Source organism: Schistocerca nitens, chromosome 7 (genome assembly GCF_023898315.1).
Source record: "Schistocerca nitens isolate TAMUIC-IGC-003100 chromosome 7, iqSchNite1.1, whole genome shotgun sequence".
Lineage (NCBI taxonomy): Eukaryota > Metazoa > Arthropoda > Insecta > Orthoptera > Acrididae > Schistocerca > Schistocerca nitens.
This window is the reverse complement of record NC_064620.1, coordinates 135,435,600-135,579,778: the sequence shown is the minus strand read 5'-3', so window position 1 is coordinate 135,579,778 and position 144,179 is coordinate 135,435,600. Positions and strand designations below refer to the sequence as shown.

The following is a 144,179-nucleotide window of genomic DNA, read 5'->3' as shown; positions in this document are numbered from 1 at the left end:
AGAAATCGGTTGAAAACTTTCCTCATGTCAGCACGTTGTAGGTGTCGCCACCGGCGCCATCCTTGTGTGAATGCCCTGAAAAGCTAATCATTTGCATATCACAGCATCTTCTTCCTGTCGGTTAAATTTCGCGTCTGTAGCACGTCATCTTCGTGGTGTAGCAATTTTAATGGCCAGTAGTGTATTTCTAGAGCTAGGGAAACAAAGATGGCGGAGCGTCGCTTGTTGACTTGCTCTGGTATAGAACACGGATGAGCTTGAGGAGTCGATCGGCGTGATGGGCGGGGGAGAGGGGGGGAGAGGGCCAGCAAAACATCTGGTCAGGAAATCAAATTTTGAGTGACAGATAAAGCCAAGTGAAGTTGGAATGTTGGGTGTTACGGGACATGTAATGGTGTGTGTGGGGGGGGGGGGGGTGAGAGGGAAGAAAGTTTCTGTTGAGAATAGATCGAGTAAGCTCTTTCAATACTGTTATTAGGATCGTGAGTCGGTACTAAGAGATCGCATTGGCGGTTTTAAGTGGGGGGAGGTAGGGGGGGGGGGTTGTGGTGTTGAGAGATGTTGGTTGGGTTTTTGGATCAAGATTATTTAGTTAAGTTTCCCTCTGGTTAAAACAGAAACAAGTAACATGGCGATACATAATATGGCAAGCAGTTGCTAGATGGATTACAGGCATTTTCTAAGGGAGCGACAAGTAACAGATTGCGGCCAGGAGAGCTCATGCCTATGGTGTATTGTGTACTTTGTTACTTTACGTCGTTCCTGTTACATTCCTAACGAGGTTGTGCAGCCGATTCTCGTGCTGTTTATCAGTCATACGCTGCCAAGGAACTGAAGCATGTCTCCCAAGATCTGCATACTTCCTTAATGGTATTCCTACCTCCGAAACCAGAGGCGTATTTGCAAGATCTTACATGTTGTTCATTGTATTCCTTGTTCTTCCTGTATAACTGATCACATATTACATTCGAGGTACGCCTCGCATAAATTGTTGATGGGACATTGTCTAGTTTATTTTCTTTTTAATCTAGTGGAGTTGTAGCAACTGTCAGAAGGATTTACACGGGACCAGTGCTTGGTGTTATTTGCTGGCATCTGATCGTACATTCGGAGTGTTCAAAAGTCTCTCCGCAGTGCCGTGTGATTGCCGCGCGTGCCGTATGATAGTTCGCCTGCCTGGGTTACTTCCCTTCAAGTGGACTCTCCCAGCATTCCACTGTTTCGTTTATCTGAGCCAGCGTCAGCAGTATCGTTGGTGTGTGTCGTTACGTGTTGACGTGAACGTTTTTCAGTTCCTTTGTTCGTTTGTTTCGTTTTTGTCACTGTTAAAATGCTAACCATTGAGGAACATGTGTTTTTAGTCGAACAAGTGTTCAAAGCTGGCAGTAAATACACAGTTTCAGTTCGTCAAACATTTAATCCAGTTATCCCGGATACAACACTCCCACGTCGCGATACTGTGCGAGATTTGATTAACAAATTTCGAAGTACGGGTTCAGTGACAGATGCACCGAGGAGTCGTCGTCCTAGCGTTTTTCTGAGGATAAACTAATCGATATTTCCGATAAAATGTCCATGAGTCGGAACAAGTCAGTAAGGAAACTCGCCCAGGAAATCGATGTTAGTGTCGGAACGGCCCACACAGCAGTAAGGAAAAAATTAGAACTTTTCCCATACGCCGGCCGAGGTGGCCGAGCGGTACTAGGCGCTTCAGTCTGGAACCGCGCGACCTCTACGGTCGCAGGTTCTAATCCTGCCTCAGGCGTGGATGTGTGTGATGTCCTTAGGTTAGTTAGGTTTAAGTAGTTCTAAGTTCTAGGGGACTGATGACCTCAGAAGTTAAGTCCCATAATGCTCAGAACCATTTTTCCCGTGCAAAGTGACAGTCGTGCAAGAACTGAAAAATACTGATCATGGCAAGAGACTGCATTATTGTCAATGGTTCAAAAATTTCGTTCAACAAAATGGACGGGATATTCTTAATGAAAGGTTTGCACTGATGAGGTATGGTTTCATTTATCGGGGTACACGAACTCGCAAAATTCTCGCATGTCGAGTACGGCAAATCCATTGTGTATTCATGAGGAACCACTTCATTCTGTGAAAACAGGAGTTTGGCTTGCAATTTCTAGACGTCGGATTGTAGATCCCATGTTTTTCAACGAAGCAATAAACGCACAACGATACTAGTGACATTCTGTACCCATTCATAGGAGAACTTGTGTTAAGTGAAATACTGAACGGTTATTTTCAACAATATTGTGCAACCGCGCATACAGCTCGCGTTTCAATGTCACTGCTTGCTGATGTTTTTGGTGATCGCATAATTTCACAGGGACTTTGGCCTCCACGATTGCCTGACCAAACAACCTGACTTTTGCTTCTGGGGTGCAGCGAAAGCAACTGTCTATAAAAACCGTCCAAAATCCATCGATGAACTGAAAACTGCAATATCCACGTTCACTGCTTCTGTTCCAGAAGAAATGTTACAGCTTGTGTTTGGAAACATGATTAGACGAATTGAATTGTGTATTCAACAACAGGGCGGACATTTTCAACATTTGAAGTGAAAATCTGTTAGTAAAAATGAATATTCAATAAATTAATAACTTGTATTTCACTGAGTTTCATTTCGGTATATTCACTGCGGCATACGGCACGCGCAGCTGACAATCATATGTCACTGCAGAGAGACTTTTTGAACACCCCGTATAAACAAGTGCTTTTCCCGTGAGTAAAAAAATGGTTCAAATGGCTCTGAGCACTGTGGGACTTAATATCTGAGGTCATCAGTCCCCTAGAACTTAGAACTACTTAAACCTAGCTAACCTAAGCACATCACATACATTCATTCATTCGCAAGGCAGGATTTGAACCTGCGCCCGTAGCGGTCGCGCGGTTCCAGACTGCAGCGCCTAGAACCTCTCGGCCACACCGACCGGCCCCGTGAGTAAAGATTGACTACAACCACAGCAGCAAAGCGATCGATCCACTTACGTCCAACGAGTAGTGAGATCGACGATGCAGTGTGAAGTACATAGCGGCTAGCCTTACTGCGATGGCTCTGACAACAAGAATGCCATTTGAATGCAGGACGCGAGAGCATCAGAGGTAACCAAGGCGCGGTGGTGCGACAGCTACCCGACTCTGTGAGCTGCTGTTACAGATACTCTCGGTTGTCCCCAGCGGAAGCAATGTCGAGAAAGCAACAAACAAACCACAATTTCCGCCATGACAGAACATAAATACGTACAGTGTCCAGTTTTATTAATGTAACCAGCTGTCAAAAACCTGAACAACCACCTTTTGCAGCGTAGACAGCTGCAATACGTTCAGGATGAGTCAGCGAGGTTCCGGAAGCTACCGACAGCGATGTGGAGCCATGTCAGGTGCAATGCTGTAGCCATCTGCATTAGGTTTCTCGGCTAAGGAACCAAGGCGAGAACAGGCCGATCGAATGGTCCCACAGATTCTCTATTGCAGTGGTTCCCAACAGGTGGTCCGCGGACCCCCAGGGGTCCGCAAGATGCTATTAGAATAAAAAATATATTACATATATTTCGTATGATAACGGATTTTTTGTTTTGGCCTCTTCCTGCATGAGCAGAGCTTTAGCGAACGGTAACTTCTGCGTCTAGCGTCTACCTAGAGTGTAAAGAGATCGGCAGTGAGTATGATCAACTTATTCATACGGAAGTAAGATGGCTTTCTCGAGGTAGGATCTTGTCAAGATTTTTTGAACTTACAGACGAGGTTCGTGTGTTCCTCCTTGACACAAAGTACGCGGATTTTCTCACTAATTTCTCTTGGCTTTGCTCAGTTGCGTACTTAGCTGATGTGTTTGAACACTGAATGTGTTAAACTCGAGTTTACAAGGAAAAAATGTAAAGATGTTCAAAGTTGAGGATAAGATTAGTGCTATGGTCAAAAAGTGTCAGATTTGGACGTCAAGGATAGAAAACTATTCACTAACTAACTTTTCTACTTTAAAACAATTCTTGGAGTCATCAGAGGAGAGTTTGCCTGACCAGATCAAGATCAATGTAGCCGAGCATCTACGCAGCCTAGCCACCACTTTTAGAGAGTATTTCCCTAAACCTGACACTGACGAGAGATGGATTTGAAATCCCTTCAGCTGTGAAGAAATAGACAAAATCCAAGGCCTCACTGAAGAAGAGCAAGATCAACTTGTGGATCTGTCCAGTTGTGGTACGATGATAAGCATTTTCATCGGTGATAAAATTACAGACTTCTGGGCATCAGCGCGCAAAGACTACAAGAAACTTGGAGATAAGGCAATGAAAAAGATCCGTCCATTTGCAACCACATATCGGTGTGAGCAAGCATTTTCTTCCATGTGTTTCATGAAAAACAAATATAGGAATCGGCTCGACATGTGGTCGGATTTCAGAGTGAAAGTTTCAAGTTTGGAACCTAATATTTCAGAAATAATGGACTGAAAGGTCAGATTGAACTCATCTCATTAAGAACTGAAAATTGAAACTAACTGTATATTGATGGAGTACTTTGTTGTAACTGTATGTTTTCAAATAAATAATACCTTGTATAAAATTAGTGTTTTCTTATTTTTCACACATGTCTACTCAATGCAATCTTAAGTGTAGTACACTTGAAAGACCAATACACTCAGTTTTAATTTTTTCTTGTCTTTTCAGTTCATACTCAATTTTTACGTTTTTAAGGAATTTGTTATACTAAACACCCAGATTTGAAGACAAAGATTTTGAGCAATAATCAGAAATTTAACAATAACAATGATGGCTAAATTGAAAAAGTTTTAAGCTCAATATTTTTTCAATAATGAATATGTCAATGTTTTTTCTAAGTACCAAAAATATAAAACGCATAAAAGACTCTTAATTTGGCTTTTTTAGGTACTTGATACTGTGATATGACAAGGTACCAATCATGCCCGATGAGGGGGTCCTCGAGAAAATTTTGTTGGGAACCCCTGTTCTATTGGGATTAAATCTGGGGAGTTTGGTGGGGAGGGGAGTACGGGAAACTCATCGTGGTGCTCTTAGAACCACGCATGTACTCTGCGAGTTGGGTGATACATTGCATTGTCCTGCTGGTAGATGGCATCGTGCTGAGGAAACGCAAACTGCGTGTAGGGATGAACATGGTTCACAAGGACAGATCCACACTTGTGTCGATCCATTGTGCCTTCCAAAGCGACGATATCGCCCAGGAAACACCATAAAAACATTCCCCAGATGATAATGAATGCAGGGTGTCTGCTTTCAGACGATTCATGCCATACACACCAACAGCCATCTGTCCGGTGGAATATAAAACGTAATTCATCTGAAAAGGCCACCTGTCGGCACTCAGTAGACGTACAATAGTGTGCAACTTCGACCCTTGTCATCGAAGAACAGCAGTCACCATGGGTGCGTGAACCAGGTACCTGCTGCAGACACTCATATATAGCAACGCTTGCTAAGGCCGATATTACACTATCAAATTTCTTTGTCCAATATCTTTGTCAAACAAATTTGATGGTGTAATAGGGAACTTTGTCAAATTTCGTCAATTATTTGATCAAATCTAGGGCCTCGCTGTAGATTTGATCAAATAAGTCGCTTGTCTTCTGTTCACTGCAGTGTGACATGTTACCACGTGGAGCTGCATCGTTCTGTCATTTGTAGTGTTTTTATAAACATTGCCGATAAATACAATTGGTGTGTACCGACAACTACAAAATTAATAGAGATGTATGAAGCTGCTGATGCGCTTTACAACGTGAGGCACCCTGAATACAAAAATAGATTAAGAAGATTGGAGACCTGACCTAACATAACCTAACTCTCTCCTGTAGCAAGAAATCGGAGTGTTACAGTGAGGCTGTCTTCTGCAGATATAGCAGTTCTTAAGTGAGTATTGTGCTTTGTGATATGAGGATACACTCCACTGAGCACATACAGATATGTATGCTCATCCATTCTTAAGTAATTTATGTACGACTTGACGTCCTCTACTATAAGCTCATGTAACAAGTTTTGTTGAATGCTTTTATCGTGTCGTCGTAAAACCCACAGCTTCACCCAGGTACGTTTTCTTTTTTTCCCCCGCTTCTCTTCCGCATGTGCTCACAGTGAAATTGTGGTGCATGCAACTGCTGCGGTTAATAACAATTTGTTGTTGTCAGCCATCTTGAACTTTGACGAAAAATATGATGACAGTCTAATACCCCTTTTTAGCGCCACGTAAAAGAGCTTTGTCAAATATATTTGACAAATATTTGATCACATCTTTGATCAAATCTTTGACAAAGAAATTTGGTAGTGTAATGCCGGCCTAAACGCCACTGCTGGTTCATCTGGCCAGTCAGATGCTCAACAGTTGCACTTCTATTCGATGTGCACATGTCCGCAGCTGTAGTTCAAAAAATGGTTCAAATGGCTGTGAGCGCTATGGGACTTAACTTCTGAGGCCAGCAGTCCCCTAGAACTTAGAACTACTTAAACTCAACTAACCCGAGGACATCACTCACATCCATGCCCGAGGCAAGATTCGAACCTGCGACCGTAGCGGTCGCACGGCTCCAGGCTGTAGCGCCTAGAGCCGCTCGGTCACTCTGGCCGGCGCCGTTGTTCACTCCTGTCATCTATGTTCTCTGGTGCAACCCAGTTGTCTCTGCTCCAGTTTTGGATTGCGCCATTTTACCATGCATGGTATCCTTTAGCCACATATGAAAACGAACAGTTTACAGACTTAGCTGTTTCGGAAACGATTCCACCCTTGGCCCGAAAGCCAATGATCATGACCTTTGGATGTCAGATAAATCTCTCTGTTTTTCGCATTACGACAACGACTGCACAGTTTTTCGGATTCCACGACACGCTTTATATACGCTTCACTGCTACTGCTGCCACCTGCCGTTCGTGAGTGCCCGTCGCATACTGATTTCGAACACAGGCGCTGGTCACATTAATGTGGCTGAACCGTGTATTTCCACTATCTCGACGAGAGGCTGTAGAAGTTGTGAAGTAGGTACTTATTTGCGTAAGCCAGCAACCAGCTGGAGATTTTTCTTCCTCTGTTGTTGTTATTGTTGAAGATGACAGTTTTAACGAGTGGATCTTATTTGATGGTTTATCCAGGTATAATGTGAAAGCTAATTGTTTTGCCTAGTGGTATCCACGATAGGTTCATTCCGATAATGCATATTTTGCCAGCTTAGTTACACACACCACATACACACAATACTTATGTTTCACAGTAACCATAACACAGTGTCTTGTTTAGTGTGAAAACAAGTACACCTAAGTACTATGTGTGAAGAATTTGTTATGGATACCACAGAGCAACGCAGTCCCGACGAACCCAACACCTAGATGCACTTGGTCCAAGATATAATATTCCTGTAGCACACCCATTTGATGCTAGTTAATGGCACAATAAATACGTATCAAATTCAAATCGCGACTGTTTGCATATTTCACCTACACAAACCGGCAATTTATATCATAGCTGCAGTTCGTCATCCACAATGGATTCAACGAATTGATTTTATTTTATGAGTGCTTGAATAAGAGGAAAAATGGAGTGTTATTCCACAGATGTGCAACTTCAGGTTCGTAGGTGCTATGAACAATTATTCGGCACAGCATACGAGGACCACAGTAAGTGAAGAGATATTCGACTAAATGTGGAGTCCGCAGAAATCAGTGGGGTGAGGCAACCAACAGAAGCAGTTATCAGCATCAACAATAACGTAAATTACAGTTTTGAACATGGCTGTAACTCAGCAACCAAGTACTAGTTTCAACATAGGATTAAACAGCCAACCGTTTGCACATAAACGGTAGGTACATTCACCTAGGTTTCGACACCTACTAAGTGTGCCTTCATCAGAATGAAATATTCCTAAATCGTAAAATTACATTGCTAAGAAGCAACAATCGGAATTTGGAGCAGCTACTCTTTGTATGGAGTGTAGCCATGTATGGAAGTGAAACATGGACGATAAATAGTTTGGACAAGAAGAGAATAGAAGCTTTCGAAATGTGGTGCTACAGAAAAATGTTGAAGATTAGATGGGTAGATCATGTAACTAATGAGGAGGTATTGAATAGGATTGGGGAGAAGAGAAGTTTGTGGCACAACTTGACCAGAAGAAGGGATCGGTTGGTAGGACATGTTCTGAGGCATCAAGGAATCACAAACTTAGCATTGGAGGGCAGCGTGGAAGGTAAAAATCGTAGGGGGAGACCAAGAGATGAATACACTAAGCACATTCAGAAGGAAGTAGGTTGCAGTAGGTACTGGGAGATGAAGGAGCTTGCACAGGATAGAGTAGCATGGAGAGCTGCATCAAACCAGTCTCAGGACTGAAGACAACAACAACAACAATACTCAAGTCAAAATTAAAATAAAACGTTCCAGCTTTTGCTACGTGTGCCCAGCTGGGAACAACATCAGACTGATCTTCCTGGCCTTGGTCTAGCTGTGATTGTTCATCGCGTTTCCAATTCGCAATCATGTCATCAACAATCAACTTGGGCAGCTCTAGAATGGTTGAAATATAGTTGAAATATAGTCAAAAAATGGTTCAAATGGCTCTAAGCACTATGGGACTTAACATCTGAGGTCATCAGTCCCTTACACTTAGAACTACTTAAGCCTAACTAACCTACGGACATCACACACATCCGTGCCTGAGGCAGGATTCGAAACTGCGACCGTTGCAGCAGCGCGGTCCCGGACTGAAGCCCCCAGAACCGCTCAGCCACAGCGGCCGGCGAAATAGAGTCCACATTCTAAGTTACGGATCTCTTCAGATTGACCCATTTTGCTGTTGCTGACTGACAACACAATAATGATCGATCCCTATTACATCGATAGGGGTATCTGGATACTTTTGATCACATAGTGCATGTGGGTTTCGACTATATGTTGGTCCGTTTAACGAGTTATATCAGTCGTTTGGAAACCACTACACAGTAAAAAATGACGGAGATATTGTAATCCAAGTAACAGCAGGCACAGCGGTAGGTTGTTATTCAAGCGATACTGTTCTTGTAGGTTCGTAAATTACCCTGTTATTACGTTTGTCTCTGGACTCTCGCTGACTCACAGCGCTGGCAGTATCTGCCGTCATAACGTCAGCAGGGTAGTTACTGCCCATCACTTTTCAGGGGCAGCAGGATGCCATTAAAGTGGAAGACACTTCATCATTACAGAGGGAGGCTGTGAGAGTATCACACACAGGTGTCCCAACACTCGCTTACGCAAAGGCGTATCTGTACTACTACAGGCACTTAACGAACTTCTTTTATTATTCTCGGCATTTCTTCAAAGAATCAGCTACAAAACAAATACTTCTATTAGTTGCGCAGTAGAGGAAGCAACATTTACGATTTTAATTGCAAGATACAACTGACAAGAAAACGGGTAAAAATTAACGCGCCATGTATAACGGTGCACTAATAGTGCTGTTTTCTTGGTTTAGATTTCTTGTAGCAATGCAGCTGAATGGAGCAAGGATCTCAACTCGTAACTTCTTTTTTTTTTCTCTTCTTTTCCCGTCTTGCCAATCAGTCTTTACTGAGTGACCTTCACTTAGATTAGGAATTAATACTTTTCTTTGTTCCCTTTGTTCATTTTCTTCTTCTACAACAACTTCCACGCTTCTAGATTTTTCTTGTACTACCGTATTTCCGTGTGTGGCGCAATTACTACTGTCGGTTACCCTAACTTGATTCACATATACGGGGTGTTACAAAAAGGCATGGCCAAACTTTCAGGAAACATTCCTCACACACAAATAAAGAAAAGATGTTATGTGTACATGTGTCCGGAAACGCTTAATTTTCATGTTAGAGCTCATTTTAGTTTCGTCAAGATGTTCTTCCACCTACGCTCAATGGAGCACGTTATGATATCATACGGGACACTCTACCTGTGCTGCTAGAACGTGTGTCTTTACAAGTACGACACAACATGTTGTTCATGCACGTTGGAGCTCCTGCACATTTCAGTCGAAGTGTTCGTACGCTTCTCAACAACAGATTCGGTGACCGATGGATTGGTAGAGGCGGACCAATTCCATGGCCTCCACGCTCTCCTGACCTCAACCCTCTTGACTTCCATTTATGGTGGCATTTGAAAGCTCTTGTCTACGCAACCCCGGTACCAAATGTAGAGACTCTTCGTGCTCGTATTGTGGACGGCTGTGATACAATACGCCATTCTCCAGGGCTGCATCAGCGCATCAGGGATTCCATGCGACGGAGGGTGGATGCATGTATCCTCGCTAACGGAGGACATTTGAACATTTCCTGCAACAAAGTGTTTGAAGTCACGCTGGTACGTTCTGTTGCTGTGTGTTTCCATTCCATGATTAATGTGATTTGAAGAGAAGTAATAAAATGAGCTCTAACATGGAAAGTAAGCGTTTCCGGACACATGTCCACATGACATATTTTCTTCCTTTGTGTGTGAGGAATGTTTCCTAAAAGTTTGGCCGTACCTTTTTGTAACACCCTGTATACTGTATATTAATTTCAAAATTAGATTTGAAAAATTGTCTTCGTAGAAATTCCTCAAAACTTTGACGGCGCCGAGGGGCAGTAACAATACATAGACGCCAACAAGTGTTATCCTTTCCTTTTTTAACTTTCCTCCCTTTGTTTAGATTTGTAACTCAAAAATTCTTACGGATCCCCTATAAAGCGACTTGCTAATCAAAACAGCTTCTCCATACTTAAAAATTTCGACACCTACATCTTTCGTAGTAAGAGTAACTTCCACCAAGGAACATTTTATTATAAGTCACTCGTATTTAAAATAGTCACAGATACAAGCAGATTAATCTACAGCAACGCACTTTCGAAAGATAATTCTCGGTATCGCAACACAGGTTACGGAAATTGCTCTTACAGCTGCGAAGTGAGATACATCACAAATTTCTTTAATGTTATACAATACATTGTTGACACTCTCTTCTGAGTAACGTTTCTTAATGCGGATTTAATAATGGTTTGAATGCAATAAAAAAAAATTCTTAAAACTCAATACTACTTTTCTGTCTGATGTCCGATCAGTTAAAAAGATCTATGTTGGCTTCAAAGTACGTTTGTACATGAACGTAGACAAATGCATATTTTCGTACCTTGTTAATACAGTATCTGCAGCCGAAGCCGCTCGATATTTACGCAGAGAAAATCTGATCATTTCGTTGAGTGGATTGACGTGCCAATTGAAGACATTCAAAACCAACAGCAGAGAGAAGTCACACTACATAAAAAACCATTCATGTAAACACAAAGCGTAGAAAAACGAACACGATGACGAGAATATAAACTTTGACAAACGTCGTGTCTTTATTGCTTTGAAAAACTGCATATAGCCCTAATGGACGATAAACAATTTAACAGTTGATTTACAGAAGAGTAACTTGTTAGCAAAATTAGGGACGGAATAACTGAACCGCACATTTGTGATTTATTTACATGCTGTATTGTAAGAGTTAGTTTAAATTAAAATAACAGTTGTTGTTGTGGTCTTCTTTCCGAAGACTCATGAAGCGCCGGCCGCGGTGGCCGTGCGGCTCTAGGCGTTTCAGTCCGGAACCGCGCGACTGCTACGGTCGCATGTTCGAATCCTGCCTCGGACATGGATGTGTGTGATGTCCTTAGGTTACTTAGATTTAAGTAGTTCTAAGTTCTAGGGAACTGATGACCTCAGATGTTAAGTCCCATAGTGCTCAGAGCCATTTGAACTGATGCAGCTCTCCTTGTTACTCTATCCTGTGCGAGCGTCTTCATCTCCGAATTACTGCAACCTTTCTGTTTCTAAATCTGCTTACTGTATTCAGTATTCATCTCTTGGTCTCCCTGTACAATTTTCGACCACACCCCCCCCCCCCCCCCGCGCTTCCCTCAAATACTAAATTGGTGATATCTTGACGCATCAGAATGTATCCCATCAACCGAGCCCTTCTTTTGCTCAAGTTGTGCCACAAATTTCTTGTCTCCCCAGTTTTGTTCAGTATTTTCTCATTAGTTACGTGATCGACCGATCTAATGTTCAACACTCTTCTGCCGTTTATCGTCAAAGTTTCACTTCCATACCTGGCTACACTCCAGACAAATACCTTCAGAAAAGACTCCCTAACACTTAAATCTACACACATCAAAAAAAGTTTTGCATCACCTCGATTCCAATAGTTCCGGTACCTGTACAGAAAACTGGAATAGAGGTCAAAATAAACATCATTTCCGCCCTTTTTGTTGCTCATGAAAACCACACATTGCATGCTGTACCACCATACAGCGAGACAGAGGTGGTGGGCCAGCTTGCTATGCTCACCGGTACCTCTAATACCCAGTAGCAAGTCATCTTGCATTGATACATGCTTTTATTCGTCGTGGAATACCATCCGCAAGTTCATCAAGGCACTCTTGGTCCAGATTGTCCCACTCCTCAACGCCGATTCGGCGTAGATCCCTAAGAGTGGTTGGTGGGTCACGTCGTTCATGAACAGGCCTTTTCAATCTATCCAAGGCATATTCGATAGGGTGGTTTGCGGAAATATTGTGTGAAGATGATGTTATGTTCCGGCTGGAGACCCGATATCAATATCATCAACGCGTACTGGACTTAGAAAACCAATGAATACTAAAGTCCTTTTCTTTGGAATAATCCGACACTGCTAAGAAGAATTAGTTTGCTGTTTCTTGAAACTTAGAAACCCCGGAATGACACCATCGAACGGCTGTGTCACACTGCAATAGTAGTTTCAGTAATAAAAAAATTCCAGCAGTTTTCTCAAACGTGTTACCGTACAATTTTCATTCTTCCGTTGCAGTCCAATTAGTCAGCTGATGTAGCCATTACATCTACACTAATACGTTGTGGCCACTGCTCGCCGCGGCGGTGGATGCCGCCTGGTGGTGTTGCAGGCAAGTGAAGTGGTAACAAAAGTATGTAAGCGGACGGGGAATCACTCTATCGAAGATATGGGCTGTAAATGGGGAAATCCATTGAGATAAGCGACTTTGACGACGGAGCAGATTATTATTACGCAGAACCTCCGAAGGAGTATTCGAATACGGCGAAGCTGATCGAATGTTCACGAGATACTGCCGTGAGCATCTACGGAAAGAGGTAGAAGGACAGTGAAACTACCACTAGGTACTAAATGGTTGGACGTCCACGACTCCTCACAGAAAGTGGGGTTTGGAGGCTTGTCTGCTCTGTAAAGTAGGATAGTTAGTGATCTGTGGCATCTCTGCTGAAAGAGCGCAATGCTGATGCACACACAAGTCTTTCGGAACACACTATTCGTCGTACATTGTTGAACATGTACCTCCGCAGCAGACCACCCCTACTTCTTCACATGTTGATCCAACGACATCGTCAGTTACGGTTGCAGTTGGCACGGGACCATCGGGATTCGACCGTCGATCAATGAAAACCTGTCGGCTCTTCGGGTGAATCACATTGTTGCCACACTAGGTCGATGGTCGTCTCGACAAACGCCGTCATCGAGGTGACCAGCGGCTCGAAACGTGCAGTGCGCCATTGACACAGGTTGGTGGGAGTAGTATTATGCTATGGGAGGCATTTTCCTGTGCTTGCATGGAACCTGTGGTATTAATAATGGGAGATTACAACCGCGAACCATCTGCATCCCTTCATGCGTGATGTCTTCCCCACGGCGATATCATCTTTCAGAGGTATAATTGTCCGTGCCTCGGAGCCAAAACCATGCTACTGTGGTTTGGGGGGCATTATGATGAACCTACGTTGGTATCTCTGCAACCAAATTCGCCTAATGTAAATCTTGTGGAACCCATCTGGGTCGCTATCGGGCGCCATCAACGAGTACGCAAATCAGCGGTCTCAATACATGACCTGTGCGTAGACGTCTAATGCCACATACCTCCAAAACCCTACCAACAAACTGTTGGATCCCTGACATGCAGAATCGGTGATGTATTTAGTTTCAGAGACGGACAAACCAGCTATTGAGCAGGTGGTCATAATGTTTTGTCTCTTCAGAGTATATTTACTGAAAGTGAAGTTTCTGTTAATACTCTAAACTGACACACATGTTACACCATCACAAAAATCTCTGAAGCAAACAAACACTACATCATGAAAAGAAATTTACATCTTTGAAATACATTGGAAATTAATTTTGAACGTGTCACTTTGTCTACCATGAAGAAGTATATTACGATTATATTTTTTGGGAAAATTAATGTAACATACTCGCCTTATACCAGCAACGAAACTGGTTTTGCTGTACTGGCACTGTGAACGGCTGAAAGCAAGGGGAATCTTCATCCGTAATTTTTCCGAGGACATGCAGCTCTATTGTGTGGTTAAATGACGTGGCGTCCTCTTGTGTAAAATAATCCGGAGGTAAAATACCCCATCCAGATCTCTGGGCGGGGACTACTCAGGAGGATGTCGTCGTCAGGAGAAACAAAACTGGCCTTCTACGGATCGGAGCATGGACTGTAAGATCCATTAATCGGCCAGGTAGGTTAGAAAATTTAAAAAGGGAAATGGATAGGTTCAAGTTAGAGATAGTGGGAATTAATAAAGTCCGTTGGCAGGAGGAACAGGACTTCTGGTCAGTTGAATAAAGGGTTATAAATACAAAATCAAATAGGAGTAATGCAGCAGTGGCTATAATAATGAATAAGAAAATACGAAAGCGGATAAACTACTACGAACGGCATAGCGAACGCATTATCGTAGCCGCGATAGACACAGAGCCCACGCGTTCCAAAGTAGTGCAAGTTTACATGACAACTATCTCCGCAGATGATGAAGAGACTGAAGTAATGTGTGATGAGGTAAAATAAGTTACTCAGATAGTTAAAGCAGACGAAAATTTTATTGTAATGGGAGACTGGAATTTGATAGTACTAAAATGAAGGAAGGGAAAACTAATAGTTGAACATGGAAGGGGGAAAGGAATGCAAGAGGAAGCCGCCTGGTAGGGATTTGCACAGAGCATAATTTAATCATCGCCAACATTTGGTTTAAGAATCACAAGAGAAGGCTGTATACATGGAAGAGACCTGGAGACACCGGGAAAGTTTCAGACTGATTATATAATGGTTAGACAGAGATTTAGGAACCATATTTTAAATTGTAAGACATTCCCAGGGGCCGATGTGGACTCTGAACACAATGTATTGGTTATGAACTGTAGAATAAAACTGAATAAAAGGAAAAGGGTAGGAAATTAAGGAGATGGGACAACAAAAAGTTGTAAGTTATTGAGAGTTTCAGAGGGAGCATCAGGCAACGGTTGAATACAACAGGGGAAAGGAATATAGTAGAAGACGAATGGGTAGCTGTAAGAGATGAAGTAGTGAATGCAGCAGAGGATCAAATAGGCAAAAAGACAAGACCTAGTTGGCATCCTCTGATAAGGAGAAAATTTAAAAATGCAGCAAATTAAACAGGCGGTAGGGTATACAACCGTATAAAAAAATGAGGCTGACAGGAAGTGCAAAATCGCTAAGCACGAATGGCCAGAGGACAAATCTAAGGATTTAGAAGCGTATTTCACTACGGGAAAGGCAGTAGCCTACAGGAAAATCAAAGAGGCCTTTGGGGAAAAGAGGAGTACCTGTATGAATATCAAGGGCTCAGATGGAAAACGAGTCCTAAGCAAAGAAGGGAAAGCTGAAAGGAGAAGGAGTGTATAGAGGGTCTATACAAGGGCGATGAACTTGAAGGCAATATTATGGAAATGGAACAAGCCGACCGGCCGGGTTGGCCGAGCGGTTCTAGGCGCTACAATCTGGAAACGGCGCGACCGATACGGTCGCAGGTTCGAATCCTGCCTTGCGCATGGATGTGTGTGATGTCCGTAGGTTAGTTAGATTTAAGTAGTTATAAGTTCTAGGGGACTGATGACCTCAGAAGTTAAGTCCCATAGCGCTCAGAGCCATTTGAACCATTTGGACAAGACGATCCTGAAGGTGAGATGGGAGATATGATACTGTGACGAGAATCTGACAAAGCTCTGAAAGATCTAAGTCGAAACAAGGCCCCGGGGGTAGATGATATTCCGTCAGAACTACTGATAGCCTTGGGATAGCAAGCCATGACAAAATCCTTCCTTCTGGAGTGCAAGATGTATAAGACATGCGAAATACCCTCAGACATAAAGAAGAACGCGGTAATTCCAATTGCAAAGAAAGCTGTTGCTGACAGATATGAAAATTACCGAACTATCGGTCTAATAAGCCATGGTTTCAAGATACTAACACGAATTATTTACAGAAAAATGAAAAAAACTGGTAGAAACAGACCTCGGGGAAGATCTGTTTGGATTCCGGAGAAATGTAGGAACACGCGAGTCAATACTGACTCTACGACTTATCTTAGAAGATAGGTTAAGGAAAGGCAAACCTACATTATAGCGTTTGTAGACTTAGAGAAAGCTTTTGACACTGTTGCCTGGAAGACGCTCCTTGAAATTCTGAAGGTAAAATACAGGGAGCGAAAGACTATTTACAACTTGTACAGAAACCAGACGGCAGTAGTAAGAGTCGAGGAACAAGAAAGGGAAGCATTGGTTGAGAAGGGCGTAGTCTATCCCCATTGTTAGTCAATCTGCGCATTGAACAAGCAATAAAGGAAACCGAAGAAAAATTTTGAGCAGGAATTAAAGTTCAGGGAGAAGAAATAAAAGCTTTGAGGTTTGCCGATGACATTGTAATTCTGTCAGAGACAGAGTTGGAAGAGCAGTTGAATGGAATGGGCAGTGTCTTGAAAGGAGGATGTAAGATGAACATCTACAAAGGCAAAAGGAGAATAACGGAATGAAGTAGAATTAAAGCAGGTGATGCTAAGGGAATTAGATTAAAGTAGTAGATGAGTTTTGCTATTTGGGAAGCAAAATAACTGATAATGGCTGAAGTAGAGAGTATATAAAATGTAGACAGGCAATGGCAAGAAAAATATTCCTGAAGAAGAGAAATCAGTTAACATCAAATATACACACACAAAAAAAAGTTTTGCTTCACGCCGGTTCCTAGAACTCCTGAAGATAGAAGTTGACTGTGGATATTGTATCACAGACACAGTCCCTTTGACTGTCCAGAGATGTCACAAAACCCTCCGAAACATGTAAACAACGATGCATGAGCAGCGCCTATTAGACGGAGGGGGTCCGACAGCCGATCAGTTCCAGTCGTTCCACCAGGAAGGAGGTACACGGGTCTTGCCTGTCTAGACGGTCAATACCGCGGTTCGATCGCGTCCGCATGGTTACTTTGTGCCAGGAAGGGCTATCAACAAGGGAGGTGCCCAGGTGTCTCGGAGTGAACCAAAGTAATGTTCTTCGGACATGGAGGAGATACAGAGAGACAGGAAATGTCGATGACATGCCTCGTTCAGGCCGCCCAAGGGCTACTACTGCAGTGGATGACCGCTACCTACGGATTATGTCTCGGAGGAACCTTGACAGCAACGCCACCATGTCGAATAATTATTTTCGTACAGCCACAGGACGTCGTGTTACGACTCAAACTGTGCGCAATAGGCTGCATGATGCGCAACTTCACTCCCGAGGTCCATCTTTGCTACCACGACACCATGCAGCGAGGTTCAGATGGCCCCAACAATATACCGAATGGACCGCTCAAGAAAGCATCACGTTCTCTTCATCGATGTGTGTCGCATATGCCTTCAACCAGACAATCGTCGGAGACGTGTTTGGAGGCAACCCGGTCAGGCTGAACGCCTTAGACACGGGTCCAGCGAGTGCAGCAAGGTGGAGGAGCCTTGCTGTTTTGGGGTGGCATTATGTGGGGCCAACGTACGCCCGCTAGTGGTCATGAAAGGCGCCATAACGTCTGTAAGATACGTGAATGCCATCCTCCGACCGACAGTGCAACCATATCGGCAGCATATTGGCAAGCATTCGTCTTCATGTACAACAGGTGAGTAAGCCGCCGCACTGACTTACCGGAATTGAAATCAAATCGCAGCGGCGGCTCCTTTATACAACACCAGTTCCGGAGTGTTAGTGCAGCAGATTACTCACCTGAAGATGGCGGCCAGGTGGACCACCGAGATATTAGGTCAAGATGACGTTATGTTCCGGCAGGAGACCCTATATGAATAGCATCAGGTACCACGCCTGACACTATTAGCAAGGAACTAAAAATCTATGGTCCATAGCACGCTAACACAACAGTACTAGCGAGCCCTGCAACACAGCTACTACTGTCAACCCCAGATGCTCGACCCGCCGAAAAACAGGCAATCGCAGGTAAGCCGTACTGTACACAACACGCAAACCAGCCACACACACACCCCACACTGTGAGCTGATCTGTGGCCGATCGCCCTCTAATGTATGACGACCTCGGACTCTTACAGGGACGTAGCCGCTGCAGCAGGCCCTACAACAAGCACCCGCAACGACAAAGGTAACGATTCACCGATACCTCGCACTAACGCAACCTCACCTTGTATGCACTGTCGCAGCTAGCAAGTCGCTACTGCCCTTACTACCCGTCCTATTGTAACAGAGATTTTTTCCCTTGGCGCTTGCCTTGGCACTTTTTTCCCTCTGCCCTTACAAACCGCTACCCTTCGATCGCTTTCGTCCACTTTCTGTCTCCTGATGGACCATGTCGATGAGTAATCCTACCCAGACGCATGGACAACATCACAGCCCGCATCCTGTGACTCCTGATTCGAAAACTAACATGTTATACGGAAGCGACAGTAGAACATTTGGTTTTGTCACCACGTCGGTGTGGGCGTGGAGGGGCCCCATCCTTTATTAAAAAAAAAAAAAAAAAAAAAAAACTACGCCTGGGATGTTTACGGAGCAGCTCTCAATGTTGGTGTATCTTGCGAAAGTCTCTTCGCCGCTACCTTACCACATCCTTTTGAATCTGCTTCCGTATTCAAGCCCTGCTCTCCCCCTACAGCGTTTACCTTCCTCATTTCCTTTACCAAAGAGACACTTCCTCGATGCCTCGGGATGTCTCCTATCAACCCATAGCTTCTTTTAGTCAAGTTGTACCATAAACTTGTTTTTCCCAATTCGAGTCAGTACTTCCTCATTTGTTATTCGACCTACCCATCTAATACCAGCATTCTTCTATGGCAGCACATTTCAAAAGCTTCTATCTTCTCGTTGTCTCGACTACGTATCATCCACGCTTCACTTTCATACAAGGCTACTCAGTTCAGAAAAGGCTTCCTAACACGTAAATTTACATTAGATATTAACAAATTTCTCTTTTTCAGAAATGCTTCTCATGGTTATGCCAGTCTGCATTTTATATCGTAGTTCAATTTGACTGCAGGAAGGAAATCGAAACAGTACATTTCCACAGAAGAGCATTTTCTTTCTTCCAATATTTCAGACGCCATCAATTATTTTGCTCAAATGAAACTATATCTTTCCAGGGATCTTATCAAGTCTCAAACATCTATGATGCAGACTGAAGTGAGGAATGAAAATTTGTATCAAGGCTGGGATTCGAACCCGAGTCTGCTACTCACTAAGCAAATGTGTCGACGACTGTGCCACTCTGGCACACTGGCTTTGTGTAACTGGACGTACTACCTCAGCACGTCTCCCTCCTCTGTCAAAATTCTCATCCAAGCCTCGACCCATTTCGATGCTGAGGCGCTATTCCAATACAGTTAGAGAGCCTCTGCAATATTGTTCGAGTTTAGGAGGAATGCCAAGAATCAATCAGTACCGCCTGATTTACTTCGCCTACATCTAATTACCCTTCTTTTACTTTTACTGCTGTTCATCTCATAATTACTTTCCAAGGCATTATCAAATGGTTCAAATGGCTCTGAGCACTATGTGACTTAACTTCGGAGGTCATCAGTCGCCTAGAACTTAGAAATAATTAAACCTAACTAACCTAAGGACATCACACACATCCATGCCCGAGGCAGGTCGCTCGGCTCCAGACTGTAGCGCCTAGAACCGCACGGCCACTCCGGCCGGCAAGGCATTATCCATTGCGTTCTATTGCTTTTGCAAGTCCTCAGCCATCTACTCCCCAATACATGTATCTTATCTTTAAATTTTCTGCATACAACGTTATGATTGCCATTTTGTTTCAGTTTCTGTAACCGGAGAATTAATTACAGTTTGAAGTTCTGCATGGCCACTCAAAATGTATAAACAAAAAGGTCTGTTAAATAACTACAACAAAAACGTATTAACATAGGACAGAAATGTAGGGCTTTCTTAGCTTTTTTACGCGTTAAATGGATCAGTTTTTGAATTATTTTTGTGTACTTATTTATTTATGGCTTATTTAGCCTGACTAGGTTAGAGCCTTAAGCCCCTCTTTTACATTTGGCCACAAACAACACATAAAACGTGTTACATAAGTCGCAATAATAGTAATCTGCATTATTAATACTAATAATAGTTTACTAACTACTAACTCCGTCTACAGGCCGCAAGCGACCCATCGGGACCATCCGACCGCCGTATCATCCTCAGATGAGGATGCGGATAGGAGGGGCATGGGGTCAGCACACCGCTCTCCCGGTCGTTATGACGGTTTTCTTTGACCGGAGCCGCTACTATTCGGTCGAGTAGCTCCTCAATTGGCATCACGAGGCTGAGTGCACCCCGAAAAATGGCAACAGCACGTGGCGGCGGGATGGTGACCCATCCAAGCGCCGGCCACGCCCGACAGCGCTTAACTTCGGTGATCTCACGGGAACCGGTGGATCCACTGTGGCAAGGCCGTTGCCAATACTAATAATAGTTAGCAATAATAATAATAGTTAACACTAATAATGGTGATAAAGTAACTGATCTAAGAATGATATTAAATACTTGTTACATGTTGTTGTTGTTGTTGTTGTGGTTGTGGTCTTCAGTCCTGAGGCTGGTTTGATGCAGCTTTCCATGCTACTCTATCCTGTGCAAGCTTCTTCATCTCCCAGTACTAACTCAACCCACATCCTTCTGAAACTGCTTAGTGTATTCATATCTTTGTCTCCCTCTACGACTTTTACCCTCCACGCTGCCCTCCAATACTAAATTGGTGATCCCTTGATGCCTCAGAACATGTCCTACCAACCGATCCCTTCTTCTAGTCAAGTTGTGCCACAACTCCTCTTCTCCCCAGTTCTATTCAATACCTCCTCATTATTTATGTGATCTACCCATCTAATCTTCAGTATTTTTCTGTAGAACCACATTTCGAAAGCTTCTATTCTCTTCTTGTCCAAACTATTTATCGTCCATGTTTCACTTCCATACATGGCTACACTCCATACAAATACCTTCAGAAACGACTTCCTGACACTTAAATCTATACTCGATGTTAACAAATTTCTCTTCTTCAGAAACGCTTTCCTAGCCATTCCCAGTCTACATTTTATATCCTCTCTACTTCGACCATCATCAGTTATTTTGCTCCCCAAATAGAAAAACTCCTTTACTACTTTAAGTGTCTCATTTCCTAATCTAATTCCCTCAGCGTCATCCGACTTAATTCGACTACTTTCCATTACCCTCGTTTTGCTTTTGTTGGTGTTCATCTTATATCCTCCTTTCAAGACACTGTCAATTCCGTTCAACTGCTCTTCCAAGTCCTTTGCTGTCTCTGACAGAATTACAATGTCATCGGCGAACCTCAAAGATTTTATTTCTTCTCCATGGATTTTAATTCCTACTCCAACTTTTCTTTTGTTTCCTTTACTGTTTGCTCAATATACAGACTGAATAACATGTCCCTTGACTCTTATAACTGCCATCTGGTTTCTGTACATATTGTAAATAGCCTTTTGCTCCCTGTATTTTACCCCTGTCATCTTCAGAATTTGAAAGAGAGTATTCCAGTCAACATTGTCAAAAGCTTTCTCTAAGCCTACAAATGCTAGAAACGTAGGTTTGCCTTTCCTTAATCTATATTCTAAGATAAGTAGTAGGGTCAGTATTGCCTCAAGTGTTCCAATATTCCTGCGGAATCCAAACTGATCTTCCCCGAGGTCGGCTTCTACCAGTTTTTCCATTCGTCTGTAAAGAATTCGCGTTAGTATTTTGCAGCCGTGACTTATTAAACTGATAGTTCGGTAATTTTCAAATCTGTCAACACTGCTTTCTTTGGGATTGGAATTATTATATTCTTCTTGAAGTCTGAGGGTATTTCGCCTGTCTCATACATCCTGCTCACCAGATGGTAGAGTTTTGTCAGGACTGGCTCTCCCAAGGCTGTCAGTAGTTCTAATGGAATGTTGTTACTCCCGGGGCCTTGTTTCGACTCAGGTCTTTCATTGCTCTGTCAAACTCTTCACTTATTACATAACAAACTCAATAATAATAATTCGCATTATTAACAAAAGAAATAATTTACAGTAATAATAATAGTGACAACAATAATAAAATAATGGAGGCATTAAGAACGATATTGATAAGCTTAGCACTTTTGAAGTTTTGTGTGGTATTAGAAAAAGTGCAAGGGATAATATTAGAGGAGAGGAAAGCTAGCCCATTCGTTGTTTATGAAGGAATACTGGGCGAAAAGGAAGGCCAACAAATGTTGATTACCCTGGTCCTAAGTGATCTATCCGCGAAGAAGAAGAAGAAGAAAGAGGAGAGGATTGAAATGAAAGTGAGAGTGGTTGATAGGATATAATAGAATTTCGATAGTGAACTTTGTAGACAAGTGGAGGGAAAATTGTGGAGGAGGGAGGATTGAAGAGAGTGAGCTGCAAGAAGTAGCTATTGTGATAGTAGGTGGGCCATTCGCTGCCTTTTAAAATTTGAAAAGATGTTGATTCGTTTAATATGTTGAGGAAGTTTAAGTAACACACAAAATCATTTAGAGCCTTTGGTTATTACTTATTCGCAGTACCTGTCAAACGCATGTCGTTAAATACGTATCGCCTGCTACCGCTGTAAGTGGCCTGTTTATATGTGTGCATGTTGGCAGCACGATAGACTGCATTAATAACTCTGACAGCGCTGTGCGCCCTCTGTAAGAGATTCTGTGTGGCTGGTCGGAATCGTTGGGAGTGAACAGCCAGCAGTTATGGCAGTTGGGAGTGTATAGTCAGCAGTGATGGAGGTTGGAAGTTAATACACTCCTGGAAATTGAAATAAGAACACCGTGAATTCATTGTCCCAGGAAGGGGAAACTTTATTGACACATTCCTGGAGTCAGATACATCACATGATCACACTGACAGAACCACAGGCACATAGACACAGGCAACAGAGCATGCACAATGTCGGCACTAGTACAGTGTATATCCACCTTTCGCAGCAATGCAGGCTGCTATTCTCCCATGGAGACGATCGTAGAGATGCTGGATGTAGTCCTGTGGAACGGCTTGCCATGCCATTTCCACCTGGCGCCTCAGTTGGACCAGCGTTCGTGCTGGACGTGCAGACCGCGTGAGACGACGCTTCATCCAGTCCCAAACATGCTCAATGGGGGACAGATCCGGAGATCTTGCTGGCCATGGTAGTTGACTTACACCTTCTAGAGCACGTTGGGTGGCACGGGATACATGCGGACGTGCATTGTCCTGTTGGAACAGCAAGTTCCCTTGCCGGTCTAGGAATGGTAGAACGATGGGTTCGATGACGGTTTGGATGTACCGTGCACTATTCAGTGTCCCCTCGACGATCACCAGTGGTGTACGGCCAGTGTAGGAGATCGCTCCCCACACCATGATGCCGGGTGTTGGCCCTGTGTGCCTCGGTCGTATGCAGTCCTGATTGTGGCGCTCACCTGCACGGCGCCAAACACGCATACGACCATCATTGGCACCAAGGCAGAAGCGACTCTCATCGCTGAAGACGACACGTCTCCATTCGTCCCTCCATTCACGCCTGTCGCGACACCACTGGAGGCGGGCTGCACGATGTTGGGGCGTGAGCGGAAGACGGCCTAACGGTGTGTGGGACCGTAGCCCAGCTTCATGGAGACGGTTGCGAATGGTCCTCGCCGATACCCCAGGAGCAACAGTGTCCCTAATTTGCTGGGAAGTGGCGGTGCGGTCCCCTACGGCACTGCGTAGGATCCTACGGTCTTGGCGTGCATCCGTGCGTCGCTGCGGTCCGGTCCCAGGTCGACGGGCACGTGCACCTTCCGCCGACCACTGGCGACAACATCGATGTACTGTGGAGACCTCACGCCCCACGTGTTGAGCAATTCGGCGGTACGTCCACCCGGCCTCCCGCATGCCCACTATACGCCCTCGCTCAAAGTCCGTCACCTGCACATACGGTTCACGTCCACGCTGTCGCGGCATGCTACCAGTGTTAAAGACTGCGATGGAGCTCCGTATGCCACGGCAAACTGGCTGACACTGACGGCGGCGGTGCACAAATGCTGCGCAGCTAGCGCCATTCGACGGCCAACACCGCGGTTCCTGGTGTGTCCGCTGTGCCGTGCGTGTGATCATTGCTTGTACAGCCCTCTCGCAGTGTCCGGAGCAAGTATGGTGGGTCTGACACACCGGTGTCAATGTGTTCTTTTTTCCATTTCCAGGAGTGTAGTTAGCAGTGATGGAGGTTAGAGGTTTGAAGTATTAGCGTGAGCGGATGGTCTGGAAGTGTGTCCGTCACGGAAATAGTAGATTGTTGATGATTATATAATTTTTTTGGATCTGGATGTCACGGACGACTATATAATTTTTTGAACTGGATGTCACATTATTAAGGTAAAATCTGCTACATACATTGTTTGCTCAGCAACAAAATCTTTCCTTTACTAACCATATGCCTATTAGTAGTTAGCCGGCCGGAGTGGCCGAGCGGTTCTAGGCGCTACAGTCTGGAGCTGCACGACCGCTACGGTCGCAGGTTCGAATCCTGCCTCGGGCATGGATGTGTGTAATGTCCTTAGGTTAGTTAGGTTTAAGTAGTTCTAAGTTCTAGGGGACTAATGACCTCAGAGGTTAAGTCCCATAGTGCTCAGAGCCATTTGAACCATTTGAACCTATTAGTAGTTACAGCCTACATTAGTTAGAATTTTTTATTTAGCTGGCTGTATTGGTGCTTGCTATATCGCTGTAGTTGGTGTAATGAAGCTTTTCTTTGAGGTAAGTGTCTTATGAAATGTATGGGTTATTGTTAGGATTTCTTCTCATTCAGGGCCATTGTTTTGTATTAATTATTTGCAGTCAGATTGAGGATTTCTTCTAACACAGGGCTATTCTTTTGTGTAAGTTATTTGCACTCAGATCGCGTTTCGTTTGTATAGTGTAGGTCAGAAATGAAATGATACAAAAATAGCAAAGTGAAACTTGCATTCAATTCAGTAAGCAGTTTCAGAATTAAATAACATAGAAGTTTCACCGTGTCAGTTATTTCAGTCCAAATAAGTAAAAAAACTTAATAAAGAAGTTTCACCGTTCATGGACCTATCACAGAGAACGAAAAACTGGCTTCGTCCAGAAGTAAACACCTAATTTCTCACAGCAGTGCATGAATGCAGCGGACTCAAAATTGTGTTCTTTTCATATATTCATAAGATTTTGAAAGCAATTTAGATTCTGAAACATCGGTTTGAAATTAGCTTCCCAAACAAATTTTCGATTCTGTCTACCATTCGTATCAACAAAGGCGTCGGTGTGTCTATATTTATTATTCTGAGCAGAGCCTCTGTCAAGGAACATCTCCGCATTGGCCACCAACTTATTCGTTTCATTCTCATTACGTTTAGGGCGAGGTCTACTACGGTTTTCCCTTTAGTGCAGAAACCTGTCCACTACGCTAGACTGAAGCGTTACATAAGATGAGATGCAAGCATAAACTGGAACGGGCAGTCGTGTTTTGCTTGAGACGCCATGATGCTCTCTGAAGGACGCTCTATACGACGCCACTGTTATCCATAAAATAAATCTGAGGATGCCCACTTTTTTATCGACGTCATGTCTTCCAGGAATATTTACACGTCCGCTCATCAAGTTGGGTGCGGGAGTTGAAAGCCCGAGTGCTGTCGGGAAGTTCTTGCAGATGGGAGATACTTGGCTGAATTGTGATTGATGAACCTTAATTTCTCTGGCACAATTGATTGTCATTTACGTTGATGGTCGAAGTTTTTCCGCTAGTTTTCTTGCACAGAGGACAGAACTCCGAAATTGCACTGGCAGAAGATTAACTACCACTTAGAAGCGTGCCTGGTTTTTAATGACTCTTTCTCGTAGCGCGAGGCAGCAAAACATTTTGAACTTCTTACTCGTGAACTCTGACCTGTACAAATGCTTAAATTGCCTGTAATGTAGGCGTCTGAAAAGAACAGCGGACTAAGGTCAACACGCATTCTACACGAACGAATAACACTGTCAGTTCCAAGAAGGGACTTTCTCTATGGTACGTATGTTTTGTATTGACACTGTACTGAAAAGTCCTACACATTTACCAAATATTAATTGGGTGTTTGAGTTCTCAATATTTACCGTTTACAGCAAGGTTCCGGTCCACTGTTGCATTTCCACTAAAATACATGACATAAGCGCCCAGTGCAATCAGTTGTCGCAATTTCCAGCTATATGTAAAAAGACACCTTTTTTTTTGCCGGATCCAACTAATGTAAAAACTAGATATTCAGCGGCTCCTGACGATCAGAATGGATGTGATCATCGGAAGCTTGCATTTTTCTTTAATTTGATGCAGAAAGAAAATCCAGAACATTTTGTACAAGAATATACAAAAAATATGATTCCTATCCAACTACTGCTGGAAACGGTAGATGCAGAATGGCAAACACGTCGCCCATCCCACAGTATTCAGTCGCTAAGAATCTTGGAGTTGGGAGGAATACATTTCGGTGCGATGGTTTTGTACTACTGAAAAACGGCGTTAGCGACAAATCAGTGCCTTAATTGGCAGAATTTGCTTGTAGTAGATTCTGCTCTTTTCGCACTCTGTCAGATCAAACTGGACATTCGCGGTGAAGGGCTCCTGAATTAATGTCACTCATAGACGAACAAGACTTTATATTTTAAACTGCCAGCCAGTTCAAAAACTGCACATGCTTCTCAGCACAGTGAAAGATTAATTCGTTTTATCGGGCGTCTGGATATTTTGTGGACTTTCCCGTTCAACAAAAGAGAAGAGAGCATTTAGTGCTGGCAAAAAAGATAATTTTCGACTTCTTCGCAGCAACCAGACAATTCAGCGCACTCGTACTTCAACATACGCAGAGTGGATAACACATGTATACCTAAACTTTCTGAAAGGATTACAGAGAAGGTGCTAAACATGAACCAATATAACCTGATGCATCAGGACAAGGTGTTTTGTCAAATGGGGTTGTTTAGGAACATAGATAAGCAACGCTTGGCAGCTCCCGAGCCTGGACATTTCCTTACCCACAAAACAGCTCAAAGCAGCTCAATGAGCTCTCTCTCGCTCTCTCTCTCTCTCTCTCTCTCTCTCTCTCTCTCTCTCTCTCTCTCTCCGTACAGTCTGCTGAGAACTGAAAGTGGCTGTGCCTGTCTACAAAATGTTTCTGGATAACCCTCTACTGATCGCTGATCGTACGGCCTCCGCCAGTTGTTTTAAAAGATGCGCCACTGGTTACAACTCAAATGAGTGTTGCTTGAGCAAGTACAAAGGTAAGTTCTTGCAAAAACAAGATTTTGTGTTCTTTTGGAATGCGGAAAATAGTAGGAGGGCAGCTTCTTCTAGGAAAAGAGTTGTTGAGCTACGAAATTAATTCACACGCGACGATAATTATTGTCGTTTGTCCTGCTGCCTGGATGAAATGGCGTTATACCTAATACGAACAATCTACAATTCTTTATCTCCTCGTTGGGAGGAATCATGTCCGTTGGCTTTCTTGGGAGGTTGCTGTTCTCTACCTTTGATGGCAGTTACTTTTACATAGACCGTAGCATACAAGCGCAAAGGTATCTCCTTCCTACCGCAGACATTCAACATAAAAATTTCTATTTACGAGAAAAGAAAAACAGTAATTTACTATCGCCTTTTGAAGTAAGGACAAACTAAAGCTGGACTTGCCAGAACCATTTAATTTAGAGTAACGATAGCACCTAGTCGTGAGAAAAGGGTGTCTCAAATTTAAACGAAACAATGCGTGGAAGCATACACACACATTTTATGGTACTCCAGGAAAGGCATCACTTCAGAACAGCGAGTCACACACAGAGTAACGTAGCAAAGTCCTAACGGAAATGTGTAGCACGTAACAGGTCCACTAAGTGACAGTTTACTACTATTTTGGATATTTTAATTGTAGTCTTCTAAAGCGAGGACGGCTGCTACAGTCAATCGCTCACGTTTTTGAAAACGAAATGTTACAATTCTTTTCATAATTGATTCAGAGTGACTCTCGTATGATATGTAAATTTTATCTTGACCACTTGGATCGAGCTGCCGGCCGTTGTGGTCGAGCGGTTCTAGGCGCTTCAGTCTGGAACCGTGCGACCGCTACGGTCGCAGGTTCGAATCCTGCCCCGGGGATGGATGTGTGTGATGTCCTTAGGTTAGTTAGGTTTAAGTAGTTCTAAGTTCTAGGGGACTGATGACCTCAGATGTTAAGTTCCATAGTGCTCAGAGCCATTTGAACCATTTTCGGATCGAGCTAAGGTTAAGGAAGAGTTCAAACCCCTTTTCGACCATGCAAAACATTTTACATGATTTTCCTAAACAGCCCCATTTGACCAAAGAGAGCTTGCGCTCCATTTTTAATTATCACATTATCGTCGATAAGTTAAACTGTGCCACTCTGCCGGTCGTTGTGGCCGAGCGGTTCTAGGCGCTTCAGTCCGGAACCGCGCTGCTGCTACGGTCGCAGGTTCGAATCCTGCCTCGGGCATGGATGTGTGTGCTGTCCTTAGGTTAGCTAGGTTTAAGTAGTTCTAAGTCTAGGGGACTGATGACCTCCGATGTTAAGTCCCATAGTGCTCAGAGCCATTTTTTTTTTGTGCCACTCTTTGCATCGTTTTTGAGTGTTCGGGTCTCTGGTTCTGGATCGGTAAAAGTTTAAAGGCTTCGTTTTTCCTCTGTTGTGTAGTAGGACAGCAGTTTTTGGTAGTGAATGCGAGTTGTGAGATTAATTTTTGAAACAGTTCTTGGCCACCACAAGAGCTACTCGTTCTATTTTCATAGGCGCTCGGTATGAAGCACGAAGCCCAGGTATAGTGTTCATACGCCGCCATGTCTGGTGGTGCAGAGTCTGTCACAGAACAATGAAGATTAACTTTTTCTAATGCCAATACGAATCACAAAACAAGTATTACTAAGTGCTAAATGAATTTTATTTTCATTAAACGTAAAGACCACGTATGTAATGGACAAAGGCAACAGAATATACGAGTGTGTAACAAAAGAACTGGCTTTTACATTTAGGTACTTAAACAGCAAGAGTTCATCATTTTTGGTGCCGTTGTTCTAATTATTAATAATCTTTTTATGTCTAAAATAACGTGGCTCCTGCACGGGGACGTATTATTGTCCATTCAGCTGTTTCGGAGGGACTGTCGCCTCAGCTGATTGTTGCTTCCCGACTTACGCACTTAAGAGCGTTCTAGTTGCTGTCTCTTTACTAAGTAGCATAGAACAGCTGTCTTTGCGCACCACAGACGCAGGGAAAATTCTTCACAATCAGGTACGTGTGACATGTGTAATGCCATTAAAGTTTTCTCGGAAGATACAAACAAGGAAGCAAAAATCTCACAACTGTGATGAAGTGATTTGCAGGAACAATAAACTTTTCCAGCGGCTGAATAAAGAGAATAAAGCATACCTACAACGTCTTCCCAACGCACCACTATTGTGGAAAGACGCGGATGAAGGAGAAGAAAATTTTATTTTTAGGTAATATTGTCGAACAGGTTGTCACCGCACTGTCACATTTTTTCCATGTGACATGTCTAGAGGGCGTTTATACTGAAACTTTCGCTACATGAGCCAGTGTAGACGGAGAGATGTATACCACATGTGTACCCAACTTTACAGGAATGGCGTTCAGACTCAGTTCCGCAGGATTTGCGTTGTTAGTAGCATTGGCTGGCTCTGAGCACTATGGGACTTAACATCTGAGGTCATCAGTCCCCTAGAACTTAGAACTACTTAAACCTAACTAACCTAAGGACATCACACACATCCATGCCCGAGGCAGGATTCGAACCTGCGACCGTAGCGGTCGCGCGGTTCCAGACTGAAGAGCCTAGAACCGTTCGGCCACACTGGCCGGCTAGTAGCATTAGTGTGATGATTTTCCGTTAGGTGCCGGTAGTAGTCTGGCAGCGTGGCAGGAATAGTTTTTACACTTGCACGGAGTGACACTTCTACCGAGAGGGAATGTGTTGAGATTTACACGGAGCCCAGGACACTGTAGGTAGTGGACAGGGTGTTCTAGAAGTAGCATACATTTGTCTGTCCGCCACTACCAGCGACGAATTCTCGGGAAGGCCAAAGCCCATTTCTGCACGAAGTGCCCTGTCCCCACATCAATTCGTAGTGTGTGTGGATTTCTCCCAGAGTTCAGAACTGCAGTTGACCTCTGACTGGCAAGTGGTGTTCCGTATTTTAGTGTTGAGACAAAAGAGTTCACCGAGACCACCAAGTGAAAGCCTTTACTGATTCACAACGGACTATACAAACAACCAAGAAGTGACTTACTGCCGTTGTGTAAACTTTAAAAAGAATAAATGCACAGAAAGACTATCCACAAAAAATAACACAGTTTTAGGGGAAGGTAGCCATGTTTGTGTTTCACATGGAGCAGCAAATAAAGTGTGAAAATATCTTGTCAATTCAAAGAAGCTAGCAAAAGAAACAGACACTACAGGTTCGGCAGTTTACATTGAGGAAGTAGGGCAGCTCTTCAATCGAGGCTACGACTTAGTAACATCATTACCATAACACAAAAGTGCGAAACTATCGTTACATGGCAATAGGCGAAAATATATGCGAACGTCACAAGATCCCACCGTTTCTGGAAGAATATTCTCCCAAGAAAATAATTTATTGATGAATGAGGATAGCAATTTTTTACTTGCAAATGATAACAGCGGACCGAATGACAGAATACTGGCGTTTGCCAGCGAAATGGAATAAACGTGTCAGTCAAACTGCGAATCATTCTTTGTGAAAGGAACGTTCAAGAGTTCGAGCAAGCAGTGTGGACAGTTGTTTACCATATACTCCACGCCGACCTAAATACTCGTAGTTCTTGGGAAGAAACAAACACCATTCCAGATGCTGACGCCGTGTTGTCAAATAAAATGCGAGAAACATATGAACGTTTTTTTAAAGCTATTAAAAGTAACGTGCCTGGATGGAACCCTGCGTCTCTGATGGTGAACTTCGAAACTGCCATCGTCCAAGCAACTAACAGTTTGTTTGCTGAAACAGAGATGTGGTCTTCAGTCCAGAGACTACTTTGATGCAGCTCTCCATGCCACTCTATCCTGTGCAAGATTCTTCATGTCCGATTAACTACTGCAACATACATCCTCCTGAATCTGCTTAGTGTATTCATCTCTTGGTCTCCCTCTACGATTTCTACCCTCCACGCTGCCCTCCAATACTAAATTGGTCATCCCTTGATGCCTCAGAACATGTCCTACCAACCGATCCCTTCTTATAGTCAAATTGTACTATACATTCCTCTTCTCCACCGTTCTGTTCAGTATCTCCTCACTAGTTACGTGATCAACCCATCTAATCTTCAGCATTCTTCTGTAGCACCACATTTCGAAAGCTTCTATTTTCTTCTTGTCTAAACTGTTTATCGTACATGTTTCACTTCCATACATGGCTACACTCAATACAAATACTTTCAGAAAAGACTTCCTGACACTTAAATCTATACTCGATGTGAACAAATTTCTCTTCTTCAGAAATGCTTTCCTTGCCATCGCCAGTCTACATTTTATATCCTCTCTACTTCGACCATCATCAGTTATTTTGCTTCCCAAATAGTAAAATTCATCTACTACTTTAAGTCTCATTTCCTAATCTAATTCCCTCAGCATCACCTGATTTAGTTATACTACATCCCATTATCCTCGTTTTGCTTTTGTTGATGTTCATCTTATATCCTCCTTTCAAGACACTGTTCATTCCATTCAACTGCTCTTCCAGGTCCTTTGCTGTCTCTGACGGAATCACAATGTCGTCGGCAAACCTCAAAGTTTTTATTTCTTCTCCATGGATTTTAATTCCTATTCCAAATTTCCCCCAGAGATTACTGGTTGTAATTGTCTTTTTAATCAATGTTTGTGGAAACAAGTTGAGTTTTTCTGCCTTGTTCCAGCATATAAGGAAGACGGGGAAATACGCTGTAAATACACTTCTCGGGTTTGCCGCCGGATCGTGTTGTGTAAATCGCACAATATTTTATCGATGCAACTGCTCGACATCTTCCGAAATACGCTGTCACATAAGAATGTGTTCTGCTCTAGCACATCTTCCCCTGGAAATGGTTAGCGATGGTTGGCTGTGTATTCAGAAGAACACGCCTGAAAAGCGAAAGCTTCAGCACTTTTATGACTATTTTTTGGACCGGTGGCTCGATGACGAACGTATGCCAAGCGAGATGTGGAACTGCAGTGGAAGGCGTCGTCGCACTAATAACCTGTCAGAAGGATGGAACCGAATAATAAATACATTATTATCAAAAGTTCATCCGAATGTTTACTCACTAGTACCAAGTCCACCAGTTTGACCGACTAATTTTGAACTTGTGTATGAGAATCTTTGAAGATGAATGTCTCGGAGGAAGGAAGTAGTATAATCGATTATGATGAATTACACTAAGGAGAATGAGGATTTGATATTTCGCCGAAATCAGGGTCTTTTTAGACGGAGAAGCAACTCAGACAGAACTGGTTGAGCGTTCAAACCAGGCGCTACCTTCTCGAAGTTGCTAAAAAAGAACGCACGCAGGCGCAATCTTTCACAAACCACACAAGAGAATACCTACTACGAGATCATCCAACCGTGAAGGCCAGTGGTGCAATGCGACATGCGTGCGCCCCTTAGGCCGATTCACCGATGAGGTAACTCAGCTTTAAGAAATGCTCTTGCGGGTGCTAGCGCAATGGAGCTACGTCTTGTAGAAAAATGACCACCTCCGGCTGCCCTTAAGGCACCCTGTATTGTGTAGTGTTCTAATAAACAACCGGAAAAATCGCAACACAAAAAAATTAATATAGAATAATGAAATTTCGGGAATACATTTGTCTAGGTAATATATTTCAGAGATTAACATTATACGATCTCCGGTTAATGTAAGCGCGAGATGTCGGTTTTGGAAACCCAGAATCTACTATGTAGGAATCAACATGGATTCCGGAAACAGCGATCGTGTGAGACCCAACTCGCTTTATTTGTTCATGAGACCAAGAAAATATTAGATACAGGCTCCCAGGTAGATGCTATTTTCCTTGACTTCCGGAAGGCGTTCGATACAGTTCCGCACTGTCGCCTGATAAATAAAGTAAGAGCCTACGGCCAGCTGTGTGGCTGGATTGAAGAGTTTTTAGCAAACAGAACGCAGCATGTTGTTGTCAATGGAGAGACGTCTAAAGACGTTAAAGTAACCTCTGGCGTGCCACAAGGGAGTGTTATGGTACCATTGCTTTTCACAATATATATAAATGACCCAGTAGATAGTGTCGGAAGTTCCATGCGGCTTTTCGCGGATGATGCTGTAGTATATAGAGAAGTTGCAGCATTAGAAAATTGTAGCGAAATGCAGGAAGATCTGCAGCGGATAGGCACTTGGTGCAGGGAGTGGCAACTGACCCTTAACATAGATAAATGTAATGTATTGCGAATACATAGAAAGAAGGATCCTTTATTGTATGATTATATGATAGCGGAACAAACACTGGTAGCAGTTACTTCTGTAAAATATCTGGGAGTATGCGTGCGGAACGATTTGAAGTGGAATGATCATATAAAATTAATTGTTGGTAAGGCGGGTAGCAGGTTGAGATTCATTGGGAGAGTCCTTAGAAGATGTAGTCCATCAACAAAGGCGGTGGCTTACAAAACACTCGTTCGACCTATACTTGAGTATTTCTCATCAGTGTGGGACCCGTACCAGATCGGGTTGACGGAGGAGATAGAGAAGATCCAAAGAAGAGCGGCGCGATTCGTCACAGGGTTATTTGGTAACCGTGATAGCGTTACGGAGATGTTTAGCAAACTCAAGTGGCAGACTCTGCAAGAGAGGCGCTCTGCATCGCGGTGTAGCTTGCTCGCCAGGTTTCGAGGGGGTGCGTTTCTGGATGAGGTATCGAATATATTGCTTCTCCCTACTTATACCTCCCGAGGAGATCACGAATGTAAAATTAGAGAGATTCGAGCGCGCACGGAGGCTTTCCGGCAGTCGTTCTTCCCGCGATCCATACGCGACTGGAACAGAAAAGGGAGGTAATGACAGTGGCACGTAAAGTGGCCTCCGCCACACACCTTTGGGTGGCTTGCGGAGTATAAATGTAGATAAGCCATTGCAAACGTGAATTGCTGGCACCTTAATAGCTGGTGTAACCGTCAGAATGTTGAATGCAAGCATGCAAATGTGCATGCATTGTGTTGCACAAGTGCCACATTTCAGTTTGTAGGACAGAGTTTCATGCCTGTTGCACTTGGTCGGTCAGTATAGGGACTGTTAATGCTGTTTGTGGATGGGGCTGGTGTTGGTGTCCGATGATGTCCCATATGTGCTCGATTGGAGACAAATTTAGTGATCGAGCAGGCCAAAGTAATATGTCGACGCTCTGTAGCGCATATTGGGTTACAACAGCCGTATGTGGGCGAGCGTTATCACGTCAGAAAACACCCTCTGGAATGCTCTTCATGACTGGCAGCGCAACAGGTCGACTTGTCAGAGACCATAACTCTAGGTGTAAGTCCAGTGTGTCTAGCATGCTGACAGGTTGGTTGTAGGCCCTCAACTGATCTGCTTCTAACCAACACACGGCCATCACTGGCACCGAAGCAGAACCAGCTCTCATCAGAAAATACAACAGATCTCCACAATGCCCTCCAATTAGCTCTCGCTTGTTACCACTTAAGTCGAAAATGGTGGTGGTTTGGGATCAGTGGAATGTATGCTGCAGGGCGTCAGGCTCGGAGCTGTCCTTAAGTAACCGATTTGTAACAGTTCGTTGTGTCACTGTGCTGCCAACTGCTGCTCAAATTGCTGCTGCTCAAATTGCGCCAGACCCATGCGCCCAACAAGATGATGTTCCTTCTTGGTAGCGCCACTTGGCCATCCGGAGCCAGGTCCGTACATTCCCGTGACCGCCGCTGCCAACAATCGTGTACAGTGACTAGGGTACATTCCTGCTCAGTCTTTCTGCAATATCGCAGAAGAAACATCCAGCTTCTCGTAGCAGTACTAGACGACCTCGTTCAAACTCAGTCTGATATTTATCATGGCGTCTTCGTCGCCTTAAGGGCATTCTTGACTAACATTAACTCACCAGGTCTCATAGGTAGCTAACGCTGACGACCGTTACAGCGCGCATTTAAAGCAAACCTGATTTGCATCTTCGCAGTGGCGCTACTGGTGCCACTTATGTGACTGGCTGTAGGAATCAGCATGAGTTTTGAAAAAGATGATCGTGTGAAACCGCCCCGCGCTATTCGTCCACGAGACTCAGAGGGCCATAGACACGGGTTCCCAGGTAGATGCCGTGTTTCTTGACTTCCACAAGGCATTCGATACAGTTCCCCACAGTCGTTTAATGAATAAAGTAAGAGCATATGGACTATCAGACCAATTGTGTGATTCGATTGAAGAGTTCCTAGATAACAGAACGCAGCATGTCATTCTCAATGGAGAGAAGTCTTCCGAACTAAGAGTGATTTCAGGTGTGCCGCAGGGGAGTGTCGTAGGACCGTTGCTATTCACAATATACATAAATGACCGTGTGGGTAACATCGGAAGTTCACTGAGGCTTTTTGCCGATGATGCTGTAGTATATCGAGAGGTTGTAACGATGGAAAATTGTACTGAAATGCAGGAGGATCTGTAGCGAATTGACACATGGTGCAGGGAATGGCAATTGAATCTCAATGTATACAAGTTCGAATACATAGAAAGAAAGATCCCTTATCATTTAGCTACAATATAGCAGGTCAGCAACTGGAAGCAGTTAATTCCGTAAATTATCTGGGAGTACGCATTAGGAGTGATTTAAAATGGAATGATCAGATAAAGTTGATCGTCGGTAAAGCAGATGCCATACAGAGATTCGTTGGAAGAATCCCAAGGAAATGCAATCCGAAAACAAAGGAAGTAGGTTACAGTACACTTGTTCGCCCACTGCTTGAATACTGCTCACCAATGTGGGATCCGTACCAGATAGGGTTGATAGAAGAGATAGAGAAGATCCAACGGAGAGCAGCGCGCTTCGTTACAGAATTTAGTAATCGTGAAAGTGTTACGGAGATGATAGATAAACTCCAGTGAAAGACTCTGCAGGAGAGACGCTTAGTAGCTCGGTACGAGCTTTTGTTGAAGTTTCGAGACCATACCTTCACCGAGGAGTCAAGCAGTATATTGCTCCCTCCTACGTATATCTCGCGAAGAGTCCATGAGGATAAAATCAGAGAGATTAGAGCCCACGCAGAGGCATATCGACAATCCTTCTTTCCACGAACTATACGAGACTGGAATAGGAGGGAGAACCTATAGATGTACTCAAGGTACCCTCCGCCACACACCGTCAGGTGGCTCGCGGAGTATGGATGTATATGTAGATGTAAATTGCAATATACAGCGTCTCTCAGATGAAACACACCTACCAACTTCTTTTATGTTGCACAATTCCTTCTTGGTGTCGCGATTTTATTTCCGTCAGTGTATGTATCGTTCAAAACCATTGTGTGTGTGTGTGTGTGTGTGTGTGTGTGTATGGCTGAAAGGGATCAGCGGAAAGCCATTCAAAATAAATAAATAAGAAAAAGTCATAAGCCAGAGATGTACCTGAAAGAAAACTGCTCTAGGTCATAGAGAAACAGCCTGGTAGTTCTTTTGCTTGACAGGCTGTGACTGCTATAATAATGTCTTCCTTATTTCAAAACAAAACAAAAAAAATCGTCTTTTGAACAGTGTTCAGAGAGTAAAATACTAATGTGAATTTAATTTCTGTTTTTGCGTTTTTTGATGCGAATAAGTCATTGAATTCTCATAAGCTTTCGACATGACTGCAAAGATGTCACAGGCTTTCTTTTCTCCCTCTCAAGTGTTCTCTCCGTCTGCAGTGTTGCTTCGCCACGCAAATCGCGCTTCAGATCTAAAAGAGCGCGGTCGTACGTGTAGCCAGCATTTCTGCCTGCAGTAATGTATTTGCTCAATTCGCTGGAAGATTAGCGTCACTTGGAGACTCGGTGCGAAACTGATTCATATGCACTTCGTGAGGCAGCGCGACGTTGGCGACCTACCTTAAATAGACTAGTAAACGAGCGCTTAAGACGCGCCAACTTCGTGGTCATGAACGCGCGTTTATGCGCTTTCTCAGTAGCGCAAGACAGAACAGAAGACCGTCACCATCAAACAGAGGCTCTCGTTCTCATAATAAACTCAAAACAACATAATATTCCCAGAAAAGCAGGCACATACGAAGGCGACCTGCCTCCGTATTGACGCCACTGTTTTGAGTCACATGCGTAGGCACGGCTGGCGATTGGCTACGGCTGCAGTGACGTACAGCCGCCGGCGTCTCCTATTGGCTGTCGCCCCGCCACGCGCTTCCAAGCCTCAAGCTTTATATTCACCGCCTGAGGCGAAGGACGCGCCAGTTCGAGAAAAAGCGCGCTTCAGACTTTACGTATAACGATTTGCGACCTGTTTTCGCTGTAGTGTGCATCGAGAGCGGACCGAAGATGAAGGCAATCGCACTTGCTCTAGTTTTCGTCTTTGCGGTGATCGCCGCGACCAACGCCTTCCCGAGTGAGTATCGCTCTCATTTCGAATTTGGACCTAATTTTGTTAGTATTACTGGGCTCAGTTATTAACCTTTATCGAGGTACTACGTAATCTACGACTCGTTCATTCATACTCGCTCCCGAAGTTCATCGCTATAAGTTCGTCCGTATCTCGCTCGGAGCTGCACCTGGAAGCGTTGTGACAGAAATTGCGCCATTTAAAGTTATAGTTATGTTTTCCGCGATCTGATATGTTTCCGAAGTTTATTATGCTTACTATTTCCAAAGAGCCCTCGCTGTTACTATCAAACGTTACTACTCCTACTTTGTGATCATATAGCAGTATATTTTTGGAGAAAGAAAATGTGAGTTAGTGCAGCACTCCAAAAAATTTCTGAATGCATAAAAAAATCACTTTTGGGTGTGTCTAAGTAGGAATCAGTGTAATAACAAAAAAAGGTAAGAATTTCCTCGCAAGTATTGGAACTGTTGAGGCAGCAAATAGGAACCACTCTGAAGGACGGAGGAGATACTGTTTTTCATGTGCAGTACTTTAATAACAGAGAAATGGGATTTGGGTTGGATCAGGTAGATGACTAACTGGCATCTTGCTTTATTGGTACACAGGTTAGCCGAGATTAGGGTCTTTATACGTAGCCTAATCGTTACTTCGGAGTTTTCACATGCTACTTGTACGGAATGCCACTTCTGCGTTATTCCTGTAACAAATGCAGTTTTTAAACTGTAGCTTTACATCGTTACTGTAGAGATAGTATTCGAAAAGAGTCCATATTTAAATAACAATGCTCCATTCTGTCGCACATTCATAACAAGTTTACTTGATAAAGATACTTTAGTAAGAGTTCCACTCAATATTTCGCGTCTGACAAGGCCTCGAGAGTATTGTTGTTCCTGTAGACATTTCCGTTGTTTCTTTGTAGGTTTACCATTCTGTACATTGTCATCTCTGAAATGCACGAAGAGATAAGACTTTGAGCCATCGCAAACATTTACGTAAAGTGATAATGAACCAGGCACACAAGAAAATGTTATGCCACTGACGAGGCATTAAAGAAAGAACGTTACGCAGTCAACATTTTCAAGGTTGTTACATGTACGTCATTAGACACGATTTTTTTAAAAGCAGTTGTACACTGTGTGCGCGCTGAATACACTGTTCTGGCTAGTATTCCAGCGACCCATTTCCGACCCTTTCGGAACAGCTGCATCGGCCGCGTTCTTAATAGCGAGTCGGGTCAGATGTACAGAAATAACTCCCCACGCCACGACGGCGATCCGCTTGGAATACCGTTCATTCCTAACAGTTGTTACACAAATAGGCCGTTTGGTCATACTCTGTGTTTGCGACCCGAATACCACCTCGTATGCACGCCTGGCTCACAAACAAAACAGCGGTTGCATCCTTACGAGTTGCGTTTGTTATACGGCTGTCGTTTGTTCTGCATTGAAGCGAAGTCAGCAAAGCACTATCCCCGTTCTGACGATGCTGCGCGTGACTGTTCTGGAAAACAGTTGCGTCAGGCTCATCAGTGCAATGTGTCGCAACGTTAAATAGGCAGGTGGAGAATGTTACGACACGGAAGACTGGAGGTGTCGAAGTCAAAACGGGAATCTATAAACAAAAATAATCATTTCTACGGCGCTATGGTGCTTTCGAATTTTCGACGACTGAAAGAAGACTACGAGGCAGAAATTCCGAAACAGTAGCCAACTTTAATAATACACTTCTAATGGCCCGTGCATCAGTGAATGGCGGTCAAGAACAGCACTGCACAAAAATAATCGCTATATTCTGAATGGTTGCGAGACGCTTACATTGTTGCAAACTAGTCTGTACTTACAGGTCGTCAGTTTAAAGCGACGTCCGGTGATTCCGCTTTCCTCCCGGTTCGGAACGGATCAGTTACTCCTTGTTCCGCAGATTAGTAAATAGTTTAGTGCGCGTTATGGAAATACATCATTGTAGCACAACCACCAATTCAGCTTTGTGGCAATATATTGTCTATAATCACATATAACGTTAATTCTACCTGTGTAACCGTATAGCAGTAACAGTAATTCCAGTCCACCACCAAGTTTTTCACAACTGTTTCATGTAACTCCTCTGACTTGGACTTGCATGAAGCTCTTAGCATACAATAATTCTCATTATAAATGCATACTGATTTTAACAAAAGTTTTGATGATAATTGATCTGGTATTGTCGTGATGCTGCAATCAATGTTCAACATGATTTTACATTCCAGTGGGTATTATGATGAAAACTTGTTTTTATTCGTTGGCCTTTGGAGTATAAACATACAGCAATAATAAAAAAGCCAGCGCCTCTCTCATAGCTGGTATATCTAATGCTTAAAAAAAAAAGACACACAGAGCAGATGAAAGCTAAAAACTGTATTGCTGTGTTGTTACAAACTAACTTAATGTTGCAACAAAGCAAAAGGGATCTCATTTAATGTGACACTGATAATAAATATCCTTAGAGACAGCTCACTATCTCAACTGGAGAAGAAATCGACCATACTTTATTGAAAGAAAATCCTGTTATTTGGGTGAAATGATTTAATAAAATCACAATAAAACTAATCCCAATGGCAAGACACGAATCTGAACCACAATCCTGTCGAATACGATTCCAGTGACTTATCCACTGCGACTCTTCGGGTGGTTGCAGTGCAGAAACAACTTCGTAAGTGCATTGTGCTTGTAAAATATTGAATATTGTTTCGCACATTGTCATACATATGTTCTGTCAAAGATAGACGAAATAATATCAACGTAATTAAACTGAACATTCCAAGCAATTACTTCTTCGTGCAATTGTAGTTGGTTATTGTGTTCTAACTGCAACAATCTCGTTATTTGAAGGCTCAAGACACGTTACACCCATTTAGATAAACGAACCGTTATCCAGCATTTTAATCATTTATCTGTAGAACTACAGAGATACTACGCGTACTAACGCCACTGCGTTAAAAAAAATGTGAACGCAATCAGTTTTTAATTTTTTAGGTCTTCTTATTTCATTCACAGGATACACCCTGTGGTCATTTAAAATGAAAAAAATCTTCTTCGTTCCGTATCTGCTTACCATAGCGAAGCGAATTAGTTGTAACTCGATCGAATTCGATTGAATGGCTAAAGATCTGTAATTCAATAGTATTGGGCGTAGGAAGAAACACGTTTAGCATCTCGTAGACAGACGTGTTAGTTAAGATGCAGCACTCCGTCATATTACAAAAAAAAAAAAAAAAAAAAAAAAAAAAAAAAAAAAAATCGAAGGAACTGCCTAGGTTCACCTAAGGACGAGTGAGATTCTACCCTCCCAAATTAAAGTGCAGTACTGCTAGCCACATGAGCTTGGGACTCTGTTGCGTGTGGTGGTATCTGAAGTATTGCGACTCCGAAAGAATTTGTGTTGCCCATATTAAACGGTGTGTACCTCAGCCATGTCAATGTAATTGAAGCGGAGCAGACACTTGTATGATTCTTACACAGTATTCCGAGAGCTAAGCTTCATACAGAATTATAGTCAAAGCGTACTAGAATTAAAAGGCTAATTCGTCATAACCGACATTATCACTTTAACGGCAAGTGGAAACTGTGTTGTGCAGGTTCTCTAGACATTTACCCGCCCCTCCCCCCACTCATCTAGCATCAGTTGAGTTGGAAACGCATTCTTTTCTTGTTTGAGGAAGTACCTGAAAGCAATGTGTACTTGGAGCTCATTAGGAAATTATGTAAGAGGATAATTTGCTGCTAAAGTTAGGCTGGGCTTCACAGACAGTCTCAAAGTTCATTACATTAGTGCAGAGTCTCTTTGACAGTGCCTTGCATCGATCTTCACAGATTTCATGCCGAAGCCAAGGCAACATGACGAGAAAACTAAATAAGTCTCTCCCTATGCATCGATCACATAATTGTGCGAGCACTGTGGGAAGCAGATATTGGGACAGATGGAACTCTGGGTCCGTTCGTGAAGCGTTCTCCAGTAGCCGAAGCGCTTACGGCGACCGCTCGCTTAAAGCGAGAAATCCAGGTTTGAATTCTGGTCCTGCACAAATTTTCATTTGTTTCCATTAAATCGTATAGCTGTGGCGGTAACGTATTCGCAATTTGCGAGTAGATTTCATGAGTCAAGGTTGACAGCTCATTAGTTGTCGGCTATGCGATGGCACAATAGTGCTGAATACCAAAGAGCTGTTTGGTTTTTCGAATCTGCGGGCTATAGACACGTACTGAAGGACAGCTTCGTAGCAACTGCTATATTCACAAAATTTGTATTGATTCAGTGCAGTTGAATGGATAGAGCGACAAGAAGCATCGCAATTGCGTCTGCGTTTGGTTCCTGAATAGAACGGAAATTTAAAACAAATATTTCTTCCCTTTTTTCCTGTTATTTCCTAATTACTGTCACTCGAAAATATCTGCCGCCGATAACGCCTGGTAGCGTGTGCGCTAAAGGACAAGTTTAAGATATTGTCAATAGATGGCATTGTTATTTCTTTAAGGATCTATTGTTTCGTGTACAGACTGTCGGAAAAGTCACGCAAATAGAGTAGAGTCCTACCATCATATATATTATTCCTCAAATATACATCACTTTTTCTCAACACATATTAATCGTACAGGGATGAATGAGATATCATTAGAAAGATTTCTTAACCTTCTGACGTTGCATACCGATTTTGCGCTAAAACTTACTATTTGTGGAAAATTTTAACGTAAAAGAAACATTTGAGTGTCACAGCACAGCTCCATACCCATACTTTACGAAATTAACTTATAAAGCACGAAAAAGAGCCTTCGTTTTCATATTATCTTACTACGAATACAACTTTGTTTTAATGTGCCTATCAACTGGATTATTTGAATGCTGCGTTGTCGTAGACAGAAACCGTGACCACTGCAGTAGTCGATTATCTATGCCCGTCGTACAAGCTGACTTTCCAGAGCGAATATACTTTCCGTAACGACAAATATATTTGTCATTATCGCCTTGAATTGTGATTTACCTACTGCTACTACGGCCTAACGTGCTTACTATTACTGAAAATGTTAGTCGAGTTGCAGGTTATGTGGCCCTACTATAGACCATAGATATAATTTATGGTCTATGGCCTCTGCACATCGTGCAAGCCAGAACAAACATTTCGAATGCAAAACACATTTCCGGACACGTGGAAATGTATATACAAGAATGTATCATAAATTCATGATTATTATTTAACGTCGTTCGGTTCATTTTCAAAGATACTTTCTATCCATTCCCACAACTACTCTTCTCCCAAATAGTCATTATTTAAAACTATAAAAATGCGAAAGTTTCGCACGGGTCACCTAGTTCACTTAAATATACTTGGCAGTTTCGTCGGAATATCATATTTAAATAGCCAAATTAGACACGCTAAATGAAGGATTTTGAATAGTTAGCTAAAAGTGAACGCTTGAATAACGCAATAATTCTTACTCACTGCAGTAATTGTACATAAACGTTGATTTCCGAAAAGCATTTGACTCAATACTACACCTACGCTTGTAGTCAAAAGTTCGATCATATGGACTATCAAGTGAAATTTGTGATTGGAGAGAGGACTTTTCGGTAGGGAGGACACAGCATGTTATCTTAGATGGAGAGTTATCGTCAGATGAAGAAATAACTTCGGGTGTGCTCCAGGGACCCTTGCTCTTCATATTGTATATTAATGACCTTGCAGACAATATTAAGAGTAAAATCAGGCATTTTGCAGATGGTGCAGTTATCTGCAATGAAGTACCATGTGAGAGAAGTTGCATAAGTATTCAGTCAGATGCTGATAAGGTTTCAGCATGGTGCAGAGATTGGCAACTTGCTCTAAATGTTTAGAAACGTAAAATTTAGCACTTCACAAAACGAAAAAAACGTAGTATCCTATGACTACAATATTAATGGGTCACTGTAGGAATCGCCCAACTCATACAAACACCAGGATGAAACACTTTGTAGGGATGTGGAATGGAATAGTCACAGAGGTTCAGTCGTGGGTAAAATAGGTGGTAAGACTTTGGTTTATTGGTAGAATACTGGGGAAGCGCAATCAGTCTACAAAGGAGATTGCTTACAAATGACTCGTGCGATCGGTTCTAGAATATTGCTCAAGTGTAAGGGAACCGTACAAGATAGGACTAACAGGGGGTATTGAACGTATACAGAGAAGGACAGCACGAATGGTCACAGGTTTGTTTAATCCGAGGAAGAGTAAAATACACTGAAGGAACTGAACTGGAAGACTCCTGAAGACAGACGTAAACTACCCCAAGAAAGTCTGCTAACAAAGTTTCAAGAACCGGCTTTAAATGATTACTCTAGGAATATACTACATGCATTCTTCAAATTATTCATCACTTCTTTTCCTTTACTTTATATACCGTTTACGCTGCTTGTACACTGCGAGCCAAGAGCTTGTTATGTAGCCTGTAAGACGAGGGATTAATTCGTTTTAGTTTAAGGCAAGACGTGGAAGAAGGGTCGCTACCTCGAATCCCAATCAGAGGTGGCCACTTTTTTATAGTAGTCAAAGCTCTGAGACGGTAACAGTCTATTCCAGGGAATGATATTTCTAGTTGCGGCAGAGGCACTCAAAGGAGATCGAAATGCGGCATGTCGCGTGAGTCACGTGGTAAAGGCGACGCGAGTGTGAGACATGTGACCGGGAGGGGAATTCCGTCATAGCCTGCCTGTCGTATTCACAGAGTGAGTGATTCGACGCCGGTGGCATTTCCCGCGGGCTGCTCGCTCGGCCTTCAGAGTCGCACCGGCCGCCTGCCGGTTTTTTGTAAGGTCGCTCTGAGGTCGAAACGCGTGGAACAGGTAGGCAGGCAGGCACTGGCGTGTGGCGAGCTGCACCGGCAGGCAGCGTGGGATTCCAGGTAGCAGCAGCCGATCTGACAGCGCCTGACATTCCACGTTGTGCAACGACGCGACACGACACACCACTTGGTGGTTTCCTGGGAGCGCTGACGAATGCGGTCGCGTTAAGGGCATCGGCGGTCGTCCTTGCTGATAGAGGCTCCCGTAGAGGTGAAACCTCTCCCTTGTTCCTTCAACAACCTGGGAGGGACAGACACGACAGAGATGGCAATCGGAAGAAGGCGAAAGGTCTAGAAACCTTGACGGATATATTGTCGGACTTTCTGCCAGCAGCGTCTGGACGAAGGACAGCCATTACTAGGCAAGAACCGAGAATTAGGTTCTTGAGCAGGACGGGATGGGCAAATTGCTACCTTTTTTTTTTATTTCATTATTTTCGCTTTGGGTTACAAGGACCTTTCAGCCAACAACGCTTATAAAGTACCAAAGAAACATAATTATAAAAAGTGAAACAGCACAAAATTACGAAGTTAGCATGCAGACACACTCTCTAAAGTGAAATAAAAGCGCAATTAGACAAAAACCAGACAGCCGGAGGCAGGGAGACCTTCCCCCTGAAATCCAACTTGGCGTCACCCCCACTTTTAACAAGCTGTAGATACTTACAATGTCAATAATAATAATAATAATAATAATTGTAGTGGACTGACAAGGCAGCCAGTCCACAGTGACGGGTAGCCAAAAGGCACGCGTACACACACGCCGACTGGCGCGAAGTCTGGAACAGGATTCGTAATGAATGCGATAAAGAAAAGAACGTAGCTACTAGAACACTTAACTTTTACTTCATCCTTTGGTATACAGCATTCTTGATGATACAAGTGAGACTATCTTGAGATACATGCAATGTTACAAATGGCGCCTTGCTAGGTCGTAGCCATTAACATAGCTGAAGGCTAGTCTGTCTCTCGGCAAATGAGAGAAAGGCTTCGTCAGTGTAGTCGCTAGCAACGTCGTCGTACAACTGGGGCGAGTTCTAGTACGTCTCTCGAGACCTGCCTTGTGGTGGCGCTGGGTCTGCGATCCTGACAGTGGCGACACGCGGGTCCGACATGTACTAATGGACCGCGGCCGATTTAAGCTACCACCTAGCAAGTGTGGTGTCTGGCGGTGACACCACAATAATAATGGTTCAAATGACTCTGAGCACTATGAGACTTAACATCTGAGGTCACCAGTCCCCTAGAACTTAGAACTACTTAAACCTAACGAATCTAAGGACATCACACACATCCATGCCCGAGGCAGGATTCGAACCTGCGACTGTAACGGTCAAGCTGTTCCAGACTGTAGCGCCTAGAACCGCTTGGCCACCCCGGCCGGCAATAATAATAATAATAATAATAAGAAGAAGAAGACAAGCGTGACTTCCTTTTAACTGTATGATGTACGTTACATTGCATTTAGGAACTTTCGGGTAATTGAACATGTATCAATAATTACAGATTTCTGTAGTTGTATATATACATTTGGATGTAGCTGTATTGCGTTGATGTACAGCTACATCCAAATGTATATATACAATTACAGAAATCTGTAATTATTGATACATGTTCAATTACCCGAAAGTTCCTAAATGCAATGTAACATATATCATACAATTGAAAGGAAGTCACGCTTGATCAAGGTCCGCGTCACTTTCCATTTTTAACCAGACATAACATCTGAGAAAGGAAAGAAATAATAATAATAAGAATAAAACAGGAGAAACAGGAAAAAAAATTGAAAAATACATCCAACTGGCTGAGGAAGTCAAGGACATGTGGCATCAGGATAAAGTTGACATTATACCAATTATACTATCAACTACAGGACTCATACCACACAATATCCACGAGTACATCAACGCAATACAGCTACATCCAAACGTATATACACAACTACAGAAATCTGTAATTATTGATACATTTTCAATTACCCGAAAGTTCCTAAATGCAATGTAACATATACCACACAGTTAAAAGGAAGTCACGCTTGATCAAGGTCCGCGTCACTTTCCATTTTTAACCAGAAATAATGTCTGAGAAAGGAATATAATAATAATAATAATAAAAGAAATAGCCAACAAAGCAGGTTTAAGTACTTCCGTAGAAAAAACAAAATTCATGACGAATATAAAGAATGCTCCAGAAATCCTAGTAAGAGATGCTGGATAAATAAAGGAGGTTAATAAATTTAAATATTTGGGAGAAATGATTCAAGAAAATACCTTAGAAAAATTCGCTATAGAAGAGCGTACGTAAGATGCAAAGATCATGTGGTGTAACCAGGAACATTCACAACAAAAGATCTCTGTCTAAAAATTTGAAAAATAAAGATTTACAACACAGTAGTAAATCCAGAATGTCTCTATACAAGTGAATGTTTAGTAATGAGTTACAAATTACACAAACTTGGGAGTCCTGGTAAGAAGTTATTGTTGTTGTTATCTTTAGGGCGCTCAACATCACAGTCATCAGCGCCCGTACCTTGACTGTGGAGACGTTGGGGCGAGAGCACACACCACGCTGAAGGCCATAATCGTTTCTTTAGTATCATAATCATCGAGAAAATACCTTTACGTACTGTATCTTTAGTGTGATGTATGTAGCTGTGTGGTGTCGGTGAGTGTCATGATACAGGTTAACAGTAATTTCATCTTTCTGACATTACTGAGAGAAGGAAGCCTACTCTTCTTAAAGAGTCCCGTCTTCATGAAAGACTACGAGCTGTTCCAATTTTTAAAAAACGGTGTCGGCACAGACTGTTGACCAGAAAGTTAGCGCCTGCACCTTACCGCATTGGAACCGGTTGCCCGCGAATCGTCGCCACACAAGCGCGGGTTTCGGCAGTGCCGTGAATCATTGTACCTGCTTTTTTTTCCAGCTCTCCAGGCCTAAGTGTCTTCCTTGTCTTTTGTCGTGATCCTGTAAGAAACAGAGGTCGACAAAGTCACGCTGTTTGGGGCAGATGCATAGCGACGCGGCAGGGCGTCCTTTTTCCGGCTGTGCTTGCATTACGCCACACGGCGCCCACACGCCCGGCATACGAGATCCGTGTTGTAGTCCTTAGATTCGCTTGTGAACGCAGGTCACGGCATGTCGTCAACGTGACACGCCCCCGTAAGGACTTGCCCGCGGTTTAAAAGGCTCTTGAGGTCCTCCGTCCCTATCTCGCGACTCCGTGACGCGCATAGATATAGCATCTTCAGTGCATTGTTAAAACATAACCGCTCGTGAATGGTACGGCGATGCTTCGGCATATCCAGAACCTGTTTCAAGTAATTTGAGCTTCTGTATCAAAACCACTCGACCATTACCACGGGTTAACCGGAATAATCGTGACGGTTTGCTGCTGCCTGCCTTAAGACGGGATGTGACCGATGAGCCCAAGGAAGACGAAAAAATACAAAACGGAAGACCATATTGTTGTTGCTCAGTGGTCTCGGATGACTGAAATAGTCTCTGTTGATCCATCATGGCAGGCCGCGGTGGCCGAGCGGTTCTAGGCGCTTCACTCCGAAACCGCGCGACTGCTACGGTCGCAGGTTCGAATCCTGCCTGGGGCATGGATGTGTGTGATGTCCTTAGGTTAGTTAGGTTTAAGTAGTTCTAAGTTCTAGGGGACTGATGCCCTCAGATGTTAAGTCCCATAGTGCTCAGAGCCATTTGAACCATTTTTTTGATCCATCATGCATAGGGGACATCCGTTGGTCGAGCAATTGTCAGTGAAATCTGCCAACAGCCGTGTGATTCAGATGTTATTTTATTTTGCCTACCAGTTTCGGCATTACACTGTGGAGTCTTCAGGCCCCATGTTCATAGTGGTTTGTTGAAAGGTCTTCTCATACAATCTTAAGTGCTAGTTTTGGTTATAAATCTCCAGTCAGTTCACATCACAGGCGTATGTCCGATGTGCAATGGTCACAGATGTAGCTGGAGTATTGCTTTCAGTTTTGGGGAAAAGAAACGAGGAATGGTTTAAGACGATTGACGAAGCGTTCATTTCAAGCAAAGAAAATTTTGGCGGCAGCAGAAGAAATTAGACGTTAAGAGTAATAAGAGTAGGTATCGTCTCTTCAGCGCCTAGACAATCAGTTCGGTAACGAAGGAGTCGCAAGCATCAAAGAGAAGCAACCATGATACTAGACCAGAGATTTACGAACATTTCTAAAGGGCACAATTTAAAAAAAAAGTAGCAACGGATCTCCACGTTACTCACTGCCGACGATGAGGTAGTGATGGCAAATCACTAAACAATACGAGATAAATGAGGGCCGCCCCAAGCGCATCTTGTTTGTTAGTCTAAAACAGCAGTGTCGCCCCAGACCACATGCCGCCCCCTGATCGAGGCACAGCTGCCTAGGGCGACACCCCCCCCCCCTCTCCCCCCCCCCCACACACACACACACTGCCCGTCCCAACACAGCCACCGCAAATGCCCATCGTTCTGAATGTGAAAACACTGCTCTGTAACAATTGTACTGAACATCACTGCATCTATTATAATCGAGCATATATTACAAAGGTAAAAAAAAAAAATCGTGACGATTATTAATGCCCTGTCTCCACGAGAATAGGTCCAGTCTGTCTTCTTTTACTTTCACAGAATGTCCTCGTTATTTCGACACCACCATCGAAGTAAAAAAAAACTGAGAATTTATACTCCGAAGAAAAAAATTCATGTTGAGCTATTTCTTTCAGCTTGATGGATAAATTACACGATCTGAAAGCATCTCTCGCGTTCAAGGCAGTGTCTGTAAATAAACTGTCATGCACGTGTGTATTACAGACATTTCAGACACTTGAAATAACATTAGAAAATACAATCATTCACGCCATTTGCCCAAATGTTGGAATAAAAACAACCATTTTACGTTCGACGACAAGCTATAATTCAAGAGGCTGTTGCTGTTTTGTACACTATGTCAAATCCTGTTTTACCAATGCGCAAATATATCACACCGTTGTTTACGAAACAAATTGTGGGAGCCTCTCTTGTAATAGAACCTCCTATAAAATTTTACCGCCTCTGCTTCTCTTCCGTTACGTCGAAACCAGGCTGACCTTCGTGTGAAATTTCTTTCTTCCAGCAGACAATCTTTCACAATAGTATCAGATTTTTGCGTTCTAGTTCTGCAAGCAATTTGATCATCATATAACTCTTACTCATGTTTTTGTGCCCGGAAAACTTTAGCTTGGCTTGATGAATTACCCCAAAAAAATAATCCCATATGACATTATGAAATGAAAATAAGCATAGTATGCCAGCTTTTTCATTTTTATATCCCCTATGTGTGTGACAATTTGCGTTGCAAATGGAGATTTGTTAAGACACTTCAGTAGTTCTGTTGGTGTGCTCCTCCCAGTTGAATTTGTTATCAAGCTGTAATCCCAAGAATTTAACACTGTCCACTTCTTCTATCTGTTTGTCATCGTATATTAGGCATATACTCGTGGGACACCCCTTACAAGTTCTGAACTGCATGTAGTGTGTTTTTTCAAAGTTTAGTGACATAGAATTAATGTCCACAAATATTTTAGTAGCCGATCTTTCTAAGACTACACTTGATTTGCTATTTATTGCAATGTTTGTATCATCAGTAAACAAAACGAACTTGGCATCTGATAATGTTACTGATGAAAGGTCATTGATATACACAAGAAAAAGTAAGGACCCTAAAATGGAACCTTGTGGGACCCCACATGTAATTTTTTCCCAGTTGGATGATGCCTGATACCTTAATACGTGTCTCTTTCCTAATAACACCCTTTGTTTCCTGTCAGAGATATAAGATTTGAACCATTTTGCAGCATTTCCTGTTACACCATAATATTCTAATTTACTTAAAAGGATATTGTGCTTTACACAGTCAAATGCCTTTGTCACATCACAAAATATACCAGTTGCCTGCAATTTTTTGTTTAATGAATGAAGCACATTTTCACTGCAAGTGTAAATAGCCTTCTCAATATCAGAACCCCATAGAATCCGAACCGCGTCTTTGACAGTATGTTATTTGAGATAAGGTGGTTATAAATCCGATTGTACATAACTTTTTCTAAAATTTTTGAGAATGCTGACAAAAGTGAAATTGGACAGAAATTTGATGCTATTTCTTTATCTCCCTTTTTAAACAGTGGTTTAACTTCAGCATATTTCAACCATTCAGGAAATATTCCACTGATAAACGACTGGTTACACAGATAGCTTAATATGTTACTTAACTCAGAATCACATTCTTTAATTAACTTTGTTAATATTTCAACATACCCAATAGATGTTTTTGAATTTAAAGACTTTATGATGGACATTATTTCTGCTGGGGTAGTGAGGGTCAAATTCATATTATAGAAGTTACTTGAAATGTCTGGTCTTAGGTATTCCATAGCAGCATCTACAGAACCGGACAACCCCATCTTTTCAGTAACAAGGTTTCCAAGGTCGTCCAACCACCCACTTCCCACATCCGAAATACATGCACGTAGATCGTCGTATATAGGAAATGTCTTAGGATTAACGTAGGTTAGCAAATAAGACAGGTAAATATTCTTGTACAAAATCTTTATTAACTTTTGCATATACATTTAGACACAGAAAATAACTCTTTCCTTATTCTTATTAGGCGTAGTTTTAATACCGTCCAATTTAATTTTTAACTTATAACTTAAATCCACATCTGTATCATCTATTTCTTTCTCCAGCCAGTAATTTGACAAATACAGAGAAGGTATATTCTCGAATTCTAATACATACCTAATTTTCTTTCTGTAAAATTCTTGCTTTATGGCTTTAACTATTAGCTCAGTTCCTTCCTGTAGTTCTTCTAGTCGAGAGCATTCGGGGATTTTAATTTTTCCTCTTATCTCCTCCATGATGCTGTTGTTAAAGCATTCCACATCTTCTTGCGTGTATGTCGGCAACCCTTCAGCTCCACGTTGTTGCGGGATTTCTGTATAGAACTTTAAGTTTACAACTTTTGCAAACGAATGTCCATTAAATGTAGTTATTCCATCAGTTTTAAACTCGGCAAATGGCTGTTCTGTTGCTAGGTGGACAACATCCAGCTCGCCACACTTAGATAGAATGTAACCATTCTTTTTAAGCTGATCCAAATGAGAACAGAGGGTAATAAACACATTTTTCGTGTATCCCTTAATGTAGTAAACATCCTCAGTTCCATTGATTATGGCCAGTGCTCCAACACATGGCCACTTTCCATTGCTGTTTACTGTGAATGCCAGTATTTTATATTCCCCCTTTGTAGACAGATTTCGCCACGCCTTATTTTTAAAATGATATGTAAGCCTTGCCTGTACATTTTTAATAGCTTGTTCCTTCTCCAATGGCAGTTTGTATTCTTCCCGTATGGCAGTTGTCTTCGTCATATAATCCCGTTTTCTTTTCTTTTCTTCAAGGGCCTCCAGTTCCAATTTTCTTTTCCTTACACTTAATACATTAACTGCACTTAAACGAGTAATTTCATTAATGGGGTATGGTATAAGCCTCTTTGATACATTGGTTCTTTTTCTTAAGACTTGTGGTATAACATTATTTGTAGGAACCAGCCCCAATTCGGCGATATCTATATCGGATGGTATTGTGGAGAACAATGTTCTAGACTGAGAAAAATAAGTTTCTCCTGCTTTAATGTAACACTTATATCTAATACTTATATTATCTTTGTTGGAGTCAGAGTTAAGAATCTCCACGTAGTTCACAGGTAGACGGTTAAAACTGTATGCAGACAGAGCATAACCTATAAGCTTTTCTCGGTCTTGAGAGTCTGGCAGATTTACTTGCACACCAGTCAATTTTCGGGTGTTCTTATTACCCCAGTAAACAAACTGCAGAACTTTATTAAACACCACACAACAACTGTTCTGTAAATTATTAGTTAACTGGCACCACATGGACGCAATTGGCACAGAATAAAATGGAACACATTGTAAATACTGCTTGTTGGTGTGTAATACAATTAAACAGCTTTGCACTGGGTCGAACACACGATCTATTCTGTAGCTGTATATTGTAGCCTCCAGCCTGGTAATGCCATGCTCCTTAGCCAAAGAAGACGTAAAAGTTTCTCGTAGTCGCTTGTCTGGACACTTTATAAAATCTATAATATGGTTACCGATAACTTTGTTTACTCCTGGACTTGTGATCTGACATATAAATTTGTTATACATCTTTACTCTATAATTGGAGCTCATCCACGTCAAACAGTCTATTCCAGCTGTCTTATCGTTGTCCATAATCACATTGCTGCTTCCCTGGTGGTCTCCTTCCATGCAGAAGTCGTGGGTAGATATCAGGTAGTCGCACATCTCCCTTTTATTAAAAATTCCGGCAAAGTCCTGCGTTATGTCTAAATCCAAAAGGTAAAAATCGTCTACAAGTAGCTGCTGCAATATTCCAGGCAACTCTTCCATTAGAACATCCAATTTAACATCGGCTAATTCCACTTTATATGGTGCAGCCACAGGATTTTTATATTTCTTCAAAGTGGTTTCCAGTGCTTCCTTGCTGATTTTATCCAATATTCCTCTTGCTGTCACACTGTCGCTTTCATGTAGGAGAAATGGTAGCTTCGCCTTGACACCATGTTTTGCAGTGACGAACTTTGAGAATTTACTACGTAGATAACAATTAAATAAACCGCACATCTCCTTCTTTAAAATTACAGATCGCCCCTTCTCTAACTGCTCCTGACAATCCCCTTGATCACAGATTTTAACTACCATAATGTTATCGCAAAACGGTTCTGTAATAGGAGTAAGCATATTTAAATTCTTATTACCAAGTAAAACACCATTTTCAGTGTAATTTATGTTACCAACGTCAGAAACAAGATTGTCCAGGTTCTCCAGTAGCAACCATAAACCAAAGCGTTCATCGGTTGGTCTCATCGTCCGCCCTAATAGCTGAGGCATGTTAAACACTTTGGAGGAATCCATATTGACACTTTCAGTTACCAACTACCACAGATGACTGATCGGTTGCAGCTGTAGAGCCTCCTTTTATACTCTAAAAATACAAGATGACGTATGTATGACCGGTAGATCACGTGACTGGAAGTGCAGCCATCTAGCATCCATCTAAAAGATGACGTAATGTTGGACATTGCACAAGTCCCGCCCATTCGCTCCCCTCCACACCTATCCATACGCTAAGTCCCACGCATGGTCTGCCGCATGTTCCGACATCAAAGTTGTATCACAGATATGCCCGTCACAAAAACAAGGAAGATAAAGCAGTAATTAATACGAAATTCAGTTTTTCCAGTATTATTGTGAAAAGAGCGAATTATTAAAGAAATAAAAATATATGTACATTGTATATGTCAGTTGAAAAATCATCAATAAAAAACAAAAATTAAATTGGTACCCATACTGTCTTTTTTATTTCATGGGCTTTGGTCTGCAGTATATCAAAAATTTTTATATTTGTTAAATGCAGTGAGCGCCAATTTCCACCAACTCGCGTAGTGCAAGAAATTCTGTTGGGAAATATTTATTGGCAGTAATGCCAAGGATGCAGTCTATTATCTCGATTTTCTAAAGTCAATTTTGTGCACAAACAAGCCAAAATCGATGTCTTGATTTGTTTCTGACTAGGTACCTCATCAAAATTAAAGAATATAAAAGTGAGATAATGTAGAAATGCGTAATGCAAGCAGTCAGACATTTATGTATGTGACATACTTCATTAGTATTTGCATGCGTAATGGGTGAATTTTTACTTGTGATCTCTTGTGACTGCTTGCTTATTGCAGACACGAGGTTACTTTGAGTTCTTCTTCAGTGTTTGAGAGATTTAGAGCTGTCTCTTGTTAAAAATTTGTGTATAATTTCGTCAGTGTCATTCCATCCCATCTTAACGACCTTTGTCTGTTAGGTTTCAGTTTTGACAGCAGTTGGTCACAATAGTCAAGATTAGGAATATTGTGTATGATAATTTTATTAAAAGTGCATATCTATGTTTCATTCTGACAGTGTATTAATTCTGTAAATATTAGCATTTCCAGTTTACTGTAGTGTATTCACACAGTTTGACAACCTCCTGACAAATGATCAGGGCAATGAGTATTCAAATGTTCCGTTTTTTATTTCAAACTTTATGACTTGTTCTACACCCATGAGAATCATGTCATTTTTGGGTCTATGGAACAGAAACTGAATCTAATCTGAACTAAATAATTTGGATGTGGATGTAAGGAACATGTTAGCACAATGGAACAGTGTGAAATAAGTACTACATAGCCTTCTTTATGGCCAAAACCAATGTTCTCGATTCCATTGCTAAATTATTTTCCCACCCTTAATACTTTACAGCAAAACTTAAAACTGTATGAATCACACACAGAGAAAGTTTGGGTTGCACTGGCAGAAGTAGAGTGATTTGGCTCCCCTGCAGAACTTCAGCCAAAATTTATGTTTTGTCACACAAACTGTCTGAATTCTGAAACTTACCTCTCAGTTAGTGTGTTACTCTACATTCTCTAAGTTCTTCTCATTATTCTTTTTCTGACTGTGCTACATAAATATGCCCCAAACATTGAGGTTTCAGTATTTGCTTTTCATCACAGAGGTCTATTTCTTCCTAAGCTATTCATCTAAATACCGAGTACTGGTGTTTAAAGAAAACTGGTGTAAGTTCAGGTGCTGTCTTCTTCACCTACATTTTGTGTAGAAGTTGCTGTCACAGGTGAAACCAAATCAGCAAGCGTTTGGTTTTGTAATATCTGTCTTCCAACTTGGTGGAAAAGCAAGGATACTTACTTAGTGCTCACACCTGAAAATCCTTGAATTCTGTACTCTTGCATGACCTTTATATGTAATGCAGTTGCATGACTTTGACTTGAAATCCATCTTTTTGAAATAAGCACTTCTTTTTTTTATAGTTTGCTATATGATGTTAGCCAATGCCACTGTGCTTCCCATCATTGTACGTTCCATAATATAAATGTGACATTAATTTCTATAGATATCACCAGGTAACAACACACTGATATTAACAAAGGTTCCACTGCACCCCAGGACACCTTGACTGCTCTCCAGCAACAGCCTGGAGTAGGGAGGGAAAAGTAGCTGTTGGATTTGAGGCCATGTTATCTAATAATGTAAAGCCCTATTTAATTTATTTTCCAATGAAAAAATTTCCAGTGTGCACCTGTACTAGAATCACAATGTAGTCCTTTAACTTGAGACATATATGTGTTAATTTCATTGTTTCTGAATTTGCAAACCAGTAACTTTCCACAGAGTTATCATGTACCATCTACAAATTGGTATTTTTCATCTCTTACTCATATCAGGAATGTTTAAGTTGAAAATGTTTTCCTTTTGTGTTTACAAGGACGATCCATTAATGTAAGATAGCTCATCACATTCTCTCAGAATCAAACAAATAACCCTCCCCCCCCCTGCCAACCTATTTTATTTAAATTAGGTTAGTTCAGCTGAGTGTCAACCTTTGCCCTCGTAGAAGCTACCACCCACTTAACACTAATCCAAATAAAAATGTTTCCACTATTACAGTTTTTTATGCAGAACAAAACCAGAAAGCAATTACATTACTCACTATTACTTATTTACATCCACAAGGTCTATTTCTCACAAAAATGTAACACATGTCCACATTTGTGTAATTTTATAATGTACACTAAGTTTTGTTTGTGTTGTCAGAGGATTCATAATGTAATAGTTCATTCCATTATAAATACGTTACCATGAGAATAGCAAGCTGAAGTTTGTGTTTACAGATTCTCCATGTAAAGTAACAAGGCAGATCGCTTTCTTCAGTCACCTACATATAACTAAATGAATTATAGAAAACTGTGTGCATGTGTTTCTTTCTTGTATATATTCCCTCAAAAGATCACTTTCCAGATGATACTTTGTTTCCTGTCACCCCACACTTTCATATCCCTTGTGTACTCGCATTTTTTGTTTCAGTTGTCCTGTTTCAGGCAAAATCATTCACTCTGTGAGCTGTCTTTCAAACATTAACGGAAGATTGAAGTATCCCTTCTGGGTTGTGTACTGCTCTAAATAATCAGGTACCTGCATTCAACTCATGGCCAGTTCGCAATTCTGACCTTCCATTAATGTTTCAAATAAAATCGAACAATGGAAAGTCAATAAAACTATAAAAAGGATAGACTGATACTCTTCATAAAGATACATTCTGTAACGTACTAACTTTTGGCCATTGACCTTTTCAGAAATGAGAAACACACACACACACACACACACACACACACACACACACACACACACACGGACAGCTCACACACACAACTGCTACCTCCAGTCAGACTGCAGCAGAAACATGTTGAACAGGAGCAACAATCCAGAGAAGAGCAGGGAAGGGGGAGGGACAGTGAGATATGGATGAGGGAACAGGAGTTGGCCCTGCCTGGGGGAATACACTGTGAGTACAGGTGGCAGGATAGGGCTGACAAACGCAGTGTCAGGAGACTGTGTGAGAGGGAGAAGATGGGGGCAAAATGGAGAGCAGAAAGTAGAGAAGGACAGAAGGAAAAAAGACCGGTGGATGCAATGGCAGAGAACAGCATGCAGCATGCGTAAAACAGTATTTCGTAACAGTGTGCAGTGAGGATATACAATAGCCAGATGCAAAAGGTGACACTAGGTGGCTATAAAAACTCTGCAGATTGTGAATGGAATTTTATGCAGAATCAATACTCACAGGAAAACACTTCACGTACCTCATTAATGCAATGTCCCCCCTCTCATGCAAAGAATCTTTTAGCTTTGTTTCCTGACAGTTTCATAATCATTGAAAACAAGTTCACTGTAACCGCTTAGAGTCCCCTGAGTCTTCTGTAAAAACACCAACTGATGATAAATGAAATTGGAAATTATTCTAAGAGTTTTCACATATCTCCAAGAGACTTTCAGTTTTACAAATTGTTTGCTGTGTGGGGTCTAATATTTTAATTTTGAAAAGGCTAGATTACAACTCACGTCATGGAGGAGACATTGAGTCACAGACAGGCACAACAAAAAGACTGCTACACATGTGAGCTTTCGAGCAAAAACCATTGTTTGTGACCAGACATAGTGCTAATTTGTGAGCGAGTTGTGGTTGCATGAATGTGTGCATATTTTCTACATTAGAAGAAGGCATTTCAGCTACAAGCTCATACGTATAGCAGTATTTTTGTTGTACTTTTCAGCGACTCAACAGCTCATCTATATGTTATCAGTCTACCATTTTCTTAATATCATTGTTATTCCATCGTGGATTTTCCATTGTTTGAAGTCAATTCTGAAAATATTTTCACACTGCAGTGCACGTTTGACCAACCAGAAAGAATCCTTGTGAGGAAATCATCTTAGCTGTTCAGTGTAGATCTACACATTAAGAACTATGTGCAGAAAAGACATAATGATATAGCACTAAAAGTTGTCAACACTAGTTCACAACTCTGGAAACCACAGGTACTGTGAAGGATATAGGCAGCACATTATGAAACAGTCAAATTTTTGTGATGAGTGAGAGCTGGGACCATACATTACGTACTTTTACTGAGAAGCAACACAGCACAATTTTTAAGGTGCACATGACTACATAACATTGCTAGGATGACAGTTTCGTTACTAAATACCTGCTAATCTTCACAAGTGATAAGCTTTTAATGACATCACTTCATATGTCCAATTCTTAATTACTTATTATGTAAAATGGGCAAAGTTATCAACAAGATACAAATTCTGTAAGAATATACCTTTATTGACTCAGTAATATTCTTATAACTACTACTGACATATGAATAAACAAATCCAGAAATAAGTTGTATGTGACCTGCTATTGGATATCTTTAGTTCAAAATAGTCAATCAACTGGCTTTGGTAGAGTCATACACCCAACGATTTGTTGACAAAGTCTGATGGTTAGGAATGATTTTACTCTTCACTATTGTAGAGAAAAGTGCTTACTAAAATGTACTTATCAAAACGAAATATTAAACTCTGAATATTTCAAGAAAACAAAAACATTTTTCCCACTGTGCCCAAAATTTAAATTTTTCTCAAAAGCTTTGAAACAAATAAGACGATTTGGTGTGATTATTCTTTAAGGGAGCCAAGTATTTTAATTGGTGAAACACAGATAATAGTGTGGTTGAAACAAATTACAATACCCATCACTACAATTATCTAAAACTGAAAATCAGTATTTGATTAGTAAAAGTCACACAAAACAACAAAGTATCAGGCAAATGCAAAAAATAAAAAATAAATGTACTGTGTAGATTAAATTACACTCTACGTTAGGTTTCAAAATGTAATAAATTATGATATGTATTTGACATCACATGGACACTGAGTAAATAAAGTCAAAAAATTGGGCACCAAAATTATAGAAAATTGGGAATAGAATCTTCAGATACCATTGATCAAAAAATAAGAAATGAGTTATCACATTAACATTCATTCAGTTACACTGAAACACACAGGCTACAAGCTGTAAGCTCTCAGAGGGATCAGAGTAGATGCATAGTTTTAGTTCCATATACATACATGTACAGTGAGGAGAACCTGTAGAGAACAAATACATAATACATAGATGAATTTTTGGGTTGTCACAACAGCCTCAATAAATCTGAAGGAGAACATTATTCCACCAGATTGTATTTCAAATTATATTGAGGAATGGTGCAACTCCTGCAAATGTACTTCAATTTAACAGTATCAGCTCTTCAGTCCAAAGAAACTAACACACAATAGCAATGTTAAGAATTTAATAGCCCTAAGCTACTTCCAGTGTGGCTTCTCAAACTTTGAAAAAAAGAATTCCCTGAGAATTCCAGGCGAGACTGACGATTGTATCAGTACGCTGCTGATAAAGTAATGGTGCGAGGAGAAGAGGGGGCAGAATACCACAATAATGGCTTTTCTTTTATCTGAGATACACTATATGCCAACCGTAAGCAGTAGTTTAACCAGTTTTTAAACATCGATAATTTATATGGAATAATATTCATACAATTAATGCACTTGAAATATTGAGTATTTTAAAATTTGCAATTTATAAAGTTCAATCAAATTCAGTTTCAGTGCTAAACTAAAACGCAGAATTCCCTGGCAATTTAATAAATTCCTGAAATTCCATGCGATTTTGCAGGTAAAATGTAATTTCCTAAGAATTTCAGGTTCTCGAGAAGAAACACCACCCTGTACTTGTCAGCAGTTTTGTGTAATTAAAAGTATTTCAAATGAGTGCTTTTAAGTGTTAAATTTGTGGAAAATAATACAATTATCGCAAGATTCTGGAACAAAATATTTCCAAAGTGCACCCACATCAGCTGAAAGAAATCATAATGCATGTTACAAATAATGAATCTTCATCTTCCTACCAGTGCTACATATTCGAAAAGAATATTACCTGTAAAAGAAATTAAAATCCCACCAACGAAACACGCATGGCATAGTGTGACAGAAAACATTGAACTGTATGTTGTGTACATTTGAAGCTGATGCTAAAAAGTTTTGGATTGATCATAAGTTGAAAGAGAAAATGTAATGCGCTACATAGCCGAAGTTTGTCGAACACTGTGCCACTAAATTTGTTGACGATCGAGATTTTCACTCTGCAGCGGAGTGTATGCTGATGTGAAACCTCCTGGCAGCTCTCCTGCGAACCAAGCAGAAGGCAAAGGTCCCGAGTTCGAGTCTCGGTCCGGCACACAGTTTTAATCTGCTAGGTTGTTGACGATTGCTGCACTTGTAAGTATGTTTGCCTTTGTTCAAGCCAGTTTATCTCCAAAGGTGAAGGGATAAGACAACTAAAAATGGTATGAAGCAAGAAAATCGATGGAAAGTGTCCTGCAGAGATGAAAGTCCTCAATAAGGAAGGAAAGTGTCTTGTTAATTTTTGGTCGACTCATGTTGGACACGATCTAGATTTAGTATCTATATCTGACATCACAACAACCAGAGAACACTGCTGCGCATTTTGCTGTAGGGCTCTTGTTCTTGACAAAATTCGATCTACAATGCAGGATTCAAATTTGGAGGGATTACATCTCACAACGATGCAGGGCTTTATTAATGTTGGAGCGTCTTATAGTTTGACTTCATATTCAATCACACACGAATGATTCAATCACCATCGAAGATTTGGTACACAAAGTTAAGCAAAGTGATAATCCACGTGTACTGCTTTTATTTGGCATAGTAACGTGTACCTGGAATTAAGAAGCGAAGATTTCATGTTAGTAATAATTAATGGTTCAAATGGCTCTGAGCACTATGGGACTTAACATCTTAGGTCGGCAGTCCCCTAGAACTTAGAACTACTTAAACCTAAGGACATCACACACATCCAAGCCCGAGGCAGGATTCGAACCTGCGACCGTAGCAGTCCTGCAGTTCCGGACTGTAGCGACTAGAACCGCAAGGCCACCGAGGCCGGCTAATAATTAATAATGCACATGGTAAATTGTTAGCAAAATACAGAAATGATTATATTTGTGTTGATGGGACTCTGTCTAAATGGCTATGATTTTGAATTTACCAGGATACTAGTACTGGATGATATGAGGCATGGATTTCCATACACTTTCCTCATTTCTGATAGACAGGACAGCGATGTGTTAGCTATATTTTTCAACTACATAAAGTCACAGGTTGGACAGTTCTGCCCCCAGGTATTCATGTCAGATCTGTCGGAGTCCTACAGTATTGCTTGAAACAGAATAATAGCGGCTCCTAAAATGCACCTGGCATGTGGATAGGGCATGGAGGAACAACGCCAAGGGTACAATTTTGCATAAGGACAACAGAAATGATGTGTAGAAGCTTGTTAAGATATTAATGCAGGTGACAGAAGTTGCTATGTTTGAAGAATCACTGCAAAAAGCACTCCAGAAGCTCTGTAGTGAGTCAGATATATCAGAATTTGGTCAATATTCCAAGACTTACTATGAAAAAAAATGCGAAGTGTTGGGCATATTGTCACAGGACCCAAGCAGCACTTAACACAAACATGCACCTGGAGAGTATGCACAAGGCTTTGAAATACATATATGGTGATGTGAAGCAAGTGGAACGACTGGACAAAGGTATATCTGCAATGATGTTTGTAACAGTGAAGCTGTTCGATATACAGGGTTATTACAAATGATTGAAGCGATTTCACAGCTGTACAATAACTTTATTATTTGAGATATTTTCACAGTGCTTTGCACACACATACAAAAACTCAAAAAGCTTTCTTAGGCATTCACAAATGTTCGATATGTGCCCCTTCAGTAATTCGGCAGACATCAAGCTGATAACCAAGTTCCTCCCACACTCGGCGCAGCATGTCCCCATCAATGAGTTCGAAAGCATCGCTGATGCGAGCTCGCAGTTCTGGCACGTTTCTTGGTAGAGGAGGTTTAAACACTGAATCTTTCACATAATCCCACAGAAAGAAATCGCATGGGGTTAAGTCGTGAGAGCGTGGAGGCCATGACATGAATTGCTGATCGTGATCTCCACCACGACCGATCCATCGGTTTTCCAATCTCCTGTTTAAGAAATGCCGAACATCATGATGGAAGTGCGGTGGGGCACCATCCTGTTGAAAGATGAAGTCGGCGCTGTCGGTGTCCAGTTGTGGCATGAGCCAATTTTCAAGCATGTCCAGATACACGTGCCCTGTAACGTTTTTTTTCGCAGAAGAAAAAGGGGCCGTAAACTTTAAACCATGAGATTGCACAAAACACGTTAACTTTCGGTGAATTGCGAATTTGCTGCACGAATGCGTGAGGATTCTCTACCGCCCAGATTCGCACATTGTGTCTGTTCACTTCACCATTAAGAAAAAATGTTGCTTCATCACTGAAAACAAGTTTCGCACTGAACGCATCCTCTTCCATGAGCTGTTGCAACCGCGCCGAAAATTCAAAGCGTTTGACTTTGTCACCGGGTGTCAGGGCTTGTAGCAATTGTAAACGGTAAGGCTTCTGCTTTAGCCTTTTCCGTAAGATTTTCCAAACCGTCGGCTGTGGTACGTTTAGCTCCCTGCTTGCTTTATTCGTCGACTTCCGCGGGCTACGCGTGAAACTTGCCCGCACGCGTTCAACCGTTTCTTCGCTTACTGCAGGCCGACCCGTTGATTTCCCCTTACAGAGGCATCCAGAAGCTTTAAACTGCGTATACCATCGCCGAATGGATTTAGCAGTTGGTGGATCTTTGTTGAACTTCGTCCTGAAGTGTCGTTGCACTGTTATGACTGACTGATGTAAGTGCATGTCAAGCACGGCATACGCTATCTCGGCTCCTGTCGCCATTTTGTCACACTGCGCTCTCGAGCGCTCTGGCGGCAGAAACCTGAAGTGCGTCTTCAGCCGAACAAAACTTTATGAGTTTTTCTACGTATCTGTAGTGTGTCGTGACCATATGTCAATGAATGGAGCTACAGTGAATTTATGAAATCGCTTCAATCATTTGTAATAGCCCTGTACTTGTTGTGATCGTGATAGGAACGATAACTAGTAAAGTAAAAGACATTCGCATTAGACACAAGTCTATTTTAATAGACGGCTTTACTACTAAGGTAGACAGTGGTTGAGAAATACCTGCTTCAACATCCTCTGAAGTTTATCTTGTGAATTAGTGTGCAGTAAATGTTAAGTATACATTCATTGGTATTCTTGCAAATGCATTGATTACAGTATTAAATATGTGTAGCCACATTCATATTGTTTGTTTTTAATTAGTGGGATGCAATTATATATCAAGTAATTGTAAATGCTAACTCCAGTACCCAAGAAACACTATCAGATGAAAAGAAAAATATTATTGGAATGTTGCTGGAATGTCACCTAGCCAAAAAAATGGTGACATCATTGACGGCAAAACTAGATGCTGCTTGAAACCATGGCAGCAGTTCTTTCACTAGCCCAGAAAGGAGTCACAAGAGGAAACTTGTACCACAGAGGCCGTTTTCTAAGAACGAAACAGATCATCATGCCACATCCTATAGCAATGTCTGCAGTTATCTTTCACGTTCTTTTGGTGTCAGATTCAAATGATTTAAGTCTACATCCTGTTCAACATGAGTCAACACCAACTTAACGAGTCACCTTCCTTCCTTATGGAGGATTTTCATCCCTGCAGGGCACTTTCCATTACCTTTGTTCCTACCTACCGTTTTTAGGTGTCTTACTGCTTCATCTTTGGAGATTAAGTGACCTGAAAGATGGTAAACATAGATACTGGTTCAGTAATCATCAACAAACTTAATGCCACAGTGTTTGAAGAATCTGGATTGTGTAATGCGTTCCATTTCCTCTTTCCACCTTAAAAATTCACCTTCACTAGAGAACTCCAGATTTCACACTGATGAGCTGATTGGAAATAATCAATGCAACACTTTTTAGACTCAGCTTCAAATGTACACATCACACACTTCAACCTCTTCTGCAACCTCTTGCAATATGAATGTTTTGTTGGCGTTTTAAACTTCTTTTGCAAGTAAAACTCTTGTCGCTTATGTAGCACTGGTAGGAACTTGAAGGTTCATTATTTATAACATGAGGTACAATTTCGTTCAGTTGTTGTGGGTGCGCTTTGGAAATATGCCGCCTTAGAGTCTTCTCGTAATTATATTCGTTTCCACAAATTTAACACTTAAATGTACTCATTTTAAATACTTTCAACTACAGAACACTGTTAGTACAAGCATTCGCAGTTAAAAAACGTGGACTACAAAAAGGCGAGGAAAAACAAATTCTCTCACTGAATGCTCACGCTGTAAAACACGGCAAACAAGCAAACGCTCACTCTGCAAATCACTACAAAAAGCGAGTAACAAATAAATGCTTTCGCAACAAAACCAACTTAATAAAAACAGGTACCACACGAAATAACGACGACCAAAGACCATGGGATATGTGCTACAGTGCGTGGACAAAAGTCTTTACCATCGACTGTTCCGGATAGGTGTGGAGGGGGGTGAATGGGTGGGACTTGTGCAATGTCCGGGGCTGTCGCTAATGTTTCGTCAAGATGGTGTGTGTATGACTGGAAGGTCACGCAGCCGGAAGTGCAGCCATCTTGTTTTTCAGAGTATAAAACGAAGTAAACTTGAAATTTCTATACAGAAATCCGGCAAGAATGTGGAGCAGGAGGATTGCCGACGTACACACAGGAAGATGTGTAATGTTTTAACAATAATGTCATGGAGGAGATAAGAGGAAAAATTAAAATCCCCGAATGCTCTCAGTTAGAAGAACTGCAGGAAGGAACTGAGCTAATAGTTAAAGCCATAAAGCAAGTATTTTACAGGAAGAAAATTAGGTATGTATTAGATTTCGAGAATTTGTCAAATTACTGACTGGAGAAAGAAATAGATGATACAGATATGGATTTAAGTTAAAAGTTAGCAATTAAATTGGACATTATTAAAACTACACCTAACAAAAATAAGGAAAGAGCTATTTTCTGTATGTAAATGTATGTGCAAAGGTAACAAAGATTTTGTATGAGAAATCTACCTGTCTTATTCGCTAACCTACCAAAAATCCTGTCATTTCGTATATACAACGATCTATGTGCATGTATTTCGGATGAAGGAAGTGGATGATTGGATGACCTTGAAAAGTAGTTGAAACTAGGTAGCTGAAAGCATAGCAGTTGCCTTTTCTTACCTATATGAGGGGCAGAGTTTGAGTACTTCTGCCACTATTTAGAGCTGTACTGTGAAATTTTTTCCCAGCATGATAACACCAGATGTATGGCATCGTCAATTTTTCAGCTGTATTGCTATTTGAGGCACTCCTTGTGTAGCGCTGTGCATATAATTGTGTGATTGGGTCCAGTTGTTGTGATTAATTAGTTAGTGTTAAATCCTGCCTAGTCGTCAAATATGGGGAGTCTAGGAAATCTGCTTTCTCAGATCGCTAGACAACATTCAAACAAATCGTTTTAATGACTTTTATTACAAAATGAGCAAATAAGATACGTATAAACTTCGTGTTACAAAGATGTGTCACAAGCAAAGGGCGAAATACGAAATAAACAAGTTTCTTCAGTATAACAATTCCAAAGCCTGATACATAGAGGATTCACGTGAAGTAATGATCTATGATGCAACATGCTAGTCCTCAGGCTGTTGTTCTATTGGGCTGCGACCAGTCGGGAGCGGCGCTTATGTCCTCTTCACGTAGAGGTCACTGCTGTCGCGTTGTCGTCCTGGAGAGGGTTGGTCAGCGTGCAATTGGCTGACTTCGTCTCACAGCCACCTCTTCTCTCTCGCTCCCGACTGGTGTGCCAGCGCTTGACTGGGCTCTACTCCAGTTTCCCAACCAAAATAAATAAACTACAGTAACCTAACCTTCGTCGCCTGTATCTGGTCAATTTCCATGTGTTGGGGGCTGCACTTGAACTGTTTGTCCACAAGGACCAGGGTTCGAGTCTTGGAAAGGGAACCGCCATTTTTAATTGCCCGCCAATTCCCGGGTGGGGTGGGACGTCAGCCCAGCCCTAGCACAAATAAATTCCTCCCAAAATTCGAAATTCCCACAGATAGGGTAGGAAGGGGAGGGGTGGGGAGGAGGGAGGGTGCGGAGACCCACGTGCTGGCCGATGAAAGCACATGACGTCATCTGTAGGTGGGGGTAATTAATTGATCAATGTAACTAATTTGCATATCAATTTCATATCAAAATTTCACTCGGCGCCCCAGTACTCCACTATAGATGGCCCTCATTTCGCTGTCGTGTGATGAGTGCGAAGCAAGTGGGCGTCGAGTGGAATAGCTACGCAAAGTTCGATTAGTGATGGTCTGGGGCATATAATACACGTATAGTTGCTAAATATGGTTAACATGACAGAACAGCCCGTACACAGCTGTCAAGTTCCAAGTGTTGTGGACGTGACTAGGATAATTGTGAATAAAGCAAACCTTTCGTTGCAGGAACACATTCTGTTGTTGTTGTTGTTTGTTAGCGAAAAAAAATGGTTCAAATGGCTCTGAGCACTATGGGACTCAACTGCTGAGGTCATTAGTCCCCTAGAACTTAGAACTAGTTAAACCTAACTAACCTAAGGACATCACAAACATCCATGCCCGAGGCAGGATTCGAACCTGCGACCGTAGCGGTCTTGCGGTTCCAGACTGCAGCGCCTGTAACCGCACGGCCACTTCGGCCGGCTGTTAGCGAAAACACAGGTGTGTTGCAAAGACCTTGCATCAGAGAGAAATGAAATACGTACTGTCGCTAAACGTCTTGAATTGTTGAACTAAGACCCACGGGAATGATTGACGGTGGTTGTGACCGATGGCTCTCGTACAGATGGTAGAGAGCTGTGCAAACGTATGGTGACGCGTGAACTGCATCGATCTTGGAGCAGGTGGTTTTCTGGTACCCTCCGCCCGCATAAGCGCCTGTGCAGTGTCAGAGGCTCTCAAAACAGGCTGCGAGAAGGTCACGCACTGACAGCATCCTGTGCCCGACTATTTTCCATTTATCGCTTGCGTAAGCAGTTGTTGTCGGGCGCTTGTGAGCTAAGGCAGGTGGATGTTCGTTCCTATTCTTTCTTTTTTTTTTTAAACCGGGACATTTAAAAGGCGTTTCGTCATTGATTTTTCACTGAGGTTGAACAGCTCGCAAATAATGCTTACCGGTAGTAATGGAAATTGAGTGGTAAGCAGCGTGGGTACTGCGCTGAACTTGGCTCTGAGAATACGCTGATTTTCCACGGCAGTCTAATCACCAGCCATTTGAACGTCCACTCTGGGACTTTTCCATGCGTCACGGTCCTCATTACACGCATCCATATTGTTCCTACAAGTTTTCTTATGAGGTCTATCTGCCGTCCATCACATTGTTTTCTTCGTCTTTTCTTACTTTTAGAATTCACCAAAGAACTTCCTTGGTCCATGTACCATCCGTTCTCCTGGCTATCTCTTTTAATTTTCGTTTCAGTCATAATTAAATCTTCCACTCCAGTGTTTCTCTTGGTACTTACCAACATGCATCCCTCCAGTACTTGCTGAAAAAACCTGTTTTTGAATGGATTTTGCATTAAAAGTCCATGTCTCACTGCCACAAGTCAGAACAACTAATAAACTTTCACAGTCATAAGATTTCCTTTTGATTTTTTTATTTAGTTTTCACGTGGAGTAGGAGCTACCTCTGCAACTGGGTAATTGCATTGTTTACCTGACCACTGAAGCACGAGACTGTTCAAACTAACTATTCGGTTGATGACTGCTTCACAACAAGAAAGTATATGGTCCAAGGAGAATGTTAGGTCTGTGCCACGGAGCATGACTTACAGGAAATTTTTTAAAGTTCGCTCGTCATCCACCTGTGGGTGTAGGAACACATTGTACAACCGTTGTGTGCTGATTCAAATGTATTTTCTATCATTATATTAATGTTACTCGGGATACACAATGGTGTATGAAGGTCTTTTTTCTGTACTTACGAAGTGATTGTAGTGCTGGAAGCAGAATGCTTCACCAGCGGACGACGGTTCAATCCCGCGTCCGGCCATCCTGATTTAGGTTTTCCGTGATTTCCCTAAATCACTCGAGGCAAATGCCGGGATGGTTCCTTTCAAAGGGCACGGCCGACTTCCTTCCCTAATCCGATGAGACCGATGACCTCGCTGTCTGGTCTCCTTCCCCAAAACAACCCAACCTTCACCAGCGGGAAAGGCTAGCACACATGAAGTGCAGTATCGAAGTGAATTGCCGCTGAAAATGCTTCAAAATAAAATAAGGCGATGCGTGTGCTTCGAAATACAAATAGCATTTATTCAGTTGCACAGAGAGGTAACCTCAGTCGTCAATATCGACCACATTTTTCTCGTCAACAAAGCGGTCATTTCAGCTGCGTTACGTGTATACATGAGATATGATTTGTGGACGAATATCCTGCTCCCGGCGTTTTTTATTTCAATACATCTTCCTCCCCAACTCTCTCCCCCAAGAGGTCGTGACTGTTGGTTTCATAACACACAAAAGCAATCCTCAGACTTACAACATACGTTTCTTCTTTTTTTACGAGACTTTTTGGCAGCGCTTCTGAGAAATAACAGGAACTGAAATCGATTTTTCCAAACATAAATTTGAACCCCAGATTTCACAGATGCGAGTCCATTGTCTTGAGCGAAACAACGATTCTGCCATTATAAGCGTCAATACTGATTTCTGCAGATAACGTCGGATTCACTATCGTCTGCATAAAATATCCTGTTGACGTTAACAAAATGAATCGCCACAACCAGAAATCAGGTCTTTCGTTGTCTAACTGGTATGGTTACCAGCTTCTTCGTACAGTGGCTTGCATCAGCATGCTAGTTAGTTCGTGGGTGGTAACAGCAGCCTAATTGCCTCCTAGCACAACAATTAGTCGTCAGCCGCTCGCTGTTCCAGTGCGAGTCCCCTGTAACCCTGTTTCTTTCAGCACAGTCGCCAGTTTAAAGTTTTCTGGCAGTTCTGCGTATGTTATAAGCCGTTGCGTATTCATAGCATCAACAGACATCCTCATCTTGATGCGTATCTTTATTCAATAGTAAGACCGAATTTGTGGAAGAGAAAAATAAATGTGTACCAGGTGTCGTGTATAAGAATAATTTAAGTTATACTGTATAGAGATGTAATTCATAAGTCAGTTATTATTGATTTTTCCGGCCTAAGCTTACTTCAGGGCCTTCCATCTCGTGTACAAACACGTAGCCCTGGGCCACAAGAACCGCACTGGTGGATCCTCTACTCCACTCATTGGAGGGGGATCTATGTGTCATAGGGCAGTGGTTCACTTCAGAGACAGGTTTCTCACTCGCGTCTGATAACTGTCACTGACTGCACCTTGTTATGCTTCATCATATTCGGCCACTTCTTCTTCCATTCATGTATGTCTCCAACAGCAAGGACACTGGAAGTACGCGGACAAAACACTGCGCTACTGCAGGTGCTGTAGACGCCGCCTTGGCTGCTGTATCTGCTGAATCGTTTCCCGTTTTCACTCCTACATTGCTCCCTACCCGGCAGAACACATTTCCTCTCTCCCCATCTCCCTCCACCAAGTGCTAAAGTCAGAGGAAGATTTCCGGATGGACTGGGTGAGTTCCTCTGGCAGCTACAGGACTCTAGCTGGAACGAAAACACTATAAAATCAGTGAACGCCTAAAGCAACTTGTAACTGAATGAGGCAAACGGCTAAGTGGAATAGCCAGGGAATCCAGTTCAAAGTTCAGGGCAAGAGAGGAGTCGATCACGTCTCAAGTGTTCAAAAGAAGCTTCTGAATGATGACCACTTTACTTAACGACTGATTAAATTACCGAACGAGGAGTCGTATGTAGAAGATACAAGATAAGAGGAAGAGGAGCATCGGTTTATTGCAGATCGAATGCAGCTACTATGTAGCTACCTTCAGTGCATTTATGTCCAAATCATGATGACTCAAGACAAATAAAATCGCACATGGTACCATTCGATATTACAGATGAGTTTTATTTACGATGAATCACCACTGACTTGGATATAATTGCACTGAAGACAGCAGCAGAGTAGCTGTACTCGATCTGTAGTAAACAGATTAAAAATTTATGACCGATGCTGCCCTTCCTCCTATATTGGATCCCGCTAATTTACAGCACGCCATTCCTGATGGAAACAAACCTGTATGTAGAGACATTCGAGGCACATTCATGAGGGTTTGGATTTTAATATATGGGGTGATAAAAAATTCGCGCCCTCGGACTTCACAGCGCGATTCGTCACATACTGGCAATTCAAAACTGTCTCACGAAATTTCGTCCTGCGCATATTTCGCACACTAAATGGACGTTAAAGATTGGCAATCTGGCAACACTGTAATCACATGTACGGAAACTACCCCTGTCAACAGATAGACCAGAGCTGTGCACTTGGTGCACAGGATAGCGCTCTGGATTAGGATATCTGGCGTCTTAATCGTTATTGAGCGATTACATGGGTCTCCTACAAAACGTTTGCAGTTATGTACTACTACGGTCAGCTTTTAAAGAAGCCTTTTGCACGTCGTGGACACGAATTGTTTCGCTCCACTGTACCTGCTAGATCCCAAACTTGTTTTGGGTGTACCCAACCCCTATGGTCCCACTGAAATTACACTCCTGGAAATGGAAAACAGAACACATTGACACCGGTGTGTCAGACCCACCATACTTTCTCCGGACACTGCGAGAGGGCTGTACAAGCAATGATCACACGCACGGCACAGCGGACACACCAGGAACCGCGGTGTTGGCCGTCGAATGGCGCTAGCTGCGCAGCATTTGTGCACCGCCGCCGTCAGTGTCAGCCAGTTTGCCGTGGCATACGGAGCTCCATCGCAGTCTTTAACACTGGTAGCATGCCGCGACAGCGTGGACGTGAACCGTATGTGCAGTTGACGGACTTTGAGCGAGGGCGTATAGTGGGCATGCGGGAGGCCGGGTGGACGTACCGCCGAATTGCTCAACACGTGGGGCGTGAGGTCTCCACAGTACATCGATGTTGTCGCCAGTGGTCGGCGGAAGGTGCACGTGCCCGTCGACCTGGGACCGGGCCGCAGCGACGCACGGATGCACGCCAAGACCGTAGGATCCTACGCAGTGCCGTAGGGGACCGCACCGCCACTTCCCAGCAAATTAGGGACACTGTTGCTCCTGGGGTATCGGCGAGGACCATTCGCAACCGTCTCCATGAAGCTGGGCTACGGTCCCGCACACCGTTAGGCCGTCTTCCGCTCACGCCCCAACATCGTGCAGCCCGCCTCCAGTGGTGTCGCGACAGGCGTGAATGGAGGGACGAAGTGTCGTCTTCAGCGATGAGAGTCGCTTCTGCCTTGGTGCCAATGATGGTCGTATGCGTGTTTGGCGCCGTGCAGGTGAGCGCCACAATCAGGACTGCATACGACTGAGGCACACAGGGCCAACACCCGGCATCATGGTGTGGGGAGCGATCTCCTACACTGGCCGTACACCACTGGTGATCGTCGAGGGGACACTGAATAGTGCACGGTACATCCAAACCGTCATCGAACCCATCGTTCTACCATTCCTAGACCGGCAAGGGAACGTGCTGTTCCAACAGGACAATGCACGTCCGCATGTATCCTGTGCCACCTAACGTGCTCTAGAAGGTGTAAGTCAACTACCCTGGCCAGCAAGATCTCCGGATCTGTCCCCCATTGAGCATGTTTGGGACTGGATGAAGCGTCGTCTCACGCGGTCTGCACGTCCAGCACGAACGCTGGTCCAACTGAGGCGCCAGGTGGAAATGGCATGGCAAGCCGTTCCACAGGACTACATCCAGCATCTCTACGATCGTCTCCATGGGAGAATAGCAGCCTGCATTGCTGCGAAAGGTGGATATACACTGTACTAGTGCCGACATTGTGCATGCTCTGTTGCCTGTGTCTATGTGCCTGTGGTTCTGTCAGTGTGATCATGTGATGTATCTGACCCCAGGAATGTGTCAATAAAGTTTCCCCTTCCTGGGACAATGAATTCACGGTGTTCTTATTTCAATTTCCAGGAGTGTATTTGCAAAGCGCTTTGCTAGCCCTGCTGGTGACATAAGCTCCTAACGAAATGTGACGGGCCTTAACGTGGCAAGAATAATAGTTGCTGTTAATCGGTGGGACGATTGGGGAAGGATACATACAAAACAAGTTTGGAATATAGTAGATGCAACGGTGCAAAACAACTCGCGTCCGCTACGTATAAAAGGTTTCTTTAAAAGTCGACCAATGAAAACGGTTCTATTTCTATTTCTATGTTCGTAGTACATAACTGCAAATGTTTTGTAGAAAACCCACTGTAATCGCTATATGACGATTAAGGCACCAGATACCGTACCACGCAGACTACTTTTAGCGAATAAAAACAAATAAGCCTCGATCCAGAATCGAACTCTCGACCTACTGCATGCTAACCCAAAACGTTATCCACTGCATCAAGTGCACAGCACTACCGCTAATCCTGACTGAGGTATTTACCGTACACGTGATTACAGTATTGCCAGATTGCCAATCTTTAACGTCCACTTTGTGCTTGAAATGTCCGCAGCTCGTGGTCTTGCGGTAGCGTTCTCGCTTCCCGCGCACGGGGTCCCGGGTTCGATTCACGGCGGGGTGAGGGATTTTCTCTGCCTCGAGATGACTGGGTGTCGTGTGTCTTTCATCATCGCCAGTCGCCGAAGTGCCGCCAACTAAAAAGGGCTTGCAATTTCGGCGGCCGAACACGGCCAACAATGCCGTACGATCATTTCATTTTTGTGCCTGACATATGCGAAGGGCGAAATTTTTTTTGAGGCATTTTTGTATTGCTAGGACGTGAGGAAACGTGCTGCGGAGTCAGAGTGCGCGAATTTTTCTTCACCACGTATAAGTTACCGGAAATTTGGAAATCATTCGTTCAGATCCTTCGACCTTCTGCAACTGACATAGCGCTCCATCTACGAGGCCACTTCTGTACGGCGGGAGCGGTAAATACCAGTTAGAGAAGTTCAGTGGCTTCACGCATTTCGGGATGCGGTTCCCAAAGGTAATGGAGGCATCAGGCGCGCTACAGTAGCTGCAGCGGACTGCGCGTTGGACGCGTGCTTCCGCCGGCGTGCAGGAACTTGCGGATTCCCGGAACTGTAGCCGGGCCGGTGTAGGTGAGCGTGTTGTTCCAGCCGGTGGCGCATGCGCAGGCGCGGTCCGGGACGGCCTCGCGTCGCCGCCACGCGTCGCCGGAGTTGCCGCATGGCTGGCGCGCCCGCCCTTGGAGCACCTGTTGCGCTTCTGGCAGGTCATCAAGAGCAAACTGAGTGGCGCGGGCGACGGCCGGGTCCCACAGAGGCATGTTCGATGATCGTCGATATTTACAAACTGTAATGATGATGTTCGATGTTTGAGTGTCGAAAGATTGCCAACTTCGATGTTAAAAGGAAGACCCCACCTGAGGTTGTTCGGCGGACTGGTGCAAGTCTGTATATTTTACACCAGTTTGGTGATTTGCGCGTCGAATCTCTTTGTGAACATGTCTCTCTCTCTCAACGACACCACTGCAACACATCCGCCACCTGCCAAACGTGGCCACGGGTTGGGGGTGGCGGAGCAATATTTTTGAAGGAACTATGGCAAGAATATCGGCTATTCTCGTTGCTGAGCGTGGAATGAGGAGGTTCTCCGCATAGTCTTTGGAAACACTGACAAGGAGGGACACGATGATAGCACGTGTGTACTAGAACGAGCTGTGAGGAGCTAATCCTGCGCTGAGAGAAAAGGTTGACACAGCAGAGGAATTTGTGGTGGACTGGATCATCACAACAGTTGGAGGAGTGATGTTCACCTCCCCCCCCCCCCCCAATTCCCGCGTATGACCCCAGTTGTTTTTTGCGCCCTAAAACAAACACCTCGGTGTATATATAGCACTACTGCCAACAACACGAACAGCGTTTTCGATGCTTATCAAAATCCTACCATTGTTAAAATTGATATACAATGTTAGCAACACAACCCGACTGATTTTTGTTGAGGGGGGAGGGGAGGAATGTTGATAACGCGACGTATCCGGACCTCTTTCTTTACTCATTTCCGGACAAAATGCTCGAAAGATAGACACACACACACACACACACACACAAATACAAAGTTCACAACGGCACTACGATGGTATAGTACGCTACTTGTGTAGGTTGATGATGAATAGGGCTCTATTTACTCAGTCATTCGGTTTTCGCCATGGCAAGACTAGCCGAGATATAAAGTACGATTTAGAAAAAAATGGTTCAAATGGCTCTGAGCACTATGGGACTTAACATCTGAGGTCATCAGTCCCCTAGAACTTAGAACTGCTTAAGCCTAACTAACCTAAGGACATCACACACATCCATGCCCGAGGTAGGATTCGAACCTGCGACCTAGCGGTCGCGCGGTTCCAGACAGTAGCGCCTAGAACCGCCCGGCCACCCCGGCCGGCACGATTTAGAAAGCATCGTTCCTGTGAAAAACAGCACGAAGTGTTGAGGGCTGTTGACAAGGGAGTTCAAATTGATTCCATATTTCTATATTTCCAAGAGGCTTTTGACACTGTACCACACAACCAGCTTGTAGTGAAATGGCGTGCTTATGGAATATCGTCTCAGTTATGTGACTGGATTCGTGATTTCCTGCCAGAGAGGTCACAGCTCGTAGCAACCGACGGAAAATCATCGAGTAAAACAGAAGTGATTTCTGGCGTTCCCCAAGGTATTGTTATAGGCTCACCTTAACTATATAAACGGAAAATTTTGGAAATTTGTGGTAAGGTATTATGGGACCAAACTGCATAAGTGATCGGTCGCTAAGCCTACACACTACTTAATCTAACTTAAACTAACTTACGCTATGGACACACAACACCTATTCCGAGGGAGGACTCGAACTTCCGACGGGGGGGAAGCCACACGGACCGTGACAAGGCGCCTGAGACCGCGCAGTTACCCCGCGCGTCAACTATATAAACGATTTAGGAGACAATGTGAGCAGCTGTCTTAGGTAGTTTGCAGATAATGCTGTCGTTTATCGTCTAGTAAACTAATCAGAAGCTCAAAACTAATTAGAAAACGATTTAGAAAAGATAACTGAATGGTGCGAAAAGTGTAAGGTCATGCTAGAGTGCTAGAAGGAATCCATTACACTTCTTTACACGATAAGCCAGTCTAATCTAAAAGCCGTAAAACACATAGAAAGTGTTGTGGGGAAGGCAAACCAAAGACTGCGTTTTATTGGCTGAATACTCAGAAAATGCAACCGACCTATTACTACGCTTGTCAGTCCTCTTTGGAGTACTGCTGCGCGGTCTTCGATCCTTACCAGATAAGATTGACAGAGTACATCGAGAAAGTTCAGAGAAGAGCAGCATGTTTTGTACTATCACGAAATAGGGGAGAGAGTATCACGGGCATGATACAGGGTTTGGAATGGACACCATCAAAACAAAGGCGTTAATCGTTGCGGCAGAAATTTCTCACGAAATTTCAGTCACCAGCTTTCTCCTCCGAATGTGGAAATATTTTGTTGACGCCGACCTACATAGGGAGAAACAATCACCATAATAAAATACGGGAAATCAGACCTCTCGCGGAAAGATATAGGTGTCCGTTTTTTCCGCGCACTGTTCGAGAGCGGAATAATAGAGAATTAATTGTGAAAGTGGTTCCTAGTACGCTCCGCCAGGCATTTAAGTGTGATTTGCAGAGTTCAAAATTGTTCAAATAGCTCTAAGCACTATGGGATTTAACATCTGAGGTGATCACTCCCCTTGACCTGGAACTACTTAAACCTAACTAACCTAAGGACATCACACACGTCCATGCTCGAGGCAGGATTCGAACCTGCGACCGTAGCAGCAGCGCGGTTCCGGACTGAAGCGCCTAGAACCGCTCGGCAACAGCGGCCGGCTGATTTGCAGAGTATCCATGTAGATGTACATGTAAACATTGGGCACTGTGAAGAGCTCTCCACACTGTAACGTTGTACATTACTCCACGCGTAATACACCACTGGCCCCTCCCCTGGTTTTCCATTGCCATATGACGCGTGGTTTTTTTTAAAACTGTTTGCCCTTCCTCTTGTAAGCGCATTGGCAGTTCTTCGGTTGGCATTACGAGTTCGCTCAGGTGACAGGTGGCAACGAGCCCGCATGCAGGGAATACAAAGCACCAGGACGCAGAGGCGAGGAGCACCGCCCCACATACCGGCAGAGTCAGCAGCCTCGCGACACGCCCAGCTCCCAACACAATGCGCTTGCGTGCGTCAGTATTAAGACAGGCGCTCTGGGCGTGGCCTCACTGCTGCAATGTGCTGACACCCACCGCCTAGCTGCAGGTGCGCCCGTCACGAGTTGTGCGACGCAAAAAAAGTGCTTTTGTTCTGAACATGTAGAGCCCTACACAGCAAATTTAACAGAAATCAGCAAAGCGTATTCTATCGTAATTGATTCTTGCGTATGCATTCAATGATTTTTAGTTAGATGACTTCGATACAGAAATGGCAAGCATATTTCATTAACATAGGCCCTATGCTGCGTATTTGGTTCTCAATTATTAATACGAATACCATAATTTGGATTAATGTCTATAACTACACTACTGACCATTAAAATTCCTACACCAAGAAGAAATGCAGATGATAAACGGGTATTCATTGGACAAATATATTATATTAGAACTGACATGTGATTACATTTTCATCCAATTTGGGTGCATAAATCCTGAGAATTCTGTACCCAGAAAAACCACCTCTGGCCATAATAACGGCCTTGATACGCCTGGGCATTGAGTCAAACAGAGCTTGGATGGCGTGTACAGGTACAGCTGTCCGTGCAGCTTCATCATGATACCACAGTTCATCAAAAGTAGTGACTGGCGTATTGTGATGAGCCAGTTGCTCGGCCACCATTGACCAGACGTTTTCAATTGGTGAGAGATCTGGAGAATGTTCTGGCCAGGGCAGCAGTTGAACATTTTCTGTATCCAGAAAGGCCTGTACAGGACCTGCAACATGCGGTCGAGCATTATCCTGCTGAAATGTAGGGTTTCACAGGGATCGAATGAAGGGTAGAGCCACGGGTCGTAACACATCTGAAATGTAACGTCCACTGTTCAAAGTGCCTTCAATGCAAACAAGAGGTGATCGAGACGTGTAACCAATGGCACCCCATACCATCAGCCGGTCGTGGTGGCCGAGCGGTTCTAGGCGCTACAGTCTGGAATCGCGCGACCGCTACGGTCGCAGGTTCGAGTCCTGCCTCGGGCATGGATGTGTGTGATGTCCTTAGGTTAGTTAGGTTTAAGTAGTTCTAAGTTCTAGGGGACTGATGACCTCAGATGTTAAGTCCCATAGTTCTCAGAGCCATTGTTTTTTAGCCCATACCATCACGCCGGGTGATACGCCAGTATGGCGATGACGAATTCACGCTTCCAATGTGTGTTCACCGCGATGTCGCCAAACACGGATGCGACCATCATGATGCTGTAAAAAGAACGTGGATTCATCCGAAAAAATGACGTTTTGCGATTCATGCACCCAGGTTCGTTGTTGAGTACGCCATCGCAGGCACTCCTGTCTGTGATGCAGCGTCAAGGGTAACCGTAGCCACGGTCTCAGAGCTGATAGTCCATGCTGCTGCAAACGCCGTCAAACTGTTCGTGCAGATGGTTGTTGTCTTGCAACCGTCCCCATCTGCTGACTCAGGGATCGAGACGTGGCTGCACGATCCGTTACAGCCATGCGGATAAGTTGCCTGTCATCTCGACTGATTGTGATACGAGGCCATTGGGATCCAGCACGGCATTCCGTATTACCCCCCCCCCCCCTGAACCCACCGATTGCATACTCTGCTAACAGTCATTGGATCTCGACCAATGCGAGCAGCAATGTCGCGATACAATAAACGGCAATCGCGATAGGCTACAATCCGACCTTTATCAAAGTCGGAAACGTGATGGTACGCATTTATCCTCCTTACACGAGGCATCACAACAACATTTCACCAGGCAACGCCGGTCAACTGCTGTTTGTGTATGAAAAATTGGTTGGAAACTTTCCTCATGTCAGCATGTTGTAGGTGTCGTCTATGGTGCCAACTTTGTGTGAATGCTCTCAAAAGCTAATCATTTGCTTATCACAGCATCTTCTTCATGTTGGTTAAATTTCGCATCTGCAGCACGTCATCTTCATGGTCTAGCAGTTTTAATGGCCAGTAGTGTACATCTGTACTCCGCGAACCACTGAAGTGCATGGCAGAGGGTACGTTCCTCTGTACCAGTTATTAGGACTTTTTCCCGTTCTATTCACATTTGGAGCACAGGAAGAATGATTGTTTAAATGCCTCTGTGCATGCTGTAATTAATCCAATCTTATCCTCACGATCCCTACAGGAGGGATAAGTAGGACATTGTAGTATATTCCTAGGGTCATCATTTATAGCCGGTTCTTGAAACATTGTTAGTAGACTTTCTAGGGATAGTTTGCTTCTAACTTCAAGAGTCCGCCAGTTGAATTCTTTCAACATCTCAATGACACTCTCCCTGCAACCATTCGTGCTGCTCTTCTCCGTATATATTCAATATTGCCTGCCCATCCCATGTGGTACGTGTCCGACACACTTGAGCAATATTCTAGGATGGGTCACATGAGTGATTCGTAAGCCATCTCCTTCATAGATGGATTGCATTTCCCTAGTATTCTACCAATAAACCAAAGTCTGCTACCTGCTTTACACACGACTGAGCCTGTGTTATTGTTTTGTGGATCACTTCTGTTACCTTTCCTGTAGATGGGTGTGACCTGGACTTTCTTCTAACTTCTGGGCACACTTTTCTTTTTCAAGAGATCTACAGAAGAGAACAGTTAGAAGAGGAACTAACTCGGTGGAAAATTCAGTATAGAATCTGATAGGAAGTCCATCGGGCCCTGGAGCTTTGTTCAGCTTTAAAGTTTTTGGCTTCTTTGCAACACCAGAGGCACTCGTACTTATCTCACTAATCTTTTTAATGGCATGAGTATTAAATTGGGGCAATTCTCCTGGGTTTTCCTTTGTAAAGGAATATTTGAAAACAGAGTTAAGCATTTCTGCTTTTCTTTTGTTACCCCCCAACTGCAGTTCCATTCTTGTCCGTGAGTGACTGGACACTAACTTTGGTGCCACTAACAGCCTTTACGTAAGACCATAATTTCTTTGGGGTGTGTAAAAGATCATTTGGTAATATTCTGCTACAGTAATCAGTGAAGACTTCATGTTTCGCTTTCTTGATCTGCATTTTTTTATTTTTTTATTTTTTTTTTTTTTTTCGGTCAGCACCTCTCTATCTACAGCACTATGCTTTGTTCTGCACCTATTATGCAGTAGTCTATGTTTCTTTAGAACTTTCTTTACAGTGACTGTATATCATGGAGGATCTCTCCCATTATGAACTGTCCTACTGGGTAAAGATCTGTCCCAAAACAAAATCATTCTTAAAATTAAATCCAACATATTCAACAAGTTGATCAAAAAAAAAATTTTTTTTTCATATACCAACAATATTGATACTCACGGAAAATTAAAAACCTGTAATAAAAACAAATCACAAAAAATGAGGAAAATACTGTTGGTCAGCAACAAAAACAATGAGGAAAAAATGCTGAATTAACACTCTCCCAAGAGGAGAAACAGAAACAAATCGCAACAAAGGGCGGTACTTCCTACCACATTAGGCAATGATAAATCTGCAATTTACTAAAACTGCACACAATTATAGCAAGAAATAGGTAAGAATTTTTTAATAAATATGAAGCCTACACCCCAGATTTCAGGAGTGACAAATGGCCTGCCCTCCCTTCCCCCCTCCCTTGTGGACATCTATGGATGGGTACACATTATTGTTCAGTTGTTAAATCATCACATAGTGCGAGCTTTGGAATGAATCCCAGCACTGCATTACCAGCTGCTGTATAATTCTTTGCTTATCTGAGCTGTACTCAAGCAATTATATTTCTGCATTATTAAAGACTGGCCTGAGTGTCTTTGTAAATGAAATGTAAGTGTCTCTCCGAGTAAATGAAATAGTTATACTATCTTCATTACATTTTTATTATTCAAAAAATACAGCTGTGTGTTGACTGGAAGCTTTTTTTACATTATGTAGTTGAATTTTCTGTTATTTTGGCCCTGATTGACATCACTTTCTGGATGTTCAGCAGCAGAACTGTCTGCCCTGCTATTAATTTTCCACCCATAATGCAGTCTCTTGAAAGGTTTATCTATACTTTGTGAAACAAATATACTTTCCATGTGTTAGACAGCATTTTCTCTGTCACAAATTTAACACCAAAATGATTTTTAAAAATAAATAAATTGACAGGAAAACAACAGATCTGGGCCTGAGTCAGGCACATGGATTCATATAACTGACAAAAGAATAGAAAAGGAACAGATTTCCTTTCTGTCTCCTGAAACTTTGCTGTACAGAAGTGTGCTGGTTGTGTAAAGTTTTTATGCCACTGAAATATTTTGTCAACCATCGCAACAGGACACAACTACTGTCTGATAACATGCCTATTTATTTCTTTTCAGGGACACCTTCTGATACAGAATTGGTTTTTGTGCCTCTTGAATCGAGGGCTGGTGTAACGGAGAGTGTGGAAGATGTTGATGACTCTAGTGATGATGATGATGATTTCATCTTCCCATTTGGAGGCTTCTTTGGATTCTCCAGCTTCATGCAAGGTTTGGATACAGTTCTCTTTATTAATGACTGTTTCTTTCAAATTGCTTTGGTTCATTGTGTAACTTAGATCTTATGTGGGCACAATAGGTAAATTGAGTTGATTTAACAAGTTGAGAGGGCACCCATGGACTCTGCATCATTTCTGTCATAATACGACTTTGTTTTATTTAACTAAAGTTAAGTGCCCACTAAGTCAGGCACATTATAATTTGAGAATATATTTATATCAATTAATCTTTAATACAGATATTGGCCAAAGTGCATTTTCATTTTTAATAAGGAAATGTTACATCAGCAAAAGGAGTGAAGTACACTAAAAATGAAGTAGACAGAAAAACAACAGCAGTTCACCATTTGAAAGTCCTCTTACATAACAGTGATTAGTTAATGATACTCCATTCCATAGATGTTTATTAAATGTGACAATCAGTCATACAGTTTATACAGAAAAAGGTTCATGGTCCATATAGTCACCTGCAAATGTAGGACGTGATACACAGAATTTTAGAAATAAATGAATAATGTTGTTTTGTTTGAACATAACAGAGTTTTACTAGCCACGGTTGTATTGGAGGTGGCAAATGACCTAGACTTCCACTTACCTGTGAACTGACTTAATCAGTTAATTTAATGCGGACCTTGAATGACAGTGCAAATCAATATTTATCACATGGACAGAAAAAAAAAACAATGCCTGACCAGCAATCAAACTGTAGACCTTTATTTGCTCACCTTTCTTCTTTAAATACAGTCTCCATCTGGTGACTTTTGTTTTGTGGCCATTAGGCTGTAGTCAAAAGCCCAGTTCTCTGTGTAATGTTTGATCATCCACAGCTGGAGACCTCATCAGAGGCTACAACAACTCAGAAAGTCTCAATTATAGGATGCAATGTAAAGTGTGTAAAGGCTACTACCACCTATTTGTTTGCTGTACAAAGCCACAATTGTCTCAAGAATGTGAAGAATTACTTTGTTATTAGGTGCACAAGACACAGACTACAAAATAGACTCTTTTTTAATATTCCAGATTTCATGAGGAGAATCACTGATGTTCTGAAGGGCATTCCAGATGGAGCATTCAATTTTGGCAAGGAGGGTAACACCACATCAACCACTAAGGTATGTATTGCATAAATATGGTTCTGACTAAAGTGTATATGTTCACCACATGTAAAATAAAATCCTGAGTAAGACATATGAGATTTAAAAATGGAAACAGAACATAGTCTCCTTACATCATACACCCCCAGTAGACCCACATATTTTTGCCTATACTATTTTTGCATGAATAAAAAAATTAGTAACATTACTGCATTGGAAACAGGCTATGGAATCATCTCTAGTAATAGATATTAATTTATTGCCTTACTGTTGTTTACTGTGTGGGAGAAACAAATCCAGCTACTTTACCGCATTATTTACACTGGTCAGCCAGAACATTATGACCACCTAACCAATAGCCGGTATGTCCGCCTTTGGCATGGATAACAGTTGTGACGCATCATGGCGTGGAAACAATTGGTAGATTGCTAGAGGGAGTTAGCACCACATTTGCATACACGTCACATAATTCCCATTGATCCCATTGTTTGGTCAGGTTCAGATCTGGAAAGTTTTGGAGGCCAGCACATCAACTGGAACTCGCCACTGTGTTCTTTGAACCATTCCATCACACTCCTGGCCTTGTAACATGGCACATTATGCTGTAGAAAAATGCCACTACTCTCGGGAAACATGATCACCATGAAGGGGTGTATGAAGTCTGCAATCAATGTACGATTCTCCTTGGCCATTATGTTGCCTTACACAACCTCCACTGGATGCATGGATGCCCATGTGAATGTTCCGCAGAGCATAATGGGGCTGCCACCAGCTTGCCAAACGGGTGTCAAGCAGATGTTCCCCTGGAAAACAATGGATTCGTGCCCTCCCATCGGCATGATGAAGAAGGTTTCGGGATTCATCAGATCGTGCAAAGCTCTGCCACTGCATCAATGTCTGGTGCTAATGGACACATGCCTATTTCAGCTGTAGTTTCTGATGTCATGGTGTTCACATTGGCATATGCATGGGACATCAGCTGCAGAGGCCAATTGTTAGGAGTGTTCAGTGCACTGTGTGCTCAGAAGCACTTGTACTCTGCCCAGCATTAAAAACTGATGTTGGTTCTGTGACAATTCACTGCCTTTCCTGTTTTACCAATCAGCCCAACCTTTGGTGTCTTGACATCTGTAATGAGGGGTGGCTGCCCAATCATGAGACATCTAAATGTGGTTTCACCACATATTGAAGACACTCACCACAGTCCTTGAACACCTGACATGTCCTGCAGTTTCTGAAATGCTTGTGCCGAGCCTCCGGGCAATCACAATCTGTCCTCGGTCAAACTTAAGTAGATAGTGCACCTCCCCAATCCTACACATGGACAGCATGCTAACTGATACTACATGTACCATGCGAGTGTCTGACTAGCAGTCATCACTTGGCAAGTGACACTGCTATTGCCTGGAAGGCTTTATGTTGATAGTAGGTCAGTGGTTATAACGTTCTGTTTGGTCAGTGTGTAAAGTTGTATGTGTCTGCTTTTGCAGACAACTCTTCATTGTCACTGCCTGTAACAATACTGAAGTACATGGACTAAAGCATACAGTAGACCCTCGAAGTTAATGATTAGAAAAAACTAAGATCGTGTGAAATCCATCTCCAAACCAGATCAATGAATGAAGTACACATTTGACAGAACTACACTTTTTTCTTTGTGTTTAATTGTAAAATACAGAAAACCATTAAATTTCGATGTATAGTATTCTTCTTTTCATTTATTCCATGTCTTTTGCAAAAGACATACCCCATTCCCTCAAAGTGACATAGACTGATTTTTTTATTTTTAAAATTTTTCAACTAAAAAATTCCGCTTCTAAGTCACCTTTGCATACCATTTCTGGTGTATAGAGAAAGATGGTGCAGAATTTAAGATACTAGACTTGCACAGATAGGTGGGTTTTCCTAAATTTCTTAAGGTAACAAAATACTGGTATTGTCCCATTCAAGGGCAGCGGGGACAGGGGCAGCTGCCCACCACCCTCGACTTCTTTTTACGTGGACCGAACACCCATACTGCTCAGCCAAACTGATATGCATATTAATTCAGTATCAATTTGAAGAAAGCCATAACATATAATGGATACTGAATAGCAGAAGGAGTACCTAGAGCAATTTGCCATGATATCTAAAAATTTATTTTCGTACTTGCTGCAAAACCAACACAAGTCCCTCTTCAACCTGGATCTGTTGCTATTCATGCTTGTAGTTTCTTTAATTCCAAACCAAGTTTGAACCAGTTTTCTGTTTTCTCATTGCTGACAGAATGTTGAACTCCAGTCGAATTTTGCTTAATTTCACAGAAAACTTTCAAAGACTGTATTGTCCTTATATTAGAATACAATTTAACTTTCCAACAGAAAGTATGACAAATATAAGAAAGCAAGCAAAAATCTCCAAAATCTACACCACTACTTCCTTACTAAATAATAAATGAGACATTGTTGTTTTCCATAAACTTCAGAAAGACATATAGAAAGTATAAAAACATTATCATTTCTTTTATAGGTTGTCGGAGGTCACGTCATTACTGTCAACGAGACTGTTTACAAAAATGATGATGACACAGGAGTCTACAAAATTCAGGTGATTGAAGTAAAGCCAACAGAAGGGGCTATTGATTCAGAGCAGAACCCAACTGAAACATCTGATTCTGCCTCACCTGAGCAAGTCAGTGAAAATGACAATGAAATCCCTAAGGGAAAGGTGGGTTCTGATGGTGATGAACTTACAGCTTGAAGTTAAGCAGTTGCAAGTGTGCCTGCATGAAAGACTGATGATACCTTGTGTGATTTAAAAGCTGCTTGCATAGAATTTTCACATAAAAACATCTTCAGACCTGTCCTGTATAAAATAGCAGCTTAATAACTTACACACACTGCTCACATTTTCACCTTTGAACAAAAATGTTACTGAAAGAAACCAAATGAGCCTTGTATACTGCAAATTTTTATTCCATAATTTTAAAAGCAGTCTCACGTACTGGTTTATGTACATAATTTATGTGTAGTATTATATAAAAAGTGCATTTTGCTGTATATAAATTGCAACAGTAAAACTCTGCTGTACTTGACAATAGTGAATCTCCATGAGGCAGTATTATAAATTGGAATTAGCTGATTCAGTATTGTAGGCTTGTGCAAAAATCTGTAACCATAGGTTGTTATTTTTTCAAAGTGTATTAATTTTGTAACAGTATGTAATGTATTACACAATGCTTGTGCATGTGAAACAAATATAAGCACAATTACATGACTGAAAGTTTTATGATTCATTTCAGAATAAACCATTTACCAGAATTCCTTTAATTAATTAGTTAAATCTCTCTCTCTCTCTCTTTCTGTGTGTGTGCCTAATTATTGTGTTCGCATGTTTGCTTCCTGTTTTGCTTTTTTTGCATGTTTATTTGTAACTAAACACTGTGCTTCAGCCACCTTTGTGATGGGATTTTTCTAGTTCTCTGTTTTATAAACACTAATACAAAAGCAAATGCACTCAAACTGGTAAATTCATAATACTTGGAGCAATGGGATTTAACAAAAATGGTTGTTAGGTAGTACTTTCTAAATTAATTACTACTTTTATTTTGAAATGCAACATGCTGAACCTTAGATGAAATGGTAAAAGGGGAAACTAATGAAAAATGCAAAATCATCTTTTACTGTTTTCTTTGAATTATTGTGAGACACAAAATTTTGTAGTAACTAATCAGAAATTCCTTTTCTCATTGTGGTAATCTGTACGTGTTTTTATAACTGCTTAATTATGTTTTTCTTTCTCACTCTAGTAATCTATGTGTGTTGTATAACTGCTTAATGATGTGTTTGTATTCTATCAAAAACTGTTTCTAAATAATTTGGGGTTAAGGTTTTGATTTATTTTATGTTTTATCATGTTTGTTGTTACTTTCTCTATCTGCATGATACTGCTGATCTATTACATGTTTTTTCATTTCTCTGTTAATTTCCCTAATTTAGACTGAAGACGTAGCCGAGAGATTTGACAGAAGCTACTCTGAGAACACAGAACTACTTGAGTCTCCTGAATATTATTCTTCTGTTTTTTATGACAACTTGGACAATACCATAGATGCTGGAAGATATGTCGATCTCAGTCGCGATACTTACGTCAACGCAGTGCTCAGTGATCAAGCAGTAAAAGGTGGAATGGTCATGATTGACCCTGATGCAGAATTAATTGATGTCAACACTGGCGAAGTAATAGATTTCTCAGGATTACAGAACACCATCAATGAAAAATTCAAATGACAAAGCAGATTAGTGTTGACTATCACCAAAGATTATTCATGACAATAATTTGTGGCATACCATCTGACAGAAAGGACTGTTAATGCAACTTGCCATGAGGACTGAGAATGCTACATGTCTCTTGCCAAGATATGAAGAAGAAGATTGAAATTAATTTATTTATTGAATCCATGCAACGTAACTCAGGATAAATGTTTTGTACAAAGTGAGTGTGTTTTGTTGTATGTGTGCGCGAGTGTGTAATACAATTTTTTGAAATACAATTATTTATGTGTATGTATGTGAAAAGAGAAAAAAGTTTGTTAATTTTTTAAATTATTGTAATTAAATTTTTAATTGGAAATCTTACATGAAATTCTTTGTCAGTAAATGAGTAAGTTTAAACAGGTAACTATCACACTGTCTGTGTACTGCACTTCTTGCAACCATACAACTTTTTATTCTGGATGCTCTTGGTTCCTCATCATAACACAGCATGGGTATTCTGGCACATTCTGTAAGAACTAAGTTTGCCTTCTTGTGTTTTCAAGCTGTAATGTATTGATAGTGCCCAACTTTTAACATCAGTCATACTTCAACTGTGAGGGTAGGCTAATCATTAGATTCTTAATGCACACAGGCCAAAGAATATTTGGATGAACAACAAACATCTTGTATCATACGCATTTTGATAGTCAGTCAGAAGATTTGTTTATGTTCAGGAAAGAAATTTTCTACTCATGCTTAAATGATTTGCATCAAGCTGACTGAATTTTTAACTTGTTAGAAGCAATTTTTTGGAACTGTGAAAAAGTAAATGTTAGTGCTGAAGTATAATGAAAGAGATGAATAATTGACAATTCATGTCACCTCATGTACATATGAAATCCTGATTAGGTAACATATTACAACAGACACAAGGAATACATATGAAACATAAATGTACACAGAAATATTGGTGTACTGTCCATTACTCTGCTTTCATGACATTGCATGAAAACACTGGCTTGCACAGTGCTTAGATGACTGGAACTTTACAAGAAAGTTACCAACAACAGAGAATTATCAACATTTTGAAAACCTTGTCATCATTTAAATGTCATGTAGTGATCTTAATTTCTACCTTGGGAATGATATTTCATATGGCTTTCAATTTGCTATAATTACATAATGCTTCATGAGATGCTAGTGTCCTTAGCAGCTCTTATAATTATAGTACAATAGTCCTTGCTGAAAACTTATTCCTATTTCACCAGTTTTTACACTTTCTTATTAATTTCTTCTTATTTGGTCATATATTTTCCCACAATTTTGAAGTATTTGATCAGAAAGAAAAAAGCTGTTGCTTCTTTTGTGCCATTCATTCTTGATTAGTGTAAGGTAAATTTAGTTTTCCAAATAACATTCTGTGTAATGAATCTGAAACTATTTGTACACTAGTTTCCTGCTTTTCCAGCTGTATGCAATTGAAGGTTTGATTCTAGAGTGGTGTCATCAGTTTAATTTTTGTCATAGTTTTCAAAGGTACCTCAAATAGAACTTACGGCACATTATTCTACAAAGTGAGATTGACTGAAGTTGAGATTCTCATCTTTGAGCATTACTATATAGATTGTTACACAATGTGACAAGTGCAAACATTTGTTTGGGACTGGGATCTTTTAGGTATTGTTAACACCTACTCTGTTTACAAGTGAGATCATGTGGGTCAGGAAATATTGATTAATTATGAGGTTTAAAATGAAATGCAAATACAGGCTGACAATTATTGAACTATATGAAATAAAATCATTGTAACTGCTGAATGGTTTTTGTTAGGATGTTTAAAATGCACGGTGGCCATGGGGCATGATGGGAATTAGTATGTGCATGCGCACATGCCTTCGTTTTTGAAGCCCACTTTCTTTTGGATGGGTTCATCAATAAGCAAAATTGGCTCATTTGGGGGACTGAGAATCCACATTTCATGATCAAGAAGTCTCTTCACCTTCAGTGGGTGACTGTGTGGTGTGCAGTGTCTAGTCATGGAATAAATGGTGCAATATTCTTTGATGGCACAGTGACTACCAAAGAGTATGTGAAGGTTTTGGAAGATTGTTTCATCCCCATTACCCAAAGTGACCCTGATTTCGACAAGAGGTGGTTCATGCAAGCCAGAGCTCAACCCCATTGAAGCAGCAGTGTTTGATGTCCTGGAAGAGCACTTTGGGGACCGCATTCTGGCTCTGAAGTACCCAGAGGCCACTGGCATGGGCCTCGATAGTCTGCCATATTCTCCGAATCTGAACACATGCGCCTCCTTTTTGTGGGTCTATATTAAAGACAATGTGCACAGCAAGAACCCCAAAATCACTGCTGAACTGAAAACAGCCATTCAGAGGTCATTGAGAGCATCAGTACTCAGCACTTCCGCAGGTCATGTAGAATTTCATTATTTGTCTGCGCCACATCATCGCCAAAGAGGGCAGGCATATCAAACATGTCATAACCTAAATCCAAATACATCTACATCTACATCCATACTCTGCAAGCCACTTGACGGTGTGTGGTGGAGGGTACCTTGAGTACCTCTATCAGTTCTCCCGTCTATTCCAGTCTCGTATTGTTCGTGGAAAGAAGGATTGTTGGTATGCTTCTGTGTGGGCTCTAATCTCTCTGATTTTATCCTCATGGTCTTTTCACGAGATATACGTAGGAGGGAGCAATATACTGCTTGACTCTTCGGTGAAGGTATGTTCTCGAAACTTTAACAAAAGCCCGTACCGAGCTACTGAGCGTCTCTCCTGCAGAGTCTTCCACTGGAGTTTATCTATCATCTCCATAATGCTTTCGCGAATACTAAATGATCCTGTAACGAAGCGCGCTGCTCTCCGTTGGATCTTCTCTATCTGTAGTGATGTCTACATGTTGAATAAAGTGTGCGCAGGCCAAAGTTTCTAACTAATTTACATTTTTTTGTTTCAGACAGTTCAATAATTGTCACCCTGTAAGAACCACACTTAAGTCACATCATAATTATCAGTTGCCTGTTCCATGATACACAGCGACTAATTGAAGTTTTCAGTACTTTGTGTCACAAATTAGCTATCATATCTCATTTTCATAGTCTTACTACATTAACTGGAGCACATTATTCTGTGATAAGCATATTTTTTTGTAATTATCACCCTTTTTCCAGTTGCCAATACTGAGTGGTAGATTTTTGGCAAACTGATTTAGAATATGGAGTTTCAGAGCAATCAAAATTCATTTTGTAAGTTTTGGTGGCTCTGAAAATGTATCTCCCCGATTTGACTGACTATTACATGTAGGTCTAGGAGCTTTACTGCAGATATGGTGTCAGGGAAGACCTCAGGGTACCATCCTATGTCTCCAGTAAGTATTAAGTACTGTTTGAAAGTGAAACTCAGTGGCACTTCTCCAGTTGGAAAGACTAAAGCGTTCCATATAGAGGTAGATAATGGAGTTTTCTATTAACTTTTCACAATCTGATGATATGGCAGCCCATATGGGAGATGTTGGAAGCAGAGGGAATGGCACCAATATGCACAGTGTTTATTTGGCTGGAATACATATTGAACAAGAGACCACACCAGCAATCATGACAGCATAGGGTGCAACCAGTTGTATCGGGTTATAGGTTGCAGTCTATTTGTGAACAAGTGATGCCCATTGAGTGGATCACATAATTGTATTTAGAGAGTGGTGGAGAGGTTAAAGATGAGAAGTGACATTCACAATATTCCAGAGAATCTTACAATCTGAAAGATTGTCTACATAACTGACAGAAGTTCTTTGATTTTGAATCAAGACAAAAAATCTGAGAAGTATGTGATTATGTAGATAAGGACTTGACAGTCATTTGTGCCAGTAGAACAGCATATAACTTACTGAACCAGAAAGTTTGGCAGGGGGGGGGGGGGGCTAGCATTATCTCCTCTCCCACTAGATAAAAATGATCTTTACAAACCAAAGTCACATCTTGCCCCACCTTGAGTGCAGGTGTCTGTTCACTACCTGTTTGAAGAAAGATGGAACATAACTTATTTTGACTACTGATTAGTAGCAAGTGCAACCAGATAAAGGTGTCAAGATATCTTAGAACTCCCAAATAAACAATGGCCTTTCATTTGCTTTTTGTAAATCTGTGCCTGTGTAGTTGTTACTTCAAAGTATCTGCAGAACAAGAGCTGTGATTCATTTATCATGTTGTTAATGGCTAAAGTTTTACTGTTTTTGAAAGGCACACTTAAATTTCTCTACATTAGAAGCTAGCTGTGGATCTTCACAGCAGGCTGATATTTTGACAATATGTAACTGGATACAACTACAATTTTCACTAAAAGTAATTTCCTCCCAAAGATAACTGCACTGTCTGCAAAAATTTCCAAAGTGTGAGCAATGTAATCTGCTGTGTCATTACTGCACAAGAAGAATGACAACAGTTCTACCAAACTTTCCTGGGGCACAGATAAAATTGTTCGTGTGATTGTGGAAAACTCTCCATCTACAATATTTTCCTTTTCAAAAAGTTATCGGTCCAGATGTAGATGAATATCGGGTTATTTTGTTTAGTAACCATCTGTGTGGCACTGAACTAAATTCTGAAGACTCCAGAAGCACCAAATCTATATTGGAACCTCTGACCATGGCTCTTGGATATCATGTGTGAAGAGCACAAGTTGGGATTTGAATGGGAATTGCTTTCAGAATCTATATGCCATTTGCAAGAGAGGAAACTGTTGGGGTCTAGTTAGGTAATTATGTTTGAATTCAGAATGTCACAATTATTATACGAGGGCAGTTCAATAAGTAATGCAACACATTTTTTTTCTCGGCCAATTATGGTTGAAAAAACCGGAAATTTCTTGTGGAATATTTTCAAACATTCCCGCTTCGTCTCGTATAGTTTCATTGACTTCCGACAGGTGGAAGCGCTGTACGGATCTGTTAAAATGGTGTCTGTAACGGATGTGCGTTGCAAACAACAGGCAGTGATCGAGTTTCTTTTGGCGGAAAACCAGGGCATCTCAGATATTCATAGGCGCTTGCAGAATGTCTACGGTGATCTGGCAGTGGACAAAAGCACGGTGAGTCGTTGGGCAAAGCGTGTGTCATCATTGCCGCAAGGTCAAGCAAGACTGTCTGATCTCCCGCGTGCGGGCCGGCCGTGCACAGCTGTGACTCCTGCAATGGCGGAGCGTGCGAACACACTCGTTCGAGATGATCGACGGATCACCATCAAACAACTCAGTGCTCAACTTGACATCTCTGTTGGTAGTGCTGTCGCAATTGTTCACCGGTTGGGATATTCAAAGGTTTGTTCCCGCTGGGTCCCTCGTTGTCTAACCGAACACCATAAAGAGCAAAGGAGAACCATCTGTGCGGAATTGCTTGCTCGTCATGTGGCTGAGGGTGACAATTTCTTGTCAAAGATTGTTACAGGTGATGAAACATGGGTTCATCACTTTGAACCTGAAACAAAACGGCAATCAATGGAGTGGCGCCACACCCACTCCCCTACCAAGAAAAAGTTTAAAGCCATACCCTCAGCCGGTAAAGTCGTGGTTACAGTCTTCTGGGACGCTGAAGGGGTTATTCTGTTCGATGTCCTTCCCCATGGTCAAACGATCAACTCTGAAGTGTATTGTGCTACTCTTCAGAAATTGAAGAAACGACTTCAGCGTGTTCGTAGGCACAAAAATCAGAACGAACTTCTCCTTCTTCATGACAACGCAAGACCTCACACAAGTCTTCGCACCTGAGAGGAGCTCACAAAACTTCAGTGGACTGTTCTTCCTCATGCACCCTACAGCCCCGATCTCGCACCGTCGGATTTCCATATGTTTGGCCCAATGAAGGACGCAATCCGTGGGAGGCACTACGCGGATGATGAAGAAGTTACTGATGCAGTACGACGTTGGCTCCGACATCGACCAGTGGAATGGTACCGTGCAGGCATACAGGCCCTCATTTCAAGGTGGCGTAAGGCCGTAGCATTGAATGGAGATTACGTTGACAAATAGTGTTGTGTAGCTAAAAGATTGGGGAATAACCTGGTGTATTTCAATGCTGAATAAAACAACCCCAGTTTCAGAAAAAAAATGTGTTGCATTACTTATTGAACTGCCCTCGTATATGTAAATGTGAGGCTTGTGAGGTAGAATTTTTATGCATCAGTTCAACAGATTTTGAAAACTTGTTTTGTTTCACACAGTGATGACATCTGAGTGGTAATTAAAATGCTTAATTATGTAACATTTCATTTCCACAGAATTATGAGTTCATACATTTCCAAGTGCAGTAGACAGTACAATGAGCAACATCTTGTACCCACAATTGAGAACTATGCTGTCATTAAGAAAGCGGTACCCTAAAAAGTAGAACAATCTTTATAACCAGTTTTCGTTCACTTTTTTGGTAAGATGATACACAAACAGTCATAGCAAGAACATGGTCATGGAAATTTAATATGGACTGGAGAAATAAAATTTTTAAATTACTAGTGCAGCCTTCCGCAGAATGAGAGTTTGAAAAATTGATGCTGCAGTACATCAGAAGTGACACTGGTTAGAGAGTACTTCCACATCAACATTGTAATGAACAAGAGCTTACAGTGCAAAGAAAGCACTTTAGTAAAGAAACACAAAAGGACAGGAGTAATTGGTTTTGAACTACTCTATTTCCTTCTGAATAAGACCACTGAGGTCTGAATACAACTCTAAAAATAGTTCATGAGTGCTATGACCACAGCTGACTAAAGGTGGTGTAAGTACTTTACAGTTTATTACTACAGTAGGGAAAAAACCTCAAAGTCATTAAACACAACTAAAGATGGTGCTACATAATTCATCACATAGGAACAAAGACAGTCCACATTCTCAATTACATGTTTGCTTGACTGGTTACATCACAATAGAGCCCCCACCCCTCCTCCTGTAGAATAGAGCTCCTGCAATGAAAGGAATTTGTGCTGAATTGCGTTGCCCACTCATGCAGACCAGCACTGGTATCAGTAAGTGAGAGCACTCTTTGAGAGGACAAGGCCTGGTGATGTGAGGATCTGTAGCAGCTGACTACATTGATGACGGTGGGGCAGTGGATGGAGCTGGTGGAGTGAAGGCCTGGTCAACAGTGGAAGGTCTAGAGGCAGGCATCAGCTGATGAAAGGTTGCCACTGTGTTTAGCGATAACCCAAGAGCATCATAGTGTGAGAATCTCCTAATAATGGAGAGAGACTAATCTAAGGCAGTTGCGCAGGTGCTCTGTGACATCTTTGTGAAGCACGGCATGGTTACACTGAGAGCAGTCTTTATGGACAAAAATGGGTGGGTTCACTTAGTGAAACACCTTGAAGGTCCAAAATTTGAGGTGAAGTTCCTCATTTAGAACACCAATGACTGAGCACTTTCAGGATGTTCTTGTTGCATGGAGAGAAAATCCAATGGAAGTCTCAGTTTAACTGTACTGCATTTCTGCTGCTGAAGTGCCAAGGTCACTTTGAAACACAGTTCACAACCTGAGTAACACCAGTGGCAAGGCAGTCAACCAGGAAAACTTGTGTGACACAACAACAGTTCTACATTTACATCTACATCTATGTGATTACTCTGCTATTCACAATAAAGTGCCTGGAAGAGGGTTCAATTAACCACCTTCAAGCTGTCTCTCTACCACTGCACTCTTGAATGGTGCATGGGGAAAATGAGCAATTAAATTTTTCTGTGTGAGCCCTGATTTCTCTTACTTTATCATGATGATCATTTCTCCCAATGTAGATGGGACAACATCATCTACAAACAGATTGTTTTCGCTGTCGGAGGAGAAAACTGGTGATTGAAATTTCATGAGAAGATCCCGTTGCAATGAAAAAGTCTTTGTTTTAATGATTGCCACTCCAATTCATGTATCATGTCTTTGGCACTATCTCTCCTATTTCATAATGATAGAAAGTGAGCTGCCCTTCTTTGTACTTTTTCGGTGTCTTCTATCAGTCCCACCTGATGCAGATCCCACACCGCACAGCACTACTCCAGAATAGGGCAAACAAGCATGGTGTAAGCACTCTCTTTAGTAGACTTCTTGTACCTTCTAAGTGTTCTGCCAAAGAATTGCAGTCCTTGGTTTGCTCTACCCACAACATTATCTATGTGATCATTCCAATTTAGGTTATTTGTAATTGTAATCCCTAAGTATTTAGTTGAATTTACAGCATTCAGATTTGTGTGACTTATCATGTAATCAAAATTTAGTGGATTTTTTTTTTAGTACTCACGTGAATAACTTCACACTTTTCTTTATTCAGGGTCAATTGCCCCTTTTTGCACCAAACAGATATCTTATCTAAATCATTTTGCAATTCATTTTGGTCATCTGATGACTTTACAAGATGGTAAATGACAACATCATCTACAAACAATCTTAAGAGGGCTACTCAGATTATCTCCTATGGCATTAATATAGATCAGGAACAATAGAGGGCCTATAACACTTCCTTGGGGAATGCTGGATATTACTTCTGTTTTACCCAATGGCTTTCTGTCTATTACATTGAACTGTGACCTTTCTGACAGGAAATCATGCATCCAGTTGCACAACTAAGGTGATATGCCATAGTTTGGTTAGAAGATGATTGTGAGAAATGGTGTTGAAAGCCTTCTGGAAATCTAAAAATATGGAATCAATTTGACAACCCCTGTTGATAGCACTCATTACTTCATGAGTATAAAGAGCTAGTTGTGTTTCGCAAGAATGACATTTTCTGAATCCATGCTGACTATGTGTAAATAAATCATTTTCTTAGAGGTAAATACAGTATATGTTCCAAAACCCTACTGCAAATTGATGATAGTGATATGGACCTGTAATTCAGCGGATTACTCCTACTTCCCTTTTTGGGTATTAGTGTAACCTGAGCAATTTTCCAATATTTAGGTATGGATCCCTTTGTGAGCGAGCAGTTTATATAACTGCTAAATGTGGAGGAATTGTATCAGCATACTCTGAAAGGAACCTCACTGGTATACAATCAGGACCGGAGGCCTTGGATTTATTAAGTGATTTAAGCTGCTTTGTTACACCAAGGATATCTACGTTTATGTTTCCTTTGATTGGAATTCAGGAGTATTTACTTTGTCTTCTTTGGTGAAGCAGTTTCAGAAAACTGTGTTTAATAACTCTGCTTTGGTGGTACTGTCATCAGTGACATCACCGTTATTATTTGAGCATGCCATGCCAGCATTCCACCATGCCATTGTTTCCTGGATGGTACCTGGTGGAATTTCATTGAATGAACCCACATGAAGCAGCTAGTTTGTTAAACAAAAAGAACTCACTTTGTTGACCAGGGTCTGTTGTTACATCTGTTGGGCATCCAAACCCTGAAATTCATGCAGTCAAAATTGCATGTTCAACTGTCTCTGCATAAATGTCCATAACAGATGTGGCTTCAACCCAGCAGGCAGACATGTCAATAGCTGTGAGAATATATTTAAATCCTTCCACTAGGGGTAGTGGCCATATAAGGTCTATGCCAACAAGAGAAAAATGGCAGGTCAGTTCTTGAAAGATCAGCTGACAAGATGAAAAGGTTTCAAACCACAAACGACAATCGTGTTGTGCTTCCAGCCAAACATATTTGTCTGTTACCATATCATGTTGGCTCCAGAATGTAGAAGGCCAAGAATTGTGTCACAAACCTGTTTCCTACAATGGAAAGGTATGAAATGTCAAGGTAAATTCTGAGAAATGTCACACCAGATGAGGAAGTTGTACATAGTTAACTGTTTTATATGCACTGCCGTCATTCTTCCATAAGTGAAACCTTCAGGACAGGGCTAGGAAATTAAAGGCAACCTTTAGAGTAGGTCAGATTTGAACACAATGGTTTTGAAGTGGACAACACCTGAGCACCTTAATACAATGTTTATTTAACAGCTCTTTTATCTTACACAGGCACACATTGGCATGAATGCAACACAATCCAGTGAGATACTCTTATACACCAGCCTTAAGCCTCTTCAATACATTATTGGCAGTTTACAAATATGCAGCAAAATATTTTGCAAATTTGGAGTTACTGCATTAACACACTCTTTAACAAACTCCAGTATTTAAATCCTTTCAAACCAAAATCTTTAGCTAAACCTTAGTTACAACTTAATGAAAGAGCATTATTAAAACTTAAAAACTTTAGCAAATACTATTAATTTTGAAATTGGTCTATGGAGCCAGTGTAGCTCCCAATTGAATGTACCCCAGGCACTGCTCCTTCTGGGAAAATTATTTACACAATTAAGTATACTAAATGGATATGGATAGACAAAATTAATATTTGGGCAGAAGCCCTACTAGCAAAATACTAATAACATTGGAACTGGTGAGCAGAGCAAGTGCAGCTCCCAGTTGAACTTAACCCAAACCTCAGGCACTGCCCCTTCTTGTGAAATTATTTACACAGTTAAGAATACTGAAATAGACAAGGATAAGCAAAATTAACATTCAGTCATGGGCAGAAGCCCTATTAGCAAAATATTGTTAGCCATGAAATTGGTCATCGGAGCGAGTGTAGCTGCTGGTTGAGCTTAACCCAGACCTTGGGCACTGCCCCTGCTTGCGAAGTTATTTACTCAGTTAAGAATACCAAAACAGACACGGAATAGGAAAATTAACATTTACTCACACACAGAAGCCCTAGTAACAAAATACTATGAACTTTGAAATTGGTCAGCAGAGCGAGTGTAGTTCCCACTTGAACTTAACCCAGACCTCAGGCACTACCCCTATGTGAAACTCTTTATAGTGTTAAATATACTGATACAGAAAAACACACACAATTAATGAACTTTAGCCTTCTTAAAATCATACAACCATCTGACAATTAAAACTTCTTAATCTGATATATAATAAGCAACACCCAGTCCACACCAAGCTAAGTCATTGGGCACTGCCCTATCTTAAGAAAAATGACCACAGTGAGTAGAAAGTACCAAATATGTTAAGCTACTATTGGTTAAGTGTTAAGTTAAACAAGTAATTCATGGGTGAGTAAGTAATGAATTTTAATGAGTGTCACCCAAAGGGAACTCGCTGTCTTCCAAACAAATTTAACTAACAATGCATTAAGTACAATGTCAGGAAACTCAAGGATATCAGAAAATTTTACAGAATGGGATGTACCCATCCATCACTGGATACATAAATACATACATACATACATACATAAGTTGAAAGAAGTTACCCTGGAGCCGGGCAAGAGCTTCAAGAACCCTTAAAGTAAGTTTCTGTAGCCCCAAAGAGATACAAGGGGTCCACAGATTTGTACAGTCTCAGGAATTAAACCTTGCCTGTTCCCTCACACCTTTGCATCATGCCCACACTTGATGCCAATCAGTTTCACATGCTTCTACAACAGAGAAAAGACACAGTTAAAGATGATGCAATTTTAATATTTGCTGAGAACACCTCCACATGGCTACCTTAGCTACACAAATAAGTGCTCTAATAATTGCACCATGTGCACATGACACACCTGCCCCCTTTTTTAAAACCACATGTGAGTGAGTACATGCAAACCTGCAGATTCACATGGAATCCACAAATAAATGTAGTCTGAGTCGGTAACCCAGGGAGCCTCAGCCCAAACACAGAAAATGAATAGGTTCCCTAAAATCAAATGGAAGTACCATGCATGAGTTCTCAGGTGCAGTTTGTCACTTCTCTCCTGAGAAGACAGCAACACAGTGACTTGCCCATCCACAAGCAACTCGACATACCTTCAGCCTGTTCCAGAACTGCTGCCTGCTTGACAACATGGGCCCAGTGATCCACCAAGTGAGCTCAGCGACACCAAAGCACTTGCTGCCAAGCTTAAGATCAACACCCCCTGTGTCCTGTAACCAACCTCTTGCTTGACCCATGACTCCTTATGAAGTCTTTGCAGGTGTGCACATGAATATCAACTGGCAGGAGGCTAAAGTCTTTACACCAGCAATGCGCTGCTGGCAAGTATTTACATTTTACAGGGTGGGCTACACCAAACAATCACCGAGTACATACATTCGTAAGCTGAAAGGAGCTGTCCTGGAGCTCGGCATGGGCTTAAAGCATCCTTTAAGGTAAGTTTCTCCAGCACTGATGGGCTACAAGGGCCCACAGATACATACGACTGCAGGAGGTAAACCTTGCCTGTCCCCACATGCTCACACTAATGCCAACCAATTCCGCATGCTTCTACAACAGAGAAAAGACACTGTTAAAGACTATAAAACTTTAATATTAAAAACCCACACGAGCAAGTGCATACAATCCTGCAGACTCACATGGAATCCACAGATAAATGTAACATCAACCTCCACTCTTAAGGTATTATTTGAGGGAGGGGGGGGACAACCTCACCAGAGTCAAGTTGCTACTCCCAATCAGTCCCTTCTGCATCTCCTAATTTAATTTGGCTTAGGCAAACCTTGCTCCTTTTGTGGGCTTGCATATCCTCAGCAATGATCAACAGCATGATAATGCAGAAGGGAATGGAAGGAACTGCATTAAAGACACACAATATGTATCCATGGGACATGGGGCCTGTAAATTAAAAAATGTCATGATGATCCCTCCATTAGCAAAAGATTCCGGACTAGTCCCTCATTCAGATCTCTGGGAGGGGACTGCCAAGGGGGACATGACCATGAGATAAAGACTGAATAACCAATAAAAGGATAATGTTGTATGAGCTGGGGTGCAGATTGTCAGAAGTTTGAATGTGGTAGGGAAGTTAGAAAACCTGAAAAGGGAAATGCTAAGGTTCAGTCTAGATATGCTGGAAAGAAGGCAAGGACTTCCAGTCAGACAAGTACAGGGCAATATCAACAGCAGCAGCAAATGGTATAATGGGGTTACAATACACTATAAACAGTAAGGTAGGGCAGAGAGTGAGTTACTGTGAACAGTGACAGGGTTGTTCTCATCAGAACTGACAGCAAACCAACGCCAACAACAATAGTTCAAAAGCAGAAGATGAAGAGACAGAGAAAGTATATCAGGATATTGAATGGGTAATCCAGTACATAAAGTGAGATGAAAATCTAATAGTCACGGTGGATTGGAATGTGACTGTAGGGGAAGGAGTAGAGGAAAGGGTTATGGGAGAATATTGGCTTGGGACAAGGAATGAGGTAGGAGAAAGACTAACTGAGTTCTGCAATAAATTTCAGATTGAAATAGTGAATACTCTGTTAAATACTGACAAGAGGAAGAGGTATACTTGGAATAGGCTGGGAAATATAGGGAGATTTCAGTTATCTCACATCATGGTCAGGCAGAGATCCCGAAATCAGATACTGGAATCTAAGGCATACCCAGAATCAGATATAGACTCAGATCAAAATTTGGTAATGATGAAGAGTAGGCTGAAGTTTAAGAGATTAATATGGAAGAATTAATGGACAAAGAAGTGGGATATAGAAATACTAAGGAATGAAGAGAAATGCTTGCAATTCTCTGAGGCAATAGATACTGCTATAATGAATTGTTCAATAGGCTGTCCAGTTGAAGATAAATGGACATCTCTATAAAGGGCAGTCACAGAAGTTGGAGAGAAAAATGAAGATACAAGGAAGTTGATTGTGAAGAAACCATGGATAACAGAAGAAATACTTCAGTTGACAGACAAAAGAAGGAAGTACCAAAATGTTCATGGAAATACAGACATACAAGTCCCATAGGAATGAAATAAACAGGAAGTGCAGGAAGCTAAGGCAAAATGGCTGCATAAAAAATGGGAAGAAATCGAAAAAGAAATGATTGTCAAAAGGACTTACTCAGTATATAGAAAAGTCAAACTGCGAGGGCAATAACATTAGGAATGCAATGGGAGTTCCACTGTTAAACACAGAGGAGAGAGTGGGTAGGTGGACAGTGTACACTAAGCACCTCTATGAGGAGGAAGACTTACCTGATGATATGATAGAATTAGAGACAGGAGTCAATGGAAAGACATAGGGGATCCAGTATTAGAATCAGGATTTAGAAGAGCTTTGGAAGACATAAAATCAAATAAAATAAGGCCCAAGATACAGATAACATTCCATCATATTTCTAAACCATTGGAGGAAATGGCAACAAAAGATTATTCTTGTTGGACTTTTGCAAAAACATCATCCATGCAATTTAGAAGACTGTAAGTGCCAACAAGTGTGAGAATTACTTCACAATCAGCTCAAAAGCTTATGCATCCAAGTTGTTGACAAGAGCAATATACAGAGGACTGAAAATTGAGTGTCAGTTAGATGATGATCAGTTTAGCTGTAAGAAAGATAAAGAAACCAGAGAGACAGTTCTGATGTTGCAGTTGATAATAAAAGCAAGACTGAAGAAACATCAAAACATGTTCATAGGATTTGGTGACATGGAAAAAGCACTCTACGGTGTAAACTGATGTGAGATGTTCGAAATCCTGAGAAAAATAGGGGTAAGCTATAGGGAAAGATGGGAACATACAATATGTACAAGAACCAAGAGCGAACAGTAAGAGTGGAAGACAGAGAATGAAATACATGGATTAAAAAGGGCATAAGACAGGGATGTAGTCTCTCACCCCTGCTGTTCAGTCCATATGTTGAAGAATCAATGACAGAAATAAAAGAAAAATTCAAGAATGGAATTAAAATTCAAGATGGTGAGCACAAATGATGAGCAGAGCACTGACTAATGTCAGAAGACACTTCTGGCAACTTGTCAATGTTCCACTCAGCTAGACTGATTATTATTTCAAACCAACTCATGTAAGTGCTCGTCTGATTCTAGCTGGGTTAGATCCAGTGTTGCAGGGAGCATGTTGATTCTTGAAAAATAGTCTGAAGGTCTTCTGAGACACCTGATAAGTGTCTTGGAGGTGTAGTGTCCATGTTAGTAGGCTCAGTGATTTTTCTCTCAGTTTGCTTAACACCTGCCATGGCTGGAGTCACTGCTTGTGGATACTATGATACTGAACAGAATAAAAGTGATGTAAATGCTATACACTTTATTACTACAGTAGAGACAAAAATAAGGAAACAAATAACAGGTAGAAAACCAGAGAGATAACCCAAACAAAATGGTAAAACATAATCAAAGATGCTGCTAGATCATCTGCACACAGGGACGAAGATGGTCCACATTTCAATTACATGTTTGACTCCTAATCACTACAACTTTAAGGAGCTAATATGAATTCCAAAAGGGGGTCAGGTAAATGGGAACACATGCATTTAACAACCTGTCAGAGGATATAAAATGTCATGCAGCTAAAGTGGTGAGTTTAAATAACTTTTTGTTGGGCGACTCCTACTCCACTGGAGAGTATGTGCATAGAAACTTTTAAAGTTAGTGCTATTTTACAATTATAAGTAGCATGTCTATACAATAGTCTTTCATAATGTTCAGTCAGTCTTTCCAGTGTATTGCACTTGAACTGAATGAAATCTGTACTTTTGACTTTTATCCACGTCTTACACACAAGGAACCTGTGGATGAGTTAGCTTCTCTTTTTAACCATAATATACTGTAGATCCCTCAAATAAAAAAAGTGTGCCCAGTAGTTGGAAGAAAGCACAGGTGACACCTGTTTGCAAGAAGGTGAGCAGAAATGATCCACGTAACCACCATTCAGTATCTTTGACAGCCAACCCTTGTAAAATCTTCAAATACATTCTGAAATCAAATGTATTATCTCATACAATGAACTCCATGTCAACCAGCATGGATTCCAGAAAGTGGTCCCACAAAATCCACCTCATACTTTTCTCACATGCATCCTGAAAGCCATAGATAAACGCAGTTTGGTAGGTGCAATATTCCATGATTTCCAAAAAAGATTTGCTACAGAACTACATCAACACTTGTTAAAGTATGATCATATGGAATATCAAATAAAATTTGTCTTTTATTGGCATTTCATGATAGATAGGACACAATATGTTATCTCAGACTGAGAGTCATTGACAGCTGTAGAAGTAACTTCAGATGAGCCCCAGGGAAGTGTGATGGGATCCTTGCTATTTTTAATAAAAGTGAATGAACTGGCAGACAGTATTAACTGTAAATCAGATGTCTTGCAGACAATGCAGTTATCTGTAATAAAGTACTGTCTGAAAAAAACCTGCACAAATATTCAATATGAACTTGACAAGATTTCAAAGTGGTGCAACGATTGGCAACTTGCTTTAACATCCACAAATGTAAACTTTTGCATTTCATAATTAGACACAATTGGAATCAGTCAACACTTCTGCAAGTAGATTTGTGTAGCAGTTTGTAGGGGTGTGAAATTGAACCTTAGACCATTGATAACATGGACCATACACACTTCTGTCTCCGCTATGTTAAAGATATGAGGCAACATCTTAAATGATGGAGGACAAAAAGTCAATATTTGTCAGTACACACTAAATGAAGTAGAGCTGAAAGCTACGGGTTTCTCATTTATAGCTGAAATGAAGCACTGATTTTAACAACTGGCTTTTTTCGTATTAGAATCATTCATCTTTTAATATAACAATTTTATGTAAAGGACAGATTGCTGTTCACTTCATAAAGAAGTGTACAGGCACACACACACACACACACACACACACACACACACACACACACACACTAGTGTACAGGTGCGGGGTGCGGAGAGAGACGAGAGACGAATGTTGTCTGGTGAAGTGTGCAAGGAGTAGACTGCCAACAGGTGAAGCATCAGGCAGCTGTGATGTGAGGCAGGGAGATGGGGAAAAAGGGAGCAAAGAAAGGGAGAGGAGTGGAGAAAGTTGGGCAAGTGTGTTGGCAGAGGGCTGAAAACAAACAAGGTGGAAGATGAGATGATAAGACACACGGGTGGTAACTATTGGGTGGAGGGTGTGGGGACAGTATTTTACCATAGGTTGAGGCCAGGATAATTATGGGAGCAGGGAATGTGTTGTAAGGATAACTCCCATCTGCGAGTTCAGAAAAGCTGGTGATGGAGGGAAGGATCCAGATGGCTCGAGTAGTGAAGCAACCATTGAAATCAAGTGTGTTATGTTCAGCTGCATACTGTGGTGAGCAATCAGCCTCCTCCATATCGGCAGACTATGCTCACTCTATAGCTGTAAAACCAATGATCGATGCAACCACTACGATCGATGCTGTCCCGCATGCTCACGTCGAGCCCGCACACCCTCGCACCACCCCACCCACCGCTGATGCAGACCACGCCCCTCTCACTGCACTGGCACCGCATACAACAGCTGGCCTGGACTCCACACCTGCAGCTGCCAACATAGTACCTGATGGCAAAGAATCTTCACATCCTTCACCACCTGTTCTACAGGTCAGTTCTCAGCTTCACAGTGCTGCATGTGATGTTCCCTGTTCTGAAATGCCTTCTGCTCATATAGATCCAGTGAGGTTCTCCATTAAAGTTATCATGAACGGTATATGTCATAGGCTACATACTATGGAAGGACCCTGTCTGTGCAAAAGCATGCTGTCTATCGGCTAAGAAACTTTGCGCCACAAAAGAATGCATTCAGGAACTTTTACAACTAGGAATCGTGCATCCTTCTGACAGTAATTGGTCATCACCTATTCATCTCACCTCCAAAAGGACTCAACCTTCTGACTTTGCAGATACTACCGTAGACTCAATGCCCGCACCATTTTAGACAACTACCCCAACCCCCACATTCAAGATTTTGCATTGCAATTACATGGTGATCGGCATTTTAGTGTCATTGACTGTCGTAATGCATATCATCAGTTCCAGTGCACAAAGACGACATTCCTAACACAGCTGTTGTAACCCCCTTTGGCTTGTTCTAATATTGTGCTTGCCTTAGGGACTTCAAAAAGCAGCTCAGACATGGCAACATTTTGTAGACTCATTATTTCACCAGTTCCCATTTTGTTATGCTTACCTTGATTACCAAAAGGTTTCAGATAGATTATATAATGGTAAGACAGAGATTTAGGAACCAGATTTTAAATTGTAAGACATTTACAGGGGCAAATGTGGACTCTGACCACAATCTATTGGTTATAAACTGTAGATTAAAACTGAAGAAACTGAAAAAAGGTGGGAATTTAAGGAGATGGGACCTGGATAAACTGAAAGAACCAGAGGTTGTACAGAGTTTCAGGGAGAGCATAAGGGAACAAGTGACAGGAATGGGGGAAAGAAATACAGTAGAAGAAGAATGGGTAGCTTTGAGGAATGAAATAGTGAAGGCAGCAGAGGATCAAGTAGTTAAAAAGACGAGGGCTAGTAGATATCCTTGGGTATCAGAAGAGATACTCAATTTAATTGATGAAAGGAGAAAATACAAAAATGCAGTAAGTGAAGCAGGCAAAAAGGAATACAAACGTCTCGAAAATGAGATCGACAGGAAGTGCAAAATGGCTAAGCAGGGATGGCTAGAGGACAAATGTAAGGATGTAGAGGCTTATCTCACGAGGGGTAAGATAGATACTGCCTACAGAAAAATTAGAGACCTTTGGAGAAAAGAGAATCACTTGCATGAATATCAAGAGCTAAGATGGAAACCCAGTTCTAAGCAAAGAAGGGAAAGTAGAAATGTGGAAGGAGTATATAGAGGGTCTACACAGAGGCGATGTTCTTGAGAACAATATTGTGGAAATGGAACAGGAGGTAGATGAAGATGAAATAGGAGATATGATACTGCGGAAGAGTTTGACAGAGCACTGAAACACCTGAGTTGAAACAAGGCCCCGGGAGTAGACAACATTCCATTAGAACTACTGACAGCCTTGGGAGAGTCAGTCCTGACAAAACTCTATCCCCTGGTGAGCAAGATGAGACAGGCGAAATTCCCTCAGACTTCAAGAAGAACATAATAATTCCAATCCCAAAGAGAGCAGGTGTTGACAGATGTGAAAATTACCGAACTATCAGTTTCATAAGTCACAGCTGCAAAATACTAACGTGAATTCTTTACGGACAAATGGAAAAACTGATAGAAGCCGACCTTGGGGAAGATCAGTTTGGATTCCGTAGAAATGTTGGAAGACATGAGGCAATACTGACCCTACGACTTATCTTAGAAGAAAGATTAAGTAAAGGCAAACCTATGTTTCTAGCATTTGTAGACTTAGAGAAAGCTTTTGACAATGTTGACTGGAATACTCTCTTTCAAATTCTAAAGGTGGCAGGGGTAAAATACAGGGAGCGAAAGGCTATTTACAATTTGTACAGAAATCAGATGGCAGTTATAAGAGTTGAGGGACATGAAAGGGAAGCAGTGGTTGGGAAGGGAGTGAGGCAGGGTTGTAGCTTCTCCTCGATGCTATTCAATCTGTATATTGAGCAAGCAGTAAAGGAAACAAAAGAAAAGTTCGGAGTAGGTATTAAAATCCATGGAGAAGAAATAAAAACTTTGAGGTTTGCCAATGACATTGTAATTCTGTCAGAGACAGCAAAGGACTTGGAAGAGCAGTTTAATGGAATGGACAGTGTCTTGAAAGGAGGGTATAAGATGAATATCAACAAAAGCAAAATGAGGATAATGGAATGTAGTCGAATTAAGTCGCATGATGCTGAGGGAATTAGATTAGGAAATGAGACACTTAAAGTAGTTTTGCTATTTGGGGAACAAAATAACTGATGATGGTTGAAGTAGAGAGGATATAAAATGTAGACTGGCAATGGCAAGGAAAGTGTTTCTGAAGAAGAGAAATTTGTTAACATCGAGTATTGATTTAAGTGTCAGGAAGTCATTTCTCAGAGTATTTGTATGGGGTGTAGCCATGTATGGAAGTGAAACATCGACGATAAATAGTTTAGACAAGAAGAGAATAGAAGCTTTCAGAATGTGGTGCTACACAAGAATGCTGAAGATTAGATGGGTAGATCACATAACTAATGATGAGGTATTGAATAGAATTGTGGCACAACTTGACAAGAAGAAGGGATTGATTGTTAGGACATGTTCTGAGGCATCAGGGGATCACCAATTTAGTACTGGAGGGCAGCGTGGAGGGTAAAAATCATAGAGGGAGACCAAGAGATGGATACACTAACCAGATTCAGAAGGATGTAGGCTGTAGTAGGTACTGGGAGATAAAGAAGCTTGCACAGGATAGAGTACATGGTGAGCTGCATCAAACCAGTCTCAGGACTGAAGACAACAACAACAACAACAACAACCTTGATTACAGTTTAATTTTCTCCACCTCTGCTGATGAACATGAGCAACATCTTTCTCAAGTACTCCACGTGTTCTCAGATAATGGTGTGGAGATAAACGAAGACAAATCCCAGCTGTGCCAGCCAGAAGTTACATTCCTGGGCCGCATAGTGAACTCTGAAGGCATATACCCCATGTCCAAAAGTGTCACTCACATTTTGATCTTACCACCACCTGTCACTTTTCATGGCCTACATCGCTTCTTGGGCATGATCAATTTTTTCAGGCGCCACATGCCTCATGCCGCCTCCCTGCAGTCTCCTCTAACTGACGTCTTGCAAGGCAAACATACATCTGGCGATCGCATATTTATGTGGACCCAGGACATGACTCGCACCTTCAGTGACCTAAAAATGGTCCTAGCTAATGCAGTCACACTAGCCCATCCCAGCGCCGATGTGCCTATCTCAATCACTACTGACACTAGTGACACTGTGATCGGTGCCATGCTGCAGAAACTCATTCACGAAGACTCTCAACAACTATGTTTCTTTTCAAAAAAAGTATCTGCCTCTCAGTGTAAATGATCGGCATTTGACAGGGAGCTACTGGCTATTTATGAAGTCATTTGCTGTTTCTGAGAGGATATTGAGGCAAGTGACATCACCGTTTACACGGATCACCATCCCCTGTTTGACGTGCTGTGTAATCGTGCTACTGATCTGCCTCCAAGTCATTTCAGGCATATGGATTTCATCAGCCAATATACAACAAACATATGTTTTATCAGAGGTGCAGATAACATCGTAGCAGACTACACGTTATGTATTAATACTATTACCAGCATGTTTGATCCCACACAGCTCACATGACTACAAACTACTGATCTTGAGGTAGAGCTACTAACAACTCCACTTCTCTCCACATTCAACCACGCCATTTCCATGACATCACATAACCAATTCTTTCTGATACCTCGATAACATACCACGACCACTCATACCCCTTCCCCTTCAACAGGCCATTTCCTCTTCGCTGCATGGTCTAGCTCATATGAGCATCAGAGCAACAGTAAGCCTAGTAACTGTATGTTTCATTTGGCCACACATCAAGAAAGACTGCCATGAATGAGCATGAGCCTGCATATCTTGCCAACATGCCAAAGTCGGTTGATGTACATGTCCCTGCCTGAGACACTTTGAAATATCGAAGGGCACTTCAAATATGTTCATATGTACCTTGTCAGCACCCTACCTCCTTCTAACGGCCACCATTACATTTTGTCAGCCACTACCCACATGATACGGTGGGCAGAGGCGGTTCCTTTGAACGATATCTTGGTGGATACTGTGGCTTGAGCGTTCATTACCTGCTGACTCTCCAGTTTCAGCTGCCCAGCATCCATCACAACAAATCAGGGCAGACAATTCGAATCTCTACTCTTCAAATGATTGTGTGACCTATGTGGTGCCAAGTGTTTCTTTACAACAGCCTACCACCCCCAAAGCAACAGGTTAATGGACTGCTGGCACCGCACACTGAAGGCAGCTTTACTGTGTCACTCTGACTTGTGGTCAGATGCCCTTCTGTGGGTACTGCTAGGCATTCAAATGGCATATAAAGATGTTTTAAAGGCCTCCCTGGCAGAGATCCTTTACGGAGAACCCCTGGTACCCCCAGCAGAATTTGTCAAGGACACCACTACTACTCACAGAGAGAGGCTAGCCTCCTCAGTTGAGCAAGATAGCTCTCATATCTGATGTATGTGCATACCACAACTGTGAGCACATACTTGCCCACCTGTGTTTTTACACAAGGAACTTGCAGACTGTGACTTTATTATGTTGCAAGATGACACTGTTTTTCTGGCTCTTATTCCACCCTATTCAGGACATCAATGGGTCCTTGACTGTGCTGCAAACACTGTGACATCCTTCTACATAGCACAACACAAACAGTCTCTCTACATAGAGTTAAACTGGCACAGGTCCTCACTGAAAATGTCTCAAACGACAAGGCCTCAGAGCTTCCTCCAACTATTAACACAACAAGTGAACTGGTTTCCAGTAAGTATTCAACAGGTACTTCCCTCCCACCCTACTTTACATTTAGTGAAGCCAGTTTTAGTGATCATGTCTCCCTGAGTGACAGTCAAGCATGTCATGAACTTCCCATACCCTTCTTACTGCCAACACTGCACTCAACTATGACCACATTTGCTGTTGATGTCTCGGCATTCCCAGTGGCCAACATTTCAGTGCAACATCATAATGACTATTTGTTTGTTTTTTGTGCACCTTCTCATGTATGTAAATCTAAGGATGTTAACCTCACACTTGCCCGAGCTATTCGTTACCTGAAGATTTTGTCAATGGCTCCCTTCAAGCTTTTATCAATAAGGATGGCATACTGTCAATTGTCACTCTATGTGACCATCCACAATCCCTCCCTTCCCCTCCTATTCAGATTCTGCTCTCCCGTGCCGGTTGTCCCCCAAGTCGACTGACATGGATGAAAAATTATGTTGTGTCTTCCCTGATCGTCTCCCTGATACAATTCCCTTCTCCCTTTGCTCCTACTACACCGTGCTCAGCACTCCCAGGGCAGAGGGGGGAGGGGGGGGGGCAGGGTGGCTCTGTGGTGGTTTGATACATCGATCCATGTGATCTCTCTTTATGATGACCCTTGAACTTACTTGTTGTCTAGCTTTGTTATGTGTTGTTACGTTTTGTGATCACAAAGTGAATAAACTATATAATTATGATAAAGTGACGTTAAATGTTATTGTTTTGCCATAATACCATTACTCACCACAAGTCTTTTAATTGTGCCTGTCTGCAACTCGATGTATCTTCTTTACATTAAGTAGCAATCTGTCTTTTCTTACATTGTTGATATTCCTACCTGGAGTTTCCATCATTTGATAGTAGTATAGTTATTGTAATAACTCAAAAATTCTCAATCTCCATGTTATGGTAATGACTTTTACATTTGGCCAGATGAAGGGGTAACAAACAGTGAGAAACATCATCTTGACAGTTCTTTTCTTTTTACAACTGATAAAAGTACAGTTCTGCTGTGAATTCCTGTTATTGTTGCACTGTGACTCATTTAGTCCACTGCTTCCACAGGAGTACAAGATAAAATAACAGTTCAGTATGAAACATTCAGTTTTTCTGACAGTTCCTCAACAATAAATGTGAAATGTTTTATTATAAGAAATTACATTCATTTCTATTATATCTAAAGAACAACACAGATCCTACATTATAACTTTCAACTCAAGGAAATATCTTCACAAGGATCTTGAAATAATGTTTGCTGAATAGCTTTGTGGAATTGTTTGGCTTCGAATTCTCTCTTTTCAAAGCAATTGCCCCAAAATTCTTTCATGTTTCACCAGCAGGAAAACATTAACCAGTTTTAGGATTACGTAAAAACAAGTTATGAAGCTGAACAGAAAAAAAGAAAGACCTTGCACTTAATGCTTCAAAAATTTCCACATATATTTTTACAAGATAGTTCTACAATATAACAACCCCTATCATTCAATTCATAACATTCAGACGCAAATAAATATGCTCAAATAAAAAACAATTTGTATCTGCTTGATAACACTACCACTTCTTTGCTTCAGCCTGTAAATTCACTGACTTAATATCAAAAAATAGCTTCACAAATCTTTTTGTGGTTTTAAAACATCTTTACCTGTGGAATGAAATTCTACTACATTTCACACACCTTTTGGTATAACCAAATGCTGCACAACATTTCACCAGTGTACTAAAGGAAACTTCACTGAAAAGACTAAAATTAGGATAAACTGAACAGTATTCCAGAAATTGCCTACTGATCTAGATCTAAATTTATAGACCCTGCAAGCAATGACAGAAATTTGGATTTTTGCCGTCTATCAAGTGACTTAGATGTTGGTTTCAATATAATTATGCCACGCGTGGTCTATATTATCTATGGTTTAAGACTAAAATGATTACAGAGGCTTAACTGTAGGTAAATCTGGTAGAAGACTTCAGTTCATTTTCAGAACGTAGGGAAAATTTAATCAGCCAACAACGGACATCACTTATGCAATGCTCATTCCACCCATTATAAAAGCTTGTTGAAGTGTGTGAGCCCTGTACCAAACAGAACGGAGGTCACTGAGTGTATACAAAGAAGGGCAGCACAAATAATCACAGGTTTATCTGAACCATGGGAGAGCACCACATAGATGCTGGAGAAGCTAAACTGGGAGATGCTTAAAGATGGATGCCAACTCTACTGTGAAAGTCTATTTATGAAGTTTCTGTAGAGACTCATTTGGGACCCTTGCTCTTTATGTTGAATATAAATGACCTAGCAGACAATATTAACCTCAAATTTTTCATAAATGATGCAGTTACGTATAATGAAGAACAGTACAAAAAAGCTGTACAAACATTCAGTCAGTTCTACATAAGATTTCAAAGCGGTGCAAAACTGGCAACCGATTTTAGATATTCAGAAATGTAAAAATCACTCATTTCACAAAACATAGTATCCTATGCCTATAGCATCAGATAGTCACAACTAGAATCATTCAACTCATACAGATACCTGGACATAACAGTCTGTAGAGATCTGAAACTGAATGGTCACATGATCTCAGTTGTAAGTAAAGCAAGTGGCAGACTGATTTATTCTTAGGGTATTGGGAGAAAGTAACCGGTCTATAAAGAAGCTTGCCTACAATAGATTCATTTGACGAATCCTCAAATATTACTGAAGTGAGTGGAACTCACACTGGATAGGTCATTGTACTGTATATCTATCTTGGGGATGTGCATGTATACAAAGAAGGGCAGCACATATGGCCACAGGATGGTTTGACTCTTTGGAGAGCATCATGAATATATAAATGATCTTCAGTCATAGATATAAGAAGCAGAAATATTTCTCTTTGCTCATGAAGCAAGCGTTATAATCAGGCCTAATGAGGTAACTTCAACATTTGAAAATTTAAATAATATTTTCTTGAAAATTAATAACTGGTTCCCTCCAAATGGACTGTCATTGAACTTAGATAAAACACAATACTGCATAAGACCTGACCACACTATTAGAAATAATGCATCAATAACCAAAACAGAATATTCTAATTTCCTGTGCTCCAAATGTGAATGGAATACAGACAAGTCATAATAAATTGTGCAATGGGAAGTAACCTCCACCGTGCACCTCTCAGTGGTTTCCACAGTATAGATAGAGATACCTCTCTACAAAACATTCCTGGAATGTGACTAATGTAATCTGACCACCATGCTAAGTGACAACAACCTATGTCTGCCTCATGACTACAAACTATTTAGTGTAAAATAAGTGTGCAGTTCTACACAAAATTACCACTTTTCCTTTAATTGATTTAGGTATAAAAACAGCATCAGTTTGCTTCCTCCCCCCTCTTTATGTAGTATTGAAGTTTGGACAAATAAAGACGGTGATTGGTGGTGGTGATAAGATTGTGCTGTTGTGGCATGTGTTGTGTAGCTAATACAAACCTCATTTTACTCAGATTTTACTTCTTCCCACAACTAATTTACATTCCATTCCTGGTACTGGGCTAGCAGATGGCCTTTCTGGCACTGCTCTACTCTTATGTTGGGAGAATTTTCGTGTATAAGAGTTTGGAAACCGTCTAGTGATAATTTGAGTCAGGCCAGGAGGTGTGCTTGGAATGCCTGTGATTTTTAAAAATTTGTGTCAATACAAAGAAACATAAAAAAATAATTACAGAATACAAAAAAAGCAGCAACTTAAAAATAACCTGTGTAAATGCTTGCAAGACTGCACCATTAACAACTAAAAGCAGCTAACATCAAAACCATTTGGAGATGTTTGAAGTTCTTGGTGCAAGACATGGCACGGACGCAGCAGCTCAGTAAGCGATTCATGACTTGCATTTCTCTGCAGTCAACAGTGACGGCCAGAAATTCTATTTCTGGATATTATATGTGGATCTTCTGACTCCAAAGCATAGTCCAGTAGAGTAGTTTTCTGACAGTCTGACGAGGACTGTTTCATCTTGTGGTTTCCATGTTTCCACTCTCGCTTTGGATGGAGTTGTTAGCAAACTGTTGCCAGTTTTCATTACGCTATTCCTTGACCCCCATCTCTGGATAGCTGGTCTTGGTGACCAGGTTTGCTCTCTACACACTGGCAGCAACTTCACATGCATAAGAAGGGGAGTACAAAAGTGGCTTTAAACTACAGGCTAGTATCATTGATCCCTACCTTTAGTAAGGTTTTCGGAATTGTTATTCTTTCTCAGCTCTCTGCTTATTTTATAAAGAACAAATTCTTAACAGAAACATGGCATTTAGGAAAGATCAGTGAACGACTACAGCAGTTGCTGAGTTTCTCCATAAAGAGTACACCCTCCTAGACCACGGTATGAAGACAGCAGACATATTCTTACATCTTTCCAAAGCCTTCGACTCAGTCAACCATGGGTTGCTCATTAAAAAATTGAAGGCTTACAACATTAAGGACTCATTTATGCAGCAACTGACTACGTATCTGACAAATTGCAAACAGTGTACTAAGCTTTCATTTAAAATACACTCCTGGAAATTGAAATAAGAACACTGTGAATTCATTGTCCCAGGAAGGGGAAACTTTATTGACACATTCCTGGGGTCAGATACATCACATGATCACACTGACAGAACCACAGGCACATAGACACAGGCAACAGAGCATGCACAATGTCGGCACTAGTACAGTGTATATCCACCTTTCGCAGCAATGCAGGCTGCTATTCTCCCATGGAGACGATCGTAGAGATGCTGGATGTAGTCCTGTGGAACGGCTTGCCATGCCATTTGCACCTGGCAGCTCAGTTGGACCAGCGTTTGTGCTGGACGTGCAGACCGCGTGAGACGACGCTTCATCCAGTCCCAAACATGCTCAATGGGGGACAGATCCGGAGATCTTGCTGGCCAGGGTAGTTGACTTACACCTTCGAGAGCACGTTGGGTGGCACGGGATACATGCGGACGTGCATTGTCCTGTTGGAACAGCAAGTTCCCTTGCCGGTCTGGGAATGGTAGAACGATGGGTTCGATGACGGTTTGGATGTACCGTGCACTATTCAGTGTCCCCTCGACGATCACCAGTGGTGTACGGCCAGTGTAGGAGATCGCTCCCCACACCATGATGCCGGGTGTTGGCCCTGCGTGCCTCGGTCGTATGCAGTCCTGATTGTGGCGCTCACCTGCACGGTGCCAAACACGCATACGACCATCATTGGCACCAAGGCAGAAGCGACTCTCATCGCTGAAGACGACACGTCTCCATTCGTCCCTCCATTCACGCCTGTCGCGAAACCACTGGAGGCGGGCTGCACGATGTTGGGGCGTGAGCGGAAGACGGCCTAACGGTGTGCGGGACTGTAGCCCAGCTTCATGGAGATGGTTGCGAATGGTCCTCGCCGATACCCCAGGAGCAACAGTGTCCCTAATTTGCTGGGAAGTGGCGGTGCGGTCCCCTACGGCACTGCGTAGGATCCTACGGTCTTGGCGTGCATCCGTGCGTCGCTGCGGTCCGGTCCCAGGTCGACGGGCACGTGCACCTTCCGCCGACCACTGGCGACAACATCGATGTACTGTGGAGACCTCACGCCCCACGTGTTGAGCAATTCGGCGGTACGTCCACCAGGCCTCCCGCATGCCCACTATACGCCCTCGCTCAAAGTCCGTCAACTGCACATACGGTTCACGTCCACGCTGTCGCGGCATGCTACCAGTGTTAAAGACTGCGATGGAGCTCCGTATGCCACAGCAAACTGGCTGACACTGACGGCAGCGGTGCACAAATGCTGCACAGCTAGCGCCATTCGACGGCCAACACCGCGGTTCCTGGTGTGTCCGCTGTGCCGTGCGTGTGATCATTGCTTCTACAGCACTCTCGCAGTGTCCGGAGCAAGTATGGTTGGTCTGACACACCGGTGTCAATGTGTTCTTTTTTCCATTTCCAGGAGTGTAGATAATAAAATAATAGATTTTCAATCTCTAGAGTTACAATAATCCAGCAATCTATCCTTGGTACCTTTCTCTTATTTGTTTTTGTCAATGACCTGACACAACACTTCAACTCAGATTTGGTAATCTATGCTTATGACACCTCCCACTTATTTTATGAAAAAAGACTTGGAGACATTACACTCAGTTGCAACTAAGGGTACAACAGAAGTAGCCACATATTTTCTACATCAGGAGCCAAACACCATCAGTAAATCCCAGCTACCAACATTTAAAACAACTGGTTCTCATGAGGCTGAAATAAAATATTTGCAGTATTACATCAGCAGAAACAGATAACATTAAATTTCTTGGCACCAACCTGTACAAAAATCTCCACTGGGTAAACCACATTACTTCTGTATGTGAGAAAATCAGCAGTAGCATGTGTCTTATAAGTCAGCTGGAAAAAATAGCGCCAATCCAAACACAAAAAATTTTTTATTATGGAACAGTTTAATCATTTCTTAATTATGGTATTGAACTGTGGGGTTGTGTGGCAGACCTGCACCTGGACAGAATATTAGTGTTACACAATAAAGCCATTAGGTCATGAAAACTTTGTCCAACATAAATATCTAACAGTATATTCCTTGTATTTGTACAAAATTATTATTTTTTCTGAATAGTAAAAACCAAGTAAATAAGTGCAGTGATATACATAATTATGATACTAGATGGGTAAGAGTAACTACATCAGGCAGAGTAAAAAATTAAAAATAACTGACAATAGCCCTTATATTAGTGGGCAGATACGGTTCAACAAGCTGCCACAAACTTTGAAAACTTGTGAACCAAAGCTGTTCCAAAGGGAGTTAAAAGCCCTCTTAGAAAATAAATGTTTATATTCACTCAGTGAATTTTAATCTACTTGCCCTTTGTTGTAACATGTAAGGTAATTATAATATTAAGATAAATGTATGTACCACTACTGTATGCAAGTGTTATCTATAGTAATCTAGTCAACCTATGTAAAATATTTGCGTAAGTCATCATCTTGATGGCCTACATGCAAAAAATGGAAATAAATACATAAAGTGTTGGGGAGAAGTGCCTGGTAGAGGATACACCTTGACAAATGGTATAAGCCAAATCTAGTAATAAAACAGTGCACCTCATTCATTTCCTTGTTGATGTCTTCGGTGTTGGATTGACTTTATCAGATATAGCATGTTTATTCTGCAAAAGAGTACCAGACTGATAATGTTGTTCTTTAATTTCATTGCTGAGAGCCAACATGTTGTTTCTGGCCCCCACTTCCAGCCTTGTATTACAGTACTGTTGCTTGTAGGTCAAAGTGTGATCATGCGTGATACCTAAATATTTTTGATATGATGTAACACCAAGTTTTAGTCCTTGCACTGAGATACTTATTTCACATTTAAGGTAGAATAGCACAGCTGGTTTTTAACTGGGTTGGCAGAAGACTATTATTACAATAAGCATTCATTATCTTCAAAGCATCTATTAGGCGAAGTTCCACTTCTTCATAGAGCTTCGTTTGGGCTCTCAAGGCAAGATCATTTGCATAAAGACAACTCGTGAAAAATAGTATATTGATACTGAGTGCAGGCCCTAGCATAAAAGTGCGTTGCTTTTGATGTATATCCAAAGTCATACTTGCTTATATTTGGTTTGGAAGTTCATCATTTAATGAATTTTATTTTAACCAGTAGCATGACATTCTTTGATCTGAATATTTTCTATTTAATTATTCTCCCAAGTTTCTTATTGGCAATTTGAAGATATTTGACAATTATTTCCTAGTACTGTAATTTATTACATAAAAGGACCTTCAAATTATTTCTTTCAAGTGAAAGAACATTACGAAGGATTAGTTTTCTTCTTTTGTTCTTACAATAAAGTTCAGTTATCTAGTTTTTACTGTATCTAACAGAACACACATACTAAGACTGGAAAATACAATCAACAATACATCAATGTGAACTGAATATTATTTTCAAGATCACATTACATCTACATCTACATCTACATCTATACTCCACAAGCCACCTGACGGTTTGTGCAAATAATGTTGCATTATCATCAATGTTTCCAAAGATGTGCCCTCCCAGCAGCCAGCTGTTGACAGGTTACATGATGCATCACATTCTCCATTGGATTCTGCAGCAGATGACTCATGACCCCACAGTGTGCACAAGAAACATAGTGAAATTAGCACACAGATCTATCTTTTCTCTTGTCCATTTCCGATTATGGTTCTCAATTTGCAAACACAAACCAAATTTAAATTTCTTTCCAAGCACATATACAGAAACAGAAGAAATGGTAAATAATGTTCTTAAAAGTATTGTTGACTGGTTTTCTGCAAATGGTCTCATACTCGGTTTTAAAAAGACATAACATATTTAGTTCTGCACACCTAGGGGTACTACACTAATGATAAGTATAACACATTGCAAAGAAATAATAAACAGGTTGGAAACTTCAAAATACTTACGTGTTCATACTGATGAGAATTTAAATTGCAAAAAGCACATTTTGGAAGCCTTAAAATAACTTAGTGCAGCCACATTTGCACTTAGAATCATTGGAAATCTTGGGGAGATACAAATCAGTAATGACATATTTTGCATATTTTCACTCAATAATGTCATATGGAATAATGTTCTGGGTGCTCACAAATGCACTGTAAGAATAATATGTGGTGCTGACCCACGATCATCTTGTAGACATCAGTTTGAGGAGTTGGGCATCTGACTATTGTTTCACAGATCATTCCCTCATGAAGTTTGTTTTAAATAACCCGACAATGATGCATATAATTACAATACCAAAAGGTAAAATGGCCTTCATTACTCTACATTATGTTTGTCTTTACCACAAAAAGGAGTGCACAATGCTGCAACAAAAAGTTTTGATTGTTTACTTGTTGTTGTTGTGGTCTTCAGTCCTGAGACTGATTTGATCCAGCTCTCCATGCTACTCTATCCTGTGCAAGCTTCTTCATCTCCCAGTACCCATTGCAACCTACATCCTTCTGAATCTGCTTAGTGTATTCATCTCAAGACTGGAAAAGAGGTCCCAATCACAACCAGCCTGCCCCTGCTCCAAGACTAAAGTAGAACTTTATACCTGGAAATAAAAACCACTTTCATGGAGGAAACTGAGGACCAGTTCAACCGTCCATGAATCGTCTGCTAATATTAAATTTAAAGAATTGGGAAGACAATACTTAGCAATAAGGGCTGAAAGAAGGGGACATTCCACCAATATGTGATATACCATCAGTCTGGCTCCACAACCACATTACATAGGAGGAAACAATAGGTGAGCCTGGTGTGACTGGTGCATAGGCAGCATAAAACAGTGGGCTCCTTCCGATAGGAGTGGAAGGAAGAGTACCAAACTGCAGCAGACTCCACGATTGTGCAGAGTTTATTACTGTGAGGAGTAGCACACCAGATGTTATTCCATTTTGGAGCAAAGAGAGATTTGATGTAGATTCACACATCCACAGCTGGAATCATGAAAGGAAACAGGGGAACAAGTATCTGCTTCTCTAGCCAAACTGTCAGCCAATTCATTCCCTGGGATGCCCACATGACTTGGGACCCAGAGAAAGACAATGGAACAGGCGGCACGGCAAGGGCATAGCAGAGACCAGAGGGTGATGAGAGTAGCACGGTCGACAGCCTGAAAGCTGCTCATTGAGTCTGAAGAAATCAAAACACTGTGAAGGGAGGCCTCATAAACAAAAAGGTGGGCTAGAAGCTCCACAATAAATGGTGTTCTAAGCCAGTAGAAGATGTGAAAGTGTATTCCACCTTATCGACTGTCTTAGAACCATTAGTGTAAAAGATGGTGGCACCTTGGAACTCTGCAAGGATGCCACATACAAGATGCTGGAAAACCATAGGAGTGACAGAGATCTTAGGACCCTGGAATAGATTGGTCCTAAAGCATGGTCTAGGCACCATCTTGGGGGGGGGGGGGGGGGGGGGTTATGAGAGGAAAGACATTGACTGCATTCCAGTGAGTGGAGATGGAGACCCCAACAGAGAGAAGTGAGATGCATGCCAACCGGCAATCCCACCCATGGGTGGGGGTCAGGAGGGAGACATCCCTCGTTGGCAAAAAGCACAGGGTACACAGTAAGGTCAGGAAATTGGTGAATGGCGATTGTGTAAAAAACCAGGAGTTGGCTTCATCATATGTGTGGGGGAGGGGGGGGGGGAGGGGGGAATTCCTGTTTCTGTGAGGAGACTATCAATGCGACTAGTGCAAAAGGCACCAATAGCTAAATGCACCCCACAATGGTGAACAGGGTCAAGCAGTTTCAAAGTGGAAGGAGATGCTGAGCCATAAACCTGACTATCATAATCTAGTCTGGACAAGACCACAGCACAGTAAAGATAGAGAAGAGTGGAATAGTCTGCACCCCAAGATGTGTGGCTCAGGAGGTGGAGAGCATTAAGCTTCCTCATACATGTAGTTTTTAGGTGGTGAATGTGGGGCAGCCATATCAGCTTGTTATCAAAAGTAAGGCTCCAGAAACGGGACTGTGCTACAACACTGAGTCGCTGGTCGCCTAAGTAAAGTTCTGGATCGGGATGTACTGTGAGTCAATGACAATAGGGTAAGGAAAAGGTAAAAGGAGGAAATGAAGTAATAGAGGCAAAAGAAGATAGTGACACTGGATAGAGTCTGTCATACTCTTGGCGAGTCTCAGCATAAGGCAGGAGATCCAGCAACTTGTATTCTTGGATCTTCTTTTCTCTCTTGTAAGCCAGGCAATCCAGCGAGCGTAGGGAGTGGCGGTCAGAACAATTGACACGCACAGGTGGTGGAACACAGGGACTTCCCTCATGGAGTGGGTGGCCACAGCCACCACACAGATGGTCCACTGTGCAGCAGGAAGACATATGCCCAAAACGCAAGCACGAAAAGCACCGCATAGGTGGAGGACCGTATGGCTTCACGTCACATCTATAGCAAATAACCTTGACCTTCTCCAGGAGGGTATCCCCCTCAAAAGCCAGAATGAAGGCGTCAGTATCAGTGCAGTTGTCTTTGCGACTCTCCTGCACACACTGAACAAAATGAATGTCACGCCACTCCAGATAAGCCTGGAGTTCCTCATCTGTTTGCAGGATGAGGTCCCTATGAAAACTCACCCCCTGGACCATATTCAGAGATTGCTGAGGCATAATAGACACTGGGGAATTGCCAAGATGATCATAGGCACAAAGAACTGCGGACTGGGTGGCAGACGAAGCTTTCATCAACAGGGAGCTGAGACTCTACTTCAACAAACTTGTCCTCAATATTCTCCACAAAAAAACAATTGCTTTGTGGCAGTGAATGTGTCCCCATCTGTCCTAGTACAGATAAAGTAATGGGGGAGGTGTTTCATCCCAAGATGGTTGTAGCCAGGGAAGGGAAGGTTACCGGGTCACACAAAACAACATTCAATGATCCTTCACCATTTGAAGATGGCCGTTCAAGAACACCCAGATTTTTGCACCTTGATACGCTTCATGTGCCAAGCATCCACCCTGATGCCACCCACTATGACCAGGGGCTCTCCCCATGGGTGGCATCCAGCCACATCAAGGGCTGTCTGGCTCAGCAGCCATTACCGGGAGTTCTGACCCTCCAAGAAGATAAGCAAACCACTCCTTGGCATACATGGGGAGGGAACTGCTCAGGTATCAATAGTGTGATTCCAGTGTTGTTATGGGGCTCAGCCATATGGGTGCATAACAGCCCCACCACACAGACTGGCTACACATGCTGTTGACCTAGCATGATGGAAGGGGGCTACATTGGGGAAGGGAGAGGAGAAGGAAGGGGAGTGAGGAATCCACACAGTAGATGCTAGGGAGGGAGTTCTTCCCCAAATGGTTCACAATGAAAACAGGAAATTTTGAAGTGGAGGTCAAACCTCAAGTGGGAACCTAAACGCCAAAAAAGGATGAAAGAACAAGTAAAAGGAAGAAAATTGAAACCAATACAGGCAATACGTGGATAGCCAGGTCGGCATAAATCAGAACGCTGAGAGAGGGAAAGAAAGGACAACGGGGAAGGAGCAAGGAGAGGGAGGGATGGCAGAGTGAAGGAAATGCAGCCAGAGTAGGAAGCATGGGCTGCAACATTTTGGTGCCCCACGTGCGCCAAGCACAAACTCATGAAAGAACCGTGAGCCCCCTGGGGGATGTTTATAAATGTTCAACATGTAGCCACATTTACAAATTAATTTGTGATGTGAATGTAAAATTACTTGTTCCACATAATTACAATTAATCACACAAAATAATCCATGGAACATGACACTAACTAATTAACTACCTAACTACATCACTGTAATGACCTGGCTTCAGCCATACAGAAAACAGGTAGCTGGCAAGGACTACATAGCAAATAACTTATACAGAGAACTCTGTTGAAGATATATCGTTCCAGTGCAATACTGTAATAGTGGTTAGTTTCAGTTGGATATTACTGGTATTTCATTAGTCTGAAACAAAAGAATGGATATGGTGGAAAAAAGATTTTTTTGATGTGGAGGAGCAAGAGGAATGGATGAACGTCATGGAGAAATAAGAGTTACAACATATCCACGATATTTGATCCGAGTTGGATGCAATTTGGTGTCCGAAAAGCAGGTGTGTAAATATGGAATAGAATAGTAAAATAGGTACCATGCTGGAATGATTTGTCAGTGCAAAATGTCAGCAAGAAAATTGGTCAGAACATAGACTGTAATGTTATTTAATAAAGGCAAAAGCTTAACACATTAATTAACAATTCAGGGTTAGCTTGGACTGTTTCTGTATAAATGTGAGCCATATGTAGATGAAATTGGAGTAATTATTGGGATTTAAACTAACCACTGGAGTCATTAGAAAGTCATACTGAGTGGAAGAAACACATAGTATTGAAGATACCTGTAATGGTGGCTAAATTGAACTCCCAGGTGTAGCCCTCTCATTAGTATTACTCTGTGGACTGATATAACATCCCCTATGGAGTTTGGATGCTGGGAAGGGGTAAACAGGTAACCATTTAAAACTTTAAATTTGGTTATAACATGTACACTGATAGTGCACTGCTCATGTAAGACAGGGAACTGAGTTTCAGTTCCAGTCCAAATCACAATTTTAAATTATCACAAATGTTGTGTTTTAAAAGCATCTTGAGAAACACTATTAACCCATGTTTAGAAACAATGGAAATTCCTGGAATGAATAATATGTAAAATAAAGGAAAGGTGACCATTTACCTATGGTTGACGGATGTGTAGTGCCCAGAAACACACAAAAGAAGGCAATATTCACACTAGCTTTTGAGCTTTTGCTCTTTCTCTAACAGAAGTAAACACAGATTCTATACTGAATTTGCAGCTGAGTTAGCCCCCCTGGTAACTATAATCTATCACAGATTCCCTGAACAAAAAAACAGTGCCCAGTTCTCGGAAAAAGACACAGGTCACACCCATCTACAACAAAGGTAGTAAAAGTGATGCACAAAACTGCCATGCAATATCCTTGACATCAATTTGCTGTAGACTCTTAGAACGTATTCTGAGCCCAAACATAATGAAGTAGCCTATCTTGAACAGAATGACCTCCTCAATGCCAACCAGCATGGATTTTGAAAATATCAATCACGTGAAAGCTTTGTATCAAGGCAACCAGGTAGATGAAGTATTTCTTGATTTCCAAAAAGCGTTTAACTCAGTACTGCACCTACGCTTATTGTCACAAGTATGAATATATGGGGTTTGTGAGGTAATGGGCGAGTTGTGGCACCCTGAAAATGTTTTAACTTCAGAGTTGGCATGGCCGCACGGGTGGCTCAGTGGGCAAGGGGCTCTTCAGCGGCTGTGTGGTGCCAGACATTGGCCGGAGAAAGAGGGGTAGCCCCAGTGCATGGTCCAGGCCAACCGCATGGCTGGGAATTCCGTTTTGATGCTGTGTCGAGGACTGTGCTTTGTGTCGATGAAGGAGATTTGTATGCCAGGAGTGTCAAAGATGGCAGACTTTGTGAAACCATAATGGCACACATTTCAAAGTTCATGTAGAAATTAATAACAGCCAGTGGAATCATGCTGCCTTAAAAAGAAACATGTACATTACCATTATTTGCATGGCAATTCTGATGGTGTAATCAGATTTTCAATATCTATATTAGTTTAAAGTTTAGTACCTGACTGTAAATTATACAAGTAACACCCAGCAACGAATTTCCAAAATCTAAACAGTTCATCCGATTTTGTCGATCGATGTGTCTTTAGAAAGCTATTAGTGTAACCCTAATTGGTATGAATTACAGCATGAAACTTGAATAGTACATGAGTTATTGGAGGTCAAGTGTGGCCAATTAATATCAACCCATTTCTGCCTAGAGTAACATATATGTCACAGAACAGCCGGTCATTTTTTTTCTCTCTTTGGCAACAATGCCTGCATTTGGAGTGGGTATTGTTGTATGGCTTTTAGATAAGGAGGCTTTGTTGTTTATGTTTAGGCAGGCTTCAGTCAGTTGCAAGCATCAAGTGGTCAGTGACTGGTGCTTTGAGTATGGAAGACTTTCCTGAGTTAGATTATGTCTTGGCATAAGAAGTAAGTATAATTTTTTATCGCAAATTATAATACAATTTGCTTGAATTATGGTTGATTATAATGTTAAAAGTACTGAAATTTATGTTAATGGTTATCTACAAAATGCAATTCTTATTTTTGTGGTTCCAAATACAGTTTTAATTTTGTGTTGCATATATGTCACGCAAGGCAAAACAGTGAAAATAACGATTCGTTCTCTTCAGAGGTCTATCTCTCCATGAGATCCTGGCTGTTCTTGAAGGGGAGGAAGAAGATGCAACAGATATATTTATTGAACTTCCTGAAGCTAATGTGGATTCAGATGAAGATTCTGGGGAAGAAGATGGGGGAGGAAACGATAATTTTGGACCAAGGCAACTCCAGGCTGGTGCAGAAGTGGTTCCAGCAAGTAAAAACAAGTTAGGTAATGAACCTGAGATTAATTTCTCTCCTGATGATAAACCAGATGAACAGGACAAGTCACAGATCTTAAAAACGGTAATCAGAGATTGGAAAAAAGACGATCTGCGTAGTGTTAGTTCTATATTTCCTGAGAGTGATTATAGTAAATACAGAAACTTGTCTCCAGTTCAGTGCTTCAAATTATTTTGGAACGACGAAGTAATTGAATTTCTTCTCACTGAATCGACGAAGTATGCTTTGTTCAAGGACTGCTCGGATCCAAAAATAACATATGAAGAGATAAAAGGTTTTCTAGAAATTCTAATTCTTTCTGGCTATAATCCTTTACCTAGCAGAAGATATTACTGGGATTCTGGATTGGACATGAGAAATGAAATGGTCCACAGCACGATGAGAAGGGACAGGTTTGAAACAATTATGAGATTCATTCACTCGTGTGATAACACAAAAATAGATGCTAATGATAGAATGTGAAAACTTCGTCCATTAATAAATATGCTAAGAAAAAAGTTTGCTCTCCACTTTCAGCCTGAGCAAGATTTGTCTTATGATAAGAGCATGATAAAGTATTTTGGCAGACATGGATGTAAACATTTTCTGAAAGGTAAGCCCATTAGATTTGGGTACAAAGTATGGTGTCTAAACACAACCATGGGTTATCTAGTGGACTTTCAAATATACCAAGGAGCTGATCCTCAGAGGAATGAAAAATATGGGGAAGCATTTGGAAAATGTGCTGCTCCTTTGATTCAAATGATAAATTCTCTTCCTGAAAAGAACAAACATCTTCCCTACAGGTTTTATTTTGACAACCTGTTTACATCACAAACATTGTTGAATTACCTGAAGCAATGAGGTTTTGGTGCAACTGGGACTGTTCATGAAAATCGTCTGCCTAAAGAGTGTCATCTCATACCTTCTAACACTATGTCCAAAAGGAATAAGAGAGGAGATTTTGATTACATGAGCAGCAAGGAAAGTGGAATAATCGTTGCCAGATTGCTAGATAATTCTACAGTAACAATTGCTTCCACAAGCCATGGTATCAGTCCAGTCAGCACCGTTGCCCAATACTCTAGACAAGAGAAGAAAATAATACTTGCACCTCGACCTAATGTAATTGGAGAATACAACAAAAATATGGGAGGAATTGACCGAATGGATGAAAATGTAGCATTATATAGAGTGAGTGTCAGAGGAAAGAAATGGTGGTGGCCAATTTTTACATGGCTTCTAGATATCTCTATACATAACGGGTGGCTTGTTCATAGAAAGACTGGTATAAATATGCCTCAGCTGCACTTCCGGCGCTACATTGTGAAATGTTACCTGACTTCCAATGCTGCAGTACCAAGAGGTCCTGGACGCCCTACAGGTAATTCAAACCAAGGCAGAGTGTTGCATGATATTAGACATGATGAAACAAATCATCTAGTAGCCATGGTGCCACAGAAAAAAAGAAGACACTGTGCGGCAGAAAATGGCAAAGGAATACCAAGAACAATGTGCAGCAAATGTGATGTTGGTTTGTGCATAGGTTTTGTGCCGTATCACAGAAAGTGAGTACTGTTGCCTGAACTTGATGTAAATCACATACAGTTTATTATTTTACTTGCTGTCGTATATTCTGCCTAAAATGTATGTTCTGCCTAGCGTGACATATATGTTACGCCCTTTTTTGTTTCAATTATTGATTATTATTTTTTTGTTTTGAATGTTGTATTGCTTTTCTTTGATGACAATAAATACATAAATATCTAATTTGTAGAAATCAGAAGAAAAAAATAATTCAGATAGAAATGGGTTAATCGCGTCAGGCCATAAGTACTCCACAGTGACATGAAAAAATGGTAGCAACATGCTTATAAATATATTTATTCATCTGTGTCTTTGTTTATATCTGATATATACTATTCATGATGAAATTGGTCAAATATTTACTGTGTTTTAAAAAGCAAAGAGACATTAGGTTACCGGCCTACTTTTGGTTTCTATTCCTTTGACATATGTTTATCTGATTTGTTTATGTATTTAATAATGAGTATTAGAGAGTGTTTATGGTCCAGCCGTAGGAATATTTCTTTAATTTCAAGAAATTTAAATGAAAAGCCTGTATTTTGCATGTGTTTCAATATGTTTGTGAGTGTGCGTTGGCTTGGAGAAACGGCGGGAGCGCTCTAGCCAATCACAGTGCTCGTTAATGGGGAGACTGTATGGAAGTGGGGGAGGAGCATCAGGTCGCACAGGACACAGAGGAGTGCTGGACAGGAAAGCGCGATGGCTGGTCACAGGAAATACTGGCCGAGTGTTGAGGAGTTTGCGCGTGGTAGCGGGAGATAGAAATATTTCGCAGTGCCAACTTGTGCACTTGTGAGATTTCTATGGCTTCTGCAGTGAAGACGTAGTATGCATTTAGAAGTGAATATCTCGTGAGCTATGTCGTCGTCCATAACTAATTATGTGAAGTAGGAATCTATTATTTCCCTGTTATTCAACTTATATTTTATTTAATTGCTGGACCATCAACACCAATAAGTGTTTTGCAGTAATAAATAAATTGCCGAGGGATAGGAACCTTCGATCATTCGATTCATGTGTATATTCATATTGTATACTGTAGACTCAGCAGTATTTGGCTTGTAATGCAGCAACTATGTATCCCAGCCCCTACACAATGAAACCAGCCAAAACCTTTAATATTTCAGCTCTGAGTCAGAGGGTACATAGTTGAGAGCTAACACACCACACCATTTTATTTTTGAAAGCCCGCAGGTATCAAGTGAAATTTGTGACTAGATTGGGGACTTTTTGGTAGGGAGGACACAACATGTTATCTTGGATGGAGAGACATTATCAGATGTAGAAGTAACTTCGGGTGTGCCCCAGGGCAGTGTGTTGGGACCCTTGCTGTTAATGTTGTATATTAGTGACCTTGCAGACAATATTAATAGTAAAATCAGGCTTTTTGCAGATGATGCAGTCATTTACAATGAAGTACTATGTGAAAGGAGTTGCATAAATATTTGGCCAGATCTTGACAGGAATTCAACATGGTGCAGAGATTGGCAACTTGCTCTAAACGTTCAGAAATGTAAAATTGTGCAATTCACAAAACAAAAAAATGTAGTATCCTATGACTATAATATCAATGAGTCACCATTGAAATCAGCCAACTCATACAAATAACTGAGTGAAACGCTTTGTAGGGATATGAAACAGAATGATCACAAGGTTCAGTCATGGGTAAAGCAAGTATTAGACTTCTGTTTATTGGTAGAATACTGGGAAAGTGCAATCAGTCTACAAAGGAAATTGTTTAAAAATGACTTGTGTGATCCATCCCAGAATACTGCTCAAAAGTGTGGGACCTGAACCAGATACGACAAACAGGGGGATACTGAATGTATGCAGAAAAGAGCAGCATGCTTGATCATAGGTTTCTTTAATCCATGGGAGAGAGAGGCACATATACAGAAGAAACAGAACTGGAAGACTCTTGAAGAGAGGTGTAAATTATCCCAAGAAAGTCTATTAACAAAATTTCATGAACCGTCTTTAAATGATTACTTTAGGAATATACTACAACCCATACATATCGCTCACACAGGGATCGTGACAATAAGATTAGAATAACTATTGCACACACAGAGGCATCCAATCCATCATTCTTCCCTTGCTCCATATGTGAATGGAACAGGAAGAAATCCTAATAAATGGTACAATGAGACATATCCTCTGCCATGCATGTCATGGTGGTCTGCAGAGTATAGATGTAGATATTCAAACACACAATCATAGAGACCTAAACCCACACTGTGTTTTGGTTTCTGTGTGTGTGAATGTGTGTACACCTGTTAGAGAAAAAGCAAGAACCCAAAATCTAGTGTGAAAACTGTTGTCTGTTCCATGTTTCTGTGTTCCATACATCAGTCAGCTGCAAATGACTGGTTGCCTTTCCTTTATTTTCCATAATATTAACTCATGGGGTATAAAAAGGTGATCCCACCCAGCCAGCAAAAAGCAAGCTATGGTTGCAGCTATCAGGCTTCTCAAACTATATACATAAATGAAGATAGATACTGAACAATTGCAAAATGGTAGTTGATGAAAGCATTTTGATGAATCCATAAGTACATCTCCTTTAACTGATAAACAAATCAATACACTTCTCACATGAGTTGGAAAAAAAATGGCAGATCCCAACTAGAGTAAGGTAAGGATACTGCAAGCACTTTTTTCGAACAATTGTACATCCTACAAAAATGTGATGAAGGCAATTCGAGATACAATCAATCTGAAGGGATAAAAGTAGAACACAGATCAAATAAAAAGTGATGCAGGTGTCCTCAGATGGTGTTTCACTTTGTGAGGGAAAATAAATACAGTAGCATTATCAGAATTAACACAGTAGTTGGGATCCATATACTGCAGTAAAAAACCAAAGACATCCTGGGAATTGGTCTGTACTCTAGAAAATACCACTAGAATGGTCACTGATTGATGTAAGAGGTCTTTGGAATTTTTTTAAAAACCAAAAATTTTATATTGGAGAGATTGGGTTATTATGAATCCTAAGGTTACTATGCGGGGTATTGAAAAGTAACACAACACATTTTTTCTTGGCCAGTTTCAGCTGGAAAAATGCAGAAATTGTTGTGTGACATCATGGAATATTACTGCTTCAGTCTCTATAAATTAATAAAGTTCAGAGGAGTGGTGGTGCTACGTGTAGCCTTCAAAATGGCATCTGTAATAGAGGTGCATTCCAGGCAGAGAGCTGTCACTGAGTTTCTTTTGGCAGATAACCAGAGCACTGCAGATATTCATGCACATTTGGCAAATGTCTATAGAGCCCTGGCACTGAACAAAAGTATGGTGAGTCATTTGGCGAGGCACCTGTCATCATCACAATGAGGTCGCATAAACCTGTCCAATCTCCTGCATACTAGCTTGCCACACACAGCTGTGACTCCTGCAGTGTTGGAACATGTGTACACTCTCATTTGAGGTGATCAATGGATCAAAATCAAACACTTCACTGCACAACTGGATATTTCCATTGGAAGTGCTGACACACTTGTCCACAAGTTGGGGTATTCAAAGGTGTGTGCCCACTGAGCCCCCCATCACCCACCATCAACAGCAAAAGAGGACAATCTCTGTTGTGCTTGTATGTTATGAGGCTGATCATGACAATTTTTTGTTGACCATCATCACAGGTGATCAAACATGGGTTCATCACTTTTTACTTTTAACTAAAAACAAGATGGCAACTCATGGGGTGGTGCCACACCAACTCTACTCTGATAAAAATGTTCATAGCTGCACCATCAGCTGGTAAAGTCATGTGATGGTCTTCTGGGACTCTGAAGGGGTTATTCTATATGATGTCCTCCCTCCTGTTGCAATGATCAACTCTGATGCATATTGTGCAACCCTCAGGAAAATGAAGGAACAACTTCAATGTGTACGTCAAAATGTACTTCTCCTCCATGATAACGCACAGTCTCACACAAGTCTGCACACTCAAGAGAACCTCACAAAACTTCATTGGACTGTTCTTCCTTATCCATGCTACAGCCTGGATCTCGTACCTTTGAAATTCTATCTGTTTGGCCCAAGGAAGGATGCACTCCACGGGAAGCAATATGGGGATGAAGGGGAGGTTATTGATGCAGCAAGATGTTGGCTCTGATGTCAATCAGGAGAGTCGTACAATGTGGGCATACACACCCTCTCCATAAGGTAATGTAAAGCCATCATACTGAACAGAGGTTATGTTGAAAAACAGATATTTGTAGCCAAAAGAGTAGGGAATAATATGGTGTACTGCAATCCTGAATAGCACCAACCCCAACCTGCTTTCAGAAAAAACTTGCTGCCTTACTTATTGGGCACTCCTGTAACTTACCACTAATTTTATTTAGGCATTCTTCAACAAGTATAGTAGAGCAGATATTCACAATAATACTAAACGCATTTCTGAAAGACACCTTTTCAACTCTGAAATGTCACACTTTTTTCTTCTCTTCTAGAGCAGACAAGGATATTTGCTTTTTTTACAAAAAATAATGTGTATTACTCGAAGTTTAATCATACAAACAGTATTACAATTGATCTACTGTGTAAATCAATGTAGAATCAGTAAGCCATCACCAATCTTTTTTCTCCAGAGACAATGGTAAATGGCTGTGGCAAATTCCATTGCGTAGCAAGGAGAGGGTGTCCTTATGGGAACTGGGGATGTATCACAAGCACATACACTGCAGTCATGTTTAGGATATGTTGGGAGAGGTAAAAGAATCCATTAGCCAGCATGTTAGATGGGTTCATTTCTGCAACTTAATATGCACTGAATGAGGAACTGCTAAAGAAAAGATTGAAGACACTATTTTGATATGTTTCTAGAAAGGCTCCCAACCATCTTTACTGCAGAACAGTGCTGAAATAGCAAGTGGCATATTTTACCATAAACAGTGTGACTACAAATACAAATATACACAGAGACTGCTAAAGTCATAGTATTTCCCATTGCACTCATCATTGTTAAATCAGCAGTTACCAGTCAAGATAATCATTAATGGAAATCTGTGACAATTCTGTAATAAATTAAAAGTCTATATCCAGACTCCAGGAGGGGAAAAGTGCCCCCTTTTGTTCCCCCTTGCAGATGCCTATATTCATTTTATGCATGATGTCCTCAAAAAGTGCTAGTAACAGTAAACTATAGGTGAAAAATGGAGAGTACAAAGAAAAGTGTAGAGTCAGTGACATATGTACTGATGTCATGGAAGAGGAAGAGTATTGCTATGAATCACATGCAACAATATAATGAAAAACACTGTAGTTAATCTGAGTCAAATTTACTAATGATGAATGTTTCACGAGAGTTGACATTGTTGCCCCACCTATATTATCCTCAAAATTTACATTACATCAAGAATCGTCTTAGCAGTATTTATAAAAGAAAAACATACAATGCCAAAGAAAAGATAGCTATAGAAACTAGAGTGCACAAAATGGAAAGAGTGTTTCATATGACCAAAAATGTTTATAATAAAAAATCCTTGTCCTGGAACACGAAATTAAGACACTACCAAACAGTGGCCAGACCTGAAGCTCTCTATGCGGCAGAAACACTTAAACTAACAAGAAATGGAGATCTTGAGAAACTAGAGAAGGTCGAAAGAAGAATTTTAAGGAAAATACTGGGAGCTAAAAGAAACGATAATGCTGAATACAGGTTAAGACCAAACAGAGAGCTATATCTGAAAACGGAGAAACTAACTGATGTAATGAGGAAGAGGAGACTACAGTTTTTTGGACATATATTCAGAATGGATAACAACAGACTAACCAAGCGGATATTCACATTACTCAATAGCTACAAATCCAAGCCAGCATGGTTCATAGAGACTGAAAAGGACATTGAAAATGCTGGAGTTACAATAGACACAATAGAAAACAGAACACATTTCAGAAAGGCAGTTCAAAAGGCAGAATTTCAGGAGAGAAAGAAAATAACTAGACGAAAGTGGATTCAAGAAGAAAGGGAACAACACTCTAAAAGGATGAAGGAAATTTGGAAACTGAAGAAATCCAATACAATGAAGAGTAGCCAAAGTTGATTCATCGTACCCTCCAAATGGGTTATTCGAGAGAAAAAAAAGAAAAACTGTTAATTCTTACAAGCATTTATACACCATTTACTTATACCCTGCAAGCTACACTCAAATCAGAACTCTTCTTAGGTGTACACTAGCTTACAAGTTGTAACAAAACCAGAAATTTCAGCTGCAAAATCCATGCCTTTCACATGTTTATTTACCTATTTAACTTACAGTATTTACTTTGTGCTGAGTAAAATCATGTACAACAGACAAATTCCCTTTAAAAACCTAGGCCCTAAAAGTTCATATAAAAGCTAAACTTTCTTTTTGTGTTAATTGTATCAAAAGCCTTGTTTGTTTTGTTAGAGTGTATAAGTGGACAAGGAAAAACAATTCCCGGATTTTTCCAGGATCTCCCGGTTAAAAATTCATTTTCTCCCGGGTGAAAATACACTTTTTCCGTGTTAAGTGACAGTATACTTTCCCTCGGAACTGTAAAACTTATCCTTTTTTTTTTCCTTTATTGTGATTTTAATACCAGTAGAACAGGTAGGCTGGCAGCAGCACAATACGCCGCTCTTCAGCTAAAGATAGTACAATGATAAAAAGAGAAGACACATGGGTTGGAACAAAATGGCGGGGAAAAAACAGTAGCAACATGAACATAAAAAACATGAAGCCGTTCACACTCGATGACAATCCACACTACAAACTGTTGACACGAAGCACAAACACTGAAGATGTCGATGGCACTGGTGAACGATGGAGTGTGACGGTGAACACTGAACACTAAACACGACGGCACACACGAGACACTGATGGCGATGATCTCCGGCGCGTGAATGTCCACTTAGCGTGTGCGAGTCCGGGGACCTGTCAAGAGGGGAAGAAGGGTGAGGTGGGGGAGAGGGGAGAACAAGAATGCCAGTGGCTGAGGAGATGGGGGGAGGAGGAGAGGGACGGGGGAGGGGAAGCCCGGGGGAGGAGTGGGGAGAAATGGAGGAGGAAGGGAAGAGGGAGAGAAGGCTGGGAGGGTGCCCAAAGGAGCAAACACAGGAAGAGGGAGGGAGGATCAAAGTTGGTAGGAGGGGTAGATGGAGGGGAGGAGGGCATCATCAGGGATAGGGAGCTGGCGGAAGCCACCTTGGGAGAGGGTAAGGAGGGTGGAGAGATGGAGACCGGGTGGGACGTGGGAATACAGGCGCGGCAGCGGGCGAGGGCGAGGATGGGCGAGACAAGCGGGTGAGGAGGATCGAGTTTGCGGGAGGTGTACAGGATCTGTATCCTTTCAAGGAAAAGGAGGAGGTGGGGGAACGGAATGAGATCGTACAGGATACGTGTGGGGGAGGGGAGACGGATGTGATAGGCGAGGCGGAGAGCATGGCGTTCAAGGATTTGAAGGGATTTATAAAAGGTAGGGGGGGTGGAGATCCAGGCTGGACGGGCATAACAAAGGATAGGGCGGATGAGGGATTTATAGGTGTGGAGGATGGTGAAGGGGTCCAGACCCCACGTACGGCCGGAAAGGAGCTTGAGGAGGTGGAGTTGGGAGCGTGCCTTGGCTTGGATTATCCGGAGATGGGAGGTCCAGGAGAGTCGACGGCCGAGGGTGACACCAAGGTACTTAAGGGTGGGGGTGAGGGCGATAGGATGGCCATAGATGGTGAGATAGAAATCAAGGAGGCAGAAGGAAGGGGTGGTTTTGCCTACAATGATCGCCTGGGTTTTGGAGGGATTGACCTTGAGCAACCACTGGTTGCACCAAGCGGTGAACTGGTCAAGATGGGATTGGAGAAGGTGTTGGGAGCGCTGCAGGGTAGGGGCAAGGGCAAGGAAGGCGGTGTCATCGGCAAACTGGAGAAGGTGGACAGGGGGTGACAGCGGCGGCATGTCCGCCGTATATAAAAGGTACAGAAGGGGAGAGAGGACGGAGCCTTGGGGCACACCGGCGGAGGGAAAAAAGGTGTAGGAATCCGTGTTATGGATGGTGACGTAGGAAGGACGGTGGGACAGGAAGGAGCCAATCAGACGGACGTAGTTAATGGGAAGGGCGAAGGTTTGGAGCTTGAAGAGGAGACCGGAATGCCATACGCGGTCATAAGCACATTCGAGGTCCAGGGAGAGGAAGATTGCGGAGCGACAGGAATTAAGCAGTTTGGAAAGGAGATGAGTGAGGTGAAGGAGAAGGTCGTCGGAAGAGAAGGACGGCCGAAAGCCACACTGGGTAACGGGAAGGAGGCGGTGCTGGCAGAGATGCTGGTGGATGCGGTGGGTGAGGATAGATTCCAGGACCTTGCTGAAGACCGAGGTCTGATGGGACGGTAGGAGGAGACGGCGGACGGCGGTTTACCAAGTTTAAGGAACATCAGGATACGGGAGGTTTTCCACAGGTCGGGGTAGTAACCGGCGGACAGGACTACATTGTAGAGCCTGGCCAGGGTGGAGAGGAAAGAGACAGGAGCTTCACGAAGGTGACGGTAGGTGACACGATCGTGACCAGGAGCGGTGTTGCGTTTCGTGCGGAGTGTAGCAATGAGATCCTGTGTAGTGATAGGGGCATTGAATTCCGTAAAACATCCTTTGAAGGGATATGGTTTTATACAGCAGCATAGAATTTCCCGGCACTTTAGAAAACGAAACTCAGGGGGGAAAAGCACGTTTTGGAAAGATCTTTGATGTGCACCAACATGCACGCTGCATATTTTCGTATTATGAAAGTATAAATTCGAATTCCGCCAACTGAAAACGTTAATGGTTTAAATTAATATATATAGTGTTGCTACAAGAAAAGCAAAGCTTTCGCATATAATATTTGTCTCGAAGATTAATAGGCTACAAGAGAAGCTAAGCTTTCACATATGATGTTGATCTGTTTAGCGCATGTTACACTGTAAGATACATCACACAAATACACCAGCAAAATTTTTGATAATGACATAAATCTCTGATCTTCTGGGCTCGAAATTCTTCTAAATGGCTCGTCATCAGATTAGATTAATACTAGTTCCATGGATCATGAATACGATATTTCATAATGATGTGGAATGAGTCAAATTTTCCAATACATGACATAATTAAGTTAATTTAACAACATGATTAAGTTAATATAACAACTTTTTCATTTTTTGTTGTTTTTTAATTAAAAAAATTTTTTTTATATTTTTTTTGTTTTTTCTTTTTTCCTTAATTTATATCTAAAAATTCCTCTATGGAGTAGAAGGAGTTGCCATTCAGAAATTCTTTTAATTTCTTCTTAAATACTTGTTGGTTATCTGTCAGACTTTTGATACTATTTGATAAGTGACCAAAGACTTTAGTGGCAGTATAATTCACCCCTTTCTGTGTCAAAGTTAGATTTAATCTTGAATAGTGAAGATCATCCTTTCTCCTAGTATTGTAGTTATGCACACTGCTATTACTTTTGAATTGGGTTTGGTTGTTAATAACAAATTTCATAAGAGAGTATATATACTGGGAAGCTACTGTGAATATCCCTAGATCCTTAAATAAATGTCTGCAGGATGATCTTGGGTGGACTCCAGTTATTATTCTGATTACACGCTTTTGTGCAATAAATACTTTATTCCTCAGTGATGAATTACCCCAAAATATGCCATATGCAAGCAATGAGTGAAAATAGGCGTAGTAAGCTAATTTACTAAGATGTTTATCACCAAAATTTGCAATGATCCTTATTGCATAAGTAGCTGAACTCAAACGTTTCAGCAGATCATCAATGTGTTTCTTCCAATTTAATCTCTCAAAGAGTTGATTTTTAAAACAGAACAAACGCTCTGTGATTTCTGTAGTTCATCTTGCGTAGAAGTAAATTTACTTTGCAAGTAACGCCCTTCGGACGCCAATTCGCAATATTTTCCCGAGATCTGTTACAAATAGATTCATTTCAGCAGTTGCCAGATAGCGCCAGATAAGAGGCGTCACGGCGCTTGCGCAGCTACGGTGACGTAGGAAGCCCGCAAGTTCGTACGTGTAAAACATTAAAAGATCTTACATTATGTCATAAAAGAAACACGACATCAGAGGATACTCCAAGAGCGTCGAAAATTTCGGGAACCATACTAAAATACATAGTTCGCCTTACAGTGCACATTCGTATGTCCAGATTCCCAATGAGGTAGGCCTCGACCTGATATGGAGCTTTCAATGTGGTTTTCGGGACGTAAATTTTCTTGGAGTACCAGTACTGTATTAGCTCATGTTTGGTTCTTTATTATGGCATAATGCCATACGTGCTAAAGGATGAAAACGCGCAGTTGAAACGCAGCGAACAGATGAAATTAGCCAATAGTGTGGAATTAAACACTTCGTTTCAAATAAATTGACTGCCTCAGCAGGAAAGCTTTATAAAAAGCAAATTTCTTTAGCAAACCGACAAAAATAACTTTATTGTTACACAAGGCGATTAACGCTTGACTGTCAGAAAGGTGGAAATAAAATAAAATCTGAAACTGATAACATATTTTAGCCTACCGTAGTTATGTGAATGTATTTTAATTCACTTGATAGATCCCAGCAACAGAAACCCGTCTTGTTTTCATTTGACGTGAGAGCAGTAAACGAAGAGGAAACACAAAAATCACTAAATGTAAACAATACGGGTCACGTGGAGGCTATCCCCCCCACCCATAACTCAGACTGCTCCGCGCATTAGAACGTCAAGAATTTAAAGAAAAGACTTTTCAAAAATAAGTTCATTCTGTTCCGCACATCTTTCTGAAGAGTCTGATACATAAACTTAGTAAGTCTGATACATAAAACATATATCTTTGAGGAAATGCAAGACACGTTATTTGGTCTTAAGTGTGTAGTGCAGTGCCACGCCTCTTCAAACAATATTCTTATACTGCACGTCACTCTATTTCGCTCTGTGGAACTCAAACGTGTATATTTTGTAACGGATGCCATCAAACTATTTCAGGACAGTGGAAATTAAAATGTCCTGTAGTGCCTCTCCTGCTCCCAGTCGGCCGGTTTGACGTCTTGCCCCTCACTTAAAAAAGGAAAGAAAAAAAGAAAACTCGCAATTAATACTGGATAGGATTATTTGAAACCAGGAGAACAAGAACTCTTCAGAAAATCTGGACTCTTTATTGCCTGTTAGCTAATAACTTGCTCTTCTGCGTGACAAGATGAAATATAGGATACCTAAAACCAGTAAAGACAAGAGACAGGCAAGACAGTACACATTTCTTCAAACCTTAGGTCCTAGCGATTTTTCTATCTAATCTTGCTACAGCTTTACATGGCGTGCTTTCCTTTCTGCGAAAGAACTATTACCTTATCAAAGTTCGTCAACCGTTTTGCTATATGAAAAATAGAAATGTCGTTGTCTGATACTGAAAACGCTGTTAATGTAAATAGTACCCAAGACTGGTATGGTTTCTTGATCTGATAACGTCTATTTTTCCATTGTGTGCTGGATAAAACAAAGTAGGCCTTTCTAATATTGCAGCAACTGTAACACACCAAATAAGCGAGACTGTTTTGGCAATGATGATCATTTTTATAATACAACAGAATATAATTCACGCAATAGCAATACGAATACCTATTTGGCCAACTACAAGTAAAAAGCTTTACATTAGCAAATAGTTTCACATTTCATTTACATGCTCCAGTTTCTCATGCACGAGACCGAAAAGTAGAAGAACGAAATTTTGGAATCGTCATAGTCTTCCACAATTTGTGTGATGTCTCCCTTTCTTCTCCTTCCTCGTTCTAGCAAACAGTTTTGTCATCACTAATTCTGTAACTATTCCTACCACTGTCAAAACTCATTCTCCTGTTAACTTTACTAACCCTTCCACAATCACCGGTTTAGTTATCCAGCGATTATTCTCCGGTTAGGTGTTATTACGCGTTCGTACAATGCGTTTTCCGCGCTACTCCCAAAATGGAACTTAAGCGGCTGCTAGCCGGGGACTACAACTGGCCCTATCTCATGTAGCGATCTGGCCAAAAAATTTCTGTCAAAATTTCACTTTTTTGGATACACTGAGGAGATACGTAATCTTTCTTACCTGTTAGTCGTTTATTTCCACTCTGGTAATCTGAATCTATGGATTTTGCTAGTAATTTTAACGACACTGAACATTCGCGAACCGAATCAACCACATAACCAGCAGCAATTGGCATTCACCGGTTTGGCTTTATTCCGCTCAGCTCGTATAGCCCCGTCCCGTTTTGTCTGCAGGAAAGTTTATTTCTAGATGTGACGAGGATTCCCCTGGCAGAGACATCATGTACACTATGCACGCATTCAAAAATCAACTTATAAATCATTAAGAATTCAACTTAGAATGTGTTCAAAAACCAGCAGGCGAGCGTTTCAAAATCATATGAATAATCGATAGACCGACGCGCGCTGGATGCTAGGTGCTTTGTGAAACAAGGTTTTTTTCCACAAGAATGTGAATTTGCCCCCTTCCCCCGAAATTGCCGCCTGGTTCAGATACCCCGATTTGCCGCCACCCCCCACTAGATCCGGGCCTGCTGCGCACGCTTGAATCTGGCGGCTTGGGCGCGCCAGTCAAATTTTTCTGGGTACCCCATGTGGCTGGTTGCTGCTACTACTACTTACTCAGCCACAGTTCTGTAGGCAGTAGAGGGAGAAGGAACTACTCATACGCAACTCAACTGCGTGTCAGCGTGTGTGCATGAGCCCACTTGTTACTGATTAAATGAGTCTAATGTAAACAGTTATGACGTCACGCTCACTGGAGGCAATTTGTTGTTATGAAGCATTGCATAGTCTTCCGAAAGCCTTTGACACATTTTGCTGTTCACAGACGCTTGTATGAGTACTGTATTATTATATATGGCGCATTTCCTTTGCAATTTAAGTTTTATTTTCGTTTTTTTCTCTCGTTCATGTTTTAATGCTGCAGTAGCGGGATACAGTAATATCCTTTGTTACAGTATTGGTTCTTACCAGTCAAAATTACAAAAATTTAACTGAAAACTAAACCAACGAAAAATTCCCGGGTTTTTCCCGGATCACCCAGTTGTCCCGGGTCGTATACACCCTGTTTTTGATATATCGTATATTTTTTTGACTTTTCAGCGCCTCTGAAAAAGCATTTTGTGCTGCAGCTTCAGTTGTAACTTACATTTGAGCATTACAGAGCTTTAGTAGTAGTATTCTCGTTCTAAAAAGTCATTCACCCTAAATTTAAATGTACACACATGAACAATTCTGTAATAAAATTAAAAGCCTATATCCAGATTCCAGGAGGAGGGAAATGCTCTGCATAACTATGTCAACTAAATCTGCATTTGTGAGTTACAGTTACTGTAGTGTACATTACAACTATCGTACTGTGTTACATTTAGTTTGCCTTTTAACAAGAGAGTATGTTGTCTGCATTTGTCATAAATTAACACCATTTTCCTCTCCATAAGTGGTTATAACATTCCAGGAAGTCAGTTATTTATATCTCAGGTTTGCTGTTGCTTTAAAAGAAATCTCATTTTGCATACTAATTGCTTCAGTTCTTGTAATACTTTCAGTATAACACATACAGAAATTAGAAAAAAACAGCAAGCTTAGCTTGAAATTATTTTTTACTGTTGTGTAAAACATTACACCAGTTATAATACACGTCAACTGTGATTGCTGTTCTCAGGCACTGGATGAGCTAGTTGCTGTTCATAAGTAGCTGGAAATTGCCCTGCCTATCAGGCAACTGGAAGCTCAAATGATTGTGTGTGTTGAGAAGGCTACCAAGAGATGTGTGTCATAGATACCAAGGGCACCTCAAGTATTATTTCCTCCTATGGATACAGTCTCCTCTACAGGAGGTACAGGATCTATCATTCATCTGCTTGATTGTGATGGGCATGTCAGTGTAGGAAGCAATGACAATGGAGAATTCAGGGCATTACATGCAGTCCCCTAACCAACAAATTAAGAGGGCTATCTTCCACTGAAGCAGATTGAACCACTGAGACACACTTGACCTGTTGGAAAGCCTACCATGTCCCCTGTCAATGGGGGGGCAAACACAAAATGGAAGGATCAGCAGTTCAAAGTGTGACGAATGAGGAAACCTGTAGGGAAAGTGAAGAAAGGGATGGGGAGTATCAATTTATTCATTTAATATGTATGCCAGGAGGCTGCATTCAACGTATTCAAGAGGGCTGTTACCGTAACCATTGACAAAAGATGGTAAAACCAACACAAGATTGTGGTGCCCACTAGAACAAACAATGCCTGTTGGGGGCTCCCATATATGGTTGAGAAGACCAACTTTGTCCACAGAATTTCAACAAAGCTCACAATCTGCAGCATTGTGTCCAGAGCTGATGGATGCCTCGTGATTTTGAGTTGAGAATATGGCTAACATGGAAGCCAACTTATGTGTTTCTCTTTACCTGGTGCAAAAACAAGTTCTTTTTAAGGGAAAAAAGAGAGAGTTCAGTTTAAGAAATATATAAGCATTGTTGATTGACATCAGTGCTATTTCAGGAGTGACAGATTTTGCATCTTTTTGTGTTCAATTACTGAAAACAGTCAGAGGAAACACTACAGTCACCAATGTTAACATCACAAGTTTAAAGTGTGAACGAAAAACATTAACTATAATGGAAGTCCAAAAAGGTACACTATAGTCAGAAGGACGAACCATTGTGAGTTTCAGAACACAGCAAATCTAGCAAAAAACAAGAGAAAAGTGTCCGAGTTGCAAGAAAATCAAAATTTACAGTGAGAATATGTGCATCTCACATTATGTAATAGCAAAAGTGATTGAAATATGTAATGTGAAAAAAGAAAACGCATCAGTGAGCTTGAGTGTACAGCAACAATAACTTACCACGATTACTCATGTGTTTTGAAAAAAGCTTTTGTTCATGTGGAAACTGTTCAGTGAAGGGAATCATGTATTTTAAGTGCAAACTGACATCATTATAGCTTTGTGAACGCTAAACAAAAACAGAAAATATGGGTATGCACAAAATGTGATGCTTACATAGGCCAAAAGCTCATGAAGAAAGCATAAACAAAATTGTCACAATGTTAATTGATGAAATCATTGAGTCAAAAAATAATAGTCTTGAGATTAAGGGTGACAACATAGACTCACTATAAAGGAATAGAAAGGAAGACAACAAATACATCAATGAACAAGAACAATAATTAAAATGTACAAATCAAGAACCAAAGTACGATGTTCTGGATACATGTGAGGATAAAGAAAGGGCCAAAAACAATACAAATATGAAGAAAACAGCTGTAAGTAAAGAACAAAATAGGAAAGGTGTATATAAAGTCAACTGTATTAGGCCTGAACCGAATAAACAAAATGTTGCTGGTGACGAATCAAAATCACAAAGAAAAAGTACGGCATTAAACACATGCAAAGTTGGAAACAAAGGGACAGTGAGTATTCTGGATGACCATCATGGATGTGGTATAACCAGAATCATTATAAGAAACTTTAGTGTAAAGCTCTTTAGCTTTATTAAATGTGGTAATATGTCAGCTGAAATAGTGAAGACGACAAAATCCTAAAAAGCAAGCAGTTTGAATTTGAATGATTTTATTGTGTTAATAGGAGATTCTGATGACATACAGAGACCAATCACATATGGCTGTCACAGCTGTAAAAACCGCCTGGAAAACCAAAAACACACAAATGTGATAACTATAAACATTCCATAACAATGGGATTTACCATCATAGTTGTAGGTTAACACTGAAATCTGCAGCACAAACCTGCAAATAAAAAATGAGTGTAGCACTTTTAAGAATATACAAAATGTAGACATAAGCAGTTTAGGATGACGGTTCCATACAAAGCATGGACTACACCTCAACTAAATAGAAATACAGTTTGTGGCAATGAAAATAGTCTCTGCTGCAGGACAACTAACGATCACAGGCGAAAACAAAGCAGCAGGTAAGCAGTTGCCAATTACTAACAGGATAACAAGAAAATGAAGAAGTGAGATGAAAACACCTTCAAAAGCAAGGACTATATGTACTGAAGCAACTTTTACAAATTGCAACAGGCAATTAATGCTAACACCATCAAGACGACACTTTGTCCCTGACAGCCATCAATCAGACAAGGACAGTACACAAAATATATCTGCCAATGAACAAGTGAGTCCTCTAAAATCTTTGGCAGAAAGCAATCTAAACTCCAAAAGCTCCAGAGAAGAATCAAAATCAACACTAGCAGCACCGGAATGCACCCAGAAAATGTGCATCAGATCCAGAAAAAATATAGCAAAATTATTAACTGGACTAGCAGCAGCAAGCAACCAGAGAATGAAACAGAGACCAGGAAGATCCACAATACAGGATGAGGAAACCGTGTGGAGAGATCCATCCCATATGTAAGTCACAGGTCTCAGCCTAAAAATGATCAGTGTCATTATATTTATAAGAAATCCCCCTTCTCTGCAAAAAAAGAAATAGCATCATCAGGTTTAAAATGTCCAAAAATTGACAGACATAAAGCACTCAGTGCTGCAAATCAGTATGTGCAGCATATGGAATAAAATAATAGAATTAGAAAATTATTGTAGAAGTAAGAAAGTGGATATAGTTTGTGTATGGGAACACTGGTTAACTGAATCTGAAATTAATGTTTTGGGTCCTCAAGGATATGTTGTGGCCAACATTACGTGTAGGAAAAAAAAAAAAAAATAAATAAAAATGGTGGAGTTGTCATGTTTCTCAGAGACGGTGTGAAATCCACAAACGTTGATGTAAGCCAGTTTCGTTCAGAAGTAGATTGTGAGTTCAGCTGCATAGACGAGAATATGATAGTTCTACGTCTCTATAGCTCTCTAAATGGAACAGTAGAGGTATTCCTGGAAAATTTTGAACTTGTGAAAAAAGAAAATCAAGCAAAAAAGAAAATACAGCTATTGCGGTGACTTCAATATAGAAATGTCAAACTCTGGCAAGCAAGTGTCAAGAACTTGTTTGAATATCTTAAGGTCATTAAATTTATTCTGTACAAATAAAAGTGCTACTCATAAAGAAGGCTGCTTTGATAGTATTATTGTTAGCCTCTCTAGTGAGATTTTTACTGTCAGTCATGCTGATGAATGTTTTTCTGACATTGAACCATTACTTCTCACACTCTACAGCAATACCACATACGACAAAAATGAGGTGACTTGGTTGAGAGATCAGAAACATGAGATTGTGAACTTGTTTGCTGATAGACTGAGTAAGTTATATAAAACGAGACTTTTTATATGAAACACAGATTGGACAAACTAATGTAGAAACTGTGTTTGACAGATTCTTTAGCAAATATTGAAGTGTGGTACACTTGTTCACCCCCAAGAAAAACTAAGTTCAAATGTAAGGCTAAAAAAAGTTAGCAAATTGGTATACTAAAGAACTTGAAAACATTAGGGAACAAATGTTCTTATTGCGAAATGCATATAAAACGAACTGTGAGAGTGACACTAAACTGGCTGATATAGATTATAGAAAGTATCTGAAGTATTAAAATTTATAAAACTAAGCTGCTTAACGAGAAAAAATTAGCGTATGAAAGGTTCATAGAAACTGCACTGTGCAAAGCAGCATGGTAGATTTGAGACAAGAACACTTCCCTAACCATACACAGAAAGTATCACTTGAACCAGGTCAACTGAGTGACTTCTGTGTCTTCAGTGAAAGAAACCAGAAACAGAATATACTTGAGCAATACATCTGCAAGAGAACTACTTGGTAAGCAGCCGCCAGTGAAATAGCCTTTTCAGTGGAAAATTACCACATCTACTGATGTAATAAAACTAGTAAAAAGATTCTCCAACTATAAAACTATAGAAATTACTGGCTATGCAACTACATTGTCAAGGAAAATATTCATTTTATCTGTGAACCATTGTTGTTTGTTGTTGTTGTGGTCTTCAGTCCTGAGACTGGTTTGATGCAGCTCACCATGCTACTCTATCCTGTGCAAGCTTCTTCATCTCCCAGTACCTACTGCAACCTACATCTTTCTGAATCTGCTTAGTGTATTCATCTCTTGGTCTCCCTCTATGATTTTTACCCTCCACGCTGCCCTCCAATGCTAAATTTGTGATCCCTTGATGCCTCAAAACATGTCCTACCAACCGATCCATTCTTCTAGTCAAGTTGTGCCACAAACTTCTCTTCTCCCCAATCCTATTCAATACCTCCTCATTAGTTACGTGATCTACCCACCTTATCTTCAGCATTCTTCTGTAGCACCACATTTCGAAAGCTTCTATTCTCTTCTTGTCCAAACTAGTTATCGTCCATGTTTCACTTCGATACATGGCTACACTCCATACAAATACTTTCAGAAACGACTTCCTGACACTTAAATCTATACTCGACGTTAACAAATTTCTCTTCTTCAGAAACGATTTCCTTGCCATTGCCAGTCTACATTTTATATCCTCTCTACTTCGACCATCATCAGTTATTTTACTCCCTAAATAGCAAAACTCCTTTACTACTTTAAGTGTCTCATTTCCTAATCTAATTCCCTCAGCATCACCCGATTTAATTTGACTACATTCCATTATCCTCGTTTTGCTTTTGTTGATGTTCATCTTATATCCTCCTTTCAAGACACTGTCCATTCCGTTCAACTGCTCTTCCAAGTCCTTTGCTGTCTCTGACAGAATTACAATGTCATCGGCGAACCTCAAAGTTTTTACTTCTTCTCCATGAATTTTAATACCTACTCCGAATTTTTCTTTTGTTTCCTTTACTGCTTGCTCAATATACAGATTGAATACATCGGGGAGAGGCTACAACCCTGTCTCACTCCTTTCCCAACCACTGCTTCCCTTTCATGCCCCTCGACTCATATAACTGCCATCTGGTTTCTGTACAAATTGTAAATAGCCTTTCGCTCCCTGTATTTTACCCCTGCTACCTTCAGAATTTGAAAGAGAGTATTCCAGTTAACATTGTCAAAAGCTTTCTCTAAGTCTACAAATGCTAGAAACATAGGTTTGCCTTTTCTTAATCT

The 144,179-nt window shown here is 41.5% G+C and overlaps 1 protein-coding gene across 1 annotated transcript; it reads left to right on the top strand.

Annotated features, from left to right (window-relative positions):
• The first annotated feature begins 37,743 nt into the window (after window positions 1–37,743).
• LOC126194730 (icarapin-like) lies at window positions 37,744–86,682 on the top strand. Its single transcript, XM_049932982.1, has 5 exons — window positions 37,744–37,909; window positions 80,882–81,034; window positions 82,063–82,154; window positions 84,645–84,842; window positions 86,114–86,682. Exons 1-5 carry the CDS (start codon window positions 37,843–37,845, stop codon window positions 86,402–86,404), a joined length of 801 nt encoding a protein of 266 aa, XP_049788939.1. The 5' UTR covers window positions 37,744–37,842; the 3' UTR covers window positions 86,405–86,682.
• The last annotated feature ends 57,497 nt before the right edge of the window (window positions 86,683–144,179 follow it).

What these genes read in the sequence shown, in the direction of transcription:
- LOC126194730 (XM_049932982.1), top strand. Translation starts at nt 37,843, where the DNA reads ATGAAGGCAATCGCACTTGCTCTAGTTTTCGTCTTTGCGGTGATCGCC. An exon ending in ATTCTCCAGCTTCATGCAAG is followed by an intron (nt 81,035 to 82,062) that starts GTTTGGATACAG and finishes TTAATATTCCAG; the next exon opens with ATTTCATGAGGAGAATCACT. An exon ending in ATGAAATCCCTAAGGGAAAG is followed by an intron (nt 84,843 to 86,113) that starts GTGGGTTCTGAT and finishes TCCCTAATTTAG; the next exon opens with ACTGAAGACGTAGCCGAGAG.